We start from the raw sequence: 144,179 nt of genomic DNA on the forward strand, positions 1-144,179 counted from the left end.
TCCACGAAACCTTATGCTCTAATAAATTTGTTAGTCTCAAGTGCCACAAGTACTCCTGTTCTTTTTGCGGATACAGACTAACACGGCTGCTACTCTGAAACCTTTCATATCAGGCTAAGTTCACTGTTTAAATGGCTGTTCCTAATGTGACCAAAAATAGAGCCATATAGGAAATGCCATTTAAACAGTTAAACTAAACAATATACAATTGGGGCTGACCTGATTTCTTTCCCCCAGTTCAGAAGTCAGGCATGGATTTATAAACCTTAGGAGAGAATTGATTTACCCCTTAATTATGACTTTTTTAATGTGATCATTTAAATGGCTAAAGTTTTTCTACAATGTTTTCCCCCCAGCTGGAGCCCTCATCTCCCCTCCTCCCCCTTGCACTCCAAACCCCTTGGCCCCACTCCCGCCACATGAATTTTGTTGTGTGCACCAATATGGAGGTGATGTGTCTCACACATGGTGCACATAAAATTAATTCCGCACATGGGCAGGAAAAATTTGAGGGAATGCTGCTTCTTACATACATGAAATTAAAGATGTGGCTGGTCTGAAGCATCCACAGTTATAAAATAGAAAAAAATGTATTCATACAGAAACTTGTGGAAGAATCTTTTGGCTTGAAACCTCAAAAACTGATGGCTTAAAATGTGACCAGAGATGGGTCAAAAACAATGTTTTTCATTGTTAGGGATTTAATATTTGGATTAGCCAGCCAATTAGTAAACTAATGAGCCTTGTTTGTAGAAGAGCTACTGTATTTTTAGCCCAATAGGAAGTAAGGCTCCAGTGTACCAAGGACACAGTGTACTGTGAATTTCCATTGGGAAATTTTTAAATGACAGTGTGGCATGGGGTGGAGATGTGGCATCATCAGAAATGGAGTTCATTTTGACTACACTAAGCAAATTCTCTTCATAAGGACATGTAAAACCTTTTAGAACATTCCTACATAATGCACATATTTCTTAAACTGAGTTAGTCTCTCCAGAGTCACAAATAAAAATCTCACAGAAAATAATGGGATTCTGAACACAGTAATCTTTGTATTTACTTCCAACTAACAAAGCCATTAGCAAGGTAAGGTCTCTACTCCATTCCACAGCTTCATTCTGCTCTGTCCTTCATTTAGCAACAAGCTCAATACTCTCTTGACCCTTCCCCTTATTTAAGGCATGCATTATAGCTATTAGTGTTTAAAGTTACCACTAGAGGTCAGATGTTTACCAGTGTCATTAGTTCTCAATACCATACTGTTTGAAAATATAGCCACAAGCTAGTTAAGTTTGTCTTACATATGCAAAGGATATGAACTGCACCTTTAAGAGTTAGAATATATAACAGGAGACTAGAATTCAAAGAGTTAGCAGAGCAAATTCTTATGGAGCCATGATTCCACTGCAATTTCTCTCTGTACTTGGCATCCGCATCCATTCACAGTACCTCACTCTCTATCTCCCAAGGGGACTACATTAAATAGAGGCCCAAGGAAGCCCTCTTAAAACATTGTTTTTAAATGCCGCTTGGTCTCTCTGTAAAGTTTTAAAAACAAGATGGACTATCTTAGTTTTAAAAAAAAATCTATATTAATCACTCAAACCACCATGCAAATAACCATATTAAGCACTTCTGTGATTTTAATCATAACTTCTGTGGTAAACTGCCATATTTGGCATCATTACTGTAGTCCTGAGGATTGATTGTCCATTGCCATGGACCTTGTGTAGTGATTTCCATCAGTGCAAAGTGGGTATTATACCCATGATAATGGAGAATCATGCCCCTTGTTGTTGTTTTTTAACAAAGTAGAGCTGTTGTGACTGATAGACTAGCTAATAATGTGTTCAGAAGTGAGTTAGAGAAACCAAGAACTGAGTTTACTAAAATAAGATTAGACCAATTAATTGAAGCGGCACAAGTAGATGACAGATCATTGCAACTGTGTCTGATTCTGTATGAATTCCACCCACACTATACTGCTCCTGCGAGACATCAAGCTATAAACATCAAACTCTTGAAAAAATATTCATTGAATGGTCACATGCTGATGTCACAGGTATATATTAGGCACTATAGTCAATTTGATAGAGACAAGGTGGGTGTGGCAAATCTTTCATTGGACCAACTTCTGTGGGTGGGTGGGAGAGACAAACTTTCGAGCTTACACAGAGCTCTTCTTCAGGTGTAAGTTCAAAAGCTTGTCTCTCCCACCCACAGAAGTTGGTCCAATAAAAGATATTACCTCACCTACCTAATCTCTCTAATATCCTAGGAGCAGCTACACCAACACTGCATGCAGTCAATTTAGTACAACTACAAAAACAACTAAATATGGGTTTTCTCTCCCACCAAAAAGAAAAGCTGCTTCACATACATAGCCCTCCCAGGAAAAGTTTTGTGATATGACTTCCTTCCACAGGTCTAAGCAAAGGTAGGATTTGTTTCTTTCTATGGGAAACTTCATTGAGAGGAATGATCAGTCATCTTTGCTAGTTGTAATTAAGTAAACAACTGAGCCAGATAGGTTTTTGCTTTCCCAAAATGGCTTCTACTGCTAAAGTCAGAGGGGAAAAAAGCTCTAGACTTTCCAGACAGAGGAATTCCCATGTTTATAGTATGCTCTCTTTCATAGTCTTCTGAATACTTCATAACTAGTTCCAAGGATTGCCATCATTCTTCTTCTTTGTTTCTTTCAGGCCAAAGGCTCCTTTCACTTTTGTAGGATGTTTGGGAAAGAGGCGAGGGAATCCTTGCCCATCTTCTTTTGGACTCCAGCTCACTTTAAAATGGCTTCTGAGGGAGTCCACCTGGTATGTTTGTTAGCTGCACAAATACCATCCATAAGGACAGTCTTTGAAACTTTCTAATACTCTTCCTCCTGCACTAACTTTACTCAGAATGTAATAAGTTTCCATACAGGCGACAGCCATTATGGTCCTTTTAGGAGCTTAACTTGTTCACTGGTGTCAGGGCAAGTGGAATTCGTCCTGACTTTCGCTGGTTTCAGTGTGTGGAGAATCACTCCCAAAAAGAAAGAGTGAGAGGGACTGCAGGGTAAAGACATAGGCCAACATTTTCAAAAGTAACTAATCATTTTTGGGTACCAGCTAGAAAATGCCTTAAAGGGGATTTCCACCCTCTGAAAATCAGGCCCCTTTAATATCTCTCAATTTGGGGAGACAAATCACTATCTGCTTTTGAAAAATCTTGACCGCAATGTATTGTCTGTAACTGTTTAATTTCATCACTGATTTAGGCCTCTGAGGGAGATTGATTGAAGCATATTTAAGTGGCCCAATATTTGAAAGAGATACTTGAAAACAAGTACTTATTCCATTAGCCTCTGTCATAAGGGAGTTGTAAGCATGCAGACTCACCCCTGCAGCACCTCCTGCTGGTCTCTCAGGGAATTAGCTAGCACCCTCTGCAGGCCAGTGTCCCACTGCTGCTTGGCCCCCCATGTTCCTTCCTGGACTCCAGTACCCCTTTATCTGGGATGCTGCCCCCTGGCCATACACCCCTCAGTCTCAGGATCTCCCCTCCCTGGGGAATCTCCACCCCCTATCCCCACCTCACCCCAGTCATAGACTACTGCCGGTCACTAACTTGCCCCTGCACCCTGAGGCAGACTGCAATGTCAGCCATTCATCATAGGCAAGGTTGGGTCCGGACCTGCTGCCTCTCTCTGAAACCCAGTGCCTCTATGGTAGGGTTACCATTCGTCCGGATTTACCCGGACATGTCCTCCTTTTGTGTGCTAAAAATAGCGTCCGGGGGGAATTTGTAAAGCACTCACAATGTCCGGGATTAGCAGAGCGAGTGGCTGGGAGGGCTGCAGGGAAGTCCCGGGCTGGACTCAGGAGCAGCTGTAGAGGAGCCGGATCCGCCCTGCATTCTGAGCCAGCAGCTCCCTTGCAGCCCAGTCCAGCAGCACTGTGCAGGGCCAGACCGGGTTTTGTTGTGCAGGGCCAGGGACCAGGTTTTGTTGTGCTGGGGAGCTCAGCCACGTGTCCGGCTCGGCTGCACAGAGCCCAACACTCTGTTCTGAGCAGCAGGGTAAGGAGGTCAGGGGGCAGGAAGGTTCTGGAGGTGGAGGTCAAGAAACGGGGGGGCTTTTGGGGGGGAGTGGAGAAAGTTTTGGGCAGTCAGGGTACAGGTAGGGGGTAGGGTCCTGGGGGGCAGTTGGGGGGGGGTCTTAGGAGGGGGCAGTTAGGGGACAAGGAACAGGGAGTCTTAGGTAGGGGGTGGGGTTCTGGAGGGCAGTTAGGAGCAGGGGTCCCAGGAGGGGGCAGTCAGGGGACAAGGAGCAGGGGGGGAGTGTTTGGGAGTTCTGGGGGGGGCTGTCAGGTGGCAGGGGTGGGGAGATGGATCGGAGCAGTCAGGGGACAGGGAGCAGAGGGGTTTAGATGGTTTGGGAGTTCTGGGGGGGGCTGTCAGGTGGTGGGGAGTGGTTGGATGGGGCGTGGGAGTCCCAGGGGTCTGTCTTGGGGTGGGGGTGTGGATAAGGGTTGGGGCAGTCAGGGGACAAGAGGCAGGGAGGCTTAGATAGGGAGTGGAGTCCTGGGGGGCAGTTAGGGGCAGGGGTCCCAGGAGGGGGCAGTCAGGGGACAAGGAACGGGGGGAGGGTTGGGGGTTCTGGGGGGGCGGGAAGTGGGAGGGGCAGGGGCGGGGCTAGGGCGGGGCTCCTCCCGTCCTCTTTTTTTCTTGCTGAAATATGGTAACCCTACTCTATGGGGCCTTGGACAAGGCCCTGCAGCCTGGGGAGTTGCCAGCCTGGAGCTCCCCAGGCCCTCTGGCCTTTCCCCAGCCCTGCCTCACTCTAGATACCCTGAGCTTCCCAGCAGCCAGGCCCCTCTCTCTCTATACTCGTGGCCCACTGGCCTCTTATAAGGGCCAGCTGAGCCCTGATTGTGGCGTGGCCACAGCTGAGCCTGCTTCCCCCAATCAGCCTGGGAACTGCTTGCTCCCAGCCTCAGCCCTCTCCTGGGCTGTTTTAAGCCCTTTTAGGCCAGAGCAGGTGACCACCCCGTTACAGGAATATAGACCAGGAGGCATCATTCAACTTCCCTAGACTGCCAAAGGATTTCCTCAGTTGTCTGAGTCTTAAAACTTGCATTTCACTTAATAGTGTTTACTTTAACAAATAATTATAGGAGTCTGTTCTTTCTTCTTTACACCACACTAATTTTTATTAAAAAAATACAGACCACAACATTTGTGTAGGAGCTCTGATGTTCCCAAATATTTCTGAAGTTTCTGAGTCTTAGCCACAGCTATATTATTCACAGTTGACCCTTGGCCATTTTGTTAAAAATTTTAAGCCTATTTCATAAGGCAAATCAAGTATATGTCCACTTCATTCATTTCTTGAAGTTATAGTTTCCAATCAAGTGTGGCAGAAGAGGAAAGTAGGGAATGGGGTTAAACGGCAAAATGTATGTAAAGATTTCAAAATCAAATTTATCCAAAATTCAGGAGTTAAGCTCTTAAAAGATATGGAGGCCACATCCAAATTTGAACTTTGTTGGTGTTTGGCCCCCCTCTCTTAAAAACAAAAATATTGGAGGGAAGGAAACTTACTTTTTCTGCCAATGATTCTGCTCCGGAGAGATGCTGAGCACCCACAACACTCACTAAAGTCAACTGGAGTTATGGGGGCTCAGCACCTCTCAGAATCAGGCCATAAATGAGGAGGAGGGGGGGAAAATGTATAAGAGGTGAATCTTTTTGCTAGACTCTTTTCTCCTAGCCAATGAGTTCAGGAAGGAGGAAAAGACACAGAAGTAGAGCCGCCCAAATCACCTCCTACTAGGGAGAAGGAAACACTATTTTTGGAGCTGGTAGAAATTTTTTGAACTTGTGTGTGTGTGTGGCGGGGGGGGAACAACTCCCACAAACAAAGACTCCGTCCTTCCCCCTCCTCCCCCCGGTTTTTTTTTCCCCTTTTCTTTCATACTGAAAATAGGAGAACTTAATGGTCTTTTCATCTTATCCAGTCTCCCAATTTTTTTAAACATGTTAAATACGCTCAGCGTGGTCTGATGCAATGTAACTGGTGTTGCAAAAGTTGAGTTACTCAGTGCTGCTTACTTAATGCAAATATTTCTATTTACAAAGATGCACTCACTGTTTCACAGAATGCCACGCTTAGCATAATTGTCCTGCTACTATTCTGAACTCCTACTGGTAATTCCAGTAATTGGTACAAGATATTTACCAGGTAGTATAGTACAATATTTTATGATATGCAGAAACTGTTGTGCCTTTTTGAGTGGGATTGTTTTGGCTGCCTCTTAGCTTCCTGGCATGAAGGTTTGTCTGCTTCTGAGGATGTCCCTGCTGGAGTGGCTACAAGAGAGTACACCTTTCTCTGACTTATTGTTACTGACGCGGGACTATGTTCTTATTCCGAAGTTAAGTTGAAAAGGGATTGTGATTAGTGGGGATACAATGCATGACTAGCTGAGATATTTTCTATGTAGTTTTAACTGGTTAGGGTGCTTTGCAACTTGTGACATCCAGTTTGTTTATAGTATATTTTTTCCCCACCAAGATTTATTGGTTGTTTCTTGGCCTTACTTTTTGGGAGATCGTTCTTGTTTATAATCAATGGCTCCTAAACAGTATAAATCACCAGAGAAATACTGCCAGCAAAAAACACATGAACAATTTTTTAGAGTAGAGTGAGTAGAATTAAGACGATCTCAGCTATAAATAAGTCCTCTGCAGTATCGGCTTCAAATTTGCACCAGACAAGTATAATTAATGAGTTTACCTTTAATTACTTTGATTTATTTTTTTAAATTAAAAGTTAAGTGTTTTCATTCCTGAAGTTGCAAAGCCCCTGTTTATCTAGCTAGGTTTTTATATTTTGTCCATAATCTTGGCATCAGAAGACTAACAGTCTTTGCAAATGAACATCAGTGTTTAAAGGAACAAAATCACATGACAATTGAATGAAATAATATTAACACTGTCCAGTACTCTAGCTTAACACTGTCCAGTACTCTAGCTTAAGAAAATATTGCTATTCAATTTAAACCAATAATTTTATAAATAAATCTCTTGTTCTTTGAATATAAGAATTGAAAGAGGGTTTAAAGCAGGTGTGGGCAAACTTTCTGGGCCGAGGGCCACATTTGGGTATGGAAATTGCATGATGGGCCATGAATGCTCACGAAATTGGGGGTTGGGGTGCAGGGGGGGTGAGGGCTCCAGCTGGGGATGCGGGCTCTGGGGTGGGGCTGGGCATGAGGGGATGGAGGTGCAGGAGGGTGCTCCAGGCTGGGACCGAGGGGTTCGGAGGGTGGAAGGGGGATCAGAGCTTGAGCAGGGGTTTGGGGCATGGGAGGGGAGCAGGGGTGTAGGCTCTGGGGGATGCTTACCTCAAGCAGCTCCCAGAAGCAGCAGCATGTCTCCCCTCTGGTTCCTACATAGAGGCGCGGCCAGGCGGCTCTGCGCGCTGCCCTGTCCGCAAGCATCACCTCTGCAGCTCCCATTGGCTGTGGTTTCCGGTCAATGGGAGCTGCAGGTGCAGCGATTGGGGCAGTGTGTGGAGCCCCCTGGCTGCCCCTGTGCATAGGAGCTGGAGAGGGGACATGCCACTACTTCCTGGAGCTGCGCGGAGCGGGGCAAGCCCCCGACCCTGCTCCCTGGCGGGAGCTTGACGACCGAATTAAAATGTCTGGAGGGTTGGATGTGGCCCCCGGGCTGTAGTTTGCCCACCCCTGGTTTAAATGGTGCTAACATAGTTATCACTTTACTAAATCTTTTCTAATAGATATTAGATAAGAAGTTGGATCGACCAATGCCTCTTATAATTATATCATCTTCCAGCCTTCCAAGCTGTAGTAATGAATAATTTAACAGTGGGAAAGAAACTTTGTCACACATTTGTAATTTTTAAGTGTATTTTTCATAGAGACAAAATCTTAGCTTTTATTAAGAAGGATGAAATAATTACCTTTCAAGAGAAATATCTATTCATATTTCCCAATGTAGCAGGAGAAATGCAAGCATATAAAAATAAATGTAATTTTCTGAAAAATGACTATTAAATTAGATGCTAAAATCACAATTCTCTGTCCATTAAAGTTACATATTTAATTAAGGACTGATTTTCACAAGCTATTCTGTGCATGTGCTGATCACAGAATCAGGGTTTTAGAAGTTAAGTAGTGTTTATATAAATGCTTTGATACATAAAAAGGATCACTTGTCCTCAAAAAAAAAAAAGTATTAATATCTTGTTAAATTATCAAGATAGTATGGCCAAGATGATGAAACTGAAGATTTTAGATTGACAAATAATGCTTGTCTTTTGTAATTTTAATAGAAGAAAAGAGATTTATAAAAATGCAGTTATTGTCTATAAATAGATTTACAACTTGAAATGTTTAGACTGAAATGTCTTGTAGGATCTATGTATTGTGGTCTGATTGATCAATGTTATAAGTTATGATTTTGAGATAACTATCTTTTTCTTTGGATTTTAACCTATTGTATGTAGTCTTTCCTAATATATGCCAATACTTCATTTTAAAAAATGTTTATTAATCTTGTGTGGTTTGATGCGGTGTATATATTGTTCAGGCTCACATCAAACCTTCACTAGGCAACTTGTGACCAAGGATAGCATCTTTGAAATATTTATTTTGTGTGTGTGCACGTGCACATGTGTGTGAGTTTTTGTTTGTTGCAGGTACTTTTTATGTATTTATCTTTTTAGATGGTAAACTTTTTGTAGTGCTAGAACCTCCCAGGTATTTCAGACTCCTAGATTTTAAGATCAGAAGGGACCATTATGATCATTTTACACTGCCCTCCTGCACATTGCAAGCCACAGAACCTCACTCACCCACTCCTGTAATAGACTCATAACCTCTGGCTGAGTCACTGAAGTCCTCAATTTGTGATTTAAAGACTTCAAGTTACAGAAAATCCACCATTTACACTAGTTTAAACTTGCAAGTGACCCATGCCCCTTGCTATAGGGGAAGACCAAAAAATCTCAGAGACACTGCCAATCAGACTGGGGGGAAATTCCTTTCCAATCCCAGATATGGTGATCAGTTAAACCCTGAGCATGTGGGCAAGATCCACCAGCCAGACACCTGATGTAGTAACTCAGAGCGCTCCCCATATAGTGTCCCATCACCAGCCATTGGAGACATGTGCTGCTAGCAGTCAGACCAGCTACATGCCATTGTAGGCAGTCTCATCATACACTTATTAAGCTCAGTCTTGAAGCCAGTTAGATTTTTTTGCCCCCACTGCTCACCTTGGAAGGCTGTTCCAGAACTCCACTTCTCTGATGGTTAAAAACCTTCATAAACTTGTTGATGGACAGTTTATATCCATTTGTTCTTGTGTCCATATTAGTACTTAACTTAAATAACTCCTCTTCCTCCCGGGTATTTATCCCTCTGATGTATTTATAGAGAGCAATCATATCTCCTCTCAGCCTTTTTTCCTTCTTTTGGTTAGGCTAAACAAGCCAAGCTCTGAGTCTCCTCTCATAAGGTAGGTTTTCCATTCCTTGAATCAGCCTACAAGCACTACTCTGCACTGCTCCAGTTTGAATTCATCTTTCTTAAACATGGGAGACCAGAATGGTAGTATTCCAGATGACGTCTCCGCAGTACCTTGTACAATGGTACTAACTAGGGCTGTCGATTAACTGCAGTTAACTCACGCGAGTAACTCAAAAAAAAGTAATCATGATTAATCGCAGTTTTAATCACAATAGATTTAAACAATAGAACACCAATTGAAATTTATTAAATATTTTGGATGTTTTTCTACATTTTCACATATATTGTATTCTGTGTTGTAATTGAAATCAAAGTGTATATTTTTATTACAAATATTTGCTCTGTAAAAATGTTAAACAAAAGAAATAGTATTTTTCAATTCACCTCACACAAGTTCCGTAGTGCAATCTCTTTGTCATGAAAGTGCAACTTACAAATGTAGATTTTTTTTGTTATATAACTGCACTCAAAACCAAAGCAATGTAAAACTTCAGAGTCTACATGTCCACTCAGTCCTACTTCTTGTTCAGCCAATTGCTAAGACAAACAAGTTTATTTACATTTACAGGAGATAATGCTGCCCTCTTCTTATTTACAGTGTCACCAGAAAGTGAGAACAGACATTTGCATGGCACTTTTGTAGCCGGCATTGCAAAGTATTTATGTGCCAGATATGCTAAACATTCGTAGGCCCCTTCATGCTTCGGCCACCATTCTGGAGGATATGCTTCCATGCTGATGATGCTCATTAAAAAAATAATGCATTAATTAGATTTGTGACTGAACTCCTTGGGGGAGAATTGTATGTCCTCTGCTCTGTTTTATCCACATTCTGCCATATATTTCATGTTATACAGGCGAGTCTCATCTTACGCTGGGGTTATGTTCCACTGTCAGCGCGTAAAGCGAAAATCGCGTATAGTCAAAATTACATTGAGTGTAATGGCGGGCAGAATCACCTGCACCAAAGGTACAGTATTTAAATTGTTATTTTTCTCTTTTTTTTTTTTTTTTTGGCCAACCGCGCAAAGCTGAATTCGCGCATGTTAAATCCGCGTAAGATGAGACTCACCTGTAGTAGTCTCGGATGATGACTCAGCACATGTTGTTCATTTTAAGAACACTTTCACTGCAGATTTGACAAAACGCAAAGAAGGTTCCAATGTGAGATTTCTAAAGATAGCTACAGTACTCGACCCAAGATTTAAGAATCTGAAGTGCCTTCCAAAATCTGAGAGGGACAAAGTGTGGAGCATGCTTTCAGAAGTCTTAAAAGAGCAACACTCTGATGCGGAAACTACAGAACCCGAACCACCAAAAAAGAAAATCAACCTTCTGATGGTGACTCAGATAATGAAATATCTGACTCAGATAATGAATATGCGTCGGTCCGCACTGCTTTGGATGGTTACCGAGCAGAACCCGTCATCAGCATGGATGCATGTCCCCTGGAATGGTGGTTGAAGTATGAAGGGACATATGAATCTTTAGTGCATCTGGCACGTAAATATCTTGTGACACTGGCTACAACAGTGCCATATGAATGCCTATTCTCACTTTCAGGTGACACTGTAAATAAGAAGAGGGCAGTATTATCTCCTGTAAATGTAAATAAACTTGTTTGTCTGAGTGATTGGCTGAACAAGAAATAGGACTGAGTAGACTTGCAGGCTCTAAAATTTTACATTGTTTTATTTTTTAATGCAGTTATTTTTTGTACATAATTCTACATTTGTAAATTCAACTTTCAGGATAAAGAGCTTGCACTACAGTACTTGTATTAGGTGAATTGAAAAATACTATTTCTTTTGTTTTTTACATTGCAAATATTTATAATAAGAAATAATATAAAGTGAGCAGTGTACACTTTGTATTCTGTGTTGTGTTTGAAAAAGTAAAAACATTCAAAAATATTTAAATAAATGATATTCTCTTATTGTTTAACAGTGTGATTAATCGTGATTAATTTTTTTAATTGCTTGACAGCCCTAGTAACACTTCCCTGTCTCCCCTGATGCATCCTAGGACTACATTAGCCTTTTTCACAGCCACATCACATTGGTGACTCATAGTCATCCTGTGACCAACCAGGTCTTTCTCCTGCTCTGTCATTTCCAACTGATACAGCCCCAGTTTATAGCAAAAATTCTTGTTAGTCCTTAAATGCATGACCTTGCACTTTGCACTATTAAATTTCATCCCATTTCTATTACTCCAGTTTATAAGGTCTCCAGATCAGGAACCATTTGCTTATAGCAGTAAGAAATATGTCTCTTCATGACCATTATTTAATTTAAATTCATTACCAGTATCAACCTCTCAGTATGCACAAAAGCAATAACAAAGAGAACATGAAATGGGAGTTTTATGATTGCAATAAGGGCTTTGTAAAAATACAAGTTATTTATGGTGCTGAGAAGAGGGAGGAAAGCGTAGAGAATAAGAAAGAGCTACAATAATTAGACTACAGGTAAACCTAAGTAATATGATGGATGAGGACTATAAACTCGTCCAGAAAGAAGCATACCAAAAAGTTATGTGACCTACTGAGAAGCTACTGAAGAGTACCAGCACATGAGGCCATGCGAATTGCATCATGCTGAAAGGAACCTGTGCATTTCTCCTAATAACTTGCTGCTATTGGTAAATGGCAAGAGAAGCAACTGTTATCAGTGAAGTGTTTCCCACAATTGCTGGATACCATAGAGTGTGTGTGTGTTCTAATATAGTTTTGTGCAAAATACGTGTCATTTATATGCATGCAGAAGGACAGCAAAAGGTGTATTCATCAATTGTGAGACTTAAGTGGTGCATAGACCTTGTGCAGGTACTCTGTACAGTGGTGAATTTAACCAATTATGATTAGAAAGCAGATGATTAATATTAAATGTATTTTTCATAGAAACTGCAGCAATTAACTGCACTTTGACTAGTGGCAAGGAATTGAACTGACCCACTATTCATCAGAGGGGTAGCCGTGTTAGTCTGTATCCACAAAAACAATGAAAATTCTGGTGGCACCTTAAAGACTAACAGATTTATTTGGGCATAAGCTTTTGTGGTTTAAAAAATCCACTTCTTCAGTTGCATGGAGTCACAAGCTTTTGTGGGTAAAAAACTCAGTTCTTCAGATGCATGGAGCCACTATTGATTACATCATGTTGCCAGTCTTCGATAGCCCCTTAATTTTCTGCAGAATGACCTGGCTTTTTTGCTAGCTGCTGTTTCCAATATACATAACATTCAACACTGTAATACGTTTTTCATCACTGTGGTCTTCTAAAGCTGTGGAAGCTGAGGGAAAATGGTAACACAAATACAAAAATAAATTATGACATACACCATGAACAAATTCTGATGTTGCAATATCTTTGTGAAAAAAGAAACTTGTAGAAACCTGCAACTTAGTTTGTAGGTTTATCAAGGACTTGTCATAGTAAAATGAGTCATGTGAGCATGAGATAATCTTTCTTAGTATCAGAAGGGTAGCCATGTGAGTCTGTATCCACAAAAACAATGAAGAGTCTAGTGGCACCTTAAAGACTAACAGATTTATTTGGGCATAAACTTTTGTGGGTAAAAGAACCCACTTCTTCAGATGCATGGCTCTCATAATCTTGGAAAGGTTTTTTTTTATCAGCACTGATCAGCCGTAAAACCATTTCTGATCTGATACACGCCTGTATATTTGCTATACTGGGATAATATTGTCTTCCAAAAGGAGTGTTAGGATGGATAGGCATGCTCAAGGTGCCTTTACTCTATCAATATGAAAAAAGGCATGTTTTTGGGGGGGAAAAGTTAGGTTTTAAACCTACACTCCAATTATTTGCATACTCTTGTTGGAAACCATTGTGGCATATACCTACCTGATGCAACATGTTCCACACACTAGCTGAAATAATCCACGCATGAACTTCCTCAGAGTAATAATTACTAGGGACCTGTCTACAAGTGATTTCTAAACCTCTTACAATCAACTAGTGCAAGATTCAACATTTGAAGACATCACGTGGAATATTAATTCTTCTAAAGTATTTTGGATACATTTGCCAATTCTTAACAATCAGACTTTTTTTTAAACTTGTGACAGATATAATTTGGACAAAAATATTCATGTAAGAGAAATAACTGAATAAAAATTAAAATATATACATTGGAAAGAGTCTTCATTTCATTAAGTTGTGACAGACGAAAACCCCAGTAACAAAATGTTGCATTACAAATTGGTCAAATATGCTGATCTACATGCAATTTGTTAATGTTGCAGTCACAAATTGGATATGAGAAATGGGAAAAATATATGTAGTATTTCTGCTCATAAAGATGTTGGATATGCTGTTTAGACTCTGCAGTTCCTGCCAAAATTTAACATTATGTGAGAAATAATCTATTTTACTTATGAGAGTCTTTGTTATGGCCAATTAAAAAAAAATTAGGAAGCCCTGTCTGCACTAGACAACCAAAAAAGAGGCCCATTGTATATTAAAAATGGATCTGCCCCAGATTTGACAGAACAAACAGCAGCACATAGTTTAGGTTGTGTTGTTCTTATAAAGCCCAGTTCTACAAGGTGCTCCGCACCTTCTAGGAGCAGCTAGCACATTGCAAGCTTGTGCCACGAAATGCCTGTTTTCCTCAATTATACACTTTTTGTGCAGAGTCCTGAATTTACTCTTTAGTCTATATATTTCCATATCATTGTTTCAAGACCTAATACCTGCTACATTGTTGATTTTTAAAATTGCCATCAGAAATATTGTGTTAGGGAGCTGCTACTCGTGACCCAGTGGTTCAGGCTGTGTCAGGACCAGCCAGGTTATTAATGTTGGAAAATTGGCTAGTGCACAAGTCTAACCACTTGTTTGATAATGTGTTGCAAAATGTTGATCTGTATTAACTGACTACAACACTAATTATGGCTTATTAGCTCAATTCAGGTTTTCTTTTTAAATCAGTAAATATGTAGTGATGTCAGATTTCTTAAATTTAATAAACATTTAGCTGATGGATTTTAAGGGTATTTAATAAGGTTAATAACATGTATTTAAACTCAAACAGGTACTTATCTGATCAAATTAACAATCTGCACTGCAAAACTTCTGTAAATATGTAACTATCACAGACAAATAGGCTCCAAAGGAATGAATATGGTCTTTAGATTAAATAAACATTTTAAATGCAGAATATTTTTAATGTATTTATTATACACATTTTTGTATAATAAATGTGTCACTGTCGTTTGAGCATCGTGAATGCAATTTACCAAAAACAAGAAAACACTTCCCCAATTAGGACTCAATAATCTCTGTCCCCACACCTCTGTAACACAGTCATCTTCAGGAAATCACATGTACAGGATAGTCAGCTAAGAGACTAGTTGTCACCAGAAATCCAACATCTATGGTTAGGAGAAAGTCTAAACACTCTTGCATTTCCCCCTAAAAATGACAAAATGCTGACTGATGTAGCTGTCTTAGAAGTAAATTCCAGAACTGACAGTTATAGAACTGCATCTACAATAAGCTTTTTCTGAAATGTTCCTATGGTTGCTGTACAACTCCATTGGTCAGAGCATTCATCCAGACTGATCATCTAACCCTATTCAGAGAATGACATACTATTGTTTCCTTAAAGGTCAGTTAAGGAACTGAAAATGAGACCATCCCCATTGACCACAACTACCTGGGCAGATCAAACGGGGAGAATCGGTCTCATTTTACTTAGTTCAGACACACAATCAACTCTTAAAAACTAATATACTATAATTTTCTATCTGTGGAAAGCTTTAGCCAGCTTGGGTTGAATAAGCTATCCTTATAAGCTTCAAAAATAAATAGGACTGAATAAAAAGCACATCTATTCAGACGTCTCTTTATGGAAATGGGCCCTGAACTTCATGTTCAGCAGAGCTGTGCCTGACAGAGAACATGGGAGAAAAGATGGATTTTAGCCTCTTTTACATTCCTTAATACTGATGGCAGCTGTATATTGGCTTGGCCCTGGGACAATTTAGAGCAGACTAAGGGTAGTGCAAAGGGTCATACTGGAGGCCAGGATTTGGCCCTTAATTTGTTAAGTGCTTTGAAATTCTTTGGGGGGAAAAGTACGATATTAATATAAATATTAGTGTTAACATCTACACTCTCTGAATGACTTTTTAAATATGAACAAGCATTTTCTGACAGCATTTTAACTGTTTTTACTCTTTATCAGTTCATATCACTTGTACTTTTACCTATTATCATTTATTAAACTGTGATGGAAGAAAATCCCCAATAACAAAATGTTGCATTACAATTGGTCAGATATACTCATCCACATGCAATCTATTGAATGCTAACTAAGGCTCCAATCCTGCAAAGTTACACACATGTTTAACTTTACTACAAGTAGTCCCACCCAGCACTATTCATGCACAGTGGTAAAATTAAGCATGTAAATATGTCTATGCAGGATGGAGGCCAAAGTACTCCATAACTGAAAGAATAGGCCAACTTTTTTTCTCTTGTACACCAGTGTAAGTCCATTGAATCCAGTGAATAAAGGGAGAAAGGTGGTCAAAATACAATATTTTTCATATAGGAAAAAACAAACAAAATGCAATAATTGGAATAAATACATTGTTAAAAGTTTTTATTTGGGATACCTTTTGTCATGGATGTACAATATAATTATATGTTGTTTGCAGTAGCTGTGCTGGTCCCAGGATATGAGAGCGACAAGATGGGTAATATCTTTTATTGGACCAACTTCTGTTGGTGGAAGAGACGGGCTTTTGAACTACAAAGAGCAATTCTTCACATCAAATCAAGCTTTTCTTCCATTTCCAGTTGTCTAGGAGACACCATCCCATCCTTGCAGATGAGGACCTGGCCTCAGTTAGACACACCTTTGTCACTTTTCCTTTGGACTACAACAATGGCATGAAGCCTTCAGACCTTAAGTTACTCTAACTAGTACAGGATGTTGGAGCACCTTTATTCAGCAACAAGGGTTACTCCTTCACTTTCTACACTGGCTTCCCATAGAATATCATGTCAAATTCAAGGTCTCACATTTTCTCTTAAAGGGGCTCAATGGCTGGGGTCCAGGATATCTAAAAGATTGCCTAAAGCTTTGGGAGAAGGATTCTAGTCAACAACTCCATTTCTCAGGGACAGTGAAACTCTACAATAAGGGTAAAGCTGGCCTGTGAGGGAGACAGAACTTTCTTGGGGGCTAGTCTAAAATAGTCGAACAAACTCTCATAGGAACTAAGGATAATCACAAACCTCATTGACTTTTACTCCAAGTGTAAGATGCACTTCTTTGACCTTGCTTTCTCTCATATAAACACAGCAAGGTGTACAACTAAAAACAAAAACAAAACCCTCTGAAAATAAATCACTTCAGGTTCATGCAATTCTCCCCTGGAAGAAAGAATGAGAGAGCAAAGGAACCATATGTGACAGATGTTAGTGACATCACTTTATGGATGGCTGGAAGACACTCAGATCCTACAGTGACCAGGGCAGTATAGGAGCCTGAATAGATTAGAATAATCTTTGCTTATGACCTGCAGAGTCTGCTGGCATTACTACCTCATGTGAATGTTTCATATCTGGCCACCAAGCACCAGAAATAGAACAGGCAGGAGGATGAGAGAGAAAGAGCTCAGATTTTGTTCCCACAGAGTACACGCTGATTACATCTTTGCACTTATTTTTCCGGACTCAGCATGCCAGTTTTGTCTGCCTCTGTTAAAGTCTTTTTGGCAAATCTGTTTTGCCTTTGCTCTTCCCACTTCCTCTATGGTTTGTTTTAGGCTGATGTATGTTGTTGGGGTATGTGGTATGGCTGGAGGGGGTTGGGTGCAAGTGGGGTATGTGCATTGGTGCTTGTGCATGAGGGAGTGTGGATTAGGGTGACCAGGTATCCCAATTTTATAGGGCAAGTCCTGATATTCGGGGCTTTGTCTTATATAGGCGCCTAGTACCTCCACCCCCCACCCCGTCCTGATTTTTCACACTTGCTATTTGATCATCACAGTGGGGGTTGTTGGTTACATGGGATGCAGAGTGTCTGCCTGTACCAGACATTCTTTGTTTTTAAAAGTGTATGTGGGTGGGGAGTGTGTGTAAAATAGCATGGTGGGGGGTGTTACAGTTGTTTTCTATAGGGTGGACGCTGGGCTTGGAGGAGTGTAATAGGTGTCCTGTGGGTTACGGTGGCAGTGTCGCTGTAGTTTCTGGGCTATTGCACTGTGTGCAGGTGAGCTGTGTTGTGCTGCTGGGGGGCAGTGGCGTTGGAACAATTTGTATAATGAGGGTGCTGAGGGCCATTGAACCAAGCTGTAAACCCCCTGTGTATGATGGAAACTGCTTCAAGCCAGGGGGTGCAGTGCCACTGTCTGGGGCTGTAGGGGTTGTCATGCTGTGGGGGTCAGGGAACCGGGGTGCTGCGGAGGAGCGGGCCTCGGGGCGGGGGCGGGTCACACCACACGGGATCTGGGCTCCCGGCCCGGGACACTCCGTCCCCTCCTCCCTCCCCCCCAGTCGCTCCCCGCGCGCAGCCAATCGCAGGCGGCCGTGGCGGGAGGTGTGTGCCAGTGCCTCATTTCCGGTACCTGTCAGCCAGCCTCCCCCGACCCAGCGCGAGACGGGCTGGGGCTGGTGGGCTCGCGCGCGCCGGGAGCGGGGACGGTTGAGAGCGCGAGCCGAACTTCGCCGCCTCCAGAACTCTGCCACCGACTGATTCGCCTCCGTGCGGCCCGGGACGTCCGAGGGGCCGGCGCCGTGGCGGGGCAGCGGCGCTCACGGTACTAGCAGGGCAGCCTGGATCGCTGGCTCGGGCTCAGGGGGCGGCCGGGCTCGCCGTCTCTCCCTCCCACGCGAGCTGCGGGCGCGAGTGTTGTGGGGCGACCGCGGCCCCTTCGCCGCCTTAGCCCTGTCCCGGGGCGGGTGTCGCGTTCTCGCCGCCCCACGGCTCGGTTGGTGTGTGCGGGGGGGCGGGGGTTGCTCTCGGTATGAACGTGGTGTTGTTCCGCGGAGACTTTGCCGTGGCCCCCGCCAGCAGCAGCCGCCGCCGCGGAGTCCCCCGGCGGTCCCAAGCCGGCCGTCCCGCAGAGGTCGGCGCGTGTCCCTAGAGGTCGATGGGCTTGGAAACGGGGACTGCTGCTTGGAGGCGCCGCAGGGGGCTCGATGCCCTGGCACCCAGGCTGCCCCTTCGTGTTGCATCCATAAGTGAATGGCTCTTCCTGGTTCGGGAGGCGCCGTGCGCACCTGGGGGAAGGTGCGGGGCTGGAGGGGCTGAGTGACTTGGCGAGGCAGGAGTCCTGTGTCCGCCGCGTGAGTAGGTGGGGGGTCGGCGGGTCCTTGCCCTACATGTGCAACGTCAGCCTTAGCTGCTGCTAAACCCTGGGCCTGCTCCGGTGGTTTGACAAGAAAAACGTGTCCCCTGCTACCTGCGGGGCTGTCTGAGGGCTTAACAGGTGAAGAGGGGCAGTGGAAGTAGGCATTAAGGGGCTTGACTTAATCGTCAGGCTCCAGCTTGTCCTACGGCTGCTCAATATCTCCCCAGGGGGAGAGGAGTTGGGCAGGATATGTCAAGTGGGATTATTTGGAATTAAGGTACTTGGGACCTCCATAGTACTCCAAGCCGCTGTCTGAATCCTGTGCACGTAAGGAAGCGTGCAAAAAGTTGTTTAAAAAAAAAAATCTGTGCATGCGAGTTAGAGAATGTATGTAGAATTTTTTCTTTTTCAATTTTTATTAGTAACTAAATGTTTATGCTATATATGGGATTGGAGCATATCAACCAGCAGGAACAGTTCTGGTAAAATGTAGGGAGCTTCAGTCTGAGTTTGGAAGGTATTTTGCCATCCTCTGGAGACCACTGTCACACAAGGGTGCCAATTGTGGCTTTTGTGATATTTCTGCTAGTAAACTTGTTGATTTGCCTAAATAAGCCACCAAATAGCCATCAAATGTTAGTGACTTTTAATACAGCCATATGGCCACTTCGATTTTGTGAGGATGAAAGTCTGAAACCAACCTTGGTCTCTTGCTAGCATTGTTTGAGAGCACTGCACAGGCAGCATGCTTGCCCTCTCCATGTAGGGAAGGAATACTTGAGGTAGTCACTTAAAGAGAAAAAAAAAAAAAGAGAGAGAGAGAGTGTTGCCAAGCAGCTGATGCCCTGAATTGCAATAATCACATCCTCTGTAATCCAATGGAGTAGGGATTTTTGATTTCAGGATTTGCATGGTCAAATAGGTTAAGTTTTTATTTCCCTCTTCTATGTTACATTAGCTGCAAAATGCCCCCTTTTTCTTAAAAGGAGCTATGAAGTTTAAGGAATGGTGCAGTGGCTGTGTTCCATTTGTGATTTCATATTGTCATGTTTTAATGTTTTCTGGCTGTCTGAGTGGTGCTATGAATGTTATAACTGGTATGTGCCATAAATATAAAATATGTTGTTTTCTAGCAGAATAGCAGACAATCCTAGGAGCAAGCCATTTCCAGTTTCTTCTGGAGAGTGGTTTACAGTGATCTCAGGATGAGATGGTGTGTGATTCCAGAAAAATCCCTTTCCTACAAAATTTCAACACTTGGAATACTTTTATTTTTCAGTTGCTTTCTCCTTTCACTTTCCTGCTGAGACTTGAGTTCAAGATTCTTTTTCCCATTCAAAAGAAACGTCTGTTGCAAGGAAAACATAGAACCCTTAACTTGTCTTGGCAGGTATAAGGATTGAGTTACAAATATTTTATGTTAAAAGGTGCTTATAATTTAAATGAAAACATTTTTATTAATAATTTGGTATTTTACATATTTTAAATTTAATCTTCAAGCAGCTTTTGCAAGTCACCTTTAAAGGCTCAGTTTCAATTTGTTTTCCCCTTTGGGTTGGGTGGATAAGGGAGTGGATTTAATCAAGTCATTATTTACTTTAATATAATCTTTCGTGGGTGGGAGTGTGTGTTTTTAACAGGTATTATAAAGTGTGTGAAAATTAAAAAAAACCCTATCTTAGGGGTGTGACTGGTATTCCAAAGGTCTATTATAAAAACAGAATGTGTGTGTGTGTGTGTGTGTGTGCGCAAGCTACTAGTGTGGTTACGTATAATCTTTAGTACTGAAGAAAGATGCTTAATGTTGGTGTAAGCATTTTTGGTTGGTAATAGATAAATAGCAGAATGCCACAAGGATTTCGTTAAGGAAGGTTTTGATTGCCTTATTGGACAACCAGAATGCTAGTGGGTCTTGACAGGCTTATGTAGTCCCATTGATTTCATTGGGACCACTCATATAAATATAAACACATGCATAAGTAGCATTACCAACCTCAAGCATTAAGAAGTTACTCCGGTGGGAATTCTGCACCACTGTGCAATGCAGAATTTTGCAGAAATTAATGTGAGGTGTGCAGTTTCCTTTTCCCCCCACAGAAGTGAGCTGCAGAGATGTTGGCTGCCAGTAGAGGCTGCTGGACCTGGCAGAGCCCAGATTGCAAATAGAAGACAAGGCTGTGGGGAGGGGTAGGGAACTGGAGGGTTCCCAGTAGCTGCAGTTCCCAGCATGCTCTGAAGGAAGGAGGCAGTGGCGTGCAGGAAACTCTGTTCAATCCTGGGACCCAGCATCAGGATGTTTCTCCCTCTGAATCCCTGGGCTCTAGAAGGGTAGGGCCTATGAGTGTCTGGGCTGTGACGGGGCACGCAGCTGGGTCTGGGGGGCAGGGGCTGTGTGAGTGTCTGGGCTGGGGGTGTGGGGGCTGTGGGAGAGAGGGGTGTGAGTGTCTGGCCCCCAGCTGGGCTCTGAGGGAAAGGAGGCAGAGAAGCAGGAACTGGGTTGTCATAGGGGTTTCTTTAATTATCTACTCCTGGGAGAATTTTATGTGTCTGTATTGTTACTTGCTGACAGGTATTTTGAAAAAAATTACCAAAATAATTGAAAGTGGCGTGATTATATAGTGTTGTTTTGACAAATAAAATTTGCAGAATTTTAAAATCTTGTGCGCAGAATTTTTAATTTTTTGGTGCAGAATTCCCCCAGGGGTAATAAGTCATGTGATATTTTTAAATGATATTTTTAATTTCAATGTTTTTGAGGTTTGCTATGGTTCACTCAGTTCATGTCTTCAGATTTTTACCTGTAACCATGAGGTTTAGAGACTGGGGATTTCTATAATCACTTGACTCCAGGATCTCAGGCTTTATAAAAATACCAAATATCATGAGATTCTCAATAAAACTGCAAGAGTTGACAATACTATAAAGTGATTAAGGCTTCAATGTTGTAGTTATTTAAAATACTAGAGGAAACTAGGTATATGTTCTCCAGCAAGCAGATGAAGTATATCTGATTGAGGTCTGCAAAAGTATGAAGAATCTGTGAAAAGATACACTCAAGGATCTACAACCTATCCTGAAGGACGATCCCTCACTCTCACAGACCTTGGGAGACAGGCCAGTCCTTACAGGCAGCCCCCCCAACCTGAAGCAAATACTCATCAGCAACTACAGACCACACAACAAAAACACCAACCCAGGAACCAAACCCAGCTACAAACCCCGGTGCCAACTCTGTCCACATACTGTATCTATTCAAGGGACACCATCATAGGACCTAACCACATCAGCTACACAATCCGGGGCTCATTCACCTGCACATCTACCAATGTGATATATGCCATCATGTGCCAGCAATGCTCCTCTGCCATGTATATTGGCCAAACCGTCAGTCTCTACGCAAAAGAATAAATCGACACAAATCTGACATCAGGAATCATAACATTCAAAAACCAGTAGAACACTTCAGTCTCTCTGGCCATTCAATAACAGACCTCAAAAAGGCAATTCTTCAACAACAAAAATTCAAAAACAGACTCCAACGTGAAGCTGCAGAACTGGAATTAGTTTACAAACTAGATACCATCAGATTAGGCCTGAATAAAGACTGGGAGTGGTTGAGTCATTACAAAACCTAAACTTAAGTTCCCCAATACTAATTTCTCCCTACTGTTATTCACACCTTCTTGTCAGTTGGTATGGACCACTCTCTTACCACTTCAAAAGTTATTTTTCCTCCCTTGGTAGCCTGCTGTTAATTGATTTATCTTGTTAGACTGACCTAACACTTGATAAAACAACCCCCATCCTTTCATGTATTTATACCTGCTTCTGTATTTTTTACTTCGTGCATCTGATGAAGTGGGTTCTAGCCCACGAAAGCTTATGCCCAAATAAATTTGTTAGTCTCTAAGGTGCCACATGGACTCCTCGTGTTTTTTTTGCTGTTACAGACTAACACGGCTACCACTGAAACTACAAGTACTTTTCCCTGCTTAAGTCATTTTGTAAATTCTGAGATTATTGAAGAAAAAAATACCCTAAAGTGCGACTATTTTGATTTTATTTATTTATTTATCTTAAAGAAAAAACACCAACAGTCCAGAATTTATGAAGAGCTCTACAGTAACCAGTCTGCACATGAAATGGAAGGGGAACAGATTATGGCAGCTGATTTCTGTTTCAATCTTCCAAGTGGTTGCTATAAACAGTGAGTAAAATCTATTCTTATAAATTATGAGAACTACCTTAACAGCATCCTTTGAAGGTTTAAGGGAGAAAACAGTTGAGGAAGAATTTATGTACAAAGTAGTTAACATGTATAATCAGTTTACAAGGGAAGAAATATGAGCAAGAAATGTAAATAAATAGTTGAAGGGTGAAAAGGAGGTGAATGAATGTAAATAGATATTCTGGCTTCCTTATACCTGTTGCTGTGCAATTCTTTATTTTCCTCTGCAGAAGTAAGGTAAATGCTTGGTTTTTGTGAAACTCTGAATGTGTTTAATTTTTTATTAAATCAACTAGAATTGAGGACCTCATGGTATCAAGTCTATAAAATGAAATTTTAAGTCTGTGGGTCTGATCTGACAGAACGCTGAACACCTTTTTAGTGAAAGTGCTCTGCCCTCTTCAGGATAGAGCCCTACATCACCACTTTTATTAAAAATATTAAATATGAATTTGGCTTTTTATTTATTTTTTTAAATACATGTTAGGTGTACTGTAGTTTGTAGTGTAAAAATATTCTACATTGAAGTATTGCCAGACCTGATTCTGCTTCTTCATACCAGATTTAATAATTTCTGCTTATGTAATATTTGATATAAAAGTGTTTTTTATAAATTTTTAAAAATCTCTTTGGAAATCTCACTGTTGTGTTCGGTTAGTGTCTCTGATAATAGACCTAGGTGTAGGGTAATATTTGTTATTTGAATGTTTGTGTTTTTAATATGTACGTAAATGAGTTGTGGAAAGAGAGCCATTCTGACATCTCCATTAACTTGGAGGTCAAAAGATTAGAAGTGGAATCTGTTAATATAGGAATAGTACACAAAGTTGGACTTGATTTAAACTAATTGTTATGAGTTCAAATCTGTTTTATGTTATGCCTGTGGAAATGTTAACAATATGGAATAGCTTTCAAAATACTTGTGCATCAAGCTATGAATTCCCATACAAATGATAATACAAACTACAGAGCCAGGGATCTGTAACTGAATGAACTGATGTTTGAGTTTATATTTTAAGTCCGAATGGGAAGCTTAGAAAATACATTCCCTGCCGTAAGGAGTTCACAATGTAAAATTATCACATTGCAGTTAAAAGTTGCTGAGCTGTGATGGCAATTGGAAATTTTGAGTGTGGGTAGGCTGCGTAGGCAGATGGCTCCAGCCTGCTGAAACACACAAGGAAGCCAGCGTGTACTTCCTTTAATAAAGGATCAGTAATATTCGCCTACTGGTAACGTGGTAAGAGAGAGAATAATAATTGCTGTATTATATGCAAATGAGCCAATTATAGAGTAAGTTCTTACAAAACTCATCTGAGGTACAGTTTATTAATCATTTTACTTGCTTTGGTGAGTGGGAACTCTCATGAATAGTCCCAGTGGCATCAGTGGGACTTCTTGCTTTGTAAGGATAACCTAAATGATTTGGATTGAAAATAAAAATTGATAATTTTGAAGTGACTTATAGTATATGGATAGGTCTTTGGGCAGGAACAGTCTTCTTGTTGTGTATGTCTGTACAGTGCCTAGCGCAGTAATACTGTTATTGTTGATATGGGGTCGCTAGGTGTTACCCCAATAAAAATGATTATAATATTTAGGGTACACCTCTACCCCAATATAACGCGACACGATATAACATGAATTCGGATATAACGCGGTAAAGCAGTGCTCCGGGGGGCAGGGCTGCACTCTCCTGCGGATCAAAGCAAGTTCGATATAATGCGGTTTCACCTATAACGCAGTAAGATTTTTTTTGGCTCCCGAGGACAGCGTTATATCGGGGTAGAGGTGTATATGACTGTAGAGTTACATTGGAATTTCTTCGCTCATCTAACATGAAAAGAGCACCTAAACTTATTTTTAGAGTGGTTTTTTAGATAGCTTTCCCAGTTAATAGACAATTCTGTGTAGCTAGCAGTCTGCTGAAGGAAAACTACCCATTTGCAATCTAGGAAGCCGATAGTTCTCATGGTCAGAAATACTTCTCTCCATTATCCAATGAAGTTTTTAATTACAGTTGACACTTCTCAGCCTCCTGCTGGTGTTTAAAATCTTGCTGAAATTGTATCAGTTTATGGCATTGAAGTCATAATGCAGGCCTGTATTACAAATCAAGCTTTTCTCTCCTGCTTCCAGGAGAAGTGCTTCCTGCCATGGTTGGGATGCAGAATGCTACAAATAAATTGAAGAATCACACTGATTCTGCTGTGTGTATGTATGGGGAGAGCAGGGAGGGTGCAGGCTTGGAAGAGATTGCCCATGAAGCTGTGTTCAGTGGATTTCTTTACAACAGCTGGGATGAATGTTCCATTAAGTGAGTCCACTAGTGACTAGTCAGCCTTCTCCAATATAAAGGCACTGTAATTGTGTGGTTGTCCTGCCAGGGAAGATTCCAAACGCTGTGTAAATCCACTTCAAAAATCTCATTTGCTTGAGATTTGTAAGGATAGATGGGATTTGGCACTTGATGCAGGTGTGAAAAGGATCTATCTAATCTAGCTATCTTTAAAAAAATGTTTGAATATTGGACACTTTAGGATTTATTAAATAAGGTTGAAAACTGGCTTCCAGTCTTATACCCGGTCCCCACTAAGCCCCCACTTCGGACTAAGGTACGCAAATTCAGCTACGTTAATAACGTAGCTGAATTCGAAGTACCTTAGTCCAAACTTACCACGGGTCCAGACGTGGCAGGGAGGCTCCCCCGTCGATGCCGCGTACTCCTCTCGCCGAGCTGGAGTACTGGCGTCGACGGCGAGCACTTCCGGGATCGATCCGGGATTGATTTATCGCGTCTAAACCAGACGCGATAAATCGATCCCAGAACATCGATTGCCTGCCGCCGGACCCTCCGGTAAGTGTAGATGTACCCTTAAGCTTCCATCTTGTGTCATAAATTGTATTGTTGCAGCAGGCATCAGTAGGTGGTGCTCTTACATGTAGTCTTCCAAGTTCTTTTTCTTGGTATGTAAGAAAATGTTCAGTCTTGGGAAGACATGCTGTGATAGTTCATTTTTGATATGGCAGATTTTGCATAGAGGCAATAGTCCAAGGAGAGGGAGCTGTGTGAATAGTAAGAGACTTCGCTTTCTGCCTTGGTCTCTGATTAGAGTCTATTCTTGAGACAAAGTGTGTTTCCAGTTCCCACAAGACAACTATCTGTGTTTGAGGACTTGGCTATGTGTGTAAATAAAACAAGTTACATTTAGAGTATATCCAGACTCTATATTGCTGATTTATCCTCCACTAGGAAGCTGACCTGCAAAGCCCTGGACATCCACTACTGGCAAGGGGTGACACTAGTGTCAGAATGACATACTCGAGTTGGAAGAAGGAGCAACAATATAACTTTTCTGCAGTGCACTCACCACTAGAGATAAGACTGTATAAATGGGCCAACACTTTCAAACCTGATTGCTAAGAGTTACGCTTCTAAATATGAATTTTATGTACCTAAATTTAAGTGGCCTGATTTTCAGGTGTACCAAGCACTCACAAACCCCACTGGAGCTATAAAATTGCTGCATTACTCGTTACAAGAAAAGTCCTATTGCCCTGAAAGAAACATTCCGTATAAGGGTCTGTTCATCTGGTAGCTAATCACTTGTTTTACCTCCCTTCTGCATAGTTTAAAATAATCCTTTTGTTTAAATGGGAGGGGGTATCCTGTATCTCTTTCTGCTACCCGCACAAGTATCAAATGGAACTGAACTTTTCAGCCAACATCTTTGGGCCTATAACACAGTCCTGGGTCTGAATCTTAAATTGAAACTGTAATGTTATCAGCTGCAATGGCTTAGTAAAATGAATAAAAACTATTGTACAAATGTTTGGGGCCAGTGAAAACCTGGTTTCTGTTCTCAGCTCTTGCCTGAGGTCACTTGGGAAGCCAGTGGCAGTCATTTCAGCTGTGTGCCTCAGTTTCCCAATCTATAAAAATGAGGGTAAAATACTGACCACCTTTATAAAGCACTGTGAGACCATTAAACCGATACCATGTTATCTAAGAAGTGAGGCATTACCCATCAAATAATTCAACGGATAAGCAGAGACCTAAGATGTAAGTGAAATAACTGGCTATGCTTTGACATTTTTACTTCTGGAGTGGCACGAGTCTTGTGATCGCTGTATTGTATTGAGTGACATGATATAGAACTATGATGTCATGTATCCAAGAACCATATCCTCTATTTGACATCTCAGTTGCTTGAAAGTGTGATTATTTGGTGTCCATTTGCTAAAAAATGTGGATTCATTACACTTGTGCTTATCATCAACAATCAGCCCAGCAATGCTAATTCTAATGTAAACTTTATTTTCCAATAGTTTGTTTATGGTAGAGGAAAGTTTCTCATGCTAAGATTTTTAGCTTACTGGAAACAAAATGGGTGTTTTCTTACACAGAAGACTTGATTCAAAGGGAGAATTTGGTTTCACATTCCACAAAGCAAGGAAAGTTTGTATTTAACAAATTATTTCTATTTAAACATAGTAGAACAGCAGGCTCCTGTTATGTGTTCTGCACAAGAACATTATGAAGAAACGAGTTAAACTGGCAGTACAGTGAGAACACAAGCAAACCAAGCAGCCTTTATAGCCTTGGACATTAGAATTTGTTTAGCGTGGGGAAGAGAATGATGGCTGGAACACTGCGATTTACCCTGCCTCATTCTGAAAGTTACTATGGGATCTTTAACTTCCACCAAAACAAATGGTCAGAAAGGACCTTCACGTAGTATCTTGTTTGAAAGATGGTAATTCTAATAGCACATAATCCTGTTGCTAAACTGAATTGAGGAAATCAAGTGTGCCATTTAGTATCAGTAGGTAAAGGAATACAATTTACCAGTAGTATAAAACCTCAGAAAGTACACAGTGCAGTCCTTCTCTGCTCAGTCTTGTTAAGTGTTTTCCAGAAACAGATGTAAATTCCACTGTAGCTTTTCAAATTGTGAATAATCCTGGTGTGTTGTATTTAGTGATGAATCATGCAGGAGGTTGCAGATGGTGTGAAGAGTGCAGCTGTGCAGAGACTGGGGAAGCTGGGATACAAGACTAGAGTACCCCGGGGGAAGAAGATGATGATCTGAGAGTAGATTGGCATGCCAGTGGGGGAGGGAAGAAGTCAGCTGGGAAAGAAGATTAAGGATGAAGGGGTAAAGTTAAGACTGAGGCCTGAAGTTGGGGACTGGGGGTAGGAAGTGAAGGCTGGGAAAGAGTACTGAGTTAAACTGCTAAATATTGGAGTGCTACTGTGAAGTGAGCTGAGAGAAAATTACAGCATTGGATGACCGAGAAAGTGTGATTGTCCAGGAGTAAAAGAATTTGCACTATTGGAGGGGAGGCTAAGATGAAAGCAATAGAGAAAATTGTAGCACCCTGTGTGTGTGTGTGTGTATCTATGTAGGGGAGGGAACAGGAAAACATTGACTGCAGTAGTGGGCTGTTTTGGGTTGAGGAGGTGCTGAACGCAGAGGTTTGGGAGGGCTGTTAAGGCAATAGCTGATCAGATCTGAAAGCAGGGACTAGACTGCAGTTTCTGGTTATGGGTGGGGGTGTAGGTAAGAGTGGAAAGATTGAGTAAAAGCTCTTAAGTATGGTGGCTACTGAAAGTAATGAACTTAATGCCAAAGGAGTGAGAAAGCTGAGACCTTGTCTACACTATAAATTTCTTTGATATAACTGATGTGGCTATAGGATATGAATAATACACACCCCTGAGCGATTAAGTTATACCGACTAAATGCAGGTGTAGACAGCACTATGTCAGTGGGAGATCTTCTCCTGCCAACATAGCTACCACTGCTCGCGGAGGCAGGAGTGCTTAAGTCGACGGGAGAGCTCTCTCTCCCATCGACTTAGAGTGTCTCCACCACAACTCCTTCGCTGTAAGTGCTGTAGTGTAGATGTAGCCTAAAATACAGCATAGTTCAATCTGTTTAAAACAGCATATTGTTTACCTATGCATCTTTTTCTTAGTTTTCCATGACTATTTATTATAAAAAATAGAACAAGAATTAATAAATACTATAACAAAACAAAATCCAAAGAACTTTATTCAGAAAAATGTTGCCACTGGATTGTCTGTCAAAGCTAGTTTTTGCCTTCAGGTCAGAAGTCCTAAACCGAAAGTGAATATTTAACCACTCTTCCAAGGACAGCCAATAATCTTTTCACCTAATGGCGCATGAGATTAGAGGGGCAAAAACAAGGACCCTCAACAGTTATAACATATTTCAAGTGTTAAAATAACATCAGGTTTCCCAAGCACAGTTAATGCATTCTACAAACCACAGTAAGTGGAACACACTTTCTGAATAGCCAATAAAAAAAGGTCAGTACCCAATGTGGAAATATGCTCTCTAAGCTCTTATACCATATCAAGGTTGTTCTTAATGTATATTAAAACAGCTAAGAATAAAGGTAGATGAAATTCCTGCTTTCTGTACTTGCATAGTCTTATACAACAGATTAATACACTACTTTCTTTTATTACTTATTAAAAATAACTTGCATAATATTCTGAATTTAAGTAATTCTTTAAAAACATGTTTCCCACTTCTACAATTTTATGATCTAAGTATACAAAATGGACTGGGAAAATTAATCATCCAATAAATAATTAACAGCTATTTGATATCTACAAAATACTGCATCATGATTGTATTAAGTACCGCAATGAAACTTATTTTGGTCCACCAATATGAACTGAAACTTTCTTACACAAATGCATTCAAATGTTCTGAGGTCTGAAGTCAAATGTTCAAGAGATACTGCAAAATTTCTATTAGTGGAGCTGTTCCCTGACCAGTTAGTAGTGAGCTGAGCGTGTCCTGCTCATCTATAGATAAGTGGGGGAGTTTAATATAAGGACAACAGCAGCTATCTGAATTTGTGGTATTTTCCCATGATCATCTCCCTAAGCATCTAGCTTAGGATTCCGTTATGATATGGATGCGCTTCCTGACCTGATCTCTATTTCTGCAGAAAGGAAGGATTGTAGTGATCATGTTGTGTAATCCAAGGCCTAGGGTTGTACCACACTAAGGTGAGATGTAGTGGGTTTTACCATCAGAAAATTCCTTTCCTGTCATGTTAGTTAAAATGGCTGCAATCATGTAGGCATAGTAAGTAAGTATGCCAACAAAGCCTTCATGTTGTACACTTGTGTAGCAGCAAAGGATTCATCTTTGATTATATAGCTATAAGTTGTGTAATTTTTGGTACTCATAATTTAGAAGTCAAAAAGTAATGTTGTAATGTTTATTTTTAGTGCAGCAAGAATTCTTAGTTCTGAGAATAAATGATAGGATTGACAATCAGTAAAGAATCTCTGCATTGTACTGTACATCCAGTGCTGATGAAAATATTGACTTGCAAAGACAAAGCAAAATGTGTTCCTCTCAATTCAGATTTAGTTTGAGAGTAAACATTTTTTTAGATATCTGTGCACATGTATGTGGCCTGAAAAGTATTATATTGGTACAAAATATTAGAGGTTGAATAAGAAGCAATTTCAGAAATAATTGGAATCCTAGACTCAGTAAACAAAATTCTATGGCTTTTTAAAATCAATACACTCTCTCTAAAATCACTTTACAATTCCTGTTGTCAGTAAGAATTACCAAGACGCTTTTGTATCTTATGTACATTTCACAATTCTAATGTCTTTTAGACTAATACCTCATCTAGAGTGGTTTTGTTTGATTATATTTAACAATGCGGTTAACTTTGTTAATGGGGAAATAACCCATTTCCCCCAGTTTGTTTATTCAGGTGGATTTAAAATTGCAGTGCCATTTGAACTTATTTTTAACAAATGTAATAAAAATGCACTGTATAAGATGCACATTTTTCCTTTAAAGCAGCATAGCAAAATTGGAGGGTGTGATGCTTTTTGAGGCACCCTGGGCTCTGAGTCACCTTGTTGCTACCTGCTTCCTGTGTGGGTGTTAGGTCCCAGACACAACCAGCCTGTTCAGCCACTCAAGCACTCTCTTGTGAGCTATACCAGTCCTGCCTTTTCCCTGTGGATTGACAGTAGATGCACTTCAGCCCCCCGAGTCCTTTCAGTGTGTCCCTCTGGGGTATCTAGCCCCTGATCGCTGGATACTCATAGATATCCGAAATCCCTCTGTCCCCAAAGAAGCAGTGTAGCCCAGTTTACAAGTTTTACCTTAGTCCACTGCTCCTGTATCACACAGAGCCTTGAGTTGGAGTATAGTAAAACAAAAGGAAATTTATTTTACGAAAGAAGAGAGATTCAAATAGAAAATGGTGTATTCGGTGTAGTGAGTTTGTCAGGTCTGAGACGGGAGCTGCTTTTAAAGAACAGTGAGCCTTTTGCTGGTTAGCATTAGTATGGGCCTCTGTGTCACAGACGGCTTACACTTTGCATATTTTAAGTGATTATTCTGTTGGTAAACTCTTTATAATTTCAATCACCACTGAAATGCAGATTGTATTTACCATTTGCCATTGAAGAACTTGATCCCTCAAAGACTTAAGCACGTGCACAACATTACACAGTTGAGTAGTTTCACTGGCCTGCATTCATAAAAGTACTTTGGTGCCTAAACCCCAGACTTAGGTGGCTAAGTCCCAGAGCTAGGCTCCACTGTGATTCAGAAAACTCCCACTGGAACCTGTAGGTGCCTAAACTCACTCTGCCTACATTTCTGCAGTAAAAAGTTCCTTAGTTGCCTGTTTCTTCCTCTAAGCATGCTCATTACTGCCTCACTCTGAGTCTCGGGACTCCTAACTCCCGCCTGAGCCCCACAGTGATTCATGAACCAAGGGAAGATAAGCATTCAGCTGTCTAACTCGTGGTGGGCCTGATCCAGTAGGTGTGCGCAGAGGCATGCTTTTGTTTATATATGATCTTGCATTTCAAAAAGTTTAATTATGAGATTTTTATGGCTGCTAGGGTAAACTGGAGATTTTTAGAACAAGAGTTTTGTTTTAATCAAGTATAATCACTTGGGGCTGGCTCTAGTTCTGGAGGATCTTGAGTATTAGGGACATTGTAAGGGGATAGGGACCTGAAACAACATTGGAAAGAAGGAGGAGTTTCCGAAAAAGTACATCTGGAGAGGGGAAATGAGGAAACTAGTAGAACAGAAAAATCCAGTTGGGGTGGGGCAGGTGGGAGGGTCCTGTAGGTGGTACTACATTGAGAATTGTGCCTGAACTGGAGAGAGCACATCAGAGGGCACTGAGTGCTGGAAGAGAAGGGTCACAGCTACAGAAAATGGTATTGGTACACTTGTCTCTAGCCACCAGTTTTGTTTTCATGTAGAAATTGAGAAATAATCTTAACGTTCTTTATTTTAAAATTGTGTACAGTTTAGTCTTCTACACTGTTAATATGATGTGCAGGATCTTTATGCTGACAAGCCAACCAGTAGTGACTTAAGAGCACGAGTACCAGCCTCAGGGTAGCCTGTTAAGAACCAGGGTACAAACCTCAAATTGGTTGAGAGTTCTATACCTAGGTTTCACCAACCAATTATCAAGTGTAAATTCCTCAATTGCTGTCACAGCCTTAACATGGAGTCACACAGTCCCCTTGGGTACTCTGATCTGTTTTGTCACCCAGGTAAGCCAGGTAATCTTTGTGATAGGTGGTTCCTTACACCATGAATCACAGCAGTACTTAGGTTATTTCCAGTCCCAATGGGCCAGTTGCTTACCCCAGGTCAATTGCACTTTAGATCTCACAACAGACACTTGTAGCCAATCCTATAATAAGCTATCTAAAGATTTATTACATAGAAAAAGGAAACAAGAGTTATTTACAAGGTTAAAGCAGGTAAACATTCATACACAAATGAATTATAATTTTAAGTTTCTAAGGGCAATAGAGGCTGCCGTAATAAGCAAGATCTATGCCTTTGTCTTACCAGGCTAAGCAGCTGGGGATCTCTTGCTTATGCCAAGAAAACTTGTCCCCAGAGTCCAAGCAGCAATGAGATCCAGTTCCTTCTTGTTAGGGGTTTTCATTCCGCCACACCCTCCCCCCTTTGTGCTTTGAGCTGTAAACTCAGCTGATGGGAGAAATTCACTTGCAAGACTTATCTTTGGGGGGTGGGGGATTGTAATATTCTCTTGAATATTTTTTCTCTTTAATATTTTTCCATTCTAGTCCATCTGATGTTGATGGGCTTTCCTTGTTGGGCAGGACATAACACCATCTGTTGGAGACCAGCATTTCACACTAATGTCTTTCTCCTGTCTGGTGATTTACACAGTTACAGAGGCTTACAATGTGAACACCCCAATATTACCTTACAGTATGGGATACACATGTTATAAGTGAGATTAATGCACGCTGCAACTCACAGGCATTCAATAAAGTCTAAATATTCAACAATTCTAATACCTATTTTAACAATACTAACACAGGTGAGCCAGACTGATTTCAGCTATGTATTTGTCTGTAGTCAGTTGTGGCATGGGGACCCTTGCATGGTCGGACAGTGTCGCATGCATTAACTCACGCACAAGTAGAAATCATATTTTTATAGCTGCTGAAGGCAGAGTGGTGCAATACTATAGCAACTTTACATTTTTGCCAAGGTGTTCTCTTTTCTTTTTGTTAGTAGGGCGTATTCCCAAACCAGAGCCCTTAACAGCCTCAAACAACATCATTTTTTAAAAAGAATACATCTTTAGTATTTTCTTTGGAGCCCTAATAGCTAATATATGCACAAGAGGAATAAAGAAACCTATCATTTTGCACCATATATTATTTATTTAATGAGTTGATGTAATCATATGACTACAGTATGCATCAAACCTTATGAATGGATATAGAACTGGCCTACTCAGTTCTCAAGTATGCACCAGAACTTTAAAAAAAAAACCTAAAGGGAGCCATAAAAAGGACAAGAAAACCGAGAGAAAAATAACATGACAAATTGCCAGCGCTTCAGGATTTGCAAGTATCATGTCAACAGAAATCCAAGCAGAAGAATTCAAGTGGTATTTGAAAGTGTCTAGAACGGTTATGCAAATAAATTGCACATCAGAAGATCTCCTTTGGGAAAGAATGTAGTTCCTTACCCTCTCAAATAGTAGTCAATTGGACTACAGGGTTGGACTTCGGGGAAAACTCCAGCAAAGTGTTCTCTCAAGCATCGATTCAGATTAAATAGTATCTGACCCTATTGCTGGAAAAAAATAAGTCTCCAAGAGTCCACTACCCCTTACATAAAGAAGTCGTGGTCTACGCCAGTGAGAAAGACAGGGTTGGGTTTTCATTGTTGTTTTTTTACTCCTGCTCCTTCCTTATACCAAAAATTGTAGGAGGCCAACCCATTTGTTAGAGAAGTTGAAAGTAATAAACTGGAAACAATTGAAAGAAGATTGGGTGGTTTAAGGTACTTTTCCTATGGTCTGGTGTCCCTGTTGCTTGTTTTCACAAAATGCTTAGTGATGTACTTCCACTTTTTGCAAATACTTGTATATTGTCAATCTGAACAGCACTTAAAAAGTATACAATGGTGATGGGTCATCTAAACGTTGGTTTGAACAAGGCATTTGATGATATACTGTAGTAAAAAACTCAGCATTGTTTGGAAAAGTAGGTGAGGTGAAGAGAAGACTGGATTAGATGACCAAATAAGATTTTTCTAATTCTGATTTTATTCTATGATCTGTCTGATGACATCATAGTCTTTGAGCGTCAAAATTCTATCTATCTAGCGCCACTGCTTGATGGACTCTTGCCAAGATGTTCTGACTTAGTGAGAGTTAATGAAAAACATATTAGTAGAATGGAAGTAAAATCCCTCCATTCCTAATTATAGGAACCACTGCAGCATCTACGGTGGTTGATGTGAGTCCACACAGTGTCACTTAAACCCTGCCTCCAGTCTCCACACAAATTGTCATGGAGTTGAGAGCAGTTTTGAATGCAATTAGAGCTCCACGACTGGATGACACCAGTGCAGACAACTGGCCCACATTCTTTTATGCAAACAATCTAGAAAGAACAGGGTTTTTTTCTGCTGTGTAGGAAAGCAGAAAGTAAGAATGCTTGCAAGCAGGCTTGGCAAGTCGGTGATAGACCTGTATGGCTGGTCCCTGGAGCGCCGAGACAAAGGTTGCATAATTTATATAGCACCTTGTTGACCAAGTCAAAACTGGTTCCTGTTGCTGTAGGGGATGGTAGTGGACAAGCTGAAGGTCTTATCACATCTGGTAATTCAGAACCAGGATATTTTTCTACATCCTAAATCAGGATATGGCCCTGTCTGCTCAACTCCTGAGAGTTTAACTATTCCAAGATTTTAGACACTTCATCCATGATGTTAATTACTTGAAAGTCTATACAACCAGTGAAAAAAATTTTAGTCTGGTGTGAAACCAATGTGAATCTTTTCCCCTTGTCTTAAATAAACTATATAGTCACAATTTTTAAATATCCATGTCAGTCTGGTTGAATTTATTACTGTTTCTCAACATGTAGCAGGTAAACCATTTACAGCTGAGCCCCTGCTCGCCAGGTCCTTGCGGAACTTGTTGCATTTACCATTTACCATTTTTTTTAAAGTAATCTCACGGGATATTAATGCACTCTTACCAAGCTGCTGAACCCTCTGTTTGAGCCACATGCTGCTTCTAAGCTCAAGTTTCCAACACACAAGATTTTATTTTTGGTGCGAGTAACATCAGTTCAGAGTAAATCATGATGCTTCCATTGCACCAGGTTGTAAAGCTTGGTAACACTCAAGAGATTGATGGCTTTGCACACACGGGGTTCCCGGATTCTATCGGGGCATTTGAATGGACCCATATGCATATCATTTTCCCCTGACACCAGATCTCATTTATAAACAGAAAGGGGTGTTTCTTCAAGTGATGGTCCACACGTGGGCGCGCATACATGCCATGAGCCTGAGTCCTGAAGTGTTTCTTAGTAGTGTCCGTTGACCTGCATGTGCATGTGTGTCCCCAAAGGAGTATTTCTTTGTGGTGCTCTATGGCCTGCCTGATAACTGTGGCAGGTTGATGTAGTCTTCAGCTGCTGAAGGTTGGTCTTCCAAGAAGACAGTTTCTGCTGCTTGTGATGTAGCTCTAAGAAGCCAAAATTCATCCTAGGTTTTGTTCTGTTTGTTTACATGTACTGAAGCTGTGATTGTGAGCAAACTTTTGATGATCTTTCTTCTACAGGAAGCTTTGTAGCATTTGATATGGGAACCCGAAAAACTGACTCTGTTTTTATGGTAAAAGTCAGGAAATTCAAAGTTAATAACCTAAAAGCCATATTCATATGATATTGTAGTTAGTCCTAGAACTGTGTCCATACAGATTCTACCTTATGACTATCTCCATTTAAACATTTTCATACAATTGTATAGGGAACCCTTTTTTTAGCAGTTTGGCAACCTCAGTCTATTTTCTATATACATACCTTTATAATCCGGAGTGCTGGTATCCCATTGGTTATTCCTACTTTTCAGCTAATGTGAGTTACATAGGTATTCCCTTACTGACAGGCATTCTAGTTCGCTTGTATTCTTGCTTTTGAAGGTGAGCTACAAACGGGGGAAAAAAACTGTCTTGTACCCCTTTCACTCCTTTGAGATGTAAGGGACTTGGAAGGTTTCGTCTTTAAAAGATATTTTTTCTGATTATTTTTTTATATTAGAAATAACTGGAGAATGAGTGAAGTGGTGACTTCACATGAACCAAAAGAGTGAAAGTTGAACTAGAACTGAGCTGCAACAGTTACCGAAGGAGAGAAATTCTGACACCTGGAGTGTCCACTTCCAATTCCCATCAGTTTCCTTAACTGGAAGACTATTTGTGCTAAGTTTAAGATTCTTAATCACTCTCTTGCCCTCTATGTTGCTACAGCACAGTTCAAACTTCCAGGCTGCAAATTTATTTGGCTGAGTGAGCGAGAGAGAGAAAAATAAAGATGATTGGTAAACATTTCTCAGTTCTCTGATGAAGCTATTGCCCTTCCTTAGATAAAGAAATAGATGGAAGTTACCAAACTTCCACTTATTTCTTTCTGTATTTCAAGATTTGTATCTTTCATACCCAGCCAATCATTAATCAGATATGCAGCAGAGAGGGGAGCCAGCTCACCTGGGAGTCTGGAAGTCCTGGTTTTCCCAGGGCAGTCGTCATGGCAGGGTTACCTCAGATTCAGGGTTCCTGGAAGCCTTCAGGTCCCCAGCAAGTCAGCCAGGTTTCTAACAGAAACCTGCCTGTGGTTTGTCAAAAGCTTGTCGAACCTTGGATGAACAGCTGTATTCCTATGCCTTTTCTGTCATTTTTTTCCAGCATGAATGCCAAAATTGAAACTGAACATGAATATTCTAGTCCAAAATCAGGCCAACATTGCCACTATCACAGCAATAGCTTCACACACTCTTCTGGAACCCCAGGACAGACAGCCTCTCAAGGGCACAGGGTGGATCACACCAGCCTTCTCTCCCCTGTCCCCCTCCCAAGATATCACATAGAGAAGGTCCTCCCCCCATCCCTTCCCAGCTAGTGGTTGGGGGCTATCTATATCCCCTTCACCCATAAGCAAGGAATTACCTGCATTCCCTCAAGTAAATGATCTCCTGTATCTAGCTAATGTAACTGGTCCTGTAAATCAAGCTTCACTGAGGATTCTAAAAATGCTGATTTAGTTTGAGTTCACTATTCATCCTCTTGAAGTAGTGTGTCATCCTGTCATTAAAGACTATCACAATGTATGTGTGCAGGCGGACAGAATTAAGGTTGCATGGGTAACCTAAATTCTGGCTTTTCCTAACTTTCAAGTACTTGATTTTGCAGCTTAAATGTTTTTTTAATATAGTATTAGTGTGTTGGGGAGGAAAAGGGGGCAGGTGGAGGAGAAGGGAGTGTAATTGAGTTGCATGTGATCTGTATTCAATATTGTTGTTCTTAGAGTGATTGCTCATGTGTATTCCACAGTAGGTGTGTGTGCTCGCCACGTGCACTGGTGCTGGAAGTTTTTCCCTCAGTAGTACCTGTAGGGGGGAGTGCTGCTGCAACCCCGGGACTGGTGCCTCTACAGCGCACTATAAGGGGAGCCGCGCGCTCCCCCCACCCTCAGTTTCAGCTTAGTTAGTTAGTGTTCGGGCCGGGGCATGCCCCAGGGTTTAAATCATGTGAGTCTTGCAGGCGTTCGATGCCTAGAAGTGACCTGCACGCAGATTGTCTCTGCTGCTTGGGCGAATCTCTCATCAGCGACCGCTGTAAAATCTGCAGGTCCTTTAAACCCAGAACTAAAAAAGAGAGGGACATTAGAATTCGGGTCTTTCTCATGGAGTCGGCACTGGCTCCATCCCCGGTGCGCCAAGTGGAATCAGCACTGGGCACTTTGTCTTAGGTGCGCAGAGATCTCCCCGCACCGTCCGGCGGCTGGCACTGCTTCCCGTCCGGTGGCCGGCACTGCTCCCCGTCCAAGAAGCAGAGAAAGGCCCCGTCCTCTCGAAGGCGTTGAGAGAAAGCAAGGGGTGAGGCTCGACCCGTGTCGGGCAGCCCCAGTTCCCCCCTGGGCTCTAGAGCTTCAACTCAGGTTGAGCAGAGCAGCCTGAGTTGCATTGACTCAGGCCTCTCCGGACGTCCGCATGCCTTCAATGCCGGAGGCCGTGCAGGCGGCCAAAGACATTATGACTCTGCAGGTGCCCAGGGCACCGCCGGCACCCGGACCCCGCTCTAGAGTCAAGCCGCCGCTGGGTTCTCGACAGTCGACACTGACCCGACACAGGTCCTGGTCAGGGGATCGCTCTTGGGCCCACTTGCCACTCAGTGTCCTGTCAGGACACAGTCTCCAGCCTCCGCTTTTGTCGCCCAACAGGTTATCTGGTTGGGTGCCGTCGGAGCGGAGTTCCAGGCACCGTTCCACGCCGAGTACAAAATATCGGCGGGACAGGGGAAGACGCCGTAGACGCTCTCATTCTCGGCATAGCTACCGAAGCCGCTCTCGACACGGGCGCCATCGCCAGTCACATTCCAGCTCTCTCACCTCGAGGCACCGTGCCCACGGTTCCCGGCGGGGATCACCAGCTCCACATCATCACAGATCCAGGCGTCGAAGCGTCTTGAGGAGTAGCAGCTCGACGCAGCACCGTTCGTCGACGTCAGAGTCCCAGTCCCCTGGCAGACATCGCTCTTGATACCCCGCTTGTACCGCTCCCACTGCACCCATAGGTCATTGGTAACCTTGACCTTTACGCAGCGCCCTACGACTCAGCCGGGCCAACCTGACCAGCTGGTGCCGCCGGTGCCACACCAGAGTCAATGGCAAGGGCCCCCATAGCAAGGCCAGTGGTGCCAGTGGAGCCCCTGGCCCCCTGTGCACGCCCAGCAAGGCCCTCAGTCAATAGCACGGGCATCGGAGGCTCCTTCAGACTCACTATCCAGATCTCCGAGGATCTTCGGCACCGCACGAGGAGTCCGACCAAAGGGTGGATCCCGTGGCACCGGCCGACGTGCAGAGCCCCGTACCGGCCCCCTCCCCCGCAGGAGGACTTCAGGGCTACTAAAGTGAGTTGCATCCAGTCTCTAACTCCAAGCTGAGGAGATGAAGGGACCCTCAGACTCACTGTTTAACGTGCTCTCATCCTCGGTACCCGGCAGAGTGGCCCTCCCGCTGCATGAAGAGGTGGCTAACATCTCCAATGCCCTCTGGCGAATGCCGGCCTCCTTCGCCCCGATATCGAAAAAGACAGAGCGCAAATACTTCGTGCCAACGAAAGGGCATGAATACCTTTATAACCCACCCGGCCCCCAACTCCCTAGTGGTGGAGTCCGTAAATAATAGGAAAAGACAGGGTCAACCAGGACCCACACCCAAAAATAAACTCTAAAAGACTGGACTCATTTGGCAGGAAGCTTTATTCATTGGCCAGCTTCCACCTCTGGGTGGACAACCACCAGGCCCTCCTCAGTCGATATGAGTTTAACTTGTGGGGGAGTTTAACTTATGTTCACTGCTGAAATTCGAGCCCTCCCTTCCGGAGCGCAAAAGGAAGGATTTTAAGGTGCTGGTGGAGGAGGGCGCCGCTGCAAAAAGGGCTGCTCGGCAGGCGGCGGCGGATGCAGCTGACACGGCTGCTCAGTCCATGGCCTCGGCCGTGTCCCTGTGCAGGGCATCGTGGCTACTGCTGCCTGGGCACTCCACGGAGGCGCAGTCTGTGATGCAGGATTTCCCTTTGACAGCAAGGACCTGTTCACAGAACAAACAGACATGAGGCTCCATGGCATGAAGGACTCATGTACTACCCTTCAAACCCTCGGACTCTACGTCCAGCCCAAGGAAAAGCCTAAGACGCAAGCCTCCGTCCCTGCGCCCCAGCCAAGATACGAGCCCGCTTACAAGAGGTCCAAGACCCAAAAGAGGCGACCTCAGAGGCAGTGTCGCTCTGCCCCGCAGCCTAGGCCCTCCAGGGGCAAGCAGCAGGGCAAGAGCCGGTTTTGACTGGTTGCAGGAGGGTACCCTGGTGACTCCCAAGAGGACCCTCCTACCAATAAAGTTTGCCTTCAGCAACCGCTTGTGTGTGTTCCTTATGGAATGGTCCCAAATAACATCAGACCAATGTATCAGAGAGGTAGCTGTGTTTAGTCTGGAGTCTTAAAGGTGCCACAGGACTCTCTGTTGCTTTTATCAGACCAATAGGTCCTCAACACCATTTCCCAGGGTTACATACTACAATTTCTCACCCCCACCTTCCCACCCCCTCGCTCAGATGGCAAGGGGGATCCGTCACATTTACCCCGCTACAGCAGACAGTGGGTCAGCTCCTCAGCTTGGGATACGTGGAGAAGGTTCCAGGGGAGTTCCGGGGGAAAGGGTTTTACTCCCGTTACTTCCTGATCCCCAAGGCGAAAGGGGGGCTTAGGCCCATCCTGGATCTGCGAGACCTCAATCAGTTCATGGCAAAATGCCGGTTCTGCATGGTCTCTCTGGCATGTATCGTACCCGTTCTGGACCCCGGCGATTGGTATGCGGCCCTGGACCTTCAGGACGCCTACTTCCATATTTATATATTCGAGGGGCACAGACGCTTCCTCCGTTTCCTAGTGGGACAGGACCACTACCAATTTACGGTCCTCCCATTTGGCCTGTCCACCGTGCCCAGAGTATTCACAAAGTGTATGGCGGTAGTGACGGCCTATCTCAGACGCCGAGGGGTACAGATATTCCCCTACCTCGACTGGCTGCTCAAGGGCAGCTCGCGGTCCCAGGTACAGAACCACGTGGACCTGCTCTTGGCTACGTGTGCCGACTTAGGCCTCCTAGTAAACGAGGCCAAGTCGACATTGGTTCCGGTGCAGTGCATAGAATTCATAGGCGCTCTCCTGGATGCCTCCAAGGCCACAGCCTTCCTTCCCCTGGACAGGTTCCAGACCCTGAAGGGGCTTATAGCCTTGGACACAGAGTTCCCCGTCACCACAGCCAGGGCATGCCTGCGGCTCCTGGGCCCATGTGGTGGGGTGCATGCACGTGGTCCACCACGCCAGGCTTCGGATGAGGCCCCTCCAACTCTGGTTGGCCTCAGAGTTCTCCCAGGCCCAGGACAAACTGGACAAGGTCCTCTCGGTACCGGCATGGGTGATCACCACGCTACAATGGTGGTCCTGCCCGGCCAATATGCTCCAGGGAATTCCCTTCTGGGACCTGACCCCATCACTGGACCTAGTGTCCGATGCGTCGGACCTGGGTTGGGGGGCCCACATAGGGAACTCATAGACCCCAGGGGTGTGGTCAGCTGCTGAGCTGTCCCTTCACATAAACGTCAGGGAACTCAGGGTGATACGCTTAGCCTGTGTGGCGTTTGGCTCACAGCTGCGCGACAAGGTGGTCAGAGTACTCACGGACAACACTGCTGCGAAGTTTTACATCAACAGGCAAGGCGGGACGAGGTTCTCGACCCTCTGACTGGAAGCCCTCAGCCTCTGGGAGTTCTGTATAGCCCACGACATCTCCCTGAAGGCTTTCCACCTGCCAGGCATCAACAACACACAGGCCGATCGCTTGAGCAGGGTTTTCTCCTCCCAACACGAGTGGTTGCTCCACTCGGAGGTCACTCACCAGCTCTTCCGAGCGTGGGACACTCCCCAAGTAGACCTGTTTGCGACCCGACAGAACCACCATTGCCATAGGTTCTGTTCCAGAGGGTGGGGGGGGGGGGGGGGGAACGCGATCTCAGATGTCTTCCTCTTGTCATGGTTGGGTCAACTCCTTTATGCCTTTCCCCTGTTTCCCCTCATTGGCAAGGTCCTGGAGAAAGCGAAAACAGACAAGGCGTCCTCCTGATCACCCCAGCTTGGTCCCGGCAACATTGGTACAGGACCCTCCTGGGCTTGCTTGTGGCCCCTCCGTGGCCGTTGTCACTCCGCCCGGACCTACTCTCCCAGGACCAGGGCCGCTGCCTCCACCCCAATCTGGCCACCCTCTGTTTGACAGCGTGGCTGATCAAGGGCTAGATGTGGAGGAGAGAAGGTGTTCAGAAGGGGTCAGGCATGTCCTCCTCGAAAGTAGAAAGCCATCCATGCGCCGAGCCTACCTAGCGAAGTGGTCCAGGTTCTCCAGATGGGCGGGCGAGCGAGTGGGGTACTTCCCCAGTGTCTGCCCTGCTCCAACTTATCCTTGAGTACCTTCTTCACCTTAGAACTCAAGGCCTGGCCCCTTCCTCTGTCAGAGTGCACCTGGCAGCTATTTTGGCGTTCCATCCGCTAGTCCAGGGCTGCTCAGTTTTCTCCCATGCCATGACCAGGCGTTTCCTCAAAGGGCTAGACTGGTCCTTTCCTTATGCTAAAACCCCTGTCCCTCAGTGGGATCTAAATTTGGTGTTATCCCGCCTCACGGGACCCCCGTTTGAACTCCTGGCCACATGCTCATGGTCTCACCTTTCATGGAAGGTAGCCTTCCTCGTGGCCATCACGTCAGCCCCGCTTGATGTGCGCAGAGCTTTTTATCTGGATTGGACTAAGCCATTCCGCAGCTCTTTGCAACTCTTTGTTGCTTCAGCTGAGCGCATGAGGGGTCAACCGATCTCCACCCAGAGGCTTTCCCGGTGGATTACATCGTGCATCCACACATGCTACGACTTAGCAGGGGTTCCTGCACCACCTATCATAAGGGCTCACTCGACAAGGGCTCGGGCCTCATCGTCAGCCTTTGTACATGCGTTCATGTCGCGCTATGCGATCGTCTCCCACGCCAGGGATGACGCTGTTTCGGTAGAGCTGTGCTTCAGCCAGGGAATCTGTGAACTCCTACCCACCTCCATCAGACATAGCTTGCAATCACCTACTGTGGAATACACGAGTAATCACTCAAAGAAGAAAGGACAGTTACATGTTCTGTAACTGGCGTTCTTCGAGATGTGTTGCTCATGTCTATTCCACATCCCGCCCTCCTTCCCCTCTGTCGGAGTTGGTCTGGCAAGAAGGAACTGAGGGTGGAGGGAGCACGCGGTTCCCCTTATAGCGCGCTATAGAGGCGCCACTCCAGGGGTTGCAGCAGCGCTCTCCCCCACGGGTACTGCTGAGGGAAAAACTTCCGGCACTGGTGCACGTGGTGAGCCTGCACACCTAGACATGAGCAACACATCTCGAAGAACGCCAGTTACGGAACAGGTAACTGTCCTTTATGACCTGCCTAAATGCTGGGTTGAGTTATTCATCTTATTGTTTAAAAAAAAATTTCAGCAATATAAGTGAAAACAAAAAATATTAGGAAGCTGTTTCTTTTTTTAACATTGTAACTGGCAGCCATAGAAGGGGAACTAATTTTTTTAATTATTTCACCTTATCCATAGTGAATTCTCTTCCTTCTGTGAAAGTTTGCAATGTATACAATGAATGTAATTTTCTATACAAATATTCCAAGTAAAGAGAACTGTTCTAAGACTACAGTAATTACCAGATTGGGGAGAGAAAACTCCATCCTTTCACTGATTGGCCAGTGCTCTGTACTTCAGGTGAAATAATAAACTTTTCCATGATGCTCGCAATTGTGCAAAATTTGTCTTTACCTGGTGATTATCTTATGCCTTGAAGCAGGTAGTCTGAGATATACCTTGTAATTTGAACCTGGCTACTGTAACTGTAGATGCTGCCGTTATTCATATAAATGTTTACAGCTGTCTAGAATGCCTACTGGCTTTGGCACCAAATGCTCTGTTCAGCAACAATGTTCACAAAGTAAGTGACCTGGAGGTCTGTTACCTATAGTCTAGTAACGAATGCTTCAACTTTACCCTCGTTAGTTGCAAGCAAGTCCTTTACATGATCTGTTTGTTTATGCAGTAAATCCAGACTGTTACCACTAATTATGCTTCTTAGAGACGTGCTTCCCAACATGGATTATCCCGACAGTGACAAGTGTTAAAAGTTTAGCAAAGAAGGAAAGTAACACTGAGTACAGGAAGCTGGAATGGAGTTTGAAGAAAACACATGTGCCTCTGAAACCACAGCATGCTGGATTTTTTTTTATACTGTGTCCGATTATGTTCTATTTTGTCTACTTTCTAGCACCTTTTTTTAACTTACCAGTTTTTTGTGACAAGAAGGAAAAGTCTGTCATATTGTATGGATTAAACTGAGAGCAAAAGAAACCATTTGTGCGGGTCAGGGTTTGCCTGATATGGCATACTGATCTAATAGCTGCCCGTTTTGTAATCAGACTTTGTGGGAGAAATCAGACTGCTTCCCAATGTTTGTGACTTCTTCACAAAAATATCCTGCAATCTGACGTCTGCAGAGACAAGAGCTAGGTATTTTCATGTCAGTTGTGTACATCAGATTTTTCTTTCTTTTCGAGCAATAATTTCATGAGGAACTTTGATTTGTATCTGTATTAAAGCATGGTGTAATAAAAAAAAATTACTTGCGGAGTGTGAAATTGCATTTAAGTAATGATCACAATCTTTTTCCGTGAAACTTGCACATGAGTGTATGTATACATATATATACACAGACACTAGTTACATTCAAAACAGCCTAGATAATAAAAGGATTATTGAGGGAATTCCTAGAAGTTTTAGTGTAGAGCCCGTCTGTGCTTGTACAATTAAACTAGCATAAAAGTGTACATACTTTTAAATAATTTGTTCTATAATGAGATCAGTATGTATATGTAGAGTGATTTGTTAATCACTTCTTAAGCAGCTATGCTTGATGAACTGTAATAATTAAGTTGCTGTAATTCTGAAAGTATTACAGAAGGGCCTGTAATTTAACAGTTAAGCCACTAAATGTTTAATTACTATTTTTACTAGATAGTAATCTTCTTCCATAAATTCAGCTAAAAGGACTGGCAAACTTAAATATTAATGTGAATGTGAAAAAGAATTCTGCAGACAGGATTTTTATTGGGCACTGTGTTAAAGTAGCTGTTGCAACATATATTGATAGGTTTTAAAGCTGACATCTCAGCTTCATTTTTGCATTCCTATTGAACAAATATTGTTAATTTTTAAGTAATTAAACTTGCATTTCTGTATCCTCTTACTCATTCTTTCAAAAATATTTGCTGTGGCCTAAGCGTGCCACAGCCCTGCCCTGGGAGCCAGACAGAGCTGTGCACCTTGCGTTGGGAGCTTCAGGTAGCATTGAGCTTGGGCTTCCTAGTTACACTGAAAGAGTACTTTTGCTATATGACCTCCCTCTCATTCAGAGACAGCTCTATGCCTGGCAGATAGTGGGGAAAGAGAATCTGTTTATTCCCTACCATTCCCCCAACCCATTTCTTGGGAGTCACTTCTGTGTGGAACATCCCTTGTAGTTCCCAGAGCATAAATGCTGTTACGTTGGGCTGTCCATACATGGGCCACACAAGTGGGAAAGGCTCCTTATTCCCTCCTTTCACTGCATGGCCATGTAGGGGGGATTGCAGTGTAACCCTATGTTTCCTATGTATTTCTTTTGTGGAAGAATTTCCTTAACTAAAGTAATAATGCTTGATGATGTACCTAGTAAAAGGTGAGGTGCCTAGTCTAGTCCCCCAGGGACAGTGTTGGACCTAGTTTTGTTTAACATATTTACTAATGACCTAGAAGAAGTAGTAAACAGCACATTAAATTCAAGATAATACTAAATTGGAAGGTGTTGCTAGGACAGAAGTTATGCAAGGAATCTAGAGATCAGAGCTATTGGCAGAAAATAACAGTGATGTTAACCCCAAATAAATGCAGCCCATTTGGTTTCTGTTACAGAAGTGCTGTCTTTCCAAGGCCTCAAATTTACGTCACACCTGAGTTTCCTTTAGTTTGGAAGTACTGTTCTGAACATGTATGGCTGGTTTAGCCATAAAATCCATGTCTATTGCTAATGATGATGACCATCCTTGCCACCTTCATTTAGTGTATGGCCTCTCAGGCTCAAAGCATTAGGTTTAATGTTTCTAGGCACAGTCCTAACTATAGTGCTGTTTCTGCAACCCTTACTTATGTTGCTGCTGCTATTTGCTTTTCTTGTTATAACTATGCCCCCTTGGGCATCTGAGCTATACTTGTATTGACTTATGACAACTTACTGTGTCTTGTACATCTCTTATATCACCTCTGAGTCTGGTGAGCACCAAATTTTATTTTTCTCAGTGATGTGGCCAGATTAGTTCAATGGGTTTTGTAAGTGAAATAAAGATCCTTCTATGGAGACTGATGACCAATTGTGTCATAAGTGAGCTGTATGTTGAGGGAAAGATAAGACCCTCCTGCAGGAGCACAGAATATTGTTATACAACTGACAACAATATGATTTTCAAAGAAGGTGTGTGTGTGTGTGTGTGTGGAAAGAGATTTTCACTTTTATATAACTGCTTCAAATTACATTAGATCAACAGGGACCATCTATTCAATAATCATTACCCCTCAGGGCCATGTTTAAAATAACGTAATTATCTCTAATATTCTGTATTAGGGTTCTAATATTATATAAATATTTACAATTAATCACAAGGGATATTGTTTGGACACTCTTAATAGAACAGCTGAGCTAACCTTTAAGTTCATCCCTCTTCAATGAGGTTGACTCATGTGGGACAGCCTGAATTGACATTGAGAGCTCAGATATAGTGTTGTCAGTTGTCTGGCACCTTTCCTGGGAGTAATACTTATTTATATGTGTTCCGTGCATTTGGTCAGGAGAAGAATTCTGTTGGAATTGGTCTTGCCCACTCCTTCCTTTCTGATCATGCCATTTCAAAGCTGCAAGTCATGTCCAACTCTTGCATTAAAATTGCCAAGGAGTATGAACTTGTCCTCTTTGGTGATGGCAGAGAGAATTCGGTCAAGGTTGGCATAACATTTTTCTTTTGATTTCATCATCAGCATCAAGGGTTGGATCATATGCATTGATGAGTGTTGCATGCTGATTTTTGCCAAGTTTAAGACAGAGGGTCCTGAGTCATTCATTGATGCTAACAAGTAATTCCGAGAGTTGGTTGATGATTTTGTTTTTGATAGCAAAACCAACACCATAGATTCGTCGTTCATTGTCACTGCTCCCTTCCAGAAAAAAGTTATACCACCACCTTTTTCCTTGAGCTGTCCTCCTGTATGTCAGATCTCACTCAGTGCAGCAGTGTTGATGTCATGCCTCCTGAGTTCTCTGGCCACAATTGCTGTTCTTTGCTCTGGACGGTTACTTTTCAGGTTGTCGATCAGGTTTTGAACGTTCCAGGTTCCAAATTTCATTGTTTAGTCTCGACCACAGTTAGGTGATACCTCTGGTCACGGTTATCCAGTCGGGGGGAGGCAAGGCAGACTGTGTTTAGGGCACCTTAAAAAAAAATAGTCGACACTTTCTCTGTGGCCTACCACTAACTCAGGCTCATACCTAACACCAAGAAAAATGAAGTACTCCACCAACAGGCTGCAAATCACCAGGATCCTGCTCCCATAATTCAGATCAATAAAGAGACCCTGGAGAATGTTGAGCACTTCCTTTACCTCGGCAGCTGTCTGTTGCAGAAAGCTGACACTGATGATGAAATTCAACACTGCCTTCAATGTGCCAGTGCAGCTTTCGGACTCTTGAGAAAACAATCTTCAAAGATTGTTACATCGAGAATCAAACAGAGCTTCACGTGTATCAGGCTGATGTTATCCCTTCTCTCTTGTACGGTGCTGAAACCTGGTCAAGTACAGTAGACACCTCAAGATTCTTGAATGATACCATCAACGGTGCCTCTGAAAAATCTTCTGAGTCAAGTGGAATGACCGATGCACCAACATCAGTGTTCTGTCCTAGGCCAAAGCCTTCAGCATTAAAGTGTGATCATCCACCACCAACTCCATTGGGCTGGTCATGTTCTTCAAATGCCAGAAAATCAACTCCTGAAGCAGGTCATGTTTTCATAACTGAGCCATGGCCAATGGGATGGGGGGAAGCAAAAAAAAAAAAAGTGCTTCAAAGACACCCTTGAAGCCAACATAAAGAAGTGCAATATTGACATAAACTCATGGGAGACCCAAGCCCTTGGCTGACTAAAATGGAAAAAGACCTTGTGGCAAGGAGTCTAGTATTTTGAGATAACAGGAAATGGAAAAATGGGAAAGGAGGAAAGAATGCGCCACAGCCCAACTCAACAATCCAGATTCACTCTTTCTATTGGGAAATGTCTGCATCAATTGTGGATCCCAGATTAGCCACCTGTGTATCCACCAGTGATAACTGGCTATGATTTTATGGAAGACAATATCCTTAAACTCCGAGAGATCACTGATCGCTTATTTATATTTGGTATCCACTTAAAAAATGTTTGTATACAATTAAATTTAAAGGAAATTAAAATGTCCTCACCATCATATAACATATCAAAATGGGCAGCTGGCACTTGAGTTGATCTTTTTTAAAATCACAATGTAATGTATAGAAATAAATTGAGTGGAACTGCAGCAAATCAGACTAACGTTAGTCAGAACATGACCATCGCCTGTGGTAGCATCTAATTGATGGATAGTTTTATGATGATTGATTGATACTGAGACTAACAATAAGAATTATTCATTCATCTACCACAACACCTGGTCTAGTACATCTGTTTTAATTTGAAACTCACCCAGCAATATCGTCAATTTATCCAGCTACACACTCAACCCAGCAGAAGAGTCTGTCCTATTTCGGGGACTCTCTCTTTGCCTCAGCACCCCCACGAACATGATACAGTTCTGCGGTGATCTGGAAGCCTACTTTCGCCGCCTCCGACTCAAAGAATACTTTCAAGATAACACTGAACTGCGCACTGATACACAGATACCCTCCCACCAACAACACAGGAAGAACTCCACATGGACTCCTCCTGAGGGTCGAAATGACAGTCTGGACCTATACATAGAATGCTTCCGCCGACATACACAGGCAGAAATTGTGGAAAAACAACATCGCTTGCCTCATAACCTAAGTCGTGCAGAACGCAATGCCATCCACAGCCTCAGATACCACCCTGACATTATCATCTAAGAGGCTGATAAAGGAGGTGCTGTTGTCATCATGAACAGGTCTGACTACCAGAAGGAGGCTGCCAGACAACTCCCCAATACCAAATTCTACAGGCCACTTTCCTTAGATCCCACTGAGGAATACACTAAGAAACTGCACCATCTACTCAGTACACTCCCTAGACTAACACAGGAACAAATCAACATACCCTTAGAGCCCCGACCGGGGTTATTCTATCTACTACCTAAGATCCACAAACCTGGAAATCCTGGACGCCCCATCATCTTGGGCATTGGCACTCTCACTGAAGGACTGTCTGGATATGTGGACTCCCTACGCCACCAATATTCCTAGCTATCTCCGTGACACCACAGATTTCCTGAGAAAACTACAATGCATTGGTGACCTCCCAGAAAACACCATCCTAGCCACCATGGATGTAGAGGCTCTCTACACAAACATCCCACACACAGATGGAATACAAGCTGTCAGGAACAGTATTCCTGATGATGACACAGCACAACTTATTGCTGAGCTCTGTGACTTTATCCTCACACACAACTATTTCAAATTTGATGACCATATATACCTCCAGACCAGTGGCACCGCCATGGGCACCCGCATGGCCCCACAATATGCCAACATTTTTATGGCTGACCTGGAACAACGCTTCCTCAGCTCTCGTCCACTCATGCCCCTTCTCTACCTATGCTACATTGATGACATCTTCATCATCTGGACCCATGGGAAGGAGACCCTGGAAGAATTCCACCATGATTTCAACAGCTTCCACCTCACCATCAACCTCAGCCTGGACCAATCTACACAGGAGGTCCACTTCCTAGACACCACCGTACAAATAAGCGATGGCCACATTAACACCACCCTATACCGAAAACCCACCGACCGCTACGCCTACCTTCATGCCTCCAGCTTCCACCACGGTCACACCACACGATCCATTGACTACAGCCAAGCACTGAGGTACAATCGCATCTGCTCCAACCCCTCAGACAGAGACCAACACCTACAAGATCTTCACCAAGTATTCTCAAAAACTACGATACCCACACAAGGAAATAAAGAAACAAATCAACAGAGCCAGACGTGTACCCAGAAGCCTCCTGCTACAAGACAGGCCCAAAAAAGAAACCAACAGAACTCCACTGGCCATCACCTACAGTCCTCAGCTTAAACCTCTCCAACGCATCATCAGTGATCTACAACCCATCCTGGACAATGATCCCTCACTTTCACAGACCTTGGGAGGCAGGCCAGTCCTCGCCCACAGACAACCCGCCAACCTGAAGCATATTCTCACCAGCAACCACGCACCGCACCATAACAACTCTAACTCAGGAACCAACCCTTGCAACAAACCTCGATGCCAACTCTGCCCACATATCTACACCAGCAACACCATCACAGGACCTAACCAGATCAGCTACATCATCACCGGCTCATTCACCTGCACGTCCACGAATGTTATATATGCTATCATATGCCAGCAATGCCCCTCTGCTATGTACATTGGCCAAACTGGACAGTCACTACGCAAGAAGATAAATGGACACAAGTCAGGTATCAGGAATGGCAATATACAAAAACCTGTAGGAGAACACTTCACTTCAGCCTCCCTGGCCACACAATAGCAGATGTAAAGGTAGCCATCTTACAGCAAAAAAACTTCAGGACCAGACTCCAAAGAGAAACTGCTGAGCTCCAGTTCATTTGCAAATTTGACACCATCAGATCAGGATTAAACAGACTGTGAATGGCTATCCAACTACAGAAGCAGTTTCTCCTCCCTTGGTGTTCACACCTCAGCTGCTAGCAGAGCACCTCACCCTCCCTGATTGAACTAACCTCATTATCTCCATACTAATTTATACCTGCCTCTGGAGATTTCCATTACTTGCATCTGAAGAAGTGAGGTTCTTACCCACGAAAGCTTATGCTCCCAATACTTCTGTTAGTCTTAAAGGTGCCACAGGACCCTCTGTTGCTTTTTACAGATTCAGACTAACACGGCTACTGTAGTTAGAGTTGTTATGGTGCGGTGCGTGGTTGCTGGTGAGAATATGCTTCAGGTTGGCGGGTTGTCTGTGGGCGAGGACTGGCCTGCCTCCCAAGGTCTGTGAAAGTGAGGGATCATTGTCCAGGATGGGTTGTAGATCACTGATGATGCGTTGGAGAGGTTTAAGCTGAGGACTGTAGGTGTTTTAATTTGTCATCACTTCTTTGCCCAGTCTCATTCTGTAGCATAGATGTTCTTAAATGTTATAAATTGTAAGACAGATGCACTTAGAGATGAGTTGCTACTATTTCAAGATCTGTCCTTTCTTTTTGTCAAATTGATTTATATTTGTAATACTATCAGAGGGGTAGCCGTGTTAGTCTGGATCTGTAAAAAGCAACAGAGAGTCCTGTGGCACCTTTAAGACTAACAGATGTATCGGAGCATAAGCACCCACGAAAGCTTATGCTCCAATACATTTGTTAGTCTTAAAGGTGCCACAGGACTCTCTGTTGCTATTTGTAATACTGTTTGTATTAAATGGGTTGTGCCTAGCTTTAGGGAGCAAATCTTGCCAAGAAATCTAGCACTACAAACAAAATAAGTGTTCATTTTTCGGAAATGTCTGGCAACTAGACAGGGAAAAGCAGTACTTCCTACTCCCAACCAAACCACCTACCCATGTAAGGTAGAGCAACTTTTTAATAATAGTTGTCTCCATATTTTGAGTTGGCAGTTCAACCGCTGTCTTTTTTTTTTTTTTGTCGCCTAAATAAATAAATCTTGAATGCTGTTCCCCTCTTCGTACCACCAGCCATTTGGAGACATGCTTCTTACAATTTGCTACCTGCAGTTTCTTTTCAGTTTTCTGGTACACAGAATGTTTCCCTGGCCTGGTTTGAACAATGTGCTTCTTGGAAAAGCTTGTATTGTAAAGTCTCTGGGCCAAATACTGAATTCCTTAACCAGTTTTTTACTCAGGTAAAATACCCAATTGTTGTGATGTGGACCAAATGAAAACTGAGTGAAGGCCCTATATCTATGTGTCTGTACTAGTTCTTTTCCTCCAGATACATACATGTTGAGTTAGGCCACTGATTATGGAGGACCCTGCATTTTTAAAATAACCCAGTGCTATACATTACTATGTGGGTTGAAAAGGAGAGAACCCCACAGTAGTAGCCAAACTTTCCTGGCAAGCTGATCAGGGAAACAAATCCCAATTTAAAAAATATTTCGCCTTTATGTATAATGTCTTTTGTCAGTGGGTCTGAAAATGCTTTACAAAGTTGGACAGTGTTTTCTCCATTTCACGGGTGGGGATAGAAGCAGAGAAAAGCTTAGTAACTTGCCCAAAGTCATACAGATCATAATTAGAGGAAAACAAATACGCTAATTTATGGACATATACTCCAACTCGAAGCATACTCCCTTACTTTAAGGATTAGAATCTGTATTCCTAGTCATCCATTATGATCAGAATGCGTGATAAGTAAGATGAACCACAGTTATTCAGGGATCTCCTTGAGAATTGGGGGATTTTAATATTAATGTGGAATTTGACAGAAAGCCAGTGCAAACATTGTAAATGACATTAATTGCTCAGATAGTCCTGTGTTAAGGTTGCAAGCTACAGCATACAAATTACTTTTATATATACTTTTCAATTGCTGTTTCCTATTCTACATTTTTTACCTTACAATGTAATTTGGTATAATAAGCACACACTGGAAAACACTATAGACTTTTTTTCTATATGCTAGTGAACTTCTGGAAAGTATAATGAATATCTGCGAGACTGCAGTACTATAAAAGCTCTTTGATAATTAAAGATCACTAGTAAAAACTGTGTGCAGTGTGCATTGTTGCAAACAACTTGTTTAGTCTCGCAGAGACTCATGTTACCCATACTGAATCACTAGCTACCCTCAATTACACCTCTGGAACAACTTTGGCCAGACTCCTACGTGACTAGTCCTCCCTGAGTGTTTCTGATATTTGTTAGACTTTTAATGTCCTTCGCATTGTAAAAGATATATCCCCAGCAATCAGCACAGCCTGTCAATCATAACTCTGCCTTTGTTTGAGTTACATGCAAAAGAAAACAATAAAAAAATTTCTCCCAAGATAAATGCTCAAAACTCAATGAGCTGAATGTATTGTTCTGTGGTTCTAGTTGGAAATTGAGTGACTCAAAACAAGCATAAATTGCTTGTTATTAAAGATATTCACAACTTTTAACAATGTCAAATAAGAAATTGACTTTGGGGTTGTGTGTATGTATTTAAAACTTCATTTGCTAGCATATACCATAGTTTTCTCGTTAACTGAGAAGATGTAAAAATTGGTAAGAACGTGGTATGTTGGTAAATGTCAACACTTTTGTCATCATGAAAAAACAGAGCTTTTCTGTAACCAGCAGTGAACATTCAGTGCATGGGCATACTGAATTAGTATGTGTTCTTACACTAGTTGAAGAAAATGAAGCTCTAAGTGTAGGTTAGTTTCAGCCTCAAAGGCCAGCTTCTTTTAGTAGCAGTATTTCTTGGTGTGAGTAGCAACATTATACAGTATGTGCCATTGTTTCCTTTTCTGGCAGATTCAACTAAAGAAAATTTTAAAATGTGAAATCAGGCGTGAGGTTATTCCAATGTAACTTTACTGACTTCAGCAGGTTTGCACCCAGAATGAGTTTGGCTCATTTCCCAAAGGTTTATACCATAGGGTAAAGTTGTGATCTCTGCCGTATCACAGGATATACTGAACAAATTTGGGAGGGATGAAGAGAGCACCTGATACACATCTTTTGACCCTTGTCAAACTACAGTTGTGGATTAACTATTCCCTAAGTAAAGTATTTTGATGTATGGTTATTCATAATTTGTAGATTTATTTATTGACATTTGCCATTTACCTAGCACAGTTCAGGCTGAAATACTTATTGTCTGCTACAGAAACATAATTTGCCACTTTCAACAGCAGAAGAGAGGGAGAAGGCAACATAGACACTTACTTAGCCATAATCTTCTTTGTGTAGTCAATCTATGGGGATTTTTGCCATCGTGTCAGTATTTCATTTTACACAATGCTTCTGAAAAAACATTTTAGTACAAAATATTTTACTAAAAATTATGGACTCCCTTATTTTGTACACTGTATGTAATTGTTTCAGTTTGTAGAGCGTTTAAATGTGTTATACATATATATCTTTTTTTCAACAGTCTAATATGAGGATTAAATGGTGGACACAGAAAACCAATTTTTCCCCCTTAGAGGATGATCTCGGAAGCCCCTTATCTAGAGAGTTCCTACAAGACATGGAAAACATACAGGACATCTCTGTCTATTGGTGATGATAGCCCTGGAGTATTAAGCGTAACAGAGCTCCAGTCTTTGGGAAATGGTCCAGGATCTGATGGATCAGTCATTACAGGTAAGAGTTTAGAATACAGTAAATCTTCATCAGTTGAGATAAGATGTATTTAATTGAGCTAAGCAAATCCTTCCTTTAAATTACAACAGCTGTTTCAGATGTATAGATCACACTGGAAACAAAAACCTTTCAGCTGTTTATAATGTCAATAAATTAACTCCAGCCTGAAATTTGTGAGATAAATGTTACTCCATAGAAAAAGTGATTATTTTTCAAGCAAAAATTTAAAATTGTTTTTTTGGTTTCACTGATGAGGTGGAGATAAAAGCATGTTGGCTTGGTTTGTATAAATTTGTGCGCCCTTTAAAATGAAATTTTGCTGACTACCTTTAGTGTACACCATTTTTTACCAGTATCTTTCAAAATAATCACAACAGCTGTTACTACAAAAGTAGCTGCATTTCCCCCCTAACTTAGCAGATATTGTATAATATTTATAATACCTCAAAAAAATTCCCCTGATTTTGCGGTCTTTGAATCAGTCCCATGAACTACAATCTGTGTGACTCTTATAACATACATGATATGTATAGTAAAATCTGTGCCAAAAGTAGATTAGTCATTCTGACTGCTAAAAAGTTAAGCTAGTGTTAAGTTAAGTGAAAAGGTTTGTCTGTAACTTTTCATCTCTCCAAAATGCCCTTATTTAAATGTTGGTTTCTCTGTTGATATCAGTAACACATCTGAGAGAGTTATTAAGGCAGAGAGCCATTAATCCTCAGATCTTTGACTACATGAGGTTTTTGTTATATACAAGGCATAAATGAGGACTGTAGTGCTGCCATTAAAGTTATTGTGTACCATTTTTGCTTATCCAGTAGTGACAATAGGAGATTTTTTTTTCCCCCACCACTTTTGGAGGACAAGGAGAAGAAGATTAAAGTTACTTTAGAATAGTGTTTGAAATCACAGATCTTAATGCTGAAGGTGCATAAATGTGGCATGTTTATGCAAATTAATTAATGTCCTAGCTTTCTTATTGAATAAATATACATGACTTATTTACATAAATGAGAGCAAATGTCCTGATTACCAGAACATAAGACTGCCAAGGCTACAGCATGGAATGAGCTTCAGGAACATAGGGATTTTTATGCTCCTGGCTGATTGGGGTATTTCCCTAGACCAGTGTCCAACTAACTCTGGAAGCTGTGCCTTGTTTCCCCTCGGCCTGGAGTGGATGCATATGAGGCTGTGGCTGGGTTGTTAGCCCCTGTTGCTGACTGCTTCTTGCCCTTCGCTATCAAGGAGATCTGGTTGCTTCTTGCCCTTCGCTATCAAGGAGATCTGGTTGCTTCTTGCCATCAACTGGGAAGTGCTCTGTCTGAGCTGCTATACCTGGGTGTTTAGGTCTGGCTTCTCCTTTCTCTTTGGTTGACCTCACCTACTGTTCCCTGACAGGAGGGCAGAAGCTGTGGCTGCTGTATGCTTGTCCTTGTGACAAGGGAGAAATGGCTAGAGCATTGCCCAGTGTCACTCAGGGATGGCTTGGGAGACCGATCAGAGATGTAGCCTAGAGCAAGCGTCATTTACAATAGAAATCCTGCCAAAAGTGGCCCTAATCATAAAGATGCAGCCTAGAATATCTCCTTAGCTCTCAAACTTCTGTGCAGGAACAGTTCAGAAAGCTGATTGAAAACAGGATCCTTCTGGCCAAAACAGAAAACATAACACATCTGAGTTTGTGATGTGGTGTTACCAACTCTCACGATTTTACTGCCTTCCTGGTCGCAAAGAAAAGATGGAAAACATGAACCCACAGGCTCAAAATCTGGAAGGCAAATAAAAGGAACCCAACTTTAAAAATAATAATAATAATTTTGGGTGGTCTGAGTCAAGATTTTTGAGGTTGTTGGGGTTGGCAATACAAGTTCTGAGTTAACCTGTTTCTAAGGTCATATCCCTTGACCTACATTCATATAATTGTTTTAATGTATTTGTTCAAATAAAACACCTGTGAATTTGGTAAAATCTTAGTGTACTGCAAGATATAAGGAAGTCTTCTAGCTTTAGAAAATTTCAAGTTTGGTGGAGCGTAGTTCTAGAACAGTGATACTCAATTAGATCTACCCGCAGGCTGATTTGAGAATTTTATGATGAGGCAGGCCATTTGCGCAGAAGGCTGACAAAATTAAAAAACAACAACAACAAAAACTTCAGCTGCCAATAAATAAAGACCTTGATTGCAACATAAGTATTAGTGTTTCTATCTTTTAACAAAGTTTATAAATCAACATTATTACCTGTGTTTGTGGCAAACTCTAATGGGAGAGGTAACAGACGATCGCTGGCAAGGTTTGTAGGAGGTCAGGGCAAGGTGCATGCACTGGTGACGATGCTTATCTGCCAGATGATTGCAGTGTTGGTTTTTAATAGTCATGGTAGAAAACCCAGATTCACAGAAGTACGTTGATCTGAACTTTGTTAAAAGATAGATGGCTAGATTCTGGCTATTCTGAAACTGGTCAGCATATTGAATCCAGAAATCACAAAGTCTCACTTCTCTGAATTTTGCCTTCAAGACATCTGAGCTCTGGAGTTTTACAATTTCTAATTGAAAGGTACTTTCATCCGTTTAATCAAGAATGTTCTTTGCTTTTATCAAGAATGCTCTTTTCTTCAGTTCTTTGCTAGGTCCACCGGCAGTGACAACTAATGGATCATGAACAAACAAAAGCGAATCCTTTGGAATTTTAAAATTCTCAAATCACATTTAAAAATTTGTGATCAGATTGTTTAGGAATTCTTGCATCATTTTCATTGAAGTTTCATCTGTAGCAACAACATACAATGTGGGAAAGTGCAACATCTTTCATATTAAGTTTGTCTGAAAGGTTTTAAGATTCTTCTGAAAGCACACATTTTTTCAGATCTCCGACGCTGTTTGTATGGCCTTGGAGCTGCAAGTTGAGGCAATTCAAGTGACCAGTATATTGCACCAAAAAAGCTATTTGTGACATAGAGGGGACATCATTCATAAATTCAAAAAACTCTCACACCTTGTTGGTCTTGTGGTTATTTCTTTTTGAAGAGCACAAAACCTCTCTAACACATGCTTCCTACTTAACAGCGAACGTCCTTGTTCAGCAACAGGTCACTATTCAGCTGAAACGTCTTGTAAAAGACTTTTAAAAAAGACGATGTTGCAAGCTAGAAGTTAAGCATATGTAGTTCACTAATCTCATCACAATACCCATTGTTGTTTTTTTCCCAAGTTCCCAGACAACTTACCGCACAGGACAGTCTGGTGAATGATTCAGTGACGTGTTTTTAATGAAGGGTGTATCGCTGCCAAATGTGAAGCAAATCCCTTCTCTTCCCCTATCATAGAGGGACCTCCATCTGTAACAAGCAGGTTTACTTTCTGCAGATTTAAACCATTTTTTTTTTTCAAAAAAGCCTTTTACCTTTTCAAAAATGATCTTGCCTGTGGTTTGGTTTCTAATGGTACTAAGCACAAAAATTCTTCCTTGAAAATTTCACCATCATAAAAATCTAACAAACAGCAATATCTGGGCCATGTCACTTAAATCGCTTGCAAGAGGCATGTATTTGGTGTTTTTTAAATCAGAAAGCAGTGATGATAAACAATTCTTGTAAATTACCTCCAATATTCACACTGCTATGGAATCAAACACGGGAGCTTGCTTCACACAGTTCACAATGTCATCTTTGTTTTTATCTCTGGCAAAAAGCTCCTCCAGCATTTCCAACGTGCACTCCTTCACAAGCTCGGCAGCCAGGAAAGGCTTTTTCTTTTTAGCTAGTACCAACATTATCTGAAGAGAAGCAGCTGTTGCTTTTTCCTGTACTGTAACTGATGTGAAAATGACATTTGAAGTGTGATACAAAGACTTCAGATTTTCAATTTTGTCATGTTTTGCAACACTGCCAGGAAAATAGGACGTGTTAAAATTACTGTGCTTTGATTCAAAGTGGCACCTCACGTTGGTGACTTTACAGATGGATACAGTGGTTTGGCATATTAAACACCAAAGGTTTTGCATTTAAATGAGGTGGGATAATAAAAAGAAAATCCGCTGTCCAGTTTGGGTTAAAAGTTTGGTTTTCACTGTCAACTTCGCAACATTTACTCCCACTCTCACTCACTTTTTACTCTATTTCCATCAGTAATGAAAAAATGGATGGCATCCTAGCTCAATCATAGCCGATGCTATCGCAAGAACTTAAGATCCAGTAAGCAGTGCTTAATTTTTGCTGGGGAACTAAGTTACTAAAGAAGTCGTAGGCAAATGATAGACAGCACATCTCTGTTTGTGAATTTAATGATAAACATTTTTTAAAGGTGAGCTGATGGGCCACGCAGGAAGTGTTGGCAGGCAACATTTGGCCCTTGGGCTGCCTATTGAGTATCACTGTTGCAGAGGATTGATGCGGAGAAGCACATGGTGGGGTGGAGACATCCCTTAGGGATGAGTTTGTGAAAGGGGGAACTCTATCTCCTAGGATCTCATAAAACCAGGTCACTGGGCAACAAAATGGCAGATGAAATTAAATGTTGGAAAGTGCAAAGTAATGAACATTTGAAAAAATAATCCCAACTATACATACACAATGGTCTAAATGCCTAAGAAAGAGAGTCATTGTGGATAGTTCTCTGAAAACTTCTGCTCAATGCACAGCAGCGGACAAAAAGGCTAACAGTATGTTAGGAACTGTTAGGAAAGGGATGGAAAATCAGATGAAAAAATATCATAATGAGCCTATATAAATCCATGCTATGCCCACACCTTGAATATTGTGTCCAGTTCTGATCATCCCATTTCAAAAAAGGATAGTGTGCAACTGGAAAAAGTTCAGAGAAAGACAACAAAGGTAATCAAGGTTATGAAACAGTTTCCATATGAGGAGAGACTAAAAAGACGACAAAGTGAGGGTATGGTAGAGGTCTATAAAATCATGAATGATGTGGAAAAAGTGAATAGACAAATGTTATTTATCCCTTCACCCAGTGCAACAACCATTTGTCACCTGATGAAATTAATAGGCAACAGGTTTAATAGAAACAAAAAGTAGTACTCTTTCATACAACACACAACTAACTTGTGGAACTCATTGCATAGGATGTTGTGATGGCCAGCAGTATAACTGGTTAAACAAGAACAAGTTAAGTTTATAGAGGATTGGTCCATCAATGGCTATTAGCCAAGATGGTCAGGGATGCAACCCTAAACCTCTGACTACCAGAATCACTCCATAATTGCCCTGTTCTGTATGCTCTCCTTGAAGCTCTGGTTCGGGCCACTGTTGGAGACAGGGTTCTGAGCAAGATAGACCATGGTCTGACCCAGTATGGCAACTCTTCTGTTCTTATGGTGGGTTTTTTTGGTTTTGTTGGAGGTGGTTCAAAGTGAAGCATTTTAATTTTGCAAGATGTTTAAACTTTACAGATGAGCATTGGACAGTTTCTGCTTGGTTATTTCACTATTTCGGAGTTATTGAGCATTGTTTTCCTCACATTTAGAGAGGTGAGGCAGCGTAGTCATTCAAAGAAGGTTTTGATTGCCAGAATTACTACATTGTAGTCCTAGTTTGTCTTCCTTTTGAAGCTTCTCTTTAGCCTCACTGCAGTTCAATCATATGGCCTGTTTTCACTCCTCTGGTAAAGGCAAACTCTTCAGAATGGCACTAGAAGCTCAATATCTCCTATCTTAGGCCCCAGTTCACAAGTAGTCCGACTGAACTAAAATGGGACTTTAAACACATGCTTAAAGATAAGCTTGTGCTTAAATGTTCTGCTGACTTGGGGGCTTTAACCAGGAAGGTGTGTTCGCTGTCTTTTCATAACAACAAGTCTGACTCTGACTTGAGTAGGCTAAACTAAAGCACATGTCAGGAGGTATCCTGGGCAGAAGATGTAATGTCCATCTGTGCTGATTATAACCATAGAGAAAGGATGGTCCATTGGCTGCCTGGGCATTATGGTACTATTTTGAGGATCTGGTCCATGGGCTTTGCCCCAGCAATATGGATCAGTCTGTTCAGCCAATGCCACTCTTCCATTTCCAACTTACATTATTTTATAACCAGTAAAACATCTGAAAAATAGATAATTGCAGAGAATTATAATGAATAAATTCCCTTGCAAACATTAAATTGTCATTCATTTAACAAGTGATTTCAAAACTTTAGTTAGATACTTTTGGATCACAATTTAAATTATTTTAGAGTTTCTGTGTATACTTACTGAACTGTTGTTGAAATACCACTACAACTTCTTTGGTTCTGGCTCTTCGCTCTCATATCCTTTCGTGTGTGCATTGTGTGTATCATCGACATTAGCTTCTATTAATTCTAGTACAGACCCTGTATTTGTTTGCTGCACTATTAATAGAAGTATGAGCTAGTTTTCAAACAGATTTGTTACTGTTTAAATTAATAGTGCATGTAATGATTTTTTATTGCAGACTTTTAAAATAAATTTCATCCACATAGGAAAGAGTTTATCACAGAACTGCTACTGATTTTGGTAGTACAGAATTTATGAAATGTTCCTTTTTCTTTTAGACACACTTTCACCAGCATCAAGTCCTTCATCCATTAATTTTGCCACAATTCCAGGTAGCATAGATGAATCACCCAGTGGAGCATTAAACATTGAATGTAGAATTTGTGGGGACAAAGCTTCTGGCTTCCATTATGGAGTACATGCTTGTGAAGGTTGTAAGGTACAGTTGATTTTTTTTTTAATAGCCTAAACCATATTGCTTTATTTACAGGGTTATATGAAGAAAAAACATAGTTGCTTTGTAAATGGCTAATTAAAATGAGTCTAGCTGTAAAAAGAAAACATAATTTAAATAATAGTCACTTGTGATCTTCTCAAGAAGTATTTTTGTCTGGTACCATAATTTGACACTAGAACTTCTTCAAGAAAGGCAGTTGATGATGATTATAAGCAGTGTTTTTGTGAAAAGAACTAGTTATCATTAGAGATTAAAATAATTTAAAATGAATAAAAAAATGTTCCATTAATGTTTTATTTGTGTTGGGAATATGCTATGGGAACCATGTGAATTTGATACATTTCCATTATCTTTCCAATGAACAAATCCTGAATGCCTTATCACCACCATATCCTACCTGAATTGCTTTTAGTACAGTGTTTTACTTATTATAAATTTGGAGCCAGTACATGGTCATGAAGCCAAACATGCTTGCCATCAATCTTTGAAGTATAGGATAGATGACCAAAAACATATAAAGGTTTTATGTTTTGATTATTTTCTAATGTATGTCTAGTTTTATTTTATTTTTTTCTGCATCACATAACAGGACTTGAGAAAGTGAAGCAATTTTAAAACATTGAAAAAATTTTACAATCACTCAGCCTTAACTCTAGGTTAATAATAAGGTTCAAATGTAGAGTTTTTTTGGATTAATGTTCTGGAATCTGAAGATTTGTACTCATTCTTCTAGAGTTAGAGAACTAGGTCATGATCAAATGTGGCACTTCATGACATGCTGGCAACATCTTGCTTCACACATCACAATGTCTTATCATGACACAGCGCTGTGTAGCAATGTTTGTAGAGACTAGTATTTCATTGCAGTATCACTCGGAACATCATGGTGAGATCATTTATAGGCAGGGGCAGCCCTAGATTAGCTGCCAGCAATTGGCGCCCTAGGCGACCCATGCAGTCGGTGCCCCAAACCCCAAGGGCAGATTTAGGCTGAGGTCTTTGGTAAACTTAGAAAAATTTTGGCCCATTTTTCCTTTTAATGTTTTTTGTTTTTGTTTTTTAAACAGAGGCTTAATTATTCGGTTTGTCCGTCTGTCCAACCAATGTTTCTGAGATCAGATAACATAGAGACACAAAATTTTCAGAATAGATTTGTACCTGGCAGCTAGATGATATTTCAGTCCAATTTCAAATAAAAATGCATTAAACATGTTAATTATAATTTTTATTATTACAAATCCAAAATCATCCATTATGCTATCCTGCTTTAACTGCCATTACCACCACATCCAACATAGAAAGAAATAAAAAAAACTCTTCAATGAACTTTAACCTGTAGTTACAAAACACTCCGAATAAAAAACATGCTGTGCTCTTAAAACATGATTTTTCTTGCTTTAAGTTTTGAAAATTCAGTTACTAGTTCTTTTAGATCCGGTTTTCCAGCTATTTCATGCTCTGTTGACATTGTGGCAAGTCCGACAAGTCTCTCTTGCACCATTGTTGAATGCAGATATATTTTTATCAATTTTAACTTTGAGAAGCTACTTTCCCCACTAGCTACGGAAACTGGCAAAGTTAAAAGAATGTGTAGAGCTATAAAAATGTTTGAAAAACTGTCTGAGTTTATTTTCACAAATAAACTCAGTACTTCTTCAGGAGTGGAATGTTTCTTAAGTCATCTTAAAAAAACCTGAAGCTCACTACACAAATCTGTAGCATCAATGTCTTTTGAATTTTCATGAGTCAATGCCGACTCCAGTTTTATACGAAATTCTCTTATCTGTTTTGCTGTTTTCTTTTGCAAGCTGTGGATATCATATAGAAAGCCAAATACCGACTCTAGCTGCTGCATCTGTTGAAATCTTTCGTCAACCGAGTGAATAGCAGTATCAAGGACTGCAAAGTAGAAATTCACTTTGAACCTTTGTTTTGGGTTCTGAATGGGTGTGTCTTGTCCTTCATACGAAAACTGCTGTTTATTTTGCCAAATGCGAACTGGCTCTGATTCAAATTCTGTTGGAAAGTCTGTTCCTTCAGCAAGCTCGAGAGAATATACCAGTGTTCTTTCGAATCCTTCATCACTTCTGAATTCCTCCAGAATATTTTTAGTTTGCTTCAGTTTTTGAATAGCAGCATGTATGTTCAAGTTCTTTTCCTGAAGCTGCTTACTAGTGAGGTTAATCTCGAAAAGGATATTATACCACAAAATGAGTGAAGTCACAAATTTGAACTTGGAAAGGCCATTTGCAAGAGCTTCTGCATCTGAACATGCCGTATTGCCAGATGATCCAGTAAAGGTAGTATCAGAAATTTCAGTTAGGGCATCATAAATGTTTCCAAGTTCGTAGCGAAGAGGCTTCAAAGCATCAATGCGACTCTCCCATCTTGTCTGACTAAGTGGTTTCACAGTTATATAATTCACATGGTGAGTCAGAATCTCCCAATGGCATGTTGAACTTGAGAAAAACACACAAACATGTTGCACCAGGTCAAAGAAACTGCTTGCCTCCAAACAGCATCTAGCAGCAGCATTGACAGACAAATTCAGAGAATGTGTACTGCAAGGAACGAAAAAGGCCCTAGGATTGATTTCCATCATTTTCCTATGCACACCATTGTCTTTACCCTTCATATTACTCCCATTATCATAGCCTTGGCCACGTAAGTTTTCAACAGATAATGACATTGTTTCAAGCTCTTGTAGAATAGTTTCAGACATGAATGCTCCAGTGGTCTCCTTCAGTGATACGAAATGCAAAAAAGGTTCCTTTATGAGCACTTCAACATTATCTTCCTCTGCAGACTTTTCCATATCCACAAAATGAATGATCGTCATTTGTTCAACATGATTCACATCTGGTGTACAGTCCAGTATTATTGAAAAATATTTTGCAGAATGGGCAGTTTCTACAATTTTCTTTTTAATGGCATTTGCTAGGATTTGAATAATTTCATTCTGCATATTTTTCCTAAGTAATGAACCTGTGTTTCATGATCAGTTATTTTGCATAGATGCTCCTTCATGACTGGATCAAACAAAGGTACGTATTCAACACATTTTAAAAAGTTTCCATTACCCGGAGTGTAAAATTTTTCATTTCTACTATGGCTGAGGAATGCTAAATTTTGCCCACTGAGAACTCTCACTAAAGCAATCAGATGCTCTAATATTTGTTGCCAATATTCTTTTTTCCTTGATCACACGTACATTTTCTTCGATAGTTTTTCTTTTTTCAATCATAATTCAAGTTCTTTCCAATTTTGAAAACATTCCAAATACTTCTTTCATGTGAAGAGAGAATTGAAGATATGTTTTTGGGCCTTCGAACCATTTTCAGTATGATGTACCAATTGCTTGATTTCTAAACAACTTGCAGCAAAAGCAAAACACAAAGTTCTTTGACTCTGAATATTGTAACTAGTTTCGATGAATTTCTTTCCCATTAAAGAGTTTCCTCTTGTAATGCTGAGCAGAGAATTTTCTTTTATTTCTCTCCTTAGGGAAGGGAAATTCATGAACTTGTTCAGATCCATGTTCCACGAATATTTGCCGCACACTGTCATCACATCTGGGCCATGAAGCTGGGTCCCCATACTGTAACTTGTTTGTGACTTCCTCATCCTTTCTTCCTTCTACTTTACTTCAATTTCTGCATGTCTCTCTGAAGGTGAATAAATTTTCTCAACTTCTATATCAGTCTGATGCTGTGAGCTGCCTTCATCTAGAAGTAAGTTTCCATTATCTTGAGTTTCCAAACTGCTTTTTTGTGGATGTGAGCTACTCTCATCTTGAAGTAATATACCTTCATCTTGATGTTCTAAACTGCTTCCATGCGGATATGAGTTAACTTCCTCTCCAAGTTAAATTCCTTCATCTGGATGCTATGAACTGCTTCCATCTTTATTTGGATTAAAGAGAAGATACTTCAGGAAGGATCCCTGCTGTTTTGCTTGGTCCTTTTCCTTCTCAGCCTTTCGTTTACGATACTCGGTTCATGAGGGTTTTCTTTTTCCTCTTTCTGCCATGGGGCATTTGAATATTGTGTACTGTGCTCCCAACTGCAAGTATTATAGCATTAATGATGGCTGATGCACCACATGGTTGGTGATTTAAACCACATTGCAGCCATCGCAACACGTCTTTTCACTGCTTAAAGGTTCAGTGATTAGTAACATACTCACTTACCTATTAAAACAGTTAGTTACAGCGTTTACACAGAAACAAAATGACCTTTTTTGACTTTATAACCCGACACTGGTTGTTTGGAAAGTAATCCTCTTCCTCACGGTTACCTGCTTGGAGTGTGATGTCATCACTTTCGTAGTCTATTAAGCGTTAACGCCAGTGATGAGTTGCCAAAAATCTTAAGAACAGGTTCCCTACCGGTTCTTTGGCGGCACTTCAGCAGCGAGTCCTTCACTCGCTCCGGGTCTTCGAAGACCCAGAGCGAGTGAAGGATGTGCCGCTGAAGACCCGGTAGGGAACTGCCTGGTGAGTACAAGCCCCACGTGCCCCCCAAAACAGCCTGTCTTCCCCCTCCCCCGTATCTGACCCCCACCCAGGTCCTGCCCCCGACTGCCCCCCTCAGAACCCGCAACCCATCAACTCCCCCCACTCCTTGTCCCCTGACCACCCCTTCCTGAGACCCCCCAGGACCCCACCCCTTACCCAACTCGCCCTGCTCCCTGTCCCCTGACTGCTCCGACCCCATCCACCACCACCCCGACAGACCCCCCAGAACTCCCATGCCTACCCAGCCCCCCCGACTACGCCCCGCCCCCCAGAACCTCCAAACCTCCGCCCCCTCCAACCCAACCTCCTAGCCCTGACCCAGCCCCCTTACCATGCTGCTCAGGGCAGCCTGTATGGATGCTGCGAGGCCTACTGGAGCTCGCAACCCCACCCCTTTACCATGCAGCTCAAAGCAGCAGGAGCTGCAGAGCTGCCCAGGAGCAGTCCAGATCACTGGCACCAGCGGCGTGGCACGCTGAGGCTCTGCGGGGGGGGGGGGGGGAGGAGCTGGGGGAGCCTCCCAAGCCGGGAGCTCAGGTGGGCCGGACAGGACGGTCCCATGGGCCGGACGTGGCCCGTGGGCCGCAGTTTGCCCACCCCTTTAACAACCGGTTCTAAACCGGCTTCTAAATTTAACAACCGGTTGGTGCGAAATGGTGCGTACTGGCTCCAGCTCACCACTGGTTAACACTGTTACTTTTCTTTTATGGACCTTATTTATTATATGTGAACCAGTTATAACAAAGAAAAGTTTATAATTATACAGCCCGATAATAATGCTAAGGTTTAATAACGCTTAAAGATGCTCACATTTTGGCTTTATAATGCTGAAAGACATTATCCTTTATTCTTTGGCACCAAGAAACACAATTTTCCACAGTATTCGCTCGATTCTTAACCATCTACCTGTGACATATGTTAAAATGACCGTTTGACATGTATCATCTTGCAATATCTCCTCTCTACATGAATTTCTGGCTATGCGACCTTGTTGTATATTCAAGTTAGGGGTCACTAGCATTGCAGCTCTTGCCGCTGTCGGATGTGTTTCACTGTGGCTAAGTTATTGCTTATCAAAATTGCGGAGTGGATCATCTTGACCCCACGTCGCAAATTGAAAAAAAAAATTGCTAAAATATTATTTATTTTTGCAGTAAATAAAAGATTTGACCTATTAATAAATTCTCAGAAATGTAGAGAAATGAATTATAATTCATATTCTCTCCATACATGCACGGGAATTAAAATAATGACATCTTCATTATTTTATTTGTATTTTTTCCATATTTTTCAATTTTTTTAATTTCATTTGATTTTTTCCCCTCGAATTTGGCACCTCATTTAACTTGGCACCCTAGGCGACTGCCTGGTTCACCTATATGGACGGGCTGCCCCTGTTTATAGGCTTTTCTCTGGTGCCCAGGTGTCTATCCTTAGTTCTTCCTCTACACCCTTGCTCTTTCCTGTGAATCCCCAACCCTTTGTGCTGTTAACATGTGCTCTTCCTGCACATAACCATCTATTGCGGATGTGTGGACACATGTGTGGCAGATGAGGATTCTTTCTGACAGGAAGAGGGGGCTGGCAAAGGGTATGCTAGGGCAGAAGGTGCAGGGCACAGTGCATGGTTGTTCTGCTTGATCCTTAAAGGCTGCATTAAGAGTCATCTTGGCCCCCCCAGCCTGCAAAGGATCAGGAGTGCAGAAAGGAGGCTTAACGCTACCTTCCCCACCCCCCCACATTCTATCTGGGCCAAGTATAAACTCAGTGCAGGTGAGAATCTGGCCTCCATGTAATGCTGTATTCAGTGAAGTAGGAAGCTATTACCTTTTGACAGATCGTACTTACTTTAATTATTTTTATCTTATTATAAGAACATATTTATATTATCTTAAAATTAATAAGATTATTTTATCTTAAATAATTTCTTTAATTATTTTTATCTTTATAAATAAGATTATTTTTATCTTGTATTATATTTATAATACTAAATATATTAATAAATATTAATTAATACTAAATGTTATGTATTTTATTAAGTTACTCTTAATTTATTAACATTTACCTTTAGTTTCTGTAAGTGTCAATTGTAGAAAAATAAGACAGAAAGAAAAGAGAAAATGTAGCGGTATGAGTAAGATTTATTGGAAGACTATTAGCTCACATTTTTGACAGTATATAATGTTCTCTCAAACTTTTTACAGGGATTTTTTAGGAGAACAATTCGACTTAAACTCATCTATGATAAATGTGATCGTACCTGCAAAATTCAGAAAAAAAATCGTAATAAGTGCCAATACTGTCGTTTTCAAAAGTGCCTTTCAGTTGGAATGTCACATAATGGTAGGTAAGAGTGCCCTTAATAATTTGTTCCCAATTCCGCAAGCAGGCATGTGAATAACTTTACTCACATGAGTGGTTCCACACAGTTACTTGTGTGAGCAAGGGTTACAGAATTAAGACTATGGCTACACTGGTGCTTTACAGCGCTGCAACTTTCTCGTTCAGGGGTGTGAAAAAACACCCCCCTGAGCGCAGCAAGTTACAGCGCTGTAAAGTACCAGAGTAAACAGTGCCCCAGCTGTAAGCTAATCCCCTTGGGGAGGTGGAGTACCTGCAGTGCTGGGAGAGCTCTCTCCCAGCGCTGGTGCGCGACCACACTCGCACTTCAAAGCGCTGCCACGGGAGTGCTCCCGCGGCAGCGCTTTGGAGTTTCGAGTGTAGCCATGCCCTCAGTCTCAGGTGTTTACAGTGTATTAAAATGAGGCCCTGATCCTGCATTGAGAACGCTTGTGTGCAGGATTTTGTTCTCAGTACAGGATCAAGGCCTAATTAGTGGGGTTCGTTTGTTTTGTGTTTTGCTTTCCTCCTTTTCCTCTGTTCTGGAGTAAGCATGTTTTAGGTGCACGGTGTATGGACTAGTTTAAAGGTCATTTTCCTCCCCAAAAAACCAAAAGACTCGCTTTCAAAAATTAAGTGCGGAAGAGGCATGTGAGCATGGTTAACTGGGAATGAGGAAAAAAATATTGAAGGCTAGCTTAAGAATGCACGTTTGTGAGATTTCTCCTCTGATGTATAATTCAGTTTGATCAACAAAATGAAAGGTCACTAAAAGTATGTATTAGTTCACTTTTACTATTCGGGTCATCAGAAAATCGCCTTTCATTTCCAGAAAATATATCCTAATTTTATAGTTGCCATTTGTTTGTCTGGTCCTCTAAATATTTTAAAATCATTTCAATTTTGTTAGTCATCAAGTAGAATAAATCTACTGTTAAATACTTAGTGTGTGTCTGAAATGTAGGGATCTTGACTGCAACTGTCATTAATATTATTTTAAAAAACTTTTCTTAACTTTTTATTCTATTATTTCTTTATGTGGAAGACATTGTTTGCATTTTGGAGCTTGTTTTATATGTGGATTAATCTATTTGTATTCAAGCACCCCATATCTTCTGAGGATTTAAAAATATAGTGTATTTTGTAATTTGGGATAGTACTAGATCTGAGTGTTCCAAATTTTATTTATGGGACATATGTCTACTGGCTGCTTTCCAATCTTTCACAGCAAGTATATAATCATTAAATAAATATCTAGTCCGGTTTAGTCTCCTGCCAACAGCTATGGCTAGAATAGGATGCTTCAACTGAAGGCAAACAGTTAGTAGTACATTGCCCTTTCCCCTCTGCATACAGCGGAGTGCACTAATTCTGGACCACTGCAGCTATCAGCTTATGCTCTGAAGCATGACATTTGATTATCCTCATTGGAGATTGGTGATTTAATAATTAGGGAGTAATTATGCGGGGAAGGGCTGTCTTATTTAATTCATGGCTTTATTAGAGTCAGCATGTCCTACCTCTAGTCATTACTCCTTCTAGATAGAAATTTGACTGCTGTATTCAGGGAGGAAAAAATAGTATGGACTTGTATAGAATTTATGTATTTGTTTCATAATTGTCTTTTTACCAGCAATTCGTTTTGGACGAATGCCAAGGTCTGAGAAGGCAAAGTTGAAAGCAGAAATTCTAACAGGTGAACAAGATGTGGAAGATTCAGAAATGGCAGATCTTAAATCTCTTGCCAAGAGAATCTATGAGGCCTATCTGAAAAACTTCAATATGAACAAGGTCAAAGCTAGAGTCATCCTTGCAGGGAAAACCAATAACAATCCAGTAGGTGTTTTTGTTTTAATTTTATTGTAGAGCTAAAATATATTGATGCTAATGCAATGAACTGTAGAATTCTTAAGCAAATCATTTAGGAATAAGTGGTGTACTACTACGGGTTAGACATGAAATACGAAAAAGTAGTACCTGTCGTAAATCTGGTCTTTGATATGTAAGATCAGTATAATGGGAAGCTTTAGAAAATAAAGTTGTGGTTAACTTGTAAATGAAAGATCACAGTAAACTACTAAATGATGTAGAGCAGCATAATAGGGTTGGCCACCTCCTGAGCACTCCCTCGTGGCTATGGCACCCTGCTTCATATAACCCAGGTTTCCCCCTCTCATAACCTACTAACTCCATGGACACTCTGCTCTCGCAATAAAACCCCTCTGTTGGACTGGTTTATTATTAAAAATTTATGCAAAATAGTCCATAACAATAGTCCCAACACAAAATTAATTTATCACACTCAGTTTAAATAGTGATTAAGATCCCCAACATCTAGTCCCTCAATATGCCCTATACAACACACCAGCCACTTTGACCACACTCAGACCCTGTCAGTCTTCTGCTCTTCCTCTGGCCCTGGACAGCCACCCCAGCCCTTTCAGCTAGCGTGCAACCCCACTCTTCCCTGCAGAAACAGCCACAGCCTCTCTTGCCAGGGGAGCATCCCTCACTCTCCTTGGCCCTCTCTCTGTTCCTCTGGGTTCAGCTCTCCAACCCTGGAGATGTTGGCAGGTAAGCTCCTCCTCTGCTTTTGGCCTTCAGCTCTGACTCTTCAGCTTAGGGCCAGCAGGCAACTCCCTCTGCTGCTCCCTGGCCTTCAGTGCTACTGCCCTGGCTCGCTGGCTTGGGGATGCCAGCCAACAAACCCCTCCTGCTGCTCTCCTGCCTTCTCCCAGGGATCACATATAGTCTGTGCCAGCTTTTATCTCATACTCAAGCTTCTCCTCTCAGGCAGCCCTGACTCACCAGATCTCTGTTTCCCTAGGGCCCAAGAGCCCTCTTTTAAATCCAATTAATCGGCCAAATTGGAGTGTGCTGCTCCTTCTTAAAGGGTCAGTGTCACTGTGTGACAAGGGGCTAAATGGTGGGGGAAGTAAATTAGTTATCGGAAAATGAAATGTGATATCTGACTTCTGACCTGGTTTAGTATTGGGGGGGGAATGTACTTATTTCCTATTAAGACTATAATAATGGTAATAAAATTTAGAATTTCTAGAACACTTTTCATCCACAGATATCAAAGTTCTTTTCAGAGGTAAGTATTGTTATCAGCATTTATACAAAAGGGGAAACCATAGCATAGAAAGATTGTGCCTTGATCCAGGGTCACAAAGAGTGACTTAGTGACAGAGTTGGCAACAGAATGCAGGTCTCCAGAGTCTTATTTTCCAGCTCTAGCCACTGGTACACACATCTTCCCTACTCTAATTGTATGGTTTCCTTTGAACAAGTGAACAAGGTTGAAAAGGAATTTGATTTTTATTATGGAGTTTATTTTTCTTAAAATATAACCTAGCCAGTCTCTTATATTAAGTGATAGGTTTCAGAGTAGCAGCCGTGTTAGTCTGTATCCGCAAAAAGAAGAACAGGAGTACTTGTGGCACCTTAGAGACTAACAAATTTATTAGAGCATAAGCTTTCGTGGACTACAGCCCACTTCTTCGGATGCATATAGAATGGAACATATATTGAGGAGATATATATACACACATACAGAGAGCATAAACAGGTGGGAGTTGTCTTACCAACTCTGAGAGGCCAATTAAGAGAAAAAAAACTTTTGAAGTGATAATCAAGCTAGCCCAGTACAGACAGTTTGATAAGAAGTGTGAGAATACTTACAAGGGGAGATAGATTCAATGTTTGTAATGGCTCAGCCATTCCCAGTCCTTATTCAAACCGGAGTTGATTGTGTCTAGTTTGCATATCAATTCTAGCTCAGCAGTCTCTCGTTGGAGTCTGTTTTTGAAGTTTTTCTGTTGTAATATAGCCACCCGCAGGTCTGTCACTGAATGACCAGACAGGTTAAAGTGTTCTCCCACTGGTTTTTGAGTATTTTGATTCCTGATGTCAGATTTGTGTCCATTAATTCTTTTGCGTAGAGACTGTCCGGTTTGGCCAATGTACATGGCAGAGGGGCATTGCTGGCACATGATGGCATATATCACATTGGTAGATGTGCAGGTGAACGAGCCCCTGATGGTATGGCTGATGTGATTAGGTCCTATGATGATGTCACTTGAATAGATATGTGGACAGAGTTGGCATCGGGGTTTGTTACAAGGATAGGTTCCTGGGTTAGTGGTTTTGTTCAGTGATGTGTGGTTGCTGGTGAGTATTTGCTTTAGGTTGGGGGGTTGTCTGTAAGCGAGGACAGGTCTGTCTCCCAAAATCTGTGAGAGTAAAGGATCATCTTTCAGGATAGGTTGTAGATCTCTGATGATGCGCCGGAGAGGTTTTAGTTGGGGGCTGAAGGTGACAGCTAGTGGTGTTCTGTTATTTTCTTTGTTGGGCCTGTCTTGTAGGAGGTGACTTCCGGGTACTCGTCTGGCTCTGTCAATCTGTTTTTTCACTTCAGCAGGTGGGTATTGTAGTTTTAAGAATGCTTGATAGAGATCTTGTAGGTGCTTGTCTCTATCCGAGGGATTGGAGCAAATGCGGTTATATCTTAGAGCTTGGCTGTAGACAATGGATCGTGTGGTGTGTCCTGGATGGAAGCTGGAGGCATGTAGGTAAGTGTAGCGGTCAGTAGGTTTCCGGTATAGGGTGGTATTTATGTGACCATCGCTTATTAGCACAGTAGTGTCTAGGAAATGGACCGCTTGTGTGGATTGATCTAGGCTGAGGTTGATGGTGGGATGGAAATTATTGAAAACATGGTGAAATTCCTCAAGGGCTTCTTTTCCATGGGTCCAGATGATGAAGATGTCATCAATGTAGCGCAAGTAGAGTAGGGGCGTTAGGGGACGAGAGCTAAGGAAGCATTGTTCTAAGTCAGCCATAAAAATGTTGGCATATTGTGGGGCCATGCGGGTACCCATAGCAGTGCCGCTGACTTGAAGGTATATATTGTCCCCAAATGTGAAATAGTTGTGGGTGAGGACAAAATCACAAAGTTCAGCCACCAGGTTAGCTGTGACATTATCAGGGATACTGTTCCTGATAGCTTGTAGTCCATCTTTGTGTGGAATATTGGTGTAGAGGGCTTCTACGTCCATAGTGGCCAGGATGGTGTTTTCTGGAAGATCACCGATGGATTGTAGTTTCCTCAGGAAGTCAGTGGTGTCTCGAAGATAGCTGGGAGTGCTGGTAGCATAGGGTCTGAGGAGAGAGTCTACATAACCAGACAAGCCTGATGTTAGGGTGCCAATGCCTGAGATGATGGGGCGTCCAGGATATCCAGGTTTATGGATCTTGGGTAGCAAATAGAATACCCCTGGTCGGGGTTCTAGGCATGTGTCTGTACAGATTTGTTCCTGTGCTTTGTCAGGGAGTTTTTTTAGCAGATGGTGTAGTTTCTTTAGGTGATCCTCAGTGGGATCAGAGGATAATGGCCTGTAGAATGTGGTGTTAGAGAGCTGTCTAGCAGCCTCCTGGTCATATTCCAATTTATTCATGATGACGACAGCACCTCCTTTGTCAGCCTTTTTGATTATGATGTCAGGGTTGTTTCTGAGGCTGTAGATAGCGTTGTGTTCTGCATGGCTGAGGTTATGTGGCAAGTGATGTTGCTTTTCCACAATTTCAGCCTTTGCACGTCGACGGAAGCAATCTATGTAGAAATCCAGTCTGTTGTTTCGACCGTCCGGAGGAGTCCACGCAGAATCCTTTTTTTTGTAGTGCTGGTAGGGAGGATTCTGTGGGTTAGTCTGCTGTTCAGAGGTATGTTGGAAATATTCTTTGAGTCGGAGACGTCGAAAGTAGGATTCTAGGTCACCGCAGAACTGTATCATATTCATGGGTCTGGAGGGACAAAAGGAGAGGCCCCGAGATAGGACAGACTCTTCTGCTGGGCTAAGAGTATAGCTGGAAAGATTAACAATATTGTTTTTTTTCCTCTTAATTAATTGGCCTCTCAGAGTTGGTAAGACAACTCCCACCTGTTTATGCTCTCTGTATGTGTGTATATATATCTCCTCAATATATGTTCCATTCTATATGCATCCGAAGAAGTGGGCTGTAGTCCACGAAAGCTTATGCTCTAATAAATTTGTTAGTCTCTAAGGTGCCACAAGTACTCCTGTTCTTCTTTTTATATTAAGTGGTGAACACTATCTGATTCTTACTCAGGAATACCAAAATTATTACTTTTTTGTAGGAAATTGTGTAATATTTGTTTCTCTTATGAGTTGATCAGTGGTTCTCTTGTGGGATCCTTGATACATTAGCTCTCTGCCATCCCATTGTGTGTACCCAGTCAGTAAAGCACTTAAGCACATAAATTGTCCCATTGACTTCCATGGAACTATTCACATGCCTTAAATTAAGCATGTGCTTAATTTCATTGCAGGTTAGGGGCCTACATAAATCTAAAGCACATAGTATGGACCTTCACACAGTACTTCACAAACTTTTCATAAGTTATAATCAAGACATCTGGTTACATATCTACTGTAGGTGCAGTAGACCTGAATTTCTAGACCTTGCATTTTGTGTATTCATTTATATCTGTGCAAAATAGATGTACAAATTGCCAAATTAGAAATTTCTGTTCATACCAATGATAGCATTTTGCACTTATTTGGGGTAGATGTACATGAACAAGACAGTGGAGAATCAGAGCTTGTATATTCATAAATAAAATATATTTCCCCCAGTACATGCGAAAGAGGAGGATTTAAATTATTTAACAAAGTCTTTCTTTGTGTAACCCTTCTGTGAAGTGGAGTCAGCAGCAACAAGAGTCAGCTTCAGTATTGCGGGGTTCTTCTTAACCATTCAAAACAGAACCAGCTCAAGCTTCCACCCAATAAACCCGTGGGTGCCTCTGAGAGGCAATATTTCCCCATTTGGAAGCACTAAGTCTGTGTATAACAAAAGAGAACTTTTAATAAAAGGGAAAGGGAACCAAGCATAAGTTTGGGAAAACACCACAACTGCATTCAAAAGCATGCAACCATAAGCAAATCCTGACTCCACGATGTGTTGAGCAGTTTCCTTTGCCTAAGTTTTCCACCTTGTGGTGGAAAAGTCCAACAAACAAATGTCTGTTTAACGAATCTCTCACACCCTTCCACTGCACCCTACTCACAGTTGGCTGTCCTTGGTTAGCAAAGACTCAAGAGTTCAGAGGTATGTTGGGGTGGGAGGTGAACCCCTGTGAACAAAGGGGGGAGGCGTAATCAAGCAATGTCTCTGTGGTTGCTGTTTGCCTCTGCAACTGGCTGTTTGCTGCTGCTGCTGCTGATCACAGGCTGTTACTTCTGCAGTGCTCTGTTCTAGGTTCCACCCAGGTCTTCAGTGATTTCAATGGGTAGCAGGGAACCTCACTGTCAGTACAGCCTCTGCATTTTCTTTCCTTTCACCACTGTGCCTACACCAGGTCTAAGGCATAGCTTCTAGACCTGGTTATCAGTGATTCAGCTCTGGTAATCACTGGTGGGTGATTTAAAACATGTTCAGGATCTGATCAAGAGAGTTGCAGACTCCTGGCAGATTCCCCTCAAGGAGGTTACAGAGCCTCATCATAAGATGCTTGATATATCCTTCACTCACCCTCATTGGCATGTATAGCTTTACCTGTAAATGAGGCTCTTTTAGAACCAGCAAAGATAATCTGGCACACTCCAGCTTCTATTCTGCGTACCTGCAAAGAACGGTCAAGAAGTATTGTGTCCCAGCAAAGGACTCCGATTTTATTTCCCATCCCTCACCTAACTCCTTGGTGGTGGATGCGGTGAATGAATGTGGTGGGCAGCACCACGCTAAATCCATGCCTCATGACAAAGACCATAAGCGCTTGGACCTACTAGGGAGAAAGTCTTACTCTTCAGCTTCCTTTCAATTTAGAATTGCCAGTTATCAAGCTTTGATAGCAAAGTACAACCATGTCAGTTCTACCAAGCTAACATCATTTGTCGATCATCTACTGGCAGAACACAGGGAACAATTCCAGGCAATTGTTGTGGATGGTGTACTACTTGCTGGGATAACCTCGATGTTGCTGATACTGCTTCCCATTCACTCACTACAGTGGTGGTGATGAGACGAGCCTCCTGGCTCTAGCTGTCCGGTTTCCCAAAGGAGATTCAGAATACAGTTGAGGACCTTCCTTTTGATGGCTCTAATTTGTTTTCAGATAGTACAGACAAGTCTCTGCAACCACTGAGGGATTCTAGAGTGACTTTGCATTCTCTTGGCATTTATACTCCTACATACACTACAAAACTCAGCAAGTCTCAGATGGCCCTCAGATCATGCCCCGTCCAATTCCTTCCCTCCTAGAGGATGTATGCGCCACACCAGAGAAGGCATAGGTTTTAGGGAAGGAAACCATCCACTTCTCAGCCTCTTGCCTCGCACACCAAGCAGCAATTTTGATGTGGTGATTGAGGGTTTGAACCAGTGTTCTCTCTAATTTTTTACGTCCATGTGTGGAATTAATTTTGTTATGTGCACCAATATGGAGGTGATTTGTGGTGGTGGGGTTTGGAGTGTGGGAGGGGGTTCAGGGCTGGGGCAGAGGGTTGGGGTGTGGGGTGGCACGGGCTCTGGGGTGGGGCTGGGGATGCGGGGTTTGAGGTGCAGGCTGCTTCAGGGCTGTGGCAGAGAGGACTACCCCAGACTCTGGAACTGGTGCATATGAAACCAGATCACTATCACAGCAGCCTATCTCCTGGACATTCAGAATGTGTCTCAGCAGACACTTCTTCCAAGATGACAAGTGGGAAATAAACCCCAACATATTACATCACAGATTCTGTCAGTACGGTACCCCCCAGATGAACTTGTTTGCCACGTCTGCTCAAGGAGCAGATTGGGTCACCAATCCATAGGGAATGCTTTTCACCTTCAGTGGTGGTCAACCCTACAGTATGCACTCCTGCCAACTCTCCTAATAGCCAAAGTTATGCTCAAAATAAAGAGTGCCGGAGCCAGAGTAATTCTAATAGTTCCGACTTGGTCCAGGCAAACAAGGTTTTCTTATCTGATACAGCTATCTGTTTGCCCTCCGATCACTCTCTGCATCACTCCCCATCTCCTCTTCTAAGAGTGCAGGAAGATTTTTTTCATCCCAATCTCACGATGCTTGGTCTCAAAGCATGGTTGTTGATGGCTCATGCGATTAGAGACAGCCTGCTCAGAGGACGTAAAAAGAGTGATATTACACAGCGGGAAACAAGCTACTCGCTACATGTATTCTGAAAAATGGATGCGGTTTGCCAATTGGTGTGACCGCAGGCAGCTTTCACCAATGACATCATCATTTCCAGATATACTACATCCTAGCTCTGAAAACCTTGATGAGCTCCATAAGAGTCTCCCTGGCAGCCATCCTGGCTTTTCACCCCCCAATATAGGGCTATTCCATCTTTACCCACCTGACCACAGCAAGATTCCTTGGAGGGATAGAAAACCTTTTATCCACTGGTCCAACTCCCTACCCCAGTATGGGACCTCAATCTGGTCCTGAAATGCCTCACAAGACTGACCTTTAAACCTCTGGCTACCTTCTCACTGCTCCATTTGCAATGAAGATGGCATCCCTGATGGTGCAGTGGGTTGGAGAAATAGAGGCCCTAATGGCATATCCCCCCTTCACAGTGTTTTAAGGACAAGGTCACACTGCAGCCCCACTTCGCATTCTTACCTAAGATCTCTTTTGTGTTCCATCTCTATCAGCCCATTCGTTTGCCTGTCTTCTACCCCAAACCACATCTGAATTCCCAGGACACAGTGCTGCATACCCTGGAGAGCTCTGGCCTTTTGTCTAGACAGAACAAAGCCCTTCAGAAAGATAGACAAATTATTTGTCTCGATAGCAGACAGATCAAAAGGATCAGCAGTCTCTAACCCGAGGCTTTCCAAGTGGATATCAGACTGCAGTAACTTGTTACCAGTCTTGTAACATTCAACCACCTTTGCTTATACACTCATTTTACAAGGTCCATTGCCACTTCCACGGCCTTCCTCAAAAACCTATCTGTCACCAACATCTATAGAGCCACTATTAGGGCATCCATCCATACATTCGCCAAACACTATGCAATAACTCATGACTCCACCCCCGATACTGCGTTCAGCTCGACTGTACTTTCCACCGTACTGGACTCAACTCCGAAGCCCCTTCCACCTTAGAGCACACTGCTCCATAGTCACCTAGAGCACCCATGGGAACACTACTTGAAGAAGAAGAAATGGATACTCCCCCTGTGCAGTAATTGTGGTTCTTCAAGATGTGTTTCCCTGATGGGTGCTCCACTACCTGCCCTCCATCCCCTCTGCTTCGGAGTTCTTGGCCATGGGGCTCCGCAATATAGGAGGAACTGAGGGCAGTTTTCCCACACAGTCCTATGTAACAACTGCACTGCGCACGAGACTGACTAACACAGATGTGCAGGCCAAATGGACACAGCTATGAGAAATCTCCAGTCCAAAGCGCAGGGGACACTAGCGAACTTGGAGTGTAGTACACATAAGTTCAAAGAACCAGAGTTACTGCACGGGGTGAGTAACCATTTCTTCTTGGCACAACTGTAGTTCATTTTCAGAAATTTCAAGCTCTTTTACCTAGAGACAAGGTAGCAGTATTAACATTGGGTCCCAAGATGGATTTGGCAATAGATTTTTACTTACACACACAGACACACACACCACCCTCAAAGAACAGCATTTCGTACTGAAAAGGTGTTAAATTCTAATGACCCACAGTATTTAAAAAAATAGGTTAAACCTTTTAAATGGTTTAGAAACGTGGGTGTTTTATTCCCCCCCCCATGAAGTTTTTTATGTTCATAATATTTAGAAGTAATGAAATAGTGTAGAGTGTAGCTACCATAAGCAGATCAAAGATGGACAAGTATCAATGAGATGTCACTGACTCCTAAGAAAAATGTATATATTACAGTTATCTAAATAGAGATTAACCTTTTCACTCTCAGTTAAATCTTGAAGTCCTTACTCAAGCAAAATTCACTGACTACAAGGAGAGTTTTACCTGAAGGAGAATTGAATAAGGATTTAAGGACTTCACATGGTTTACTTACCTTAGATGGGAAATACTTTGATTAACTTAAGGAACCAGATTTATAACTGGTGTCCACTTCTATAGACCTAGTTTTTCTTAATGGATAGCCCTTTTTTGTAATTCTTGCTCGTCAAAAATATTTTGAGGCCTTATAGTCTGATTATCATTTTCCTGAGCTCTGATCACTCTGTTTAAGAAATTGTGGCTTTTAATTAATTTTTGAAGGAATCATCTCCTCAGTTTGCAGTACACAGATTTCTTTATTTAGAGCATCCTCATTCATGGAGAGGAGAAAGTTCTTGCTCAGTGCTGAATATTTTTATTACGTTGTGAGACACTGTTCTAGTGTCCTGAAAATCATTATCTGTAATAACAATCCAGCAGTAACCTTAAATAGGAGTAATGGCTAGAGCTCCTGCAGAAGATCAGTTGCACAGATATAACTTTAAATAAATAATCCAGTAGTGAAGTACAAGAACAATACAAAAGTCCAATTCTACTGATAGTTGTAAGAGGACTGTGTAAATATGTAAAGTGCCAACCTATGTTTAAATGACTACATTAGTTCCTCTTAGTCAAATCCCGCAGTCCTTAGCGTTTACATAGCTAATATCCCACTGAGGTGAATGGGATGTGTCACAGATCTTGTCAAATGCCCTGTCTTGACTGCTCACCAGACTGCTGTGAGGGTTCCAGCAACTGGATTCCATGTGCCTTAAGCCACCAGAGCCTGAACAGAGACCATGTGCTGCCCCTAGCTGTGGGTCCCAGGCACACTCTTGGTGTACAGACCCTTTGTCTAGCACCTCCTCCTGAGAACAGACCTTGTAGTCCAACTGCCCAGCCCTTGGGGGACCACTGCTTACCCTTTAAACTTTGCATAACTTTAACACACCCTCTCCCAGAACTGTAGCTATGTGGGTGTTTTGGGTTCAGAGGCTAACTTTTTAACAGCGCATGAGAGGTGCAACACATAACAAACATGCGGACAGACTTCGTGAAGAATTCTAAACCACCACTGCTCTTTACTTAACCTCATAAAATATACACAGAGCTATATTAAAATAATACATCCTCCACACATTTCCCTGCAACATGTTTTCTTGTCACTCCAGAGAATTCTTTGGACTGGGGTCTGGATACTCTAGGGATGTCAAAGATCCTCCTTCTGCAGCTCATGGCTTGATTTCTGATTTATAGAGCCTCTCCCTCCGTAGGTCAGCTTGGTTTCTCTATTCTTGGTTGGTCGCATAGCTAAACCCCCTTGCTCCCACTATGAAAGCATGCCAGACTTCTCCCCTGTCTCCAGCCCAAAACTTCCTAGATGGCTCTGTAAGTCCCTCAAGTTCATATGTCCCACCACCAGTCGCTGGTTCTTGTGACCTGCTTCTGGTAATTTTACATTCTCCAAGCCCTTTACTCCTTACAGATGAGCTGGAGGAAGTAACTTGTCCCCATTCCAGCCAACCTCCTTAGTATACCTATTGACCAGTCAGAGCACAGTCATTAATGTTAACTGTTCTACTCTCCACTGTTTCTAGCCTGGGGCCATGACTGTGCTATAGTGGCATAGCTATGGTTTGGCAGGCTACAGTGACAGAAGGTGTTTTTCCATCACTGTAGGAATTCCATTCCCAGAGAATGGTAGCTAGAGCAACAGAGGCATTCCTTCAACCTAGCTGCATCTACACCAAAGTTTAGGTTGGTATAACTATGGCGCTTAACAGTGTGGAGTTTTCACACCCCTGCATGCCATAGCTATGTTAACTTAAGTTTTAAATTTAGACCAGGCCTGGGAGAGTTGTGATAGGTTCATCAGCAATGGCGGATACACGTTGACATAGAGACATTCCATGATAGTGTTTTTCATAAGAACAACTTGACCATTGCAACCAGAATTCATAAACTGTAGAGACAGATTTCTCAAATCATCACAGGATGTCATCTGCATAAATGCCAAATTAGTACTACCAATTTGGTCCTTATCCTTTTAATTCAGGGTTTATTAATGGCTAAAGACTGATCAGTGTGGGGAATGAAATAGTCCTCAAATATTTATTTTGTAAATGGATTAATTGGTACCTTTCTCTGTAGCCATTTGTTATACATGACATGGAAACACTGTGTATGGCAGAGAAGACTCTGGTGGCAAAACTGGTAGCCAATGGAATCCAGAACAAGGAAGCAGAAGTTCGAATCTTCCATTGTTGCCAGTGTACATCTGTAGAGACTGTAACAGAACTTACTGAATTTGCCAAATCTATCCCTGGCTTCTCAAATCTTGATTTGAATGATCAGGTGACTCTGTTAAAATATGGAGTTTATGAAGCCATTTTTGCCATGCTAGCTTCTGTAATGAACAAAGATGGGATGCTGGTAGCCTATGGAAACGGCTTTATAACTCGAGAGTTCCTGAAAAGCCTAAGAAAGCCATTTTGTGATATTATGGAGCCGAAGTTTGATTTTGCAATGAAATTCAATGCACTGGAGCTGGATGATAGTGACATATCGCTTTTTGTAGCTGCTATCATTTGCTGTGGAGGTAAGAGATAAATATCTGTTCTTTGAAGTAATATTTATGATTTCACTCCCATCATTTAGTAATTTAAAAATGGAAAAGTATATTTTGTTGCAGTTTATGGAATTATGACAATTCAGTTCTGCCACTAAATGTTTGTCTCATGTTAAATTATGTTTGGTACAAGACACATACTCATTAAGGCCTTAATCCTGCAATGTATTGCACAGGAGTCTGCCCATTTACAACATTTCGTTGGATTGGTGCCTTGGGGCTTTCTAGTTTTAAAAGTGGGATGTGAAGAGTATCCATTCCTTGAAGAATAGGGTTGGGCATGAAGAAATATTTCTAAACTCTGAAACAGGCAGAGAAATACAACAATACGGGACTGATAGTGGAGTTAGATATTCCTGTTTCTTCTAATCTCATCCTTAGAGGCCAATAAAATTATGGCTTTGACGTTGCTGTCTGGTACATGTGAGTGGACCCCCCATTGAAATCAAAGGGTTCTGCGCAGCCATAGCATTCTGCCCAGGCATTTCATATTGCAGGATTGTGACCTTAATTTTAATGTTTTATTTCCAGAAAATAGCGTTCTTAAATTTGAGTTAAGATTATAAATACTTTCTATTAAAGTTGTGCTAGATCAGTGGTTCTCAACCAGGGGTACGCAGAGGTCTTCCAGGGGGTACATCGACTCATCTAGATATTTGCTTAGTTTTACAACAGGCTACATAAAAAGCACTAGTGAAGTCAATACAAACTAAAATTTTATACAGAAACAATTACTTGTTGATGCTGCTCTACACACAGTACACTGAAATGTAAGAACAATATTTAAAGTAATAGTGTGCTGCAACACTTTTTTGTATTTTTATGACTGATTTTGTAAGTAGTTTTTAAGTGAGGAGAAACTTGGGGTATGTAAGACACATCAGACTCCTGAAAGGGGTACAGTAGTCTAGAAAGGTTGAGAACCACTGTTCTAGATGATTCACAGACGACCTCAAACAAACCACTGCCCAACATTGTTTACACGCTAAATTTAATAACTTGGGGGGCATAAAAGAATGTAATTTAAAATAAACAGAATGGAAAAAATCAGAGTTAAGGTTTCACTTTAAAACTCCTCACAAACATTTGAAAATGCACAGTCAAGGTGCTCCAAACAACGAACTTTACCCTCCCATCTCTGGATCCTCATCCACCCATATTAACAGGACAGCCTTTCACCTGTTCTCCCAATATTCACAAAATGAGCCATATATCGCACTGTACTGACCCATACTTAACATACTGCACCAATTCCTTCACTACATATAAGCCACCTGCCCAACCTGCATCTTCCATCTTTTATTTAATGTGCAGACCAAAAACCTCTGCCCCAACATTCCAACTTCTTACTCTCATCAATGTACCACAGCTTATGACCTGATACCCTCTAAGTACAATCCACAAACGTCCCCCCATCATTATTTACTATAAGACAAAAGTCCCAATATACCCTGTGAACATTGTTTTACTGTACACAAACTGTTAAAAAACATTAAGGTTGTAAACTCAAGCACTCAAAAGTTAGAAAATGCTGGAATTGTCCATGCCTGTGCAACTCTAATTCAACCTTCTTGTGCATATTAATATGATCCAGTTTTTAATACATGATCACATGGGCATTTTTTTTTTTCACGGGACCCCTGCCTCATTCAGTGCACAAGGTAGTGCTTTGGAGATGCAGCAGGGCTGTGTAGCAAAGGAGAGCAGGAGCCCTGCTTTATTTGTTACAGAAGTTTGAAGGTGTGTAGTGAATGAGACAGACGGTCAAGGAAGAGAGAGGATGGTATCATGGTTAGGGCAGTTGATTGTTAACCTCAAGAACTGGATTCTATTCCTGCCTTTGCCAAAGAGTTCTGATGTGATGCTTGGCAAGTCACTCAAACCAGTCTTTTCCCAGGTAGTCACTAGTTGTGTGTGCGCCTCATGTTCTGGGTGCCTGACTTGAGACCTTTGGGTCTGATCTGCAGAAGAACTGAGCACTTACAGCTACAATTGAAGTAAAAGGAAGCTATGCTTTGAACATAATAAATGCTCTATAATTCTAGCTACACTGAACAATCAAGGCCTGGGGTCTCAAATTTGGGCACCCAAAATTAGTGGATACTTTGACTGTAATCTCTGTGTGCCTCAGTCCTCAGCTGTAAAATGTGGATAATAATATCCCCATATCTCACAGGGGTGTTGTTAAAATAAATTCACTAATAATTGTGAGATACTCAGATACTATGAGTGCTACAGAAAAGTTAATGAAGAAATTAATAATTCTGTCTTCAGGGCAGGGTATGCATAGTGGGCAGCAAATAAGGCCCGGGGCCACACACCCAACAACAAGGAGAAAACAAAATATTAAATAGCTGTTCATTAAGTGAGCACCAGCCACCCAATGCACTGAATGAGAGAGTCCTGGGGGGAGGAGAGTGAGGGGAGGGAGATGTGATCATGTAAGTAAAGACGGTATCATAATTAGGCTTGGCAGATGCTTATTTTTATATATAATTTCAGTGGATAATATTGATGTGTAAGTATTTTTATTTTATCACTTTCAATTTTCATAGTTGTGGGAGACTGAAAGGGCAGGCAATAATTATTTAATGACAGTAGACTTAGAGTCAAAGTTAAAGCTTTATAACCATTAAAACTAGGGCTGTCAAGCGATTAAAAATATTATTTGCGATTAATCATGCGATTAAACAATTTAATCACAATTAATCGCACTGTTAAACAATAATAAATAGCATTTAAATATTTTGGATGTTTTCTACATTTTCAAATATATTAATTTCAATTACAACACAGAATACAAAGTGTATAGTGCTCACTTTATCTTTATTTTTTATTACAAATGTTTGCATTGTAAAAAACAAAAGGAATAGTATATTTCAATTCACCTAATACAAGTACTGTAGTGTAATCTCTTTATAATGAAAGTTGAACTTACAAATGTAGAATTATGTACAAAAAATAACTGCATTCAAAAAATAAAACAATGTAAAACTTTAGAACCGACAAGTCCATTCAGTCCTACTTCAGCCAATCGCTCAGACAAACAAGTTTGGTTACAATTTGCAGGAGATAATGCTGCCCGCATCTTGTTTACAATGTCACTTGAAAGTGAGAACAGGCATTTGCATGGCACTATTGTAGCCGGTATTGCAAGATATTTACGTGCCAGATGCGTTAAAGATTCATATGTCCCTTCATGCTTCAACCAGCATTCCAGGGGACCTGCGTCCATGCTGATGAGCGGTTCTGCTCAATAAAATCCAAAGCAGAGCGGACCGTCGTGTTCATTTTTATCATCTGAGTCGGATTCCACCAGCAGAAGGTCGATTTTCTTTTTTGGTGGTTCGGGTTCTGTAGTTTCTGCATCAGTGTTGCTCTTTTAAGACATCTGAAAGCATTCTCTACACCTCATCCCTCTCAGATTTTTAGAAGGCACTTCAGATTCTTAAATCTTGGGTCGAGTGCTCTATCTATCTTTAGAAATTTCACATTGGTACCTTCTTTGCGTTTTGTCAAATCTGCTGTGAAAGTGTTCTTAAAACGAACATGTGCTGGGTCATCATCCGAGACTTCTATAACATGAAATATATGGCAGAATGAGGGTAAAACAGAACAGGAGACATACAATTCTCCCCCAAGGAGTTCAGTCTCAAATTTAATTAACGCATTATTTTTTAACGAGCATCATCAGCATGGAAACGTCCTCTGGAATGGTGGCCTAAGCATGAAGGAACATATGAATGTTTAGCATATCTGGCATGTAAATATCTTGCAACGCCGGCTACAAAAGTGCCAGGCGAACGTCTAGTCTCACTTTCTGGTGACATTGTAAATAAGAAGCAGTCAGCAGTATCTCCCGTGAATGTAAACAAAATTATTATGCTCTAATAAATTTGTTAGTCTCTAAGGTGCCACAAGTACTCCTGTTCTTCTTTTTGCGGATACAGACTAACACGGCTACTACTCTGAAACCTGTAAACAAAATTGTTTGTCTTAGTAATTGACTGAACAAGAAGTAGAACTGAGTGGCCTTGTAGGCTCTACAATTTTACATTGTTTTATTTTTGAGTGCAGTTATGTAACAAAAAAAATCTACATTTGTAAGTTACACTTTCACAATGAAGAGATTGCACTACAGTATTTGTATGAAGTGAATTGAAAAATACTATTTATTTTGTTTACAAATATTTGCACTGTAAATATGATCAAAAATAATATAAAGTGAGCACTGTACACTTTGTATTCTGTGTTGTAATAGAAATCAATATATTTGAAAATGTAGAAAACCATCCAAAAATATGTAATAAATTTCAATTGGTATTCTATTGTTTAACAGTGCGATTAATTGCGATTAATTTTTTAAATCGCAGTTAATTTTTTTAGTTAATCGCGTGAGTTAACTGCTATTAATCGACAGCCTTAGTTAAAATACAAATTGTCAACATCTCATGTCAAAATATACAAAATAAATATCCTTAAATCAAACTCTTAAGCTCTTGGACAGCATTTTTCTTGCTCTGTCTGCCTGAAAATTTGGATTATTATCAATGGAAACATTTTTGTTTCGTGTGTGTATGGTGAAATCCAAATTTCCTGATAAAAGTCTGATCTTTCCAAGCCTAATCATAATGCTTACACCCATCCCTGGCTCCTTGTCCCATTCCTGTCCTCTCCTAGCCAGTCTATCTTCACTCCTGAGGCGTATCCTTGCCCAGCAAATGATAGTCTTGCCCTTCTGGACTCACCGTCCCAGTCACCTTCAGCATCCATACCCAGTCCCCGTTCCTCCTCCTCCCCCTCCCCCCCCGCCTCACTTCTACCAGCTCTTCATCTAATCAGTCCCTTTCCCCCACCACAGCCTCCAGTTGATGCTCCTAGTTCAAATTTCCCCATCCAGGCTCCGTGTCCAATTTCATTGTCACCTTCCTTCTCCGAGGCGCCTTGTCCAAGTCTGTTTGCCCAGACAGTCCCAGTTGTCCCTGTGTACCAAGGCTCCTCATCAGATCCATCTCCCCTTCTCCAACATCCTAACACAAAGGCCTCCCTTTCGTTTGCCAAATTTGAAATCCCTGTTCCAAAGAACAGGTGTGCTATATCTTTCCAAAGAAAAGATTTTTTTTTTTTAACATGGACAACATATCTGTTTTTCCCAGCCTCATACTTGGAAACAGCTGAAGTTCCAGCCTGAGGCACGCATCTGGCATGGAAAATTTCAGCCCACATATTTGTCAAAGTTATGAGCAACTGAAAACATGTTCTGATAATGGGAAGTCTCTCATAATCTTAATAATAAGTGGTGTTGCCAGCCTCCTGTATGACTGATTGCACTATGGTAATACCTATCAAGTACCAATCCAGATTGGTGACTCAATGTGTTTGGCACTGTAGTAACACAGTAAAATATCTTCCCTGTTCCAAAGAGCTTATTAAAAACACACAAATGCTTAATCTTATTCATCTTTCTGATTTGGGTTGGAGACGCCACAACCTTCATATAGAGAACATAAAATCAGATATCCAGGCTAGACATGTCCACTGTACTATAGCAGAAGGTTTTTGAGTCACATGGAGAATTCTCTCTTCAGCCCATCTTGAAATAACATTGGCAAAAGTCATGAGGATCTATTTATTTATGTAATAAAGTTAGTCTGTACCAGTACTCCTGAGAGAGTATTCCATAGCTATTCAGTTGTTTCAAAAGTTTACTAATGACAAGATTTTACTTTTTCCCTGATCCAAAATCATTGGTGTTGATTGAAATAATCTCATTGTCTTCAGTGGATGCCTGGAGCAGGCCTTACATGCAGATAAAATGTGAACAATGGTAAGATTATATGACGTGTATTCTTTTGTTTGTTTTGAGAACAGATCGTCCTGGTCTTGTAAATGTAGAATACATTGAAAAGATGCAGGAGGGCATTGTGCATGTACTAAAACTTCACTTGCAAAACAACCATCCCGATGACATCTTCCTCTTCCCAAAACTCCTCCAGAAAATGGCTGACCTCCGACAGCTTGTCACAGAGCATGCTCAACTTGTTCAGATAATCAAAAAGACTGAATCTGATGCACTCTTGCATCCTTTATTACAAGAAATCTACAGCGATATGTATTAAGAGTTTTTTGTAATTTTTTCCACAGTATTTAAAGCCAAGAGCAATATTAATAATAGATGGGAGAAAAATTACTTTGTACAGTTATCTGCTGTGCTGAATTCCAGAACATGAAAAATCTAAATTGTAGATAACTGGAATGTCACACTTCTTTTGTCGTGGGTTCTTTAAGTACTTTAGAGAAATTACATAGTGCTCATTAATTTGCTCATAAGAAGCTTTGGTTAATTTGAAATTTGAGGGTTAGCGAGAATGTATATGTACTGAACAAGTAGATGTTTAACAAATCTGAATCTGTTGACTAACAAATAGACCTTGATTGATCAAAATTATATTCTGTATTGGGCTAGTCATTGAGCATTAATTTACCAAATAGGGCAAAATTTGTTCAAGATACATGCACTATCTTCTATAGATTATGTACTCTTGGTTTAAATACTCTCATGTTCATTATTGAGAACCAACTAGCACTTTCAATTTTTTTCTCAAACAAGAGTCAGGCTAGATGTATCAAGTGGCTGGGTATAACTATACGTGCACAGGTATATTTATTTGAAAGATATTTACTTTGTTGCTGTCTGAATTATGAGAGGAATAGTACTACTTAAGTAACTTTAGGATTAACCTTTTAAAAAGAGTTTTTAAAAAAAAATTAAAGGATTACCATGGTGTAACTCACATAATCACTTCCTTGCCACTGTGGGAGCCTTGGGCACTGGTGCCCCTTGGTCCCTTCTATTCTCTGCCTGTGGCACATAATAGTGTAGTCTCCCATGGGATATAATACCCAATGACCAAAATTAGACCAACCAAAGTATCAGTGTGTGGGTCCTGGGTGGTGCTGGTGTTCTGATATACAGGAGGTCAGACTAGTTGATCTAGTGGTCCTTTCTGGCCGTAAAGTGTAAGACTCTATAAAATATGTCAAAGATATTTTAGCAAGATGCTTGTTAGTGAATTGTACTTTACAATGGGGGAATGCTTTTTCAAAAGTGTTCTAATGAAACTAGGCAAAAGTCCCTTTTGGGTGGAGATGTAGTATATTGTGTGCATCTTGGAGAAGTCTTAATTGCTGAAGATGAAATTTTTATTTTAAAATGCCATTTTGAATTAGCAGGACTTGGGGAGTCACCCAGAAGTCTGATTCTTGCCCCAAGGAAGCTGAATTCCAGATTGTCAGAATACGATAGCTTCAGGTGGTGGTCTACTCTGAAAAGTGATTGTATAAACATGACACCTTTATTCTTAACAGGTCTGCATCCAATATGTATTCAAAGTCATACATACTGTATTTACTGTCCTGATAAAAAATATTATTTTACATTCTCTGCTTATATTACCCCCTCGGAGCCGATCCAGCTGGGTGAACTGCCTTCTGTTCCTCTTCATACATTGTCAACAGAACTATTAACTAAATTCCAAATGCACTATATTGTGCCCTCCTTTTACTCTACTACACTGGAGGCAACAGGTACAGAAAGCAGAATTTGTAGACACTGATTGCACAGTTGTAAAGGAAGAGGGCACAGCTTGGAGAAAATCGTTTCATGTAATTGAGGGCAGAATCTGAGCCACAGTGTACTTCTTACTGGTGAAATAAAGCCAAAATAACACAGCTTGACTGGCAGTTAGAACAATCATGTTACAGTAAACTGAGCCCATCTAATCTGAAAATCATTGAAACATAATAGACATGGAACTCCATCATGCCACTTTTCAGAGACTACTGTGTAAAGAATGAAAACAACTGCTAGCCGTGAGTTTCTTTTGGGAGTAACGTTTAATATATTAAAGACAGTCTCCTGCTCTCTTATCTATCTTTTCCTTTTTACCCTGAGAGTTTATTGATCTTTTTTTATGGGGTGTTAAAACAACGATCTTGACAGCCAATTTTGACAATACTTTCATAGTAATACTTTCTGTGGCTGAAAAAGGGTCAGTTTTCATGCCTGCTTTATTGCAGCATGGTTTCAAGGCTTCAGAATCATAAAACCTTCACTAACAGAATCAACTTGGGAGTAAGGCTTGATAAATCCCAGAACACAGAACAGTGATCTCTGTTTTCATCATAGAACTTGTTTCTGCTAGAGCCTTGTTGGTACAGTTAGGCTTTTGGTCATTTGAGCCTTACATATTGTAAAATGATTAGAGTGATTTTTTTCAACTTACACATTGCAAGTGTTAAAAACAAAGTATCTATACTTCCATCAGTGTGTTTAGAATCTATTCCAGTTTCTGTGCTTATGTAACTTCTCAGGCACAAACAGCTCAAAGTGGTGTATGTGTTTGGGGGAGGGAAAAAGTAAAGAATGCATAGATTAGAGAATAGATTTTCAAGTTTTATCAGAAAACAGTGGATTGAGAAATGATCTGCTTTTTGTATTATTGCAGTACACTGTGACTTCAGAAAAATGAGAGGATTTCAGCAATGGTACTTTCTGCTACTAAAAATGTTTCCTACTGCCAACTGCAAATGTTTAAAAATCATGAATCAGATGCCAAAAAATGATGAGGTTGGCTTAAAAACTATAAGATATATCACTAATATCTTGGATTTGGGGGGGGGGGTGTTTTAGGGGCTTTTAGGTCACATTTTCAAACTTTATTCCCAAGATTGAGGGCTAGAAACTTAAATGAAGGCAGAGATTCTCACATAATCACTTCTTTCCAGAAGATGGGGCTTTAAATAAAATATCAAATATTGCAAGACTCGTAATGAAATCATAAGAGTTGCCAACATTTGACTTCTCAAGTTAAATATGGACCTAAATGCTCTGGGTCTTTTAAAATCCTTCAACTTCCTATTGTTATCTGCCCTTCTGGAAATTTATTTCAGACTTGTTTGGGGTTCATTGCATTTCCAGTACACTGTCTCTGTTTGTTTCCAACTTTCATATAGGTCCAAATTCTGGACCTTCGCACAGGCCTAAAATAAACAAACCTTGCTCAGGTAAATGTCCATGGGAGTCAGGAAAGGCAGCATTCTTACTCTATTGAGCAGCACCCATTACACCCACTTTTCTCCATGCAGGTGATTAGACTGGAGGAGCAACATAACCATTGTCACACTGGCTATACCCTTGCCCATCCCCCACCATTCCTACCACCAGCCACTATTCTGCACTGCTTTGGAGGAAGCCAGTGTGGAGTAAAGTTCAGTGCTGTCCAGAATGCGTGCAGTGCAGAAGGATCACAGTGATTCCACTGACTTTAAGTTGCTGTGCTTCCATTGAAAGGGAGGTAGGGTTTGGCCCAGAATGAATAACTATTACAGTGAATGATGAATTTTTGGTTTTTCCATTTGGGATAAAATGTGATGTTTTGTTGCCTGGATGGTTGAGCAAGGTCAGCACTTTCTAGAGAGAGAGAGAGAGACTTCAATGCAATGCTAGAATTGCCTCAGCAGGTAGATGATATGCATATGGAGTTACTACTGTTTATAAAGCTTAGATGAAAGTATTTGTTCCTCAAAACTCAAACCCTCAGAATGCTTATCCTGTAAGGGGGTGTGATGCAGCTGACTCAGTTTTAGGTATATGCCTTGTGTTTGACTAATAGTAGTCCCCATAATTAAGTCTTTGACCATCAGCCAATACCTGCTCTGTTGGGAGCCCGAACAGTTAATTCCTTGCTGCCTGATAGTTGAGACTTTTTTTTGTTTTGTCCACTCTCACCTCATCTGCTGAGTGAAACCATCTCATTTTCCTTCCTTCCTTTCATAAACCCTGGTCTTCCTGGTGCCTCTCTGTCTGATACTAAATACAAAGGTGGAGCAAAACCTATTAACCTCCCTAATGCTCTTGTTTAGTTAAATAGCAGCTGTACACACCCCACATCTCCCCAGGTGAGGCAGTACACTGTCCCACCTCCACTTGTATATGCTATGACTACGAGCATCTGAGTACCTCAGCACCCATGCCTATGAACTTTCACACTTAACACCAATAGTGCTACCCCTATAGGTGGTCTCTGCAGCTGTGGTCGGCATCTCTTTCGGTATTCTTGATGTATGCAGCACCCACATGTGTGTAACAGTGAACAGCACACTTGGTGTGAACCTGATGACAACAGTAGCAATGGCACATATCCAGAGCCTCTTTGCATTTCAGCTAGGATCTTTGTCAGCAAAGTTCCTGATCTAGAAATTCATTCATCAAACATCTAAAAGTTTTTAAGTAGGAAAAGACAGCAGTCGCATTTCAAGACTGGCTAATGTTTTGGATAGTTTCCATAACTATTTGAATTTTGATGTGTTTTAAAGAGCTACAATTAAAATTAACATTTAAAATATATGTACAAAAAGTATTTGTCGAGGGTTACAGAAACTTGAACAAGATGTTAACAGATCCTAAAATTCTGGGAGATTCCACTAAGTGCACTACAGAGATACCTATACTGCCTTCAAAGAATATAAGGCACAGAACAATAATCTCAACTGTAAATTTAGTATTGATATACAGAACTTTATTTTAGCATTACATTTTTCACAGATTTAGCTCAGCTACCTCAACAGATTATCACAGTAGACACTAACAAATTAGATTTTCAAGATGGCTTTTGTGAAAGTTTACAGTTTGGACTAAGTGCTAACAGATTCCTGAGCAACTTTCATCATGCACAAAGGAGTCAAAACATCCAAGCTTTAGGGTTTTTTTTAAAAAATCAATTCTATACAAGAAAGAGTGGTCTTATTTAAAAGAGAACACTATTACAGACTTGCTGGCCTGTTTGATACATCATTACTCTGACTAGCAGCAGGTTCTAGGGGAAATTGTATAACCTTAATTTTAATTCATTTGGTTATTCTGTTTAAAGCTTTATTCTAATTTCAAAGTGAGTGCATGCAACCCTCATTAATACAAATGAAGTTACTTGTGGATATCCACATATCCCTTAATTTCAGGAGCCCATCTCTATTTTAAATGCACTAAAATTAAAATGACGACCAATCAGAATGTTTTCCATTTACTCAAACTGAACTTTTTTGGCATTTAAAAGTGCCTTAATTTTCATTTTCCTGTGCCTTTGGGTTTCTGGTGCCAACCAGCTGCTAAAATGTTGAAATCCTGCCAAAGAGCTTGTGTTTGCACTATTTCTGGCCCAAACAGATTTAGGAAATACCAGCAATTGTACCAGAGTCCATTCTCATGAGATTTCTAACACAAGTTTGTAAACTCAAGGGGTTAAGATAAGTATCTAAATGTGTGTTTATCTTAAATACTAAATCTGTGAAGGTTTACTCATTGCTAGAATTAGGTCGCACACTGAACTAGCATTCCTGTGTTGTCTTTCATTTCTAGTGGTCAGCTTTACGGTAAGAAGTCTTAGACAAAGCAGTTGGAGAAGATTGCATTGCAGCTACCTACATTATTTCTGGTCCTCTTCCGTTTCAGCTCAGTTTGTCCCTTAATTTTCAGTCACAAAGCTTCTATCTCAAAGTTTTTAAAAAAGAAAAAAATCAGTTATTTAAATGCATTTATAGCCATTGTACTATTTTTATAATAAAATAATGAATTGTTGAATGTCATAAAATTGGTACTTCATTCAAAGCCATAATCCTTTATTAAGGCTTGTTGAATTGAAAGGCACAGTCTGAGGCTTGCCTGTAACTTACCTCAGTGCTATTTTAATAACCACATTCAAATTTGAATATCTGTGCTTAATCAGGTTTGTTAACCATCAGGTACTGAATGGTTAAAATTACAATATGAAGTTTGAACTAAGATTACTGGTATTGTTCAGTTTTGTCTTTTGTTTTTAAACTGAATGTGATAGTGTTTCTTTAAACTTCCATATGTAAAATATACAAATATAATTGCAAGACAAACTTTTAGTAAATTATACCACAAAAGCTTTAAAGAAAATGTCAATTATTTAAGTGAACCACTATGGACCTGATTTGCAAACCCTTAGTCACAAAGTGAAAACTTTTATGAGTAAAGGCCGCAAGGTCTCAAGTTAAAGATGCTATTAATTTGTTTGTGGACTTAATTGCCACAAACTATATAAAGGACTGTGTCATGCTCCCTTGCCCTGGACTCTGCCTCAGTTTCCATTCCATCTGTATAAATCAGTCCTGAGCCAGACTTTTACCATTTTAGAGCCCTCATCCAGAGGGTTCCAATAATTAAACAGAAACTAACACAGTCTCAGCCAATAGTTTGTCTCTCTGGACTCTTGTTCTTCTCTCACCGAGAAACAGTCATGAGCCACCTCATCATTGCCTGCTGTTCCCCATCCACACTGGGGTTATCGGTTTCTTGTTCCAAATTGCCTGCGTCAACTATTTCCCTCCCCACAAACTTACTCCTTTTCAAAGGACTTTCTGCCTTCCTATTCCCTCCCCAGAAGCTGCAGGCCTTTTCTGTCCAGAGGCACCCACCAGCTCTTTTTGCAGAGCTAATAGGATTTCTCCTATGGTCCCTCTTCCCTGATAGTTTCCCTCAGGCTTCTCCCTACTACTTCCAAGCCCCAGCTGAGTGTTCCCCCCTGCTCTTCCTCGTGTAGGATCTTTTCTAATCTGTGGAGATCTCAAGCCTTCCCCAAAGAGAGAACACTCGTGGGTAGCTTCCTTCTTATACTACTCAGACAGTCTCCTTATAGAGTTCAGCTGCTCCGTTACTAATTTGGCTGATGAGGCATCACTTGAAGCACCTCATTGCTCCAAAGTGTAGTTCACAGGGTGGTGGAGGGCAAGTGTTGTGCAAAACTTTGGGATACATCAGTGCATGAGCATTTGCAGTTGTAAACAAGGTTTGAAAATATTTGTATGTAGAATGTAGACTTCCTTTTATTTCTCTTTTGATACAAGTAAGTCTGGCACAGGATAAACTGTAGCTGTAAAATATTTCGTTAACATAATTAAGGTTTGGGGCTCAAACTCGCCAAGGTGTAGGGTGGACTTCAGAACCACTTTCATCTTTCCATTGCCTGCAGTACTTTGTTTAATTACAAGCCTAGTAGGAAAACTAAAGAGAGGTCGTTTCTATACAATTCCTGTAGACCTACGTTTCTCTCATAATTTATACTTAAATTTTGTGAGAAGTTGATTTTTGGCTTTACAGGAATAAAGCTCTCCTATTGTTTGTTTATATAAAAAATAATTTTGGTGCCACCCACACTGAGGTTGAACTATGATTTCTTAGACACTTCAAAATATGTAACTGTTTGACTATACAATGAAAACTAAGTAATTAAAATATGCAATAACTTGGAAGTTGTTTGTTAATTTTTCTGTAGGAACATTCCTTTTTTCCTATGACTTTAGATCAGTGGTTTTCAACCTTTTTTTAATTTGCGGACCCCTAAAAAATTTCAAATGGAGGTATGGACCTCTTTGGAAATCTTAGCCATAGTCTGCGGACCCCCAGTGGTCCATTGACCACAAGTTGAAAACCATGTTCTATGGTAAAGACAACATTTCACAGACCCCTTGGACATAGTCTGCAGACCCCAGGGAGGCTGAAAACCACTGCTTTTGATATAGACTAAAACAATCTATATATAGGCCCTGATTCTGCATCCTGTGACTAAGGTACAATTCCATGTTTGCATGGATCTCTTCTAGCAAATCCTGATGCAGGATCAGGCCATAGACACTAAGTTAATTATTTGTAATGGTTAAATTTTATTCTGAAGAATTCAAAAATGACACCCAGGATAAGCACAGTATGTTCTAATTGTTCTAGCCATGATTTATATTTGTTGCTGTTTTGTTTGCAGTACATAATATCACATCTTATAATGTTGATGCAACTTTAAAATTGTAGATGATATATTATCATCCAAGTTCTCGGTGTTCATCGATGTGTCAAATTTCTATTAAGAACTTATTTGTAAAAGATATACTATGTTTTCTTTTGGTAATCTATTTTTTCTGCACTGGATTAACAGTCTGTGGCAGCAGTAAAGTAAAACCTACATCAGCTATGTCATGTTATACTGCAACTGTATAATAGATGTGTTTCCTGTTAACTAAAACCATCCCAGGGGCAAGGTGCTTTTCTAAGCAATATCAATGTGTTTAATAGTTTTATTAAGGCTTCTTTCAGTTTCTTAATCTATTTCAATCCTGGCCTCTTTTACCTTTCTTAAGTTTGTCTGCCTGTGAGATCACAATTGCAGGGAAAGATGTAATGGAGCAACAGAATAGCTAATGCTGAAGACACAGGGCCAGATCCTTCAGTCTTGCTGATTTGCCAAGGTAAACACCAAGGTCCCAATCCTCAACAATGTGAGAAGCTTGTACCCATTAGGACTACTTGCCTAAGTAATGACTACTCACAGGAATATTAGTTGCAGGACTTGCCCTAAGTAAGGATTGCAAGATTTGGCCCAATTTATTTAATGTCATTTAAGCATTTTGGAGTATATGCTCCTTGATATGCATGTTGGCTCAAATTGTTACACACATTTTGACAAATCCTGATTTATGATTACTGTAAAAGATTATGTGGTGACTCGGAATGTTATCGTTTACCTCTCGGAGGCTACAGTACTTGGGTTTGGAACAATGTTAACCAGCTGAAACACTCACAGTAAGCAAATGGGGCATCCTAATTGACTGCATATGAGTTCAGTAAAAGTATCCACTCTCTGTTGTTTATTCTTTTCCCCCTAACTTGGCTTTGTAAGATTTCTGAAACAAAATTGCTGGATTTGTATACAAGTCAACCTCAAATACATCATAGCTGTACTTTTACTGCTGATATATTTACCTAGCATAGGTATATTTTGCCATATGGAAGCCTTTATGGAGGCCCCACCTCTTCATACTGCCTCCTGCTTTCCACAGTAAAGCAGAATGGTTATTAACTAGTCTTGCTGCCATGTCCACCCCCCACCACACACACACACACACACTGCCAAAATTCCCCAGCATTTCTACTCGGGAAGCTTTTACTAATCAGGGTGGCTAATGCTCAACCAGCCAGCATTAATGGGTTAAGGGGAGAATGATGCCATGGAAAGAGGCTTTCATGCATTCCCACTCCTGGAGTTGATTCCCACAGGGTGTGTGTGTGAGGGAAGCATTGCTGACGAGCCAGGATTCCATCTCTATGTCCTTGATCCACAGACAGCTACTAAGTATTCCCCTTCTCTTGCAGAAGTGGAAGAGAATATTTAAGCCTTGATTTATTTCCTTGGTAATTACCAGGGCCACCCAGAGGATTCAGGGGGCCTTGGGCAAAGCGGGGGAGCTGCGGCGCTTGTACTCACCCGGTGGTGGTCCGGGTCTTTGGCGGCGGGGGGCCCTTCAGTCGCTCCGCGTCTTCAGCAGCACTGAAGGGTCCCCCGCTGCCGAAATGCCGCCGAAGACCCGGACCACTGCCGGGCCAGGGCTCGCGGAGCCCCTGCAGGGCCCAGGGCAAATTGCCCCACTTGCCCCCGCCCCCCCGGGCAGCCCTGGTAATTACAGAGAAATAGTCAAAGTTGTAATATTACTGATTTCACAAAAGAAATGTCGTCAAACACTAAAGATCAGTTTTATTGACTTCTCAAAGGATCTACATTGCAGATTAAAAGTAGTGAAACTGGAGTAGAAACAGCTGTTGAATTATTTTTTTTATTAATGTAACACACCAATGTACTTGCATAGTGGTGGTCATTTTAATTTTTTTAGAATGACCTTCTAGTATCCAACGCGGCACAAATAAAATATCATTTTTTTGTCAATGCTGCCGTTAATTAAAATCCTAACCTGTGGGGGGTCATAAGTGGTTAACTCAGCACAAATATAGATGTAAAAAACATTTTATGTCAGGGTTTCCAGTTGTCTGGAACTTTTCTTGGGTGCCTTTTACTTGTATTAAATGTACAAAAGTGTAGTGAAAAATGTATCAAACTCATCAGTAGCAGATATTGCTTAGTGGTGAGGAGTCAAAAATAATTATCATGGAGTGATTGTCTTCCTGTAAAGTACCAGTAACTCAGGTTAAATCCCCTAGTACTTTTTAGTCACAACGGTGCAGGTGCTGTTTTAAGAGGGAATGGAAAGCCCTGGTAGCATAGGGACTTATAGGAAAGACAAAGTTAAGAGGTCTTTTGCACTTCTACAAGCAACAAAAACAAGTTTTTTAATTACTAAATATAATGGATTCTGAATGTTTGTTCTAGAATCAACAGACTGGAAACAGGCCTGTAGATTGAGTTATTTTTTTTCTAATTTTTATTTTACATTCTGATTTTTCTCTCCTTAAGAATAAGGGATTGAGCTGATTAGTGATTGTGTCATGACTTGTAAGAACCATATGCGCTTAAAAAGTCATACTGTAAGACTGATGAATGTAAAGATGGTTAATTTAAAGCTATGGTTTTGCCTTAATGGTTTAAAAATAAAATATTTTTTAAAATTGGATCACAAGTTTTAATGAGTGGTGCATCCTGAATGGTGTTTGATTTTCTTGGTGATAAGACACATCCACAGTGATCACAGTGTCCTGTATTTTTAAAGCAAACAGCTTTGCCACCCTCTGCTGACTGCATCCAGCACTTAATCAGAAAGAGCTGAAAGTCCAAATTGGAAATACATGTTTATATACACATGAATAACTTTTACACATGTGACTAGCTCTGTTTTAAACTCAGTGGAACTACTCACTTAGCTGTTCATGTGAATCAGTGTTTGCAGAAGTCAGGGCTTGCTTAGGTTAGTATCTCATGAAGCTTTGTCAGATAAAGATTGATAGGTATCACTGGAAAAAACGTGTTCCTTTGCAACATCCCGTACCACTACAATAGAACTAGTTTAATTTGTAATAGAGCTTTATCTTAGTGGTTTTTCCTTCAAGCTTTTGATATGCAAGCCCCAGTGCAGAAATCACTTAAATGCTTAGTGAGTAATCCCACTGATTTCAGTGATGCCACTCATGTGGAGCTGAGCATATAAACAAGTGTTTTCAGGATTGGAGCCCAAATCTTTCATGGTAACATGATGTACTAGTAAAGAAACATGCTGAGTATGCTTATTACATAACACGACTTATGCACTGTGAGAGCAGTTTTTAAAAGAACAATATCAAGAGTGTATTTAGAAAAATGCATCCTATCTAAAACCTTGGCGCTTGTGTGATAGGCTGCTTCCGCAATGAATGAGACTACTTATGTTTAGTAAGCAGCATGGCCCCAATTCAGCAAAGCATTTAATGACATACTAGTCATCCCTGTTCAGCTACCCTTTAAGCACATCCTTAAAGTGAAGTATGTTCTTAAGTCCTTTGTTGAATAGGGATGACTGTTTGAATCCAGCCTTATGCTGGGTAGTGTTCGCAGGGTCAGGCCCCGATTTTGGAATAACAGTGAAGAGAGTCCCTGAAATATCCCAGAGGGTAATTACCAATAGCCAGAACAGTTGCGTGAATTCATTTGCATTTTGTAACTAGAAAAAACTTTAATCAAGTCATTATTCTCCCAGATCTAGTTTATATCATCACAAGTTACTGTATTATCGCATCTGCCTGGACCTTTGCTCTAGCTCACTTGTTCAGTGCTAAATATCCTGTTACATCATCAGCACAGATGCTAGAAATCAGTTTGCCCTGGAAAAATGTGGCATTTAATATTTTGTGAAAAAAACAAAAACATTAACTATTAACTAAGTTTTACTGAAAGTACCAGTGTCACGTCTTGTTCAATGTGTGCAACCTCCCCCCTCTTGTGGTAGATTGTTGAATGTGCTTTAAATTTACATAGCTAAACATACTCCAATAAACCGCTTCCAGCATGCAAAGCTTACTCAATGGTGTATAGGAGTTCATGTTTTAATGCATCTCAGATTTCACTGCAGCCTCCAGATATGACTAATTAAAGATATGAAAAGATGCCAAAAACTTTAAAAATCACCCCTAAAGACTGTCACTGAGCTTGCAAAGGACAAATTTCACATTGCTGGTAATGTGCTGTTCTGTACGGTAGGCTGTAGATTACGTTCGAAGGCAGACAATTGTTGAACACATGGAAAGCACTAAACATGAAACAAAAACAAGAGGTTGAAACAGTAGGACCATTGACAACAGTAAAGAAACAATGTGATGGGCTCATTCCAGTGTTTTACAACAGTAAATATATCAATAAAACATTGTGTTCAACTGATATCTCTATATATAGTGGCTAGGGAAACTAAAGTTCAGTGTTTCATTTTAATTGTGGAAAACATGGATTTTTATGGGGGGGGGGATTATTGAAGAATTTTTGTTTTTTATCACTGAAAACTAGGATCCCTGATCATCAGGTCACTCCTGGCAAAGTTGGAGCATTTATTAGCTAGGAAAGAAGAATGTTGAAGAGAAATGGTCGCAGAGGCTGGAGAAGCATGCTGCTGCTCCAACCACGTAGTGATGAGTGGTGGTTGATGGCCTGACTTTCAGCAGTGCTGAACATCCAGTGACCTCACTGAAACCAATGAGAGCTGTAGTTGCGCAGCAGCTTCTGAAAATCTGCGTCATGTGGCTGAGAAATCACAGACGTGGTGTCGGCGGTTTTATGAAACCATATGCAAAATGACACAGGGACTTTAAAACTAATTCAGTAGGGAGAACAAGACTGCCACTGTTAGAGCCTGTATATGGCAGTAAGGACGGGTACGCTCCAGGTGTAATTGTCTATGATTTTGGCTTGGAAATTTTTAGTAAATTACACAGCAAAGATGTGGGGGAAAGCAAGTCGCTAAAAGTGCAGGGTGGGGGAGAGTTTGGAGAGCGAGTCCACTTCACACTCACCCTGCAGTGGTGGCCTTTGTCCTGCAGGACTGGGCCCAGCTCCAACCATTGCAACCTGGATCACAGATCACTTAGGGTTGTTCTAGCCATGCCTCCATTTGAGGCGGGGCAGATGGGTCAAACATGTCTAAGATGATGTGTCCTTTTGAAACCTACATTCAAGACAGCAGTCTTTCTTTTCCCCCATCCACCCCTTCTGTTTTAAATGCTGTCTAACTTGTGTTAAAATCCCTTTGTTTCAGGGTCTTTTAGAAGGACCCCTCCTGGTACAAAATTACCATCCACTTTCACATAAGCTGACAGACACCAATACATAATGACTATATTTTTTTTAAACAAAAGTACATTATTACCTTCCCATCATGTATCTCTCTCTGCTTTTTGCAACCTTAGTTTTAGTGTTAGGTGAGCCTTAGTTACCCGCCCAAGATTAGCTACAATTTTCAAAGCTTTTTTTCTGGCTGTAGACATTTAACATAAATTTGAAATGTAAAGTGGTCTGTTTTACACTCTGGTAAGTTTAACATTCCAGATCTATTTTTTCTGGCTGGGAACACCTTCTGTTAATGCAATTTTTCCCATGAAAATTTGATTAAGAAGGAAATCTGGCTTACACACAAGTGTAGATAATGCAAAACCATGTACATTCTTTGATCTTGTTTGGGTGATGCTGTAGAAATGTGGGATGCTATGCAAAAGCAATTTTTTCCCATAAAAAGCTGATAACTCAGATGTTTGCAAGCTAAGTTGTAAATAAAGGTCCTGCTCCTGCAACTGGTCAGCAAACATCTTTGTCTAACTGGAGCCCTGCTGCATTCCATGGAACTCCATGTAGCTCCAAAGGTGTCCACACAGAACCAGTTCCAGGACTGTGGGAGGCCTAAGAGTCCAATCCTACAAGCCTTATTCTTGTGAGTATTTGCACTGAGTAGCCCTTGGACTCTGTGTGTGTTTGTTGTAACCACTTGACTTCAAACTAGCAATTTATTCACCAGTGATGATATCACAGCAGAAGCCACCCTCATATCATTATAATAAACAGGTACTGTACTGATCAAAGAGGCCCTGCTGTTTAAATTGCATTTCTTTAGAATGACTGGACACTACTATTCCCACAAGCAATGTGGAATTGACTAGTACACTTTTAGTTAAGATAGCAAAGCTCTGGTTTCTGTGGGACTAGATGACTCAGAGGAATAGTAATGAGCTCTGGAGTTTGACCTCTAGGCCAGTGGTTCTCAACCAGGAGTTTGGGGCCCTCTGGGGGGCTGCAAGCAAGTTTCAGGGGGTCTGCCAAAATAAACCCGAGAGCAGGGCCGGCGTTAGACTCACTGGGGCCCAGGGCAGAAAGCCAAAGCCTGAGGCCCGCCACCCAGGGCTGAAGACTAAGCCTGAGCAACTTAGCTTTGCGGGGCCCCCTGTGGCATGCAATTGCCCTGCTTGCTACCCCGAATGCCGGCCCTGGCTTTTAATCTACTGGATATGCAGTAAAACAGTTGTTGTGGCACAGGTGGTCCGTGGAATTTTTATAGCATTTTGTGGAGGGGGTCTCTGCAAGAAAAAGATTGAGAACCCCTGATCGAGGCCACTAGCTCAAATCTGGCCTGGGTCAGCCCTGAGTGAAAGTTATCATCTGATTGTTTAATGTACACTGTGTGAATCAGTGGGTACTTCAGCACTCAGACTGCTGTCAACATACTAGTATCTGACCACGTTAGTCAATGTAGTATTAATCTGCAGCCCTAGTAGACTAAAATATTGCAGTCAGTGTCCCTCTCTCTAACTCTTCATTCAACACTGATCTCAAACAAATCGCTTGGTACAGCTAACTCCAGTCAGTAATGGATTATTTTGGCAAATCAACCATTTACTTGTTATAAAAAAAAAAATCAGGTTAAAATTGACATTGACTTTAATTTTTCTATAAAATATCCCATGCAAGTAAAGCAAAATCAATAAAGGCCATCATTTCAATAATAATTGTTTAAACCCGCACAGCCTAATTTAAATCTCTCTTGAATGTCTCTCTAATTGCCCAAGACAGGCAAGGGTTAATCTGACAGAGTATACTGGATGAACTTTATTATTTCCAAATAAATCATATTGTCCAGTCAAGAACAAAAAAAAGATCTGGAAAGCATTCTCTTTTTCTAATTTGTAAAGGAAACGCTGTACCTAGGAAGGAATCCTTTCCCACTCCCCTCCCCAAGGCTGTTTCCACCTTATTGGAAGTTGGAGTGAAAAGTGGCTGCAGTCTTGTAAGTATCAGCTGATATGTTCCATTGTAAGTTTATCTGCTTGCAAAAGTCATCATGTGGCATTAGTCTTGACGCAATGGCCTCCAGACCACATACTTTTCTATGAATATCCATTCTGATATGCTCTGTGATCGCGTGCTGTAGAACAGAAACTTGGGGGTGGGAGGAAGAGTCAGAAGGCATCAGGTTCTTTGTCTATCATAACCTTAGTAAAGTGATATTGTCAAGTTAACTATTATGGGCCAGATTCCCAGCTGGTGTAAATCGTCTTCAGTCACACTATCCTGACAAACTACTGAGACTGTTGCCTGTATTTTTAATAACGCTTGCCCGTAAATGTCTAACACGCTAGCTCATGAAAACTTAAAAACTGTAAAATTCTGACTTATTTTCCAACCTTTATGCTGTTTAATATTTGCACTACATGTAACCTGGTCAGTGACCACAGGCTTCCCTTTCTGGTTCTCCTGCAGTAGCCCAGTGCTGCAGTGCGTGCATTGCAAACACTCAGTGGGAATACCTAAATCCAAACTAACTTAAAGAACTGTCATGAAAATACTTGTATTGGTAGTAAATTGCCTAAACATCATCTTTACAAAAATCTACATTTTAGGTCAGACAAAAAAACCTCTGAGCAGTGTCTCTTCCAGTTGTTCTTAATTTAAGTTCTTGCATCTGTTTTTTTGGAGGGGTGGGATTTTGAATGAGACTTCCTTTTATCCAAGTCTTGTCGTATTTCCAAAGGAAACTCCTGTAGGTTTTCATTAACACAGGGGAGGCAGAACCTTTTTGAGTAGAATAGACTACATTCCTGTAAAAATATACGTAAAATTAGCAGTATAGAAAAATGGAATTGGTTACATTACAGCTTTGCTAAACGGTGTTTTTCAACCTTTTTGATCCCAGGGACCGGCTTGCTGCCTTCCTAAGCTGTGTCAGGGAGATCTCAGGGACTGGCACCGGTCCATGATCCAGTCATTGAGAAACACTGCTATAAACCATACTTTGTATTCAGTGTTCTCCCTCCTCCATTCAGCTCACGTAGCTTCCCCACTAATGGAGAGATCATTCCTGGTTCATTCAGTGGGGTAGGAAGCTTTCTCCCTCCAACCCCAATTAAGGGTTAAAGGCAATTGTGGTCTTTAACCATTGCCACAAAGGAGGTTATGAGAGACACCATTTCTTATGGCAGTGCCCAGCTTCACTGTAACTTCAACTGCTCCGTGGTCCACAGCCCACTACAAAATGTACTATTCTTTGTACTGATCTATATGCGTAGTGTTGCCATGGACACAGAACCAGGTACACAGACATTGTGGTGGTGAACTCCACAGAAATGCTTTATCGATGAACAATGGAATCTAAAACATAGTTTAATTCAACTGTAAAATTATCCATTTACCACTGCCTTCTTAAATTAGTTCTTTGGGGGGAGAAAAAGGTGGTATTGAGGGGAGAAAACTCTTGTAGCTAAATTGGAGTTGGCCATGTAGATTGTTCCTGCTTGAGTTTTTGCTGGGGTACTGCCACATCTGTGGTGAATAAGGCCAATGTTTTCCCTGATTCTATTGTGCGGTGACTCTTGGATCTGGCATATTTCACAAATGATTAGCCAATGCTGTAGGCCCAAAAATGTTGACCTAGTTGGCTCTAGACAGATACTTGTTATAAAGGAAGAGGTGAAAGCATAGGTAGGATATTTTAATCCAATTTGCAATGCACAAGTTGGCCAACCTTGAAGACAAGGTTATTAATGCATCTGTTTCTTTGCCCTGTAGTGGGACCAAAGTTTATGGTTCTGCTGGTGTAGACCACTAGGTTCCTCCTGGGATTTCATGCATGGAGCTGGCATTGGTATTGCTGGTGGATTATTCTTGGGGCTAATGATTATTCTTCAAGGTTAATAAATAATATGCCTTTTTATATGGTTTTCTTACAGGTACTAAGTAAATTGGTCCTTTCATGCATTCAGTGGGTATCACTTTAGGACATACCCATACATTTTCAGACCAAGTCTCAGAGATGGGGCTTTCCAGTGTATTTGTTATACCATCTAGACAGCCTACTGTCCCTGGCTGCCCTTCATTCTTTATAATGCCACTGACAGAGTGGTGATTTTCAGTTTTTAAACTGGCCCTGCTATTATTATTTCTATTCTAGTAGCACTGACAGGTCACACCTGGGATCAGGGCCTCACTATGCTAGGCATTGTCCCTACATACAGCAAGAGACAATTCCTGATCTGAAGAGCCTACAAGGTAAGAAGACACGAAGGAAGCATTGTATCCCTTTTTGGAGATGATGAACTAAAGCCCACAGAGATTGAGACTTGCCTAAGATAACACCCGCAGTCTGGGGCAGAGCTGGGAATTGAACCCAGGCTTCCCAAGTCCATTGCTTTAATCACAAGACTCTGCATCATACTGGTTCTTAAGTCCTCTAAGACGTAGACCCTGGGTGTATTCAAGATCTCCTTCTTTGATGTTTGTCCTGCTGGGAGTCAGCAGTCCATTACCATCTACCGTTTAAGAATCCCACCATCATGCCCCCACTCAAGCCTTTGCCGTGGTGAGCATTAAGGAGCAAAATTCACTTCCCAGTCTTTCCAAATATGTATCTGTTCAGCTTTCCTTCTTTTGCAAAATACCCTCAAAATAACATCTGCCCACTTAGGGTATGTCTTCTCTACCGGCCGGATCAGCAAGCAGCGATAGATCCAGCGGGGATCGATTTATTGCATCTAGTCTAGACACGATAAATCGATCCCCGAGTGCTCTCATCGACTCCTGTACTCCAGCTCGGTGAGAGGCGCAGGCAGAGTCAACGGGGGAGCGGCAGCAATCAACCCACCATAGTGAAGACCCCATGGTAAGTCGATCTAAGTACGTTGACTTCAGCTACGTTATTCACTGAAGCTGCATAATTTAGATCGATTCCCCTCCTCCCCCCAGTGTAGACCAGGCCTTAGAATCATAGAATATCAGGTTTGGAAGGTACCTCAGGGGTCATCTAGTCCAACCCCCTGCTCAAAGCAGGACCAATCCCCAACTAAATCATCCCAGCCAGGGCTTTGTCAAGCCTGACCTTAAAAACCTCTAAGGAAGGAGATTCCACCACCTCCCTAGGTAACCCATTCCAGTACTTCACCACCCTCCTAGTAAAAAAAGTTTTTCCTAATATCCAACCTAAACCTCCCCCACTGCAATTTGAGACCATTATTCCTTCTTCTGTCATCTGGTACCACTGAGAACAGTCTAGATCCATCTTCTTTGGAACCCCTTCAGGTAGTTGAAAGCAGCTATAAAATCCCCCCTCATTCTTCTCTTCTGCAGACTAAATAATCCCAGTTCCCTCAGCCTCTCCTCATAAGTCATGTGCTCCAGACCCCTAATCATTTTTGTTGCCCTCCGCTGGACTCTTTCCAATTTTTCCACATCCTTCTTGTAGTGTGGGGCCCAAAACTGGACACAGTATTCCAGATGAGGCCTCACCAATGTCGAATTGAGGGGAATGATCACGTCCCTCAATCTGCTGGCAATGCCCCTACTTATACAGCCCAAAATGCCGTTAACCTTCTTGGCAACAGGGGCACACTGTTGACTCATATCCAGCTTCTCATCCACTCTAACCCCTACGTCCTTTTCTGCAGAACTGCTGCCTAGCCGCTCGGTCCCTAATCTGCAGCAGTGTATGGGATTCTTCCGTCCTAGGTGCAGGACTCTGCACTTGTCCTTGTTGAACCTCAGATTTCTTTTGTCCCAATCCTCTAATTTGTCTAAGTATCTCTGTATCCTATCCCTACCCTCTAGCCTATCTACCACTCTTCCCAGTTTAGTGTCATCTGCAAACCTGCTGAGGGTGCAATCTACGCCATCCTCCAGATCACTGACGATATGAAACAAAACCGGCCCCAGGACCGACCCTTGGGGCACTTCACACATTTGGCTTTATATTGAGTCAGGCCAGTTTAGTAGGTATTCCCAGTTCCTTGCACACTTGTGGCCCTGATCCCACTGATTTAGCTAACTTGAACAGGCAAAAGACAGCTATTCAGGTGGGCATGTTTATTGTTATCCCTGAGAATCTCCAGGTTTCTGCTAGGAAAGATACTATCTAGGAAAATCTTGAAAGCTCATACAGAAAAATATTCCTAAAAGAACCACAACCCTCTGACTATTATAAAAGGCTTCTAACAGAAGGCCTAAATGCCTAATGCATTGTTATGCCCAAATGAATTCAAATACTTAATAAACTGCACTAATCCTTTAAACTTACAAATGGTAGCTCCCACTTTCCTATTAATGTGTGTTTGGTTGAAACTCCAAATCTGTGATAAATTTAATTGGTGGAATTGAAAATGCCAGTTGAAAATCTCATGTATATCAGCTGTTAAAGTATCCTGAATTTAGGGATATACTCAGTTAAGTGTGCCTGATTTATTCCTTTACATTGCTAAATAATTCAGTTGCAGACAAAAAGCTTCAAGGGTTCAATCCATTTCCCACTGAAGCCCTCAAATGACTCAAGTCTTCAGAAGAAGAAACAAATCTCAGTTTGTCATCTGATAATTTTCTGATTTCCATAAATCTAAGCAATGAAAGAGAATTTCAGAAGGGGAAATAAAGCTATAAGGAGAAAGTCTTAGAAAACATGTAGTTGTTATGACTTAATTTTGCCCCAGTGAACGTAGGGAACCAAATCCATCCCTGGTGTAACTTCTCTGAAGTCAAAAGAGTTATACTTGAACTTGAGCCACTGTCGCTGGCCCAAATGTATCTATGCTACATTCCTGCAATATTACCTTGATCAATGGAACGTAGAGGAATTTGGCCTCACTATCTTTCTCCTATACAATATTCTGTATTTTCATCTGCTTCCTCAACAAATGCTGCCTTGCATCAGAATTTGAAATGTCTCAATTGCCCATTTGTGCTATCACACCATGCTCCAATCTCCGCTCTGTCCCCCGCCCCAACATGACTCCTACACCAGGGTTTGCAAGAGGGGCAACAGAAAGGACTTATGGAGGCCCTATGCTGTGGCTGCACTGGGGATGGGACAAGTCCAGCAAGCTGTGGTACGTTCATCACCCCGATCCACTGCTGGGACAGTAAAGAGGGGGCAGAATTTGTCCCATGGTCTGTTATAATCGCAAAGGGATCTGAAGGTTTGGAAATAGATCTATGACTCCCTAGCACATCTACTCACTGAAAGAGCGCTACAGTTGGGAGTGTGGATTTCATTCTTTTGTAAGCATGACCTGCAGCAAGTTTGTACACATTCTCATTTAATATATGGAACAATGTTTATGAGAATTGGCAGGACAAAAAGGTAGCTCATTGAAAACAAAAACAAACGTACAGACTCTTTGGTTCTCCCCTGTTGCTGTTTGATCTTTCACCAATAGGCTGGAACAAAAATGAGCGCAAAAAATGCACCATGTATCACATGTTACTTACTGTGCCCACACACACCCGTCTGTTACACAAACTGCACTGAGATCCAAGGATAAGGAATTTGTCCTTGTCAGGGACGAAAGGATCTTTCATGACATAGCTTTCTTCCAGGAGGCTAAAAGAAAATAATTCCATGCTTTAAAAAACCAATTTCAACCTGTGTCTGTTCTTTCCACTTGAAGATCTCCTAGCAACCAATTCATTATTATTGCCGTAATAGGTATTCCACACAATTTTTAACCACATTGTTTTAACCTACATTTTTACTATTACATAGCCAAATTAAACACCGTTTCAGTTCAGGCCGTTCAACTGTGCGGTTTTGAATTTGGAGTCTGTTTCAAAAGTTCTGCATTTACATATAAATGCCTTTACTACTCCTAGCTATGTCACTCCTGTAAACTTAAAATTCAAACTCTCGTTGGCAAGAGCTGTCGGCAGGAAGCAAAATAGTGATATAAAATACTCCTGTTTTAACTCTTACCAGCTCAGGCTACCCCGTTGCTCAAGAGTATTAAGGTGATGCATTTCAAGAAGTTGGCAGCTTCAGGAGGGGGAAAGACAAAGGCCTTGGTCTTCCCAGGCGTGCCAGATGGCTCCTCAATGAAGTCAATTATGTGTTTGCTCACAGCGTTGCAAGACTGGCTCATTATTGGATGAGTTTGATTTAAATAAGAAATAAATTCACAGTGAAATGGACAACAGAACAGAAAAACCCAAAAGTCGTCTTATACCCCCGTGCTGCCCTTTTTATGTAACTGGTAATGTGGGGGAAGGGAGGTGTTTACTCAAATGTTGAACTATCCTGGAATTTAAAGCATTATAGCCATTAGTTCTGGGTAGAAAAGCTGGTCTATAAGCCTTGTAGGACACTAGGCCACAAAGAATTAATTACACCCAGGCAAGGCACTGTGTATTCATTAAGACTCATTTACACCCTTAACATAGGGTTTATTTGATGCAAATCGTGGTCTTTTGGGCATGTCTTCTGCTCTAGCCTGAATTTTGCCTAGCTTACATTAGAAATAGCAGAACAGAAAAACATGAACAAGGAGAGTATGGGGAGTAATTTTTTTGGTACTATGTTGCCATTTCACTGAATAACCCAGTTTTAGCTTCACACTCATGTCCCCATTGCAAAAACATGGTTCTTCGTTCTTCTGACTAGAGGAAGACTAGAAGCCTACTGGCACTTGGATTCATATATGGGAACCATCCTGATGAGGCAAGACTGTCTCCCATTAAGTCATGGTCCAATGCCAGGCCAAGCTGGTACTGATCAACAGTTGTTACATTTTACACTGTGCTCAGCCATCTGGCCTCAACCCAGCCAAGCACCAAGCACGTACTTAACCTTAAGTCCCATTGACTTGGATGGACTCAATGGATTTACTCATGTTCTTGAAGTTAAGCACGTGGGTAAGTGGTTTGCTGGAGAGCTTGGCATTTGGCAAGATTGAACTCTGACTGCACAGTTGTTGGGCCATGCTGTACCTTCCTGTTCTAGCAGAGATCTGTCTAATTCAGGCAAATACACTTCTAAAGATCTTATATATTATATGGAAAACTATTTAAACAACCCTACAAAATGTGGTTTACCACATGCATTTAACCCAGGCATTAATTAAGGCATCAATTAGTTGATATACAGGGCATTTTGTGCAATATTGCATCATTCCCCAGTGTGAGATTTCTAAAATCCAAATACGTTCAACGAGCGCTACCACAGAAGAGATTGTACTTACACAACCGAATGAGTGTTTGGGGGTTTCTGCCCATAATAGCTGTATGGGGCTGTTAGCCCACATAGTTGGCATTCAAAGTCTCCTTTCGGCTGGGCTTCTTTGCGGGAATCCATCTATAAAGCTACATACATGAAAACACATCCTTTTAGATTCAAAATGCAGTATTGGGAGCACCTATGAAAGGTAATTAAACTGAACTACTCCAGTAGTCCTATCTAGCCTCACCAATATCAGAGGAAGAATTTTGGATGGCAGCGCAAAGAGTCTGAAGAGTAAACATCAAAGGGAGATCATGTTTTTACCTCTTCTCACATTGAAAACTAATACCCGCTACCCCCTAATTTTAAAAAACCAGTAAGTGCTTACAGCTAGGGTCCTCAAGCTGTATTTAGGCTCCTACACAAGTGGCCTGATTTTTAAGTGCTGTGTCCCCCAGCAGCTCCCATTAAAGTAAGCAAGCTGCTCATTTAGGGCTTAGATTTCTCAAAGCTCCCTGAGGATTTGAACAGCCTAGGTGTCTAAATCCCCCAGACAGCTTGGAAAATTTCAGCCAACATGCCTAAAAAGGGCTGTAGGGGCCTAACTTTATGCACATGTTTTTCAAAATCTTGACTAATCAACAATAAGAACTGTGTTCTCTCTAGTTTCCATTCACTGTCAACCCAGGCCACATCTTTCTGAGTTTTCAAAAAGCTTGGTTTGATGCATATTACAGATTGCATTGTGATATAATCAGACACATGCAACCAATTTTAATACTGGCACTGTATGTGTGTATGCACAAAATTAACACACATCCACACCTGGCTACTTGGTTGCACACAAGGTTGCCTGATTTGCATGTACAAATGCACAATTCCATGGGCACAACTATTATGCCATATTTGAAAGTTATCAAAAATGAGTTCTATTTTTCCAGTTTTCTACTGCTAACCCCTAATCCTTTCAGGTCTAACAGCAGTACCATCTTGTACTGTGACCCTGAGAGATCTGGGCTGGGTCAGCACTGAACAAGACCCTGTCAAAGGGTAGCTGGTCTCTGTGGATAGGCTTAGCCCAGCATCCCTAGACTGGAGCAGGTGAGCCTAGTCCAGCTAATTAAAGAGGGTTGGGCTGCATCTGGTCCTATAAAGGGCTGCTAGTGCCAGCTGTGTGGGGGAATAAATCACAGTGGAGTGGTATTAGCACCTGTGGTGGGTCCCCCAGCGCTAGGGGTTCACGGAAATAGCCCTGTAGATGCTGTCCTAGGGAGGAAGCAGAGCTGACTGAGGCTTAGGGTTACCATGTCTGGTTTTCAACCAAAAATTCTGGTCAAAAGGGGACATGTACCGTGTCCAATCAGAAGTACTGACTGGACACCAAATGTCTAGTTACTGTCTGCAGGAGTGCTGGAATAGGGGGTTACTTAGGGTGACCAGACACCAAATGTGAAAAATTGGGACAGGGGGTGGCGGTAATAGGAGCCTATATAAGAAAAAGATCCAAAAATCAGGACATCTGGTCACCCTAGGGTTACTGCCTGTAAATACTACTGCCAACCTGTTCCCTGCTAGCTGGGTGTGGGGACTGGGAGGGGCCAGTGTGAGGTGCAGAACAGTAAGGGGGGTACTAGTTAATCAACCTGTATCAGTCCCTTCTCAGTCAGGGCTGCCTCCAACCTGCATCTCCTGGGCAGGTAGGCTCCATGTCTGCTCCCAGCCTGGCTCTGCAGGCAGCAGGTGAGTTCCAGGGGAGGGTGAGTGACTAAGTGGGGAAGGGGCCTGTAGCATCTGGTTTTAAGAAATTGGAAAGTTGTTAAACCTACTGAGGCCAGGAGGCTGCTAGGAACTGGAGTGCAAGAGACCCCTAGAAGGGGTGGCCCTGAAACCTGGGCCAAGAATGAAGTTAGGACTGTGTTCTGGTCTTTTTTTTGTTTGTTTGTTTGTTGGTTTTTCTTTTCCTCCCAACCTCTGTCTAAAGCACAAACCTCCTTGACTGAGACTGGTTGTTGCAGCATATGCTTTGGCTCCAGGGAGAAGTGGTGGCCCTGGTGACAGATTACCCCTCCACCCCCGACACTCACCTTGGTGCTAGTGATTTGGACTCTTCTTTTGGGGTCAGTACTGTAGAAGTGTCCCAGCAAAGTGTGAGGGAGCCAGGGGCTCCTGGAGGTTCTATTTTTCAGATGAATTAAGAAGGGGATCCTGCGCACTTGTCATTAAATAGTGTGACACACTTTCCAAAGGAGGAAGGGGGCTGAATCCTGCACTTGCGAGGATCACAATGGACTGAGGTCAAGGAGACTCCACACAGGTTCAGCACTCTTCCCACAGAGATCACAATGCAAGCTTGGGGATTTAGGGGTGTTAATATCATTCTCCCAAACAGGGTTCACTTCAGGAACAGACTCTTATTCCTCTGTAACTAAAATTCCCCAGCAGTATCAATTGTACAGCCTATTCCTCACTTCATACTCTAATGATCCTACTATCTTCAATGCCTGAGATGACTTCATCTCTGTGGGAGCCCTCTACATCTTTTAGCTTCCTCATAGGGGCAGTGAGACCCTTTAAATGCTTTGAGATTTTTGGATTAGATCTGGGATGTGTATGTGCAATGTATTGTTTCAAGCAAAGGTTCTTAAAGTCAGCTATGTACAAAATGCACTTCAAGGATCTGTTGTGAGGCTTTCATTTTAGATGACCAAAAAACTCCTCCATGTGTAATTAGTAGCAAAACAAATACCTCCCTGTATCCAAATGAGATTCTATGATCTCATTTGGAGTACTGTGTGCAATTTGGGTCACCAAATTAAACAATCATTCAAATAGTGGTAAAGAATGCACAGTGGGCCAATGAGGATTGTCTGAAGTAAAAAGAACAGGAGTACTTGTGGCACCTTAGAGACTAACAAATTTATTAGAGCATAAGCTTTCGTGGACTACAGCCCACTTCTTCGGATGCATTTCGTGGCTGTAGTCCACGAAAGCTTATGCTCTAATAAATTTGTTAGTCTCTAAGGTGCCACAAGTACTCCTGTTCTTTTTGCGGATACAGACTAACACGGCTGCTACTCTGAAACCGTCTGAAGTAAGGCATTAAATAAAATCAAATTACAGTATCTATGAGGGGGGTCTCAGATTGTGGAGTGTGTGAGTTCAGATTAAAAGACCAGATAACTCAGGGTTCTGAATTGAAAAAGATTAGATACCGAAAGGAGTTGCTGGCATCTAGAAAAGACATGGCTCAGGGACTACTAAAGAGGACGGAATGATATATATGTAGAAACATTTCTGGCTACGGCAGTTGAAAATCATGTGATCCTGCCTGTGAGGCAGTGACTGGATTAGGTGAACCTATACTGCTTCCATTGGAGTCAAAGCAATGAGCCACTTACATGAAACTTGATGTAGCTGGTGCAACTAGAACTGCATTTTTCCTGAGCCTCATACCCTGACCAAACGTCCTCTAGTATTTTCTCAGTGAGACGGACTGTAAAATGGCCATGCTAACAAATTCACTATCAGGGAATAGTATCTTCTCTCCACACAACACATGACGAATCAACCAGAAACTGCTCCTTTGCTGGGCAGGACACAGTTCTCGACGCTGCAGAGAGCTCCCAAGGAGGAACAACATTTTAAAAATAAACCCTTAGTAATCATTACAGCTGAAGCAGTGGCCTAAAGTGACTCAAAACCTTTCCAGGTGTTGGTATCTGTTTCCTCCTTTAAAATGCCCACATCATCTCAGACAATAGGGAATTTCTGAAGAAGCATCGTGTTCCAGTGATGTGTAATACTATCTGGCAAGCTTGTGGTTAATGGAAAACTTGTTAATATTGGTCATTTACAGCTTGATTCTGCAAGGCACGGAGCGTTTTGGTCCTAAGGCAAAGGACTTAAGCACCTCCTAACTTTAGGCAGGTGAGTACATACATTGAAATGAATGCAACTACTCATGTGCTTAATGTTCAACAGATGTTTATTTAAATGCTTTACTGGATTGGGGTCAGAGTGCCCAGCACCTTGTAGCATCAAGCTACAAGTGCAGTTAGAAACCTGGTGGGGGAGGTGCCCCAATGCTGTGGTGGTGCAATATATATTTTAATTCAATTCCAAGAAAACACTTATAATTAAGACACAGTTTAGTCTAGTGGAGGGATAAGGGAATGTTTTCTTGACTGATGTATTGTGTGGATTTGGATGGATCTAAATGCAGTTCTCTCAGGGCTCCTAAAAACTTCTGAGCTGCTCTGCTTGGAGCGTTGTGCTGGTAAGATTGTAAAGCATGCCAGAAATAATAAATCACCATTAAATGGTCAGGGTCAGTGACCGTAAGGAATCTGACTTTCTAGACTTCTGCTCTCATTAGCACAGGTCTTTACAGTGTGTATTTTAAGCGCTGACTCTTGATCCTTCAGAGGAGCCCTGAGTGACTGAAGAGCTAGAGAAACTATACGATACATATATTGTTCCCACACAGATAAACAATTTGATAGGGTGTCAAGAAAAACTTCGCACTGACACACCTTTAATCCTTTCAAATTAAGTCTGTTTTGGGGACTTGGTTTTCCATGCAGGGTGTTCCCATATTATTTACAGATAGTGCTGACCTACCAGAAGAACATTCAGGGCCTAATCCTGCAAGGTGCTCAGTGTCCTCAATTCAAGAGTGCAGGAGCTGCTCAGTACCTTGTGGGAGCTGGTCCCCAGTCCCTAGCCCAGCTAATGAAGAATTACTCTGGAGTACTTTGTCTAACCCAGAAATCAGCACTGGGGATGCAATCACCTCCCTTAGAAAGCTAATCTGTTGTTTAATAAATCTTATTATTAAAAGCCTTTTTCTCTTCCATCCATTATTTCTAGTTAATTCACTCGGAACAGTTCCCTCCCTCCCTGCCCAGCTCCTTCCTGTTGATGCCATTCAGGTACTTGTAGGTCATTTCTTTGCTGTCTCCCTACTTCTCCTATATGAATACAGACCTACTTCTCCTATATGAATACAAAAAGAACAGGAGTACTTGTGGCACCTTAGAGACTAACAAATTTATTAGAGCATAAGCTTTCGTGGGCTACAACCCACTTCTTCGGATGCATATAGAGTGAAACGTATATTGAGGAGATATATATACACACATACAGAGAGCATGAACAGGTGGGAGTTGTCTTACCAACTCTGAGAGGCCAATTAAGTAAGAGGAAAAAAAACTTTTGAAGTGATAATCAAGATAGCTATGAATACAGATCTTCCTTTCCCCTGCCCTACCTTGATTTAGGGTAACTAGTCAGGAATTGAGAATAATGGCCAACTGGAGCATAGCCATCATATGACTTTCAGTTATCCTTTCATTCCAGGAGATCATTTCATGGAATTAAATCCTCCTGTCTCCCTCTATCTGCAGTGTCTGACTCCCTGAGGACAGGAGGCTATTTCAGTGTTGCTATCCATTATTCACTTGCAATGCACAGCCTCCCTCTAGCTGTTGAGTGTATTACCACAGCATGCCCTAGCCCCACTACTTAGAGAGCCTGGGGCTAGCCTTACTATGTCTCCCAAGTGGCAACATGACATGCAATCGAGAACGCCATCAGACTAGCCCTGAAGACAGTTTTAAACATGAAAGCAAGCGAAGTAACTGAAAAGTCCTAAGAATCTTTGAATATGCAAAGCGAGTCAAGGGGGTTGGTAAAGTATGCTATCAAATCCTTTCCTTGAGTAAAGAACTTTTAAAACACAAGCTACAGCTCAAAAATGTGTCTCCTTAGATGCTGCAGAGTCAATGTGTATATTTCTTTAAGATTTAACAAGGAAAAGAGAATGTCAACATTTAAAAAGAAAATTGGATAAGGCAGGCATCTCCAAGTAAGAGTATATATACTGAGAAGAATTTCAGTGCATTGTGAGAAGGAGGATTCCATGATGAGGCTAAATGCTGCAGCATACTGTAATTAAGTGGTGAGTGTGTATACAGTACACCTCTACCCCGATAGAACGTTGTCCTTGGGAGCCAAAAAATCTTACCACGTTATAGGTGAAACCGCGTTATATCGAACTTGCTTTGATCCGCCGGAGCGCACAGCCCCGCCCCCCCAGAGCACTGCTTTACCACGTTATATCGGAATTCGTGTTACATCGGGTTGCGTTATATCGGGGTAGAGGTGTATATGTACCTATGTCCTCTAGTGGTTAGAATCAGAATTGCTCAACTGTGTGTTATTGGCTCTATACTGTTAATAGGGATTCTCTGCTAGCTCAAGTGTTTGTCCCCTCCTCATTCCCTTCAAGGGTGAAAATTTTAGGGGAGGCACGTGGTAGGAATAAGAGATAGACTAAGCCCCATAACTAAACCAGCTCAGAAGATTCTCAGTATGTTAGGGTGGTACAGCATCAGGCCACCTCCTTGCTTGAACTGATTTTGTCCCTATTGAAGTTAATTTATGACAGCTTTGTTAAAGCAATTTCCCTGGTGGAAAATAAGGTAGGAATGCTCTATCACAGTGCCTGTTCTCGCCTTCCTCCAGGTTACCATTTAAGAATAGCTACAGTGGGCCACACAAATGCAGATGAAAGTACCACTGGTCTTAAACACAATCTAAACTTAACACTTTCCAAACTGCAAAAATCATGGTGTGATTTTTTTAAAGAAGAAATATGCAACAAAAGAGAACCTAATGTGTTGAGAAATAAGATACTGGCATTGTTAAAATAATCTTGGCAAGCATAAATCATCGCTCCAGTGATGTAAAAGAGTACATGTGTGTGGATGTTATTAGGCGGTTGCTAAAAAATGCCAGAACTCCTCTGTAGCTAGAGAGAAGTTCAGAGTTAGCATATAGAAGAGATTGGCCCTTTCCACTAGAATCTAAATGAGATGTTCTCTGGTTTGGTGGTATAAGTAGCAAGGACTTAGGCTTGGTCCACACTAACCCCCCACTTCGAACTAAGATACGCAACTTCAGCTACGTGAATAACGTAGCTGAAGTCGAAGTAACCTTAGTTCGAACTTACCTTGGGTCCAGACGCGGCAGGCAGGCTCCCCCGTCGACTCCGCGTACTCCTCTCACAGAGCAGGAGTACCGGCGTCGACGGCGAGCACTTCCAGGATCGATCCGGGATCGATTTATCGCGTCTAGACAAGACGCGATAAATCGAACCCAGAAGATCGATTGCTTACCGCCAGACCATGAGGTAAGTATAGACGTACCCTGAGTTACAGCTGAAAAGCTGCCTGGTTGGTTAAATACACATAAGTGTATATAAAAAAAAAATTATGAAAAGTATTTAAGGGGCAATAGTGCCAAACTCAAAACACTGAAAGCCAGGAAATACATAGTGAAGTTATATCCCTATATATATAATTTTCCACATACACCCACCCTGACTAATATACTCCATCCATTTCCCTAGTACATGAACCCTATTCTAGTATAGCCAAGCACTCTAGCATGTGAGCTAGGGAATATACTCATTCTAGCTGGGTCTCAAATAACAGTGATCAGTCCCATCAAGATAGGAATCTGGCCAAGTACGTTTGAGGAGAACACGGATGTTCTCTCCACTCTAACTTTTGAGTTTCCCTTTCCTGGAGAGACGTCTGGAAGTTTGGGGTTCTTGAACAAGCATCTCAAAGCCTTCGTGGAAGAAGTCTGCCAGAAGGATTTGTAAATAGGGTGAAAAAAGTTTGCAGCAAAACTTCAGTCATTCTTTCAGTATGGCTTACAAATGGAGTACTGTACATCCTTCAGTCATGGACTAGTTACTTCAACACCTGCTGAGCTAGGATATGTCTAGACTGCAGTCACTAGGTGTGATTGCAGCTCGAGCTGACCTACCCATGCTAGCCTTTATCCAGCTAGCTCAGGCCCTGGAACAGTAAAGCCAGGGCAGTGTGAGTTTCAGCATGGGTTAGCCCCAAGAGGCATTACCAAGGGTTCTGGGTTGGTTTGTACAACCCATGCTGAAGCTCATGCTGCCATGGCTTCACTGTGCTCACAAGATTGAGTGCCAATAGCACCCAGTGATGTAAGGCAAGTCTCTGTTTTCTGTAGCCACCCACATAATCCATATATGAATTAGTCTCATCCCGTAAATAAGCCCCCCATGTTGTGAATTTGTAAGGTGCTCTGGAGACAGCACTTGAATGCCCTTATTCAGCCCTCTGTCAGTGTGCTTAGCCAGTCTGCTCATCTAGGGGAGGTTCTTCTCCCCAGCCCTCATTTTAGGGATCCTTTGAGCTGTTTGGCCTGGGACAGTACACAGGCATTAAGGTCCAACTGCTTGTTTCAACAACAGTTTCTTGCTGTCAAAAAAAGAACCAGGTCTGACAATTGTTTATTTCCATATTTTACTGTGTGACCTAGATAAGATGTGACCTTAGTATAGGTTATCGCCACTGTCTGAGGCAGAACACCTTTTACTGTAAACCTTAGGGATGTTTCACTTACCATTAGATCTGCACAACCTATTTTCTGAAGTAGAGGTGTCCAAATTCTTCCCTCTACCCTGTCCAAAAGTTATTTTGGCCCAATCCTCAGCTCTGCTTCATCTCCCTTGGTCACAGCCGAGGAGGAGGAGAGCGGATGGGGCCTTTTTATGGCTCTACATAGATGAAAATGTCACCTTTTGGCTTAAAACTGATTGTTGAGGCCCCTAATGGGCCAAGTACCACTAATGCTGCATGGCTGGAATGTTCCCATCTGCTAATGTATTGGAGAGGTGCTGAGCTAGCTCTGGTTAGCCTCCAGCAGGCTTGAGACCCAAGAGTGATAATTCTGCAATAATCTCAAAGAATCAGAGTTACAAGACAAATAATTTTCCTTTAGCCTCAATTTCTCCCATCTGTAAAGTAGGTAAGGCTAAGGTTACACAGTGAATCAATGGCAAAGGTTACCATATAGAATCCATGTCTCCGGATTCTCACACTGTCTCCATTAATTAGTGCTTTTTTTTTCCCAGCAAAACCCTCTTCCACTCCCTAAAAAACACAAGACTGATGTGATGTGCCCCTATATAGTGGGGCATCCAGGGTCCTGCTTCATTGCATTGGTTTGAGGGAAGGAGCATTACAATTCTTCTCACTTTCGCACTTCAGTTCCTAGGCTGTGAAATGACAATGCTCAATGTGCCAACTGCTGGGGCTGTTCCCTATCCTGGGAAACCACATCACATCCTCAGCCAGAGCAAAGGGAGAGCACCATTTTTCACTGCACTGTAGGACTGGGGACCCCGAGTGCAGATAAAAGCTTGTCTTTACTTAAAAATTGTACTGCTTTAATTATACCAGTATAGTTATGCTAGTATAATCCCCTAACATGGATGCAGTTATATTGGTATAAAGAAGCTTAGAGAGGTATAATTTATTCCCATTCAGGAGGAGGAATAAACTATACTGATATAAAGGACCTTTTTACTGGTATAACTGCATCCGAGCTAGGGGTGTACCAGTATAATTATATCCATTTAAAAAACAAAATCACACTCCTAACTGAAATAGTTATACCACTGCCAATGCAAAACCTAGCAGCAGACCACACATAGTTTGCTGGCATTTTGTAATACATGTGTAAAGACTCCCCTACCAGCTTAATATGAACTGTTCCAATTCTTTCCATGGAGACAATTTCACAGAAATAAACTTGGTAAATAATGGGTCTCCATGGACAGAAGAGAGAGAACTAAATAAATCAATAAAAATAACCAGAACTGTTCCCAGGACCAAGAGTTGGGAAAAGAGGGAGATATCTTGGGGCCCTTGTTTAGAAAATCCTGACATCTCTGTGGCCCTTCTCATATTCAGAGGTACCTTTTCATCACTTACAACAGCCTCCCATACTGACAGAGATCTACATCCTTCATAATGTTACCCACATCAGTATCTCTTACTAAAGGCACTGGAATGAGCATCAATGCCTAACTGTTGTCTAATTGCCCATTCACTTAGGAGACATGGATTCTAACTCCATTAGGCAGTGCCAGCTGCCTGTGCGTAAACTGTGAATGACACAAACAATATACGCAGTGTGTCAGAATCTACTTAGCATTAGGAACCCAAGGTGCTGCTGTGTATTCAGGCTGTAGCACTACAAGTTCAAAGGGATATTGTCCATATATTGATAATGTTTTAAAAATAAAACTTACCTTTGTTACTAATAACCCAATGGAAACTTAACACTGAAATATGCCTGCAAATTCAATAGACCCTCTTGCAGGGATGCAACTTGCTGCTGTTGTGTTGCTGGCTGCAGCCAGTATCTGAGCTGCACACTTCCTGGTTCACGTTCACTACCCATGATGACATCATAGGCTTTTTAAAGGAGCAGTGTTCAGTCAACATCAACAGGGCGGATCAAACTGCTGCTGTGCCAAGCATAGCTAGGGCTTTGTAGCAGAGCAAGAGTCCTAAATTATATATGGAGAAACCTGTCCAGGGCTTCGGGTTAGAATCCAAATAATCTGCATGGTGCTGTATTTTCAGTTCAAAGATTTAGAGAACTTTGGATCAGGTGTGTGTGTGTTTAGAGGATACCAATCTGAATTAAACACGGGAGACAAAAGTACAAGATATAAGTCATTGGTTTCTGCCAGTTTTCCAGTAGCATAGATCTTTTGCACAGACAAATGACTGAAATATCTGCCAGTCTGGTAAACTTCCAACATCCCAAACATTTGGGAACTTCTTAGTCACTTTGTGAATTAAATTCAGCAGACGTTTATATCCCCATGCTTCACTCAGCTGCTTTGGAATACACTGAGGAGCCAAACCTTTATTTATTCTGTAATATTTGGTGTTACATTGGCAAAATAACCAGCCTTTCCCTTACACAGGACCAGAATGCATCAGAACCACTATGACCCCCTCCCTTCCCCCCCGTCCCCCACCATCATCAACATTGCCAACAGCCCCATATTACAAGGGATGTCCCTTATTTAAATAGAAAATTACCTGTCCCGTGCTTCACCTCCGTACAACAAGATTGGGAGTTGCAAAAAGCAGCAAGAAATTCCCCTGGCAAATGTAGGTGAGTACTGCTTATTATTAATAATAATAATAATTAATACTCATGATAATGATAGAGGTGCAGTCCCTCATTTTTAAAATACAACATTGGAATCCCGCACGTGCACACACTCATACCACCAACGCTATCACGGCCACCGCCCCTGCACAGACAGGGGAACCAGCATATGCAGAACCCCATTGAGGTCTGTGCCGCCCCCAGCAGGCTGTAGAGCCCAGTGAGGGCTCCCTGTTCTTAATATGCTGGGTAGTGGATTTGGGATAGAGTGATTTGGAGCCCATGTATCTATGACTGCAGATTCATTGGACGTAGCAACCCCTTTCCTCTCCATGTACATAGAGCAGCTGTGAAGTCTGCTACAGACCTGATGTTCCAGTAGCAGCTGCAGAGCTACACTGAAGCTGCTCTGTAGCCTGGAGGGAGGAATTTGAACTCTCCAAAGCGTATGACCTCCTTAGCATGCAGCCCATTTACTCTGGGCGTGGGTATTGTTGGGATCAGGGTATGACCCATTATATTTGTAAAGTGCTCTCATGCTAGTGATCTTACAATCATCTTTCTACACTGTAATATGGAAAATATGAGATCATAATGCAAATGATTTCACTCCTAAAATGACTTATTAATCAAGATTTATGGGCACTATTTAAGGGTTAACTGTTAATAGTGTTAATGTGGAAAAAAATTATCTCCAGGAAATGATTGTTGAGTATTGAAAGAGATCATTCTTATCATAAACAACATTAATTGTCTAAAAGGAATAGCTGTGATTTCTGAAACGATTGCAGATCATAAGTGTACTAATATAACTGCCAATGAATATCCCATTTCAAATTGCAAATATTGAGGTCAAGAGATTTTTTTATGAATAAATATCAAGGGATTAGGCTAGAAAAGTTAAACAAGGTTGTACATTTTAACCAAACAAGATCCCAAGAAGTAAAAGGTCACAATTTCAGCCTGAAATATGTTACAGTTGTTGAAGTTATTAAAAAGATCCTGGTCACTGAATTTTGTCAAATCATCAACAAATGATGAAATAATTATGGATGAAATCTCAGCAGACGGCATCTGTTATCCCTGGGCTATCATGTTTGAAGTTGGGATATGCAGCCCCAGCCACATCCCCGAGGCACAGAAACAGGCTGATGTAATATTCAACTTGAAGACAAAGTTGGGTATGCCATACATATTTATGAAAAAGTACTTTATTTCCAGAGCTCCGTAGGCCTAGTAGAAACATATCAGCTAACAGATTACCTAAAACGTCATATAATGATTACAGATGTGACTGATGTGCTGAATGATGTGCATGTGTCTCCAAGGGAGGGGAGGGGGAATCACAGATGCAAGAGGCAACTCCTTGCTTGAGGAGGTTGTGAAGGCTAGGACTATAACAGGGTTTAAAAAAGAACTAGATAAATTCATGGAGGTTAAGTCCATTAATGGCTATTAGCCAGGATGGGTAAGGAATGGTGTCCCTAGCCTCTGTTTGTCAGAGGGTGGAGATGGATGGCAGCAGAGAGATCACTTGATCATTACCTGTTAGGTTCACTCCCTCTGGGGCACCTGGCATTGGTCACTGTCAGCGGACAGGATACTGGGCTGGATGGACCTTTGGTCTGACCCACTATGGCCGTTCTTATGTTCTTTTAATTGACCAAAGACTTCTCTGTGATAGTTATTACTCCATTCATTATATTCCCTCAGTACTGATAGACTCTCTTATATTGTCAGTAATTTCCCAGTAATTTGTGACTTTGTGTTGTTATTTTGAACTTGAAGTACTGAAAGCAGAGTTCCTAATTTGAATACCAGGGCTTTATTCTGTTTCAGTTACAATGGTGTAACTCATGCTATACTCCAGAATAATGCAGCAGATTTTGGTCTCCAATGTCATAAGAGCTATACTGTTTGCAACTGTTAACCAAGTAAACCAAGTTAAAAAAATTCAATAAAACAAATAATCTCCCCTAGTTTTTAAGCTTGTGTTGTCATTGAGTCCTACTAACTAGAAAAACTGTACAGGGTAGAGAGAAACAGCCATGTATTAAATTGTACATTGTAGGGGCTTGCCCACACACAGAAGTTGTGCTGGTTTAACTTAAATCTATTAAAAAAAATTAGTTAAACAAGTGCAAATCTCTGTGTGAACACACATATCCATTTAAAACTGGTTATATCAGCTTGGCTTGCACCTGTAAATTTACAGATACTCATTTATTAAGGCATTCTATTGGTATTTTACCCACCACTGACACACAGCCACCTCTGGGACAGAATGAAGCAGCTGTTTAACATTTCAAAGGCAATACTACACAACAGTTTAGGACACCAAGGTTAGGACTCTCTGCTTTCCTGTATAATTATGGAGCTGCGTTTCCCTCTTCCATTACATCTGCCTCAGTCCCCACGAATCGGAACAGTTTAAATTAGCCTCTGTCTTAACCTCTAGAACACTGCTCCTTTTCAAAGTGCCCATACTTCTGTTACAGAAGGGAGTGGCAGGGAAACCCAGAGGAAATGATTTAGAGACTTAAAATGCAAGTATGAACGACATAACCTCCCTGGAACAGTACTATAGATTCAAATCCCAATAAGATTTACTCAGCTCTTTGTCTGTTTGAGGGAGATTACATTGACTACAAAGCAGTGCATAGTGTGGGATCTTTCAGACGGGACCTTGAACAACCAGGAGCCTTTTGCGCTACATGGACATGTAATGATCCCATGGCACTTTTCCTCAGAGAAACTGAACAAGGTAAGCACCACCATGGAGGGAATAATGTGTGTCAGTGCTTTGCACAAGAGGCAGGAGATGATTATCCTGTGACAAGAATCTATTTCACTGGCATTCTCCTAATTAAAACCAGAGGCTGAAATAAAAACAAAACACAAGTAATAAAAGGAAAGAAAAATGGTTGACACTGAACATTTGGTACATGGACACTGAACAAACAGAACAGGAGCAAAGCTGAGGATGTCGACAATGGGAAGGGGGAGTGACCACATGGTATAAAAGATTTCCACAAATAACAATAATAACCAAGTTGTTGGTCTTACTGATTCACCTCTGCCTCTCATGATCTTACAGGTAAACCCCTTAGCCGTGGTCTACACTAGGGGGAGGGATCGATTTAAGTTACGCAACTTCAGCTACACGAATAACGTAGCTGAAGTCAACGTACTTAGATCGACTTACCATGGTGTCTCACCACGGTGAGTCGACTGCTGCCGCTCCCCCGTCGACTCTGCTTGCACTTCTTGCGGCGCTGGAGTACAGGAGTCGACGGGAGAGCGCTCGGGGGTCGATTTATCGCGTCTAGACTAGACGCGATAAATCGATCCCCGCTGGATCGATCGCTACCCATGCCGATATGTCATCATGTGCCAGTAATGCCCCTCTGCCATGTACACTGGCCAAACCGGACAGTCTCTATGTAAAAGAATAAATGGACACAAATCGGACATCAGGAATGGTAACATACAAAAGCCAGTAGGAGAACACTTCAGCCTTCCTGGACATTCTATAACAGATTTAAAAGTAGCCATACTTGAACAAAAAACTTCAGAAACAGACTTCAAAAAGAAACTGCAGAACTAAAATTCATTTGCAAATTTAACATCATTAACTTGGGCTTGAGTAGGGACTGGGAGTGGCTGGTTCACTACAAAAGCAGCTTTGCCTCTCCTGGAATTGACACCTCCTCATCAATTATTGGGAGTGGACTACATCCACCCTGATCGAATTGGCCCTGTCAACACTGGTTCTCCACTTGTGAGGTAACTCCCTTCTCTTCATGTGTCCGTATATAATGCCTGTATCTGTAATTTTCACTCCATGCATCTGAAGAAGTGTTTTTTTTACCCACGAAAGCTTATGCCCAAATAAACCTGTTAGTCTTTAAGGTGCCACCGGACTTCTTGTTGTTTTTGTGGATACAGACTAACATGGCTACCCACTGATATGTGAGTCCCATTTCAATATAACTCATGAAGGCAAGTAACTGAATATTTACAAAATGTACAAGTGCTATATACACATGCTAGAAATCTAAATACTAAGATGGGTGAACTAGAGTGCTTGGCATTTGTCGAGGCTCCTTCCCCACTCTGAACTTTAGGGTACAGATGTGGGGGCCTGCATGAAAACTTCTAAGCTTAACTACCAGCTTAGATCTGGTCCGCTGCCACCACTCCCAATGTGCTAATTCCCTTCCCTGGGTAGCCTTGAGAGACTCTTCACCAATTCCCTGGTGAATACAGATCCAAATCCCTTGGATCTTAAAACAAGGAGAAATTAACCATCCCCCCTCCTTTCTCCCACCAACTCCTGGTGGATCAAGATCCAACTCCCTTGGATCTAAAAACAAGGAAAATCAATCAGGTTCTTAAAAATTAAATTAAATTAAATTTTCTTTTTAATTACAGAAAAAGGTAAAAATCATCTCTGTAAAATCAGGATGGAAAATAACTTTACAGGGTAATCAGATTCAAAGAGCCCAGAGGAACCCCCTCTAGCCTTAGGTTCAAAGTTACAGCAAACAGAGGTAAACACCTTAGTAAAAGGTACATTTACAAGTTGAGAAAACAAAGATAAAACTAACATGCCTTGCCTGGCTGTACTTAAGTTTGAAATATGAGAGACTTGTTCAGAAAGATTTGGAGAGCATGGATTGATGTCTGGTTCCTCTTAGTCCCAAGAGCGAACAACCCCCAAAACAAAGAGCACAAACAAAAGCCTCCCCCCCCCCCACCAAGATTTGAAAGTATCTTGTCCCCTTATTGGTCCATTGGGTCAGGTGTCAGCCAGGTTACCTGAGCTTCTTAACCCTTTACAGGTAAAAGGATTTTGGTGTCTCTGGCCAGGAGGGATTATAGTATGGTACACAGGAGGGCTGTTACCCTTCCCTTTATAGTTATGACAGCATTAAATGAGGATATTGATATAATAGGCATCACAGAAATTTGGTGAAATGAGGATAATCAAGGGGACATGGTACTACCAGGGTACAAAATATATAAGAATGACAGAGTAGGTCATGCCCATGGGGGAGTAGTACTATATGTGAAAGAAAGGATAGGGTCAAAGTGAAAAATCTTAAATGAATTAATTGTACCATGGAATCTCTATGGATAGAAATGCTTGAATAGTAAGAGTATAGCAGTAGGAATATACTTCTGACCACCTGACCAGGTGGTGATTGTGAAATGCTCAGGAAGATGAGACAGGCTACAAAGGCAGAGAACACAATAATAATTTCAACTATTCTCATATTAAACAGGTATATGTTACCTCAGAAAATGCTGCAGTGATAAAACTTCTAGACACCATAAATGACTGCTTCTTGAAGCAGCTTGTCCTGGAACCCACAAGGAGACAGGCAATTCTTGATTTAGTCCTAAGTGAAGCACAGGATCTGGTCCAAGAGGTGAATATAGCTGCACCGCTTGGTAATAGTAACCATAATATAATTAAATTTAGCATACTCATGGGAGGGGAATGCCAAAGAAACCCACAATGGTAGCATTTAACTTCAAAAAGGGGATTTCACAAAAATGAGGAAGCTAGTTAAATAGAAATTAAAAGGGACAGTCACAAGGGTGAAATGCCTGCAAACTGTGTGGAGACTATTTTAAAACATGCATCAAAGGGGCTCAAACTAAATGTATATCCCAATTAAAAAAACAGTAAGAGGACCACAAATGCCACCATGGCTCAACAGCTGAGTAAAAGAGGTAAAGGCAAAAATACATCCTTTAAAAACTGAAAGCCAAATCCTAGTGACAAAAATAGAAAGAAGCAAAAACTCCGGTAAGTCAAATGTAAAAGTATAAGGCAGGCCGAGAAAGAATTTGAAGAGCAACTAGCTAAGGACACAAAAACCACCAAAAAAAAGTATTAAATACATCAAAAGCAGAAAGCCTACCAAATAGTCAATGGGGCCACAGGACGATTGAGGTGCTAAAGGACTACTTAAGGAAGACAAGGCTATTGTGGAGAAGCTAAATGAATTCTCTGCATCTGTCTTCATTGCCCTACCAAATTCACAGCCCATTTTGGTCAATTTCATGATTATACGATTTTTAAAATCGTAAAATATATTATTTCAGCTATTTAATTCTGAAATTTCATGGTGTTGTAATTGTAGGGGTCCTGACCCAAAAAGGAGTTGTGGGGGGTTGCAAGGTTATTGTACGGAGGGTTGCAATAGTGCTGCTGGGTAGAGCTGGACAGCTGGATAGTGGTGGCTGCTGGCTGGGAGCCCAGCTCTGAAGGCAGAGCCCCCGTCAGCAGCAGCGCAGAAGTAAGGATGACATGGTATGGTATTGCCACACTTACTTCTGCGATGCTGCTGGCGGCGCTACCTTCAGAGCTGGGCAACTGGCCAACAGCCTCCACTCTCCATCCACCCAGCTCTGAAGGCAGTGTTGCCACCTGTAGCAGTGCAGAAGTAAGGGTGGCAATACCGCAACCCCCCTAAAATAACCTTGAGACCCCCCTGCACATTCCTTTTGGGTCAGGATCCCCAATTTGAGAAACGTTGTTCTCCTGTGTGAAATCTGTTTAGTATAGGGTAAAAGCACACACAAGACCAGATTTCCCATTCCGTGAATTTCATAGCCGTGAATTTGGTAGGGCCCTAGATATGGAGGAAATTCTCACACCCAAGCCATTCTTTTTAGGTTACAGATCTGAGGCACTGTACAGATTGAAGTGTCAATAAGGGGGTTTTGGAACAAATTGATAAATTAAACAGTAATAAGTCACCAGGACCAGATGGTATTCACCCAAGAGTTCTGAAGGAACTCAAATGTGAAATTGTAGACCTACAAACTGTGGTATGTAAACTAGCGCTTAAATCAGTCACTGTACCACATGACTGGAAGGTAGCTGATGTGATGCCTATTTTTTAAAAAGGCTCCAGCCCGGCAATTACAGGCTGGTAAGCCTAACTTCAGAATCAGGCAAGTTGGTTGAAACTATAGTAAAGAACAAAATTATGAGACACATAGATAAACTAGATATGTTGGGGAAGAGTCAACACAGCTTTTGTAAAGTAAATTCATGCCTCTCCAATCCATTCAGATTCTTTGAGGGTGTCTACAAGCATGTGGACAAAGGTGATCCAGTTGAGATAGTGGTGATGGGATCCCCTGGGTGCAGCCTGGGACTGTGGGACCGCTGTGCCCCCTTAACTCTCCAGCCTGGGCTGTCTCTCTCAATGCTTTGCTAATGACAAGGAGCAAACCCCTCCAGGCACTGTTATCACTCAACACAACCGCATGTGGAGCCCCAGACCCAGCTAGATTGCATGAATGCTCCCAGAGCAACTCATGAAACCACACAGAGAGAGGCACCAGCCAAATCTCCCCAGCTCCCAGCCTTGTACCTCAGAAAAATACCATCTTGCACTGTTCAAGACCCTTTCTTGAGCAATGCAAGTTTATTAATTGGTTCACACTTCATCAATGGAAAGTGGATATACACCAGCCTTTGTAAACCTGAGCAGATTTACCAAGCACTTCAGGCAAACTCACTGGTAAAGGTAAACAGTAAAACAAGATTATTGATTACAAAAGATAGATTCATAGATTCTAGGACTGGAAGGGACCATGAGAGGTCATCGAGTCCAGTCCCCTGCCCTCATGGCAGGACCATCCCTGACAGACATTTATCTAACCTACTCTTAAATATCTCCAGAGATGGAGATTCCACAACCTCCCTAGGCAATTTATTCCAGTGTTTAACCACCATGACAGTTAGGAACTTTTTCCTAATGTCCAACCTAAACCTCCCTTGCTACAGTTTAAGCCCATTGCTTCTTGTTCTATCCTTAGAGGCTAAGGTGGACAAGTTTTCTCCCTCCTCCTTATGACACCCTTTTAGATACCTGAAAACTGCTATCATGTCCTCTCTCAGTCTTCTCTTTTCCAAACTAAACAAACCCAATTCTTTCAGCCTTCCTTCATAGGTCATGTTCTCAAGACCTTTAATCATTCTTGTTGCTCTTCTCTGGACCCTCTCCAATTTCTCCACATCTTTCTTGAAATGCGGTGCCCAGAACTGGATACAATACTCCAGTTGAGGCCTAACCAGCACAGAGTAGAGCGGAAGAATGACTTCTCGTGTCTTGCTCACAACGCACCTGTTAATGCATCCCAGAATCATGTTTGCTTTTTTTGCAACAGCATCACACTGTTGACTCATATTTAGCTTGTGGTCCACTATAACCCCGAGATCCCTTTCTGCCGTACTCCTTCCTAGACAGTCTCTTCCCATTCTGTATGTGTGAAATTGATTGTTCCTTCCTAAGTGGAGCACTTTGCATTTGTCTTTGTTAAACTTCATCCTGTTTACCTCAGACCATTTCTCCAATTTGTCCAGATCATTTTGAATTATGACTCTATCCTCCAAAGCAGTTGCAATCCCTCCCAGTTTGGTATAATCTGCAAACTTAATAAGCGTACTTTCTATGCCAATATCTAAGTCTTTGATGAAGATATTGAACAAAGCCGGTCCCAAAACAGATCCCTGCGGAACCCCACTCGTTATTCCTTTCCAGCAGGATTGGGAACCATTAATAACAACTGAGTATGGTTATCCAGCCAGTTATGCACCCACCTTATAGTAGCCCCTCTAAGTTGTATTTGCCTAGTTTATTGATAAGAATAAACTTTTTAATTTTTTCATTTAAAGATTTTAAGTGATTATAAGTGACAGGCAAAAAGTCAGGGTGGTTACCAAAAGAAAAGAAAATATAAGCATGTAGTCTAAACCTTAACCCTTATCACGCTAGACAGTATTTAGATCAAGTAATGTTCTCACCCCATTGGCGCTTAAAGTCCTTAATATACAGGTTTGTCTCTTAAACCTGGGTCAGTCTCTTCTGTTGGAGTCTTCAGTTTTCTGAGCATTCTTCTTGCTTGGAGTGTAGGTGGGGGGAGGAGAAAAGACCAGGCATGAGACCACTGTGTTCTGTTTTTAAAAAAAAAAATCTATGGAGATATACCTATCTCATAGAACTGGAAGGGACCCCAAAGGGTCATTGAGTCCAACCCCCTGCCTTCACTAGCAAGACCAAGTACTGATTTTGCCCCAGATCCCTAAGTGGCCCCTCAAGAATTGAGCTCACAACCATGGATTTAGCAGGCCAATGCTCAAACCACTGAGCTATCCCTCCCCCCTACCCCTATTATATTTTATACCCTTAGTCCATGTGCTTGGAGAAAATAAGTCTAGGCATGTCTGGTGGGCATTGCTGAGTCACCAGACAAGGTTGAGCAATTCCCCTGGTGTGGCCTTGTACAAGTGAGTCACTGAATTGTAACTCCCTTGCTACACAATGGCTGTTGATGGTTGTTCGACACCTGCCCAGATGTTGGTTAGCTCCCTTGTCCTTGTCTTTGGGGATCTAATATCTGGGCAATTCCCCAACTCACAGCATATTTTAGTGACAACCATACAACACAGTCTCATAACTTCATATGCACTAATGATATACATATTAGATAGAACAAAGGCTTTCCGCAGATCATATCCTTTCCCCTGATACCTCACATGGCATGCTTTATGTGAAATATCACAATTATATATAAATGATGAATATGGGGGTTACAGGACACTCCCCCGAGGTATAGAGTGTCACAATAGTATACTTGGACCTTCAGAAAACCTTTGACAAGTTTCCTCGCCAAAGGCTTTTAAGCAAACTAAGCATGGGAGAAGAAGGAAGGGCTTCTCATTAATCAGTAACTGTTGAAAGACAGGAAACAAAGGGTCAGTTTTCACAGTGGAGAGAGGAAAACAGTGGGGTCATCCAAGAATGTGTATTTGGATTTGTGCTGTCCAACATATTTATAAATGATCTGGAAAAGGGGGTGAATAATGTCAAAATTTGCAGACAAAACAAAATTATTCAAGATGGTTGAGTCCAAAGCTGACTGCAAAGAGTTACAAAGGGATCTCGCTAAATTGGGTGATTGGGCGACAAAATGGCAGATGAAATTTAATGTTGAGTCCAAAACAATGCATACTGGAAAAAAAAATCCCAACTATACATACAGAATGATGGAGTCTAAATTAGCTGTTGTCACGCAAGAAAGAGATCTGAGAGTCATTGTGGATAGTTCTCTAAAACATTCATTCAATGTGCAGTGGCAGTCAAAAAAGCCACTATATAAATCCATGGTATGCCCACACCTTGAATACTGTTCTGCATGCAGTTCTGGTTGCCCCATCTCAAAAAAGATATATTAGAATTGGAAAAGGTGCAGAGAAGGACAACAAAAATGATGAGGAATATGGAACAGTTTCCATACGAGGAGAGATTAAAAAACTGGGACTGTTCAGTTTAGAAAAGAGATGAGTGGGGGGGGGGGGATGATAGAGAGTTTATAAAATCATGAATGATCTGGAGCACATAAATAAGGAAGTGTTATTTACCTCTTTACATAACACCAGACCTAAGGTGTCACCCAATAAAATTAATAGGCAGCAGCTTTGAAACAAATGCACTGTCAACGTGGGATTTTATTAAGGCCAAAAAATATAACTGGGTTCAAAAAAGAATTAGATAAATACACAGAGGATAGGTCCATCAATGGCTATTGGCCAACATGGTCAGGGATGCAACCTCATGCTCTGGATGTTCCTAACCTTCCAACTGCTAGAAGCTGGGATTGGATGGCGGGGAATAGATCACTGCAAATTGCCCTGTTCTGTTCATTAGCCCTGAAATATCAACCACTGGCCACTGTCAGAGGCACCGAGTATCAGAGGGGTAGCCGTGTTAGTCTGAATCTGTAAAAAGCAACAGAGGGTCCTGTGGCACCTTTGAGACTAACAGAAGTATTGGGAGCATAAGCTTTCGTGGGTAAGAACCTCACTTCTTCTTGCATCTGAAGAAGTGAGGTTCTTACCCACGAAAGCTTATGCTCCCAATACTTCTGTTAGTCTCAAAGGTGCCACAGGACCCTCTGTTGCTTTTGTCAGAGGCACAATACTGTGCTAGATGGACCATTGGTCTGACCGAGTATGGCTGTTCTTATGCTCTGATATGGCCAATGTCATGATTTTATGTGACTTACATGCTGATATGCCATGATTTGACATGTCCCTAAAGTCAGCAACATTTAAAAATATTCTGATCAGAATATGCAGCTTCCCATGTTTGAAAAATGTACTGATACCAAATGTCCTGGTTTTGAAATACAGCTACAGTCAAGGGTAATTTTTTCCAAATCTGAAAATCTAAATATGCAATTTTCATTCATATATTTTATGTCCAGCTCTCTGAGGGCTTGTACAAACTACCACTTATGTCGGTATAACTTATGTTGCTCAGAGGTGTGAATAAGGCACCCCCTGATTGACGTAACACCAACCTAAGTGCCTGTGTGGCCAGCACTCTGTTGGCATTAGAGCTTCTCCTGCCAATATAACTACCCATCGCTTGTGTACGTGGTTTTATTATGGTGATGTGAGAGCTCTCTTCCGTCATCATAGAGCGTCTTCACCTGACATGCTATAGCGTCACAGCTGCATCAGCGCAGCTGCACTGCTGTATCGTTTCTAGTGTAGACTAGTCCATGGATATAGAAATCTCTAATTTTTATCTTCAGGTAAAGGGTCTGATTTTCATTTACTCTAAGGCCACTGCTCAGACAGCATAAAGGGGTCAGAAACTAGGCATAAATTACACTGCTCTACAGCCAAAATGCTTCTGAAATAAATGTAGTCAAACTTTACTAATTCTGGGTCACTGAGAACGAAAATGATGCTTAAAAGTGTTGATTGGCTCTAGTTTTCAAGATATGCTATTGGGTCAGACCCTTGACTTGGGAATGACAGAGGATAAGTGAGTTATAAAGGGAAGGGATCTCAATTTAAACCAGAAATGACTAAAATACATCTTTGACTGGATCTATGAATAAATTTATGACTGGGTTTGGACAATACTTGCTTTTTAGGCAAAACAATGAATGAATGATGCAATCTGAAGATGGTATTGCATCATACATGATATGAATTGCATCATGTTATTCCTAGAAGTCATGGATGATGCAATCATAATGAAGCTTACATCACTCTGCTGAACAAATTGCTCTAGATCAGCTCTAGAAATCATACAGTGTCGTGCTCTCTTATTTGTCAGTGTTTGATTTTGCAAAGGGACACATTTCTGTTTAGCCAAAGTGAGCAGAGATGCCTCGTACTTGTGTGAACAGTGCAGATAACTTCTGCTATGTTTGTGGTGAAGTGACTTTCGCATCACAAAAGCGCAGTATAACCACTATGGTTAAGAAAGCCTATCACCTTTATTTTGGCTGCAAAACTGGAGATCAGGACAAGAGGTGGGCCCCACACATATGCTGCAACACTTGTGCAACAAATCTTTGCCAGTGGTTGAACAGGAAAAGGAAAGCTATGCCTTTTGCAGTGCCAATGATTTGGAGAGAGCCAACAGATCATACCAGCAATTGTTACTTCTGCATGGTGCCTCCAGTTGGGAAAGGTGTGTCAAAGAAGAAAAAGTGGACTGTGCATTATCCAAACATTCCATCAGCTATACGCCCAGTACCCCACGGAGGAGGACTGCCGGTTCCTGATGCACCAGAATCATTCTCACTTGAGTCAGACGAGGAAGAGGAAAAGGATGAAACTTCTGGTCCTGAACCATCAATGTCACAGGACCCACATTTTCTCCCATCCTCCTCCTCTGAACCACACCTCATAACACAAGGTGAACTGAATAACCTTGTCAGAGATTTGGAACTACCCAAGAGTAAGGCAGAGCTGTTGGGCTCCAGACTACAGCAGTGGAATCTCCTGGCAGGTGATGTTAGGGTTTCCATGTTCCGTGACCGTCAAAAGGATCTTGTCCCATTCTTCTTCATGGAAGGTGATCTTGTAGCCTGCAACAACATTGATGGTGTGATGGGAGCCCTCAACATCGTTCACGATCCAGATGAGTGGAGACTGTTCATTGATTCATCGAAGATGAGTCTTAAAGATGTTTTACTGCATAATGGCAATGTTTTGCCATCAATTCCAGTTGGTCATGCAGTCCATATGAAGGAAACCTGTGACAACATGAAACAACTTTTGAGGTGCATAAACTATGACCAACATCAGTGGCAGCTCTGTGGCGATTTGAAGGTTGTTGCTCTCTTGCTTGGTCTGCAGACTGGATACACAAAGTACTGCTGTTTTCTCTGCAAATGGGATAGTCGTGCAAGAGATTCCCACTACATCAAGAAAGATTGGCCACTCCGACAGTCATTAGAGCCTGGGAGGAAAAAAGTGTTCAGCATCCACCACTTGTTGAATCAAGGAAGATTTTGTTACCACCCTTACACATCAAGCTGGGTCTGATGAAGAACTTTGTCAAGGCCATTGCCAAAACACAAGCAGCTTTCAAGTACCTCCGTGGAAAATTTCCAAGGTTAAGTGAAGCTAAGATAAAGGAAGGTGTCTTTGTTGGTCCTGAGATTCGTGAACTTCTTCGAGATGATGCATTTGACCATGCACTGCGTGGCAAGGAAAAGACGGCATGGAAAGCCTTCCAGTTAGTGGCAATAAATTTTCTCGGAAACAACAAGGCAGACAACTACAGGTTGTTGGTGGAAAACCTCCTCAAGTCATACAAAAGCCTTGGTTGCAACATGTCACTAAAGATACATTTTTTGCACTCTCATCTAGATTTTTTTCCACCAAATTGCAAAGCAGTGAGCGACGAGCACGGCGAGCGATTTCACCAGGACACTGCAACAATGGAGAAACGCTATCAGGGCAAATGGAGCCCATCAGTGCTTGCAGACTATTGCTGGACAATGACAAGAGATGCTCCATTTAATGAATACAACAAGAGACAAGCCAAGAAGCGCCGAGTAGACACTGAATAGGACTAAACTATGTACATAATAGTTTTTTGCCTTTTGTTTCATAATAAATTTTATTTATATAACCCTTTTGCTGATTTTTAAAGTGTTACATAAACAGGACAGGTGAAATATTATCATGTAAAGCAACCATAAACACATGAAAAGACCTAGGTTTACAATTTATTATTAAAGCTCTATCTACACAATATACATAGACATAAAATGTAAAAACTTAAATATCTTAGAAACAGTAGCCAATTAGTTGTTTTAATTGTCAGATTTGAATTCAGCACATCAAAATACATAATAAATAGCACATTTTATCTCTGAAGCAGACGACTTCTCAAAAATTGTAGACCAGTGTTATATACACTCACTTTAAGGCCCCTTTACATTGCCAGAGAGGTGTAAGTTTCCTTGGTGTAAATGCAAATTGAACCTAAAATGTTTTGAATTCCTAGATCAACAAAGACATCAAGGGAAATAGAGGGTTATTCCTGGAGCCATACCTCTAATCGTGAGCCTAGTTGCTTCCCAAATAAAAGTTCTTAAAGGAAAACCAAGGATGCTGAAGGTATGCTGTTTGTGATTCAGGAGGTGTCACTCTTGTCTTTGTGTTAGCATTGAACAAATTCCCCAGCATGATGTTATGGAAAACTGTGTTGCTGGAGGTATTGTTTTTCAGAGAAATCGTAAATGCAAGGTCCTCACAACTTATAGTTACTGAAGATGCAACTATTGAGGTCCTGGCCAAAATCTCATTTGAGTCATTTACATTTCAAATAGCGAGCCTTCTTTACCCTTTAATTTCCAGTGTATAAGTTATTCCGTGCACTCCTAAACTGTTGTTCACTATTGTGTACTGTTGAAAAGTTGCACTTTTTTACCTTGGTTATGGCTGCATTCCTGGGGTGAATGAATAGATTCCTTTGTACAGCTTTAAAAAAAAGGTAACGTTTTAAAGAATAAAAACTACAAAAATAGTCTTACACAAAACCACATACCCATCACATTAGAGAAACATACCACTGAAACCAGAGGGAGAGGGGGAAGTTATAAATATATCATTACATTGAAACACCCGAAAATGCAGTCATGGTGTGGCAGATATAAAAAATCAATTGCACAGAGAAACATTTTCCATATAGAAAGTAAAATATTACTAAAGCTAATGTTAAAATTATGTAATACACAGGTTGAAAAAAGAGTTTCTGTACATCTGGGTATAGCATAGACTCATAGACTCATAGACTTTAAGGTCAGAAGGGACCATTATGATCATCTAGTCTGACCTCCTGGATGATGCAGGCCATAAAGCCGTCCCAACCCCTTTCCCTTGACTCTGCTGTTGAAGTCCCCAAATCCTGTGGTTTAGAGACTTCAAGTAGCAGAGAATCCTCCAGCTAGCGACCCCTGCCCCATGCTGCGGAGGAAGGCGAAAAACCTCCAGGGACTCTGCCAATCTACCCTGGAGGAAAATTCCTTCCTGACCCCAAATATGGCGATCAGTAGAACCCCGAGCATGTAGGCAAGATTCTCCAGCCAGACCCTCATTGGCCATTGATACTATTTACCAGCGATGGCACGCTGTTCATTTGACTAAAATCATGTTATCCCATTAAACCATTCCCTCCATAAACTTATCTAGCTTAATCTTAAAGCCAGACAGGTCCTTCACCCCCACCGTTTCCCTCGGAAGGCTGTTCCAATATTTCACCCCTCTGACGGTTAGAAACCTTCATCTAATTTCAAGCCTAAACTTCCCCACGGCCAGTTTATATCCATTCGTTCTCGTGTCCACATTAGTACTGAGCTTATTAGCACTTAGATTATCTACAAATACAAAGTTTGTTTTTAAAAGTCATATGATACATATAGTACATAATCAGCACTAACCTAAATTTAGGTGAATACATTTAAGAATACAGTTTAGATATTAGCATCCAAGTATTCAGGTACCTCACTCATGAGAAGTTGTACAGAGAGTTGGTTGTGGAACGCAAAATATATCAAGGAGTGGAGATTGTCCCTCAGTAATTGAGAATTAGGGTAGGTTGTCCATTTAGAAAATACAATCTATCAGGGAAGTATTTCAGTTACTTCCCTTACTGTGCTTCTCATCGGCACTCCAGCTCATCCCTCTTGGTATTGCTGATGTCCAGTGATGTATTCTGCGTAGAGGTCCCGCGACCATCTAATGGCATCCGACACCATGAGTTGCTGCATCAATATTAAAGCCTAATAAAGTCCAAAGAGGTGTTTGACTCAAAATTCAGAAATTAGGAAGATATTTTTAGGGATTTCATATGTATTAATGTCATAACAATTGGCCCATAGTTGAAAAGTGGAAGGGACACATAGTAGTAAAAACATGTAACCCCTTTGGAGGGGGTTGTGACGGGTTGGGTCACAGAAACTCCCTCAAGACTGTCATTAGATGTGCTGGGATACCACTGAGAACAACCCCCCCTGTCAGAGAAGGTATCACTCCACTCCCGTCTTGCTGAGTTAGACACTTCAGTCAGCTACAGCACAGACCAAGGGGTTTGGCCATGCCCCCCTGCAGTTCACTGAAACTGAGATCCACTCAGCTCAGGGGCTTCCTAGTTAACAGAGACTTTCCCAGCTTCCAGTATTCAGTCTTTCTGGGAGCCTAAACCCCAAATAAATCAGTTTTAGTCTGTATAAAGCTTATACAGGGTAAACTCATAAATTGTCCGCCCTCTATAACACTGATAGAGAGATATGCACAGCTGTTTGCTCCCCTAGGTATTAATTGCTTACTCTGGGTTAATTAATAAGCAAAAGTGATTTTATTAAGTATAAAAAGTAGGATTTAAGTGGTTCCAAGTAATAACAGACAGAACAAAGTAAGATACCAAGCAAAATAAAACAAAACACGCAAGTCTAAGCCTAATACAGTAGGAAACTGAATACAGGTAACTCTTGCCCTCAAAGATGTCCCAATAAGCTTCTTTCACAGACTAGACTTCTTCCTAGTCTGCGCCCAATCCTTTTTCAGACCAACGTTGTGGTTTATGGCCTGGGTCCAGCAATAACTCACACTGCCGTAGTTACAGTCCTTTGTCCCAGTTTCCTTCAGGCATCTCTTTGGGGTGGAAAGGCCATCTCTTGAGCCAGATGAAGACAAAATGGAGAGGCTTCCAGGGCCTTTTATGTTCTCAGCAGAAACCCCTTTGTTGTTCTGTGCAATATTACTGCAACAAGATGGAGTTTGTAGCCACCTAGGCAAGTCACATGTCCATGAATGATTCAGCTTTTTACCGGTAGAGCAGCCATTGCTCACATGCTACCTTGAACGTTCCCAGGAAGGTTCCTCATATGTGGATTGGAGTCTCTTCAGGTCCATTGTCCATTTAGAAAATACAATCTTGATTGGGCACTTAATCTGAAGAGTCCCTTCACAATAAGCTGGCCAAATGCTTCACTGGTACTACTTAGAATCAAACACATTGAGATACAAGTACGTAGCCAATATTCATAACTTTAAATATAAAGATGGTACATGCATACAGATAGGATGAATATATTCAGCAGATCATAACCTTTGCAAAGATATGGTACATGGCATATCTAGCATAAAACATATTCCAGTTATGTCATATTTACACTCATAAGCATATTTCTATGAAGCATAATGGAGTGCAGTGCCACAGGGGTGATCTGAAATACTACACCAAACCTCCAAGGGACTCACCCCAGAACTACAGCAGTAATGGTGGCAGAGGCCAAGGACTCTGTTTCCCAATTTGCCTCGGTCCAGGCCAGAGATAGAACCGACAGCTACTGGGAGCAATCATGAGCCGGGACTCAGAATAAAGAGTCTGACTTTACTTTCAGTGTGCTGTGTTTGGAGTGTAGCAGGGAAAGGAGCTATTCAGCTGGGGAGGACCCTTCTATCCTCCACATTCTTACCCAAGGGGAGACTTTGAGCTCTTATAGGATTTCTGGGACATTGAACAGGGTCATTGCAGCAGAGATCAGAAACCCATGAGACTGAGGAGAAAGTCATAGTGAGGCTACCAAGAGCTAGTCTAATTCATTTGAATCCAAAGAGTCACAAGGATGATCTGATCAACCTTGGTATGGATACGCTGTAAGAACACCCTTGTTTATTTAGTGATATTGTGTTTTAAACTGGCCCCTGATTTCAGTGTTTCTCCACCCATCACAGACTGTGTCTAAACTCATCATATGAGTAGATAAGTGCTGGGAGGGAGCAGTGTGGCTATAAATGTTGGGGGGTGGGTTAGAGTTTATGTATTGTTAATTTTGTCTTTTATTATCCTAATCTTTTTTTCCATTGTTCCCTATCCTGAGTTTCCCATACATAATAAATCCCCTGTTACTGTTTTATCACTCTAAGAATTGTGGTAGGTGTTTAATTTTATTTTTTGTGCTCTGACTGACACTCCTATGTATGAGATTGGATGATGAATATTTTCCTAAGGTTCAGGCCCTCTGTGTTCACTGAACTAGGGGGCGTTTCCTTGGGTGGAGGCACTGGATGCCCTTATAGCCAAACCCAGGACCCAAATCCCTGAGGAGAAAAGGGAGAGGCTGCAGCCATGCCTCAGGATGGGGTTACAAAATGAAGGCACTGCTGGGATTCTAACTACAACAGGATTTTGATTGATAAGAAGAGTAGGGCTTGTCTACACGTACAGCGCTGTACCACTTAATGAAGATACTACCTATGCTGATGGGAGAGCTTCTTCTGTTGGCATAGATAAGGTGGTATTTTGTATCAGGTGATCTTATCACCTGACGTAGGGCTTGTCTACACTGGCAATTTACAACTCTGCAACTTTCTCGCTCAGAGGTGTGAAAAAAAAAAACCTGAGTACAGCAAGTTTCAGCACTGTAAAGTGCCAGTGTAGACAGTGCACCAGCGCTGGCAGCCACGCTCCCAGCGCTGGGAGCTATTCCCCTTGTGGAGGTGGTTTGCCGTAACTACACATGCCACGTTAAAACTGCCATGGCAGTGCTTTAATATTGCCAGTGAAGACGTGCCCTTAGTAGTATCACAGCTACGTCCCAGGATGCCTCTCAGGAAGGAGAGAGATTAGTATCTTCACAGTGTTATTGTTTCTTCTTAAATGGCTCATTCAGGATGATTGCTTACTGTCTGGTGAGCGTTTTCCCAAGTACACACACAGTTGTAATTGTTACATAGTCAATATTCCTAACTTCAAATACAGAAATGATACATGCATACAGATTGGATAATCACATTCAATAAATCATAACCTTTCCAATGATAACTTACATGAGCCATCTTGCATAAAGTATATCTTAGTTATCCCATATTCATATCATAATCATATTTCTATGAAGAATATGGGGTGTAACGCCACAGACTTGTTAACATCAGCTAAGTTTGTTGCTACAGGGCACGGATGGTTTTCAGCCTTGTCTGCTTAGGACTTCAGTCTTCAGCACGGACCCAACTTGAACAACACTGATATGGATGCTCTGGCTCAGAACAGGACACACTAGATTCTTGCCCCTGGGGTAAAGGCTGTGTGACTAACTGGGAGCCTGTTCAGAAGTTATCCCTATCACTTATGCCCATTTCACCCATCTGGTCATGACTTCTTTACTGCAGCTAAGCACGTCCACCCTGAGAAAAGCTCAAAAAACAGACCACAGTTTAAGAGACTTTATTTATGCTCTAGAGAAGGGAAAACCAGAGATGTCAGTAATCTTCTCACCAAGATGCACCCTTTCTTTTAAGATAATGGAGTAGGCTTACCCCATAAATGGTCTGTTACATTGCACAAGTCAATGTTCAACAGCCCTGAAGAAATAACTAGTGCTTCTGGTTAAGTTTAGGAGGATTGTCCTACATTCGCTCCATGAAGAAATGGGACAGCTGGGAGTGGACAAGACACTTGATTTAGTGAAATCCCAGTTCTGTTGGGGTCATGTATAGCTAATTATGAGGGAAAGCATTGCAAGGCTTGTTTTAGATGTCTACAGAGGATGACATTGCCAAAGAAATCTGCCACTTTGGTTAACGTCACCAGCAGTGAACCCCTAGATCTTTTATACATGGACTGTTTAAGTGTGGAAAGTGATACTAAGAACACGGAAACATACTTGTGATAATGGATCATTTCACCTGATACATGCAGGCTTTCACCACCAGGCACCAGAAATCCACTACTATAGCTAAGGTGTGGTGGGAAAAGTTGTTTGTACACTATAGATTACCTTGTAGAATCCATTCAGATCAAGGAACAGACTTCAAGAGTAGGTTTATTAAAGAACTATTGCAAATGGCAGCTGTGAGGAAATCCAGAACCACGCCATATCATCACCAAGCAGACCCTCAACTGGAGAGATTTAACAGAACACCATTAAACATGTTTGGGCACATTAAGACCTAATCAAAAACCCAAATGGAGTCAGCAAATCAGCTTTCTGGTGCATGCCTATAACTGTACAAAAATGAGTCTACAGGATATTGTCTGTTACTTAATATTTGGAAGAGAAGCCAGACTTCTGGTTGATTTGTGCTTCAAGGTGTCAGCTGATGGAGTTTACTTTTAGACATGTCTTCAGTATGTCAATTGAGTAAGAGCCGTTGAAGGAGGCCTATAAAACAGCAACAGATACCATAAGAAAATGCAGAGAATCTAACAAGGCCTGCTATGATTCCCAAATAAGAGATCATGCCCTGCAACCAGGGAATCGGATCTTAATAAGGAATTTTGGACTCCCAGGAAAACATAAAATTGCAGATTGATGGAAGGCTGACACCTCTTTCATTGTACAAAAGTTACTGGACCTACCTGTTTATAAAGTTTGCTCTGAGGATGGGAGAGAATCTATCAAGACTCTGCACAGGAACCATCTGCTACCTGTTAGACAACTTACCCCAAGCAGTAACCCTGTACCAAAAACATCTGTCAAAAGAATTCCTGTCATTAGGAGAAGAAATAAAGACAAGAGAGTGTTACTGTATCATCTCCTGATATAGTGTATTCAACTACAGCTGAAGAATCAGTTGTTTCATATACTGATAGTGGGTATCGTTTCCTGTGTGGGGAAATGGTTTATGAGCATATCAGCCTGATGATGTTCATAAGGGCCAAGTTTTATGATGAAACTAAAGTCCCAGTTTCAACAAAATCTCAATATCTGATCGGTCTAATCCTGCTACAACTATAGATTAGTTAAACCCTTTGGAAGAACTGTTCTTTCCACCACAAAATCCAGAAGATATGACTATGGTTATAGAGGAAGAGCCCCACTGAGGGAGAAGTTGCAGACCCATACATGGAACCTGAGATGAGGAATGCATGACTTACTGCTGCTGAAAATCCAGCTGTATCCAGACACTCTGGATGAAAGGTGAAACCTACTGTAAAGTTAACCTAGGATTCTGCTAGTGTCTCCTCCAAAGCGCTTCTTCAGACACTTCGTAAGTGGGTATCAGGAGTGGACTGTCCAGTATTGGAAAGACCTCTATGTTGTCCTTGGGTTTTAGTAAGACATTGTGTTTATCTGTATTGATGTTTTATTATGTATTATTTTAAATGTTTTTAATTAAGTTCTTGATGGGGACCTCAAGGGTACATCTTCACTACCCGCCGTATCAGCGGGTAGCAATCGATTTATCTCGTTAAGACGCGATATATCGATCCCCGAACACGCTCACTGTCGACTCTGGAACTCCACCAGAGCGAGCGGCGGTAGCACAGTCGACGGGGGAGCCGTGGCCGTCGATCCCGCGCCGTGTGGACCCCAGGTAATTCGTTCCAAGATACTTCGACTTCAGCTACGCTATTCGCGTAGCTGAAGTTGCGTATCTTGGATCGATTCCCCCCCCCCCCAGTGTAGACCAGCCCCAAGTTTTCTGATGTAGGGGAGCGTGTACTGTCTTTTGAGGGGTTGCTCCTGAAATACCACACTCAGCCTCTAAGGGACTCACCCCTGAACTACAGCAGTAATGATGGCAGAGGCTAAGGACTCTGTTTTCCAGGTTGCCTAGGGTCCAGAGTGTAAACAGAACACAGTTGGCAACACTACTGGGAGCAATCATGAGCCAGGACTCAGAATAAAGGGTCTGACTTCACTTTCAGTGCACTGTGTTTGGAGTAAGAAGCAACAGAGGGTCCTGTGGCACCTTTAAGAGTAACAGAAGTATTGGAGCATAAGCTTTCGTGTGTGAATGCCCACTTCATCAGACGCAAGCTTATGCTCCAATACTTCTGTTAGTCTTAAAGGTGCCACAGGACCCTCTGTTGCTTTTTACAGATTCAGACTAACACAGCTACCCCTTTGTTACTTGTGTTTGGAGTGTAGCAAGAAAAGGAGCTATTCACCTGGGGAGGACCCTTCTATCCTCCACATTCCTACCGAAGGGGAAACTCTGAGCTCTTATGGAATTTCTGGGACATTGAACAGTGGCATTGTAGCAGCGACCAGAAACCCAGGAGACTGAGGAGTCACAGTGAGGCTACCAAGAGCCAGCCTAACTGCACTTTTGAATCCGGAGAGTCACAAGGATGATCCAACCATCCTTGGTGTGGATACTTATAAGAACACCCTTGTTTATTTAGTTTGATATTGTCTTTTAAGATGGTTACTGATTTCAGTGCTACACCATCCATCACAGACTGCGCCTAAAATCACTATTTGCCTAGGCACGTGCTGGGAGGGAGCAGTATAGTATATATTGGCTGTAAATGTTGGATTGGGGGTAGAATTTATGTATTATTAATTTTGTCTTTTATTATCCCATTCTGTTTTTTCCATTGTCCCCTATCCTGAATTTCCAATACCTAATAAAGTCCCTGTTACTGTTTTATCACTCTGGGAATTGAT

At 41.6% G+C, this 144,179-nt stretch overlaps 2 protein-coding genes and 2 long non-coding RNA genes across 6 annotated transcripts; 3 read left to right on the top strand and 1 right to left on the bottom strand.

Moving 5' to 3' along the window:
• The first annotated feature begins 18,157 nt into the window (after nucleotides 1-18,157).
• LOC122173017 (uncharacterized) lies at nucleotides 18,158-50,623 on the top strand. Of its 2 annotated transcripts, none has more exons than XR_010593252.1 (3): nucleotides 18,158-18,339; nucleotides 22,956-23,080; nucleotides 38,937-50,623. It is a non-coding gene; the product is annotated as an uncharacterized LOC122173017 (long non-coding RNA). The 2 variants fall into 2 exon arrangements; XR_010593253.1 differs by lacking the exon at nucleotides 38,937-50,623 and adding an exon at nucleotides 26,355-38,930.
• Nucleotides 50,624-54,786: 4,163 nt separating this feature from the next.
• On the top strand, nucleotides 54,787-89,582 carry PPARA (peroxisome proliferator activated receptor alpha). Its single transcript, XM_024100408.3, is given in 8 exon segments — nucleotides 54,787-54,818; nucleotides 54,820-54,888; nucleotides 54,890-54,981; nucleotides 61,510-61,670; nucleotides 68,409-68,547; nucleotides 70,178-70,380; nucleotides 81,668-82,115; nucleotides 88,017-89,582. Coding segments are annotated over 8 exon segments (1,392 nt in total). The 3' UTR covers nucleotides 88,265-89,582.
• Nucleotides 89,583-102,871: 13,289 nt separating this feature from the next.
• Nucleotides 102,872-120,715, bottom strand: CDPF1 (cysteine rich DPF motif domain containing 1). 2 transcript variants are annotated; one of them, XM_008179747.4, is made up of 4 exons: nucleotides 120,556-120,715; nucleotides 110,437-110,557; nucleotides 108,695-108,806; nucleotides 102,872-104,046 (listed from the first exon to the last, which is right to left on the bottom strand). In XM_008179747.4, the coding sequence occupies exons 2-4, from the start codon at nucleotides 110,547-110,549 to the stop codon at nucleotides 103,897-103,899; spliced, it is 375 nt and encodes a 124-aa protein (XP_008177969.1). In that variant the 5' UTR covers nucleotides 110,550-110,557; nucleotides 120,556-120,715; the 3' UTR covers nucleotides 102,872-103,896. The 2 variants fall into 2 exon arrangements, with proteins under 2 accessions (XP_008177969.1, XP_065426322.1); XM_065570250.1 differs by lacking the exon at nucleotides 120,556-120,715 and adding an exon at nucleotides 110,662-110,682.
• On the top strand, nucleotides 113,405-125,348 carry LOC135976013 (uncharacterized). The gene is made up of 2 exons (XR_010593254.1): nucleotides 113,405-114,341; nucleotides 115,284-125,348. It is a non-coding gene; the product is annotated as an uncharacterized LOC135976013 (long non-coding RNA).
• Nucleotides 125,349-144,179: the final 18,831 nt, after the last annotated feature.

The sequence above is a fragment of the Chrysemys picta genome, chromosome 1 (genome assembly GCF_011386835.1).
Source record: "Chrysemys picta bellii isolate R12L10 chromosome 1, ASM1138683v2, whole genome shotgun sequence".
Lineage (NCBI taxonomy): Eukaryota > Metazoa > Chordata > Testudines > Emydidae > Chrysemys > Chrysemys picta.

Bases quoted from the DNA above. Each gene is read 5' to 3' on its own strand.
- CDPF1 (XM_008179747.4), bottom strand. From the start codon at position 110,549: ATGGATTCCCGCAAAGAAGCCCAGCCGAAAGGAGACTTTGAATGCCAA. The intron at 108,807-110,436 runs GTAAGTACAATC...ATTTTCTTTTAG, and splicing joins CCAAACACTCATTCGGTTGT to CCTCCTGGAAGAAAGCTATG. The intron at 104,047-108,694 runs GTAAGTAACATG...ATATTTTTACAG, and splicing joins GACGGGTGTGTGTGGGCACA to GAATGTAGTCTATTCTACTC.